Source organism: Brachyhypopomus gauderio, chromosome 2 (genome assembly GCF_052324685.1).
Source record: "Brachyhypopomus gauderio isolate BG-103 chromosome 2, BGAUD_0.2, whole genome shotgun sequence".
NCBI classification, from domain to species: domain Eukaryota; kingdom Metazoa; phylum Chordata; class Actinopteri; order Gymnotiformes; family Hypopomidae; genus Brachyhypopomus; species Brachyhypopomus gauderio.
Window position 1 is genome coordinate 21,068,923 of NC_135212.1, and position 104,848 is coordinate 21,173,770.

A 104,848-nucleotide genomic window follows, 5' to 3' on the forward strand; every position below is an offset into this window, starting at 1 on the left:
TGTTGGGGCCAGTGAACTGCACACTGATGCTTTGCCTGTTGATGGCTTGTTGGGGCCACTGACATTCACACTGATTCTGTAGCTGTTGATGGCGTGTTGGGGCCACTGACATGTGCACTGATGCTGTAGCTGTTGATGGTGTGTTGGGGCCACTGAAATGCACACTGATACTGTAGCTGTTGATGGCTTGTTGGGGCCACTGACATGCGCACTGATGCTGTAGCTGTTGATGGCGTGTTGGGGCCACTGAACTGCACCCTGATGCTGTAGCTGTTGATGTTGTGTTGGGGCCACTGACATGCACACTGATACTGTAGCTGTTGATGGCTTGTTGGGGCCACTGACATGCGCACTGATGCTGTAGCTGTTGATGGTGTGTTGGGGCCAGTGAACTGCACACTGATGCTTTGCCTGTTGATGGCTTGTTGGGGCCACTGACATTCACACTGATACTGTAGCTGTTGATGGCATGTTGGGGCCACTGACATATGCACTGATGCTGTAGCTGTTGATGGTGTGTTGGGGCCACTGAACTGCACACTGATGCTGTAGCTGTTGATGGCTTGTTGGGGCCACTGACATTCACACTGATACTGTAGCTGTTGATGGCGTGTTGGGGCCACTGAACTGCACACTGATGCTGTAGCTGTTGATTGCTTTAGCGGCACTGACTTGCACCTTGATGCTGTAGCTGTTGATTGCTTTAGCGGCACTGACTTGCACCTTGATGCTGTATCGATTGAGGGTGTGTTGGGGCCAGTGACCTGCACACTGATGCGGTGCCTGTTGATAGTGTGTTGGGGCCTCTGACATGCGCACTGATGCTGTAGCTGTTAATGATGTGTTGGGGCCACTGAACTGCACCCTGATGCTGTAGCTGTTGATGTTGTGTTGGGGCCACTGACATGCACACTGATACTGTAGCTGTTGATGGCTTGTTGGGGCCACTGACATGCGCACTGATGCTGTAGCTGTTGATGGTGTGTTGGGGCCAGTGAACTGCACACTGATGCTGTGCCTGTTGATGGCGTGTTGGGGCCTCTGACATGACATGCGCACTGATGCTTTAGCTGTTAATGATGTGTTGGGGCCACTGAACTGCACCCTGATGCTGTAGCTGTTGTGTTGGGGCCACTGACATGCACACTGATACTGTAGCTGTTGATGGCTTGTTGGGGCCACTGAGATGCGCACTGAAGCTGTAGCTGTTGATGGTGTGTTGGGGCCAGTGAACTGCACACTGATGCTTTGCCTGTTGATGGCTTGTTGGGGCCACTGACATTCACACTGATTCTGTAGCTGTTGATGGCGTGTTGGGGCCACTGACATGTGCACTGATGCTGTAGCTGTTGATGGTGTGTTGGGGCCACTGAAATGCACACTGATACTGTAGCTGTTGATGGCTTGTTGGGGCCACTGACATGCGCACTGATGCTGTAGCTGTTGATGGCGTGTTGGGGCCACTGAACTGCACCCTGATGCTGTAGCTGTTGATGTTGTGTTGGGGCCACTGACATGCACACTGATACTGTAGCTGTTGATGGCTTGTTGGGGCCACTGACATGCGCACTGATGCTGTAGCTGTTGATGGTGTGTTGGGGCCAGTGAACTGCACACTGATGCTTTGCCTGTTGATGGCTTGTTGGGGCCACTGACATTCACACTGATACTGTAGCTGTTGATGGCATGTTGGGGCCACTGACATATGCACTGATGCTGTAGCTGTTGATGGTGTGTTGGGGCCACTGAACTGCACACTGATGCTGTAGCTGTTGATGGCTTGTTGGGGCCACTGACATTCACACTGATACTGTAGCTGTTGATGGCGTGTTGGGGTCACTGAACTGCACACTGATGCTGTAGCTGTTGATTGCTTTAGCGGCACTGACTTGCACCTTGATGCTGTAGCTGTTGATTGCTTTAGCGGCACTGACTTGCACCTTGATGCTGTATCGATTGAGGGTGTGTTGGGGCCAGTGACCTGCACACTGATGCGGTGCCTGTTGATAGTGTGTTGGGGCCTCTGACATGCGCACTGATGCTGTAGCTGTTAATGATGTGTTGGGGCCACTGAACTGCACCCTGATGCTGTAGCTGTTGATGTTGTGTTGGGGCCACTGACATGCACACTGATACTGTAGCTGTTGATGGCTTGTTGGGGCCACTGACATGCGCACTGATGCTGTAGCTGTTGATGGTGTGTTGGGGCCAGTGAACTGCACACTGATGCTTTGCCTGTTGATGGCTTGTTGGGGCCACTGACATTCACACTGATACTGTAGCTGTTGATGGCATGTTGGGGCCACTGACATATGCACTGATGCTGTAGCTGTTGATGGTGTGTTGGGGCCACTGAACTGCACACTGATGCTGTAGCTGTTGATTGTTTTAGCGGCTCTGACCTGCACCTTGATGCTGTATCGATTGAGGGTGTGTTGGAGCCAGTGACCTGCACACTGATGCGGTGCCTGTTGATAGCGTGTTGGGGCCTCTGACATGCGCACTGATGCTGTAGCTGTTAATGATGTGTTGGGGCCACTGAACTGCACCCTGATGATGTAGCTGTTGTGTTGGGGCCACTGACGTGCACACTGATACTGTAGCTGTTGATGGCTTGTTGGGGCCACTGACATGCACACTGATGCTGTGGCTGTTGATGGTGTGTTTGGGCCAGTGAACTGCACACTGATGCTGTGCCTGTTGATGGCTTGTTGGGGCCACTGACATTCACACTGATACTGTAGCTGTTGATGGCGTGTTGGGGCCACTGACATGTGCACTGATGCTGTAGCTGTTGAGGGTGTGTTGGGGCCACTGAACTGCACACTGATGCTGTAGCTGTTGATTGTTTTAGCGGCACTGACCTGCACCTTGATGCTGTAGCTGTTGATTGTTTTAGCGGCACTGACCTGCACCTTGATGCTGTATCGATTGAGGGTGTGTTGGGGCCTCTGACATGCACACTGATGCTGTAGCTGTTAATGATGTGTTGGGGCCACTGAACTGCACCCTGTTGCTGTAGCTGTTGTGTTGGGGCCACTGACATGCACACTGATACTGTAGCTGTTGATGGCTTGTTGGGGCCACTGACATGCGCACTGAAGCTGTAGCTGTTGATGGCGTGTTGGGGCCACTGAACTGCACACTGATGCTGTAGCTGTTGATTGCTTTAGCGGCACTGACTTGCACCTTGATGCTGTAGCTGTTGATTGTTTTAGCGGCACTGACCTGCACCTTGATGCTGTATCGATTGAGGGTGTGTTGGGGCCAGTGACCTGCACACTGATGCTGTGCCTGTTGATGGCGTGTTGGGGCCTCTGACATGCGCACTGATGCTTTAGCTGTTAATGATGTGTTGGGGCCACTGAACTGCACCCTGATGCTGTAGCTGTTGTGTTGGGGCCACTGACATGCACACTGATACTGTAGCTGTTGATGGCTTGTTGGGGCCACTGAGATGCGCACTGAAGCTGTAGCTGTTGATGGCGTGTTGGGGCCACTGACATGTGCACTGATGCTGTAGCTGTTGAGGGTGTGTTGGGGCCACTGAACTGCACACTGATGCTGTAGCTGTTGATTGCTTTAGCGGCACTGACCTGCACCTTGATGCTGTATCGATTGAGGGTGTGTTGGGGCCAGTGACCTGCACACTGATGCTGTGCCTGTTGATGTCGTGTTGGGGCCTCTGACATGCGCACTGATGCTGTAGCTGTTAATGATGTGTTGGGGCCACTGAACTGCACCCTGATGCTGTAGCTGTTGTGTTGGGGCCACTGACATTCACACTGATACTGTAGCTGTTGATGGCGTGTTGGGGCCTCTGACATGCGCACTGATGCTGTAGCTGTTGATGGCGTGTTGGGGCCACTGAACTGCACCCTGATGCTGTAGCTGTTGATGTTGTGTTGGGGCCACTGACATGCACACTGATACCGTAGCAGTTGATGGCTTGTTGGGGCCACTGACATGCGCACTGATGCTGTGGCTGTTGATGGTGTGTTGGGGCCAGTGAACTGCACACTGATGCTGTGCCTGTTGATGGCTTGTTGGGGCCACTGACATTCACACTGATACTGTAGCTGTTGATGGCGTGTTGGGGCCACTGACATGTGCACTGATGCTGTAGCTGTTGAGGGTGTGTTGGGGCCACTGAACTGCACACTGATGCTGTAGCTGTTGATTGCTTTAGCGGCACTGACCTGCACCTTGATGCTGTATCGATTGAGGGTGTGTTGGGGCCAGTGACCTGCACACTGATGCTGTGCCTGTTGATGTCGTGTTGGGGCCTCTGACATGCGCACTGATGCTGTAGCTGTTAATGATGTGTTGGGGCCACTGAACTGCACCCTGATGCTGTAGCTGTTGTGTTGGGGCCACTGACATGCACACTGATACTGTAGCTGTTGATGGCTTGTTGGGGCCACTGACATGCGCACTGATTCTGTAGCTGTTGATGGTGTGTTGGGGCCAGTGAACTGCACACTGATGCTGTGCCTGTTGATGGCTTGTTGGGGCCACTGACATTCACACTGATACTGTAGCTGTTGATGGCGTGTTGGGGCCACTGACATGTGCACTGATGCTGTAGCTGTTGAGGGTGTGTTGAGGCCACTGAACTGCACACTGATGCTGTAGCTGTTGATGGTGTGTTGGGGCCACTGAAATGCACACTGATACTGTAGCTGTTGATGGCTTGTTGCGGCCACTGACATGCGCACTGATGCTGTAGCTGTTGATGGCGTGTTGGGGCCACTGAACTGCACCCTGATGCTGTAGCTGTTGATGTTGTGTTGGGGCCACTGACATGCACACTGATACTGTAGCTGTTGATGGCTTGTTGGGGCCACTGACATGCGCACTGATGCTGTGGCTGTTGATGGTGTGTTGGGGCCAGTGAACTGCACACTGATGCTGTGCCTGTTGATGGCTTGTTGGGGCCACTGACATTCACACTGATACTGTAGCTGTTGATGGCGTGTTGGGGCCACTGACATGTTTACTGATGCTGTAGCTGTTGAGGGTGTGTTGGGGCCACTGAACTGCACACTGATGCTGTAGCTGTTGATTGCTTTAGCGGCACTGACCTGCACCTTGATGCTGTATCGATTGAGGGTGTGTTGGGGCCAGTGACCTGCACACTGATGCTGTGCCTGTTGATGGCGTGTTGGGGCCTCTGACATGCGCACTGATGCTTTAGCTGTTAATGATGTGTTGGGGCCACTGAACTGCACCCTGATGCTGTAGCTGTTGTGTTGGGGCCACTGACATGCACACTGATACTGTAGCTGTTGATGGCTTGTTGGGGCCACTGAGATGCGCACTGAAGCTGTAGCTGTTGATGGCGTGTTGGGGCCACTGACATGTGCACTGATGCTGTAGCTGTTGAGGGTGTGTTGGGGCCACTGAACTGCACACTGATGCTGTAGCTGTTGATTGCTTTAGCGGCACTGACCTGCACCTTGATGCTGTATCGATTGAGGGTGTGTTGGGGCCAGTGACCTGCACACTGATGCTGTGCCTGTTGATGTCGTGTTGGGGCCTCTGACATGCGCACTGATGCTGTAGCTGTTAATGATGTGTTGGGGCCACTGAACTGCACCCTGATGCTGTAGCTGTTGTGTTGGGGCCACTGACATGCACACTGATACTGTAGCTGTTGATGGCTTGTTGGGGCCACTGACATGCGCACTGATTCTGTAGCTGTTGATGGTGTGTTGGGGCCAGTGAACTGCACACTGATGCTGTGCCTGTTGATGGCTTGTTGGGGCCACTGACATTCACACTGATACTGTAGCTGTTGATGGCGTGTTGGGGCCACTGACATGTGCACTGATGCTGTAGCTGTTGAGGGTGTGTTGAGGCCACTGAACTGCACACTGATGCTGTAGCTGTTGATTGTTTTAGCGGCACTGACCTGCACCTTGATGCTGTAGCTGTTGAGGGTGTGTTGAGGCCACTGAACTGCACACTGATGCTGTAGCTGTTGATGGTGTGTTGGGGCCACTGAAATGCACACTGATACTGTAGCTGTTGATGGCTTGTTGCGGCCACTGACATGCGCACTGATGCTGTAGCTGTTGATGGCGTGTTGGGGCCACTGAACTGCACCCTGATGCTGTAGCTGTTGATGTTGTGTTGGGGCCACTGACATGCACACTGATACTGTAGCTGTTGATGGCTTGTTGGGGCCACTGACATGCGCACTGATGCTGTGGCTGTTGATGGTGTGTTGGGGCCAGTGAACTGCACACTGATGCTGTGCCTGTTGATGGCTTGTTGGGGCCACTGACATTCACACTGATACTGTAGCTGTTGATGGCGTGTTGGGGCCACTGACATGTTTACTGATGCTGTAGCTGTTGAGGGTGTGTTGGGGCCACTGAACTGCACACTGATGCTGTAGCTGTTGATTGCTTTAGCGGCACTGACCTGCACCTTGATGCTGTATCGATTGAGGGTGTGTTGGGGCCAGTGACCTGCACACTGATGCTGTGCCTGTTGATGGCGTGTTGGGGCCTCTGACATGCGCACTGATGCTTTAGCTGTTAATGATGTGTTGGGGCCACTGAACTGCACCCTGATGCTGTAGCTGTTGTGTTGGGGCCACTGACATGCACACTGATACTGTAGCTGTTGATGGCTTGTTGGGGCCACTGAGATGCGCACTGAAGCTGTAGCTGTTGATGGCGTGTTGGGGCCACTGACATGTGCACTGATGCTGTAGCTGTTGAGGGTGTGTTGGGGCCACTGAACTGCACACTGATGCTGTAGCTGTTGATTGCTTTAGCGGCACTGACCTGCACCTTGATGCTGTATCGATTGAGGGTGTGTTGGGGCCAGTGACCTGCACACTGATGCTGTGCCTGTTGATGTCGTGTTGGGGCCTCTGACATGCGCACTGATGCTGTAGCTGTTAATGATGTGTTGGGGCCACTGAACTGCACCCTGATGCTGTAGCTGTTGTGTTGGGGCCACTGACATGCACACTGATACTGTAGCTGTTGATGGCTTGTTGGGGCCACTGACATGCGCACTGATTCTGTAGCTGTTGATGGTGTGTTGGGGCCAGTGAACTGCACACTGATGCTGTGCCTGTTGATGGCTTGTTGGGGCCACTGACATTCACACTGATACTGTAGCTGTTGATGGCGTGTTGGGGCCACTGACATGTGCACTGATGCTGTAGCTGTTGAGGGTGTGTTGAGGCCACTGAACTGCACACTGATGCTGTAGCTGTTGATTGTTTTAGCGGCACTGACCTGCACCTTGATGCTGTAGCTGTTGAGGGTGTGTTGAGGCCACTGAACTGCACACTGATGCTGTAGCTGTTGATGGTGTGTTGGGGCCACTGAAATGCACACTGATACTGTAGCTGTTGATGGCTTGTTGCGGCCACTGACATGCGCACTGATGCTGTAGCTGTTGATGGCGTGTTGGGGCCACTGAACTGCACCCTGATGCTGTAGCTGTTGATGTTGTGTTGGGGCCACTGACATGCACACTGATACTGTAGCTGTTGATGGCTTGTTGGGGCCACTGACATGCGCACTGATGCTGTGGCTGTTGATGGTGTGTTGGGGCCAGTGAACTGCACACTGATGCTGTGCCTGTTGATGGCTTGTTGGGGCCACTGACATTCAAACTGATACTGTAGCTGTTGATGGCGTGTTGGGGCCACTGACATGTTTACTGATGCTGTAGCTGTTGAGGGTGTGTTGGGGCCACTGAACTGCACACTGATGCTGTAGCTGTTGATTGCTTTAGCGGCACTGACCTGCACCTTGATGCTGTATCGATTGAGGGTGTGTTGGGGCCAGTGACCTGCACACTGATGCTGTGCCTGTTGATGGCGTGTTGGGGCCTCTGACATGCGCACTGATGCTTTAGCTGTTAATGATGTGTTGGGGCCACTGAACTGCACCCTGATGCTGTAGCTGTTGTGTTGGGGCCACTGACATGCACACTGATACTGTAGCTGTTGATGGCTTGTTGGGGCCACTGAGATGCGCACTGAAGCTGTAGCTGTTGATGGCGTGTTGGGGCCACTGACATGTGCACTGATGCTGTAGCTGTTGAGGGTGTGTTGGGGCCACTGAACTGCACACTGATACTGTAGCTGTTGATTGCTTTAGCGGCACTGACCTGCACCTTGATGCTGTATCGATTGAGGGTGTGTTGGGGCCAGTGACCTGCACACTGATGCTGTGCCTGTTGATGTCGTGTTGGGGCCTCTGACATGCGCACTGATGCTGTAGCTGTTAATGATGTGTTGGGGCCACTGAACTGCACCCTGATGCTGTAGCTGTTGTGTTGGGGCCACTGACATGCACACTGATACTGTAGCTGTTGATGGCTTGTTGGGGCCACTGACATGCGCACTGATTCTGTAGCTGTTGATGGTGTGTTGGGGCCAGTGAACTGCACACTGATGCTGTGCCTGTTGATGGCTTGTTGGGGCCACTGACATTCACACTGATACTGTAGCTGTTGATGGCGTGTTGGGGCCACTGACATGTGCACTGATGCTGTAGCTGTTGAGGGTGTGTTGAGGCCACTGAACTGCACACTGATGCTGTAGCTGTTGATTGTTTTAGCGGCACTGACCTGCACCTTGATGCTGTAGCTGTTGAGGGTGTGTTGAGGCCACTGAACTGCACACTGATGCTGTAGCTGTTGATGGTGTGTTGGGGCCACTGAAATGCACACTGATACTGTAGCTGTTGATGGCTTGTTGCGGCCACTGACATGCGCACTGATGCTGTAGCTGTTGATGGCGTGTTGGGGCCACTGAACTGCACCCTGATGCTGTAGCTGTTGATGTTGTGTTGGGGCCACTGACATGCACACTGATACTGTAGCTGTTGATGGCTTGTTGGGGCCACTGACATGCGCACTGATGCTGTGGCTGTTGATGGTGTGTTGGGGCCAGTGAACTGCACACTGATGCTGTGCCTGTTGATGGCTTGTTGGGGCCACTGACATTCAAACTGATACTGTAGCTGTTGATGGCGTGTTGGGGCCACTGACATGTTTACTGATGCTGTAGCTGTTGAGGGTGTGTTGGGGCCACTGAACTGCACACTGATGCTGTAGCTGTTGATTGCTTTAGCGGCACTGACCTGCACCTTGATGCTGTATCGATTGAGGGTGTGTTGGGGCCAGTGACCTGCACACTGATGCTGTGCCTGTTGATGGCGTGTTGGGGCCTCTGACATGCGCACTGATGCTTTAGCTGTTAATGATGTGTTGGGGCCACTGAACTGCACCCTGATGCTGTAGCTGTTGTGTTGGGGCCACTGACATGCACACTGATACTGTAGCTGTTGATGGCTTGTTGGGGCCACTGAGATGTGCACTGAAGCTGTAGCTGTTGATGGCGTGTTGGGGCCACTGACATGTGCACTGATGCTGTAGCTGTTGAGGGTGTGTTGGGGCCACTGAACTGCACACTGATGCTGTAGCTGTTGATTGCTTTAGCGGCACTGACCTGCACCTTGATGCTGTATCGATTGAGGGTGTGTTGGGGCCAGTGACCTGCACACTGATGCTGTGCCTGTTGATGTCGTGTTGGGGCCTCTGACATGCGCACTGATGCTGTAGCTGTTAATGATGTGTTGGGGCCACTGAACTGCACCCTGATGCTGTAGCTGTTGTGTTGGGGCCACTGACATGCACACTGATACTGTAGCTGTTGATGGCTTGTTGGGGCCACTGACATGCGCACTGATTCTGTAGCTGTTGATGGTGTGTTGGGGCCAGTGAACTGCACACTGATGCTGTGCCTGTTGATGGCTTGTTGGGGCCACTGACATTCACACTGATACTGTAGCTGTTGATGGCGTGTTGGGGCCACTGACATGTGCACTGATGCTGTAGCTGTTGAGGGTGTGTTGAGGCCACTGAACTGCACACTGATGCTGTAGCTGTTGATTGTTTTAGCGGCACTGACCTGCACCTTGATGCTGTATCGATTGAGGGTGTGTTGGGGCCAGTGACCTGCACACTGATGCTGTGCCTGTTGATGGCGTGTTGGGGCCTCTGACATGCGCACTGATGCTTTAGCTGTTAATGATGTGTTGGGGCCACTGAACTGCACACTGATGTTGTAGCTGTTGTGTTGGGGCCACTGACATGCACACTGATACTGTAGCTGTTGATGGCTTGTTGGGGCCACTGAGATGCGCACTGAAGCTGTAGCTGTTGATGGCGTGTTGGGGCCACTGACATGTGCACTGATGCTGTAGCTGTTGAGGGTGTGTTGGGGCCACTGAACTGCACACTGATGCTGTAGCTGTTGATTGCTTTAGCGGCACTGACCTGCACCTTGATGCTGTATCGATTGAGGGTGTGTTGGGGCCAGTGACCTGCACACTGATGCTGTGCCTGTTGATGGCGTGTTGGGGCCTCTGACATGACATGCGCACTGATGCTTTAGCTGTTAATGATGTGTTGGGGCCACTGAACTGCACCCTGATGCTGTAGCTGTTGTGTTGGGGCCACTGACATGCACACTGATACTGTAGCTGTTGATGGCTTGTTGGGGCCACTGAGATGCGCACTGAAGCTGTAGCTGTTGATGGTGTGTTGGGGCCAGTGAACTGCACACTGATGCTTTGCCTGTTGATGGCTTGTTGGGGCCACTGACATTCACACTGATTCTGTAGCTGTTGATGGCGTGTTGGGGCCACTGACATGTGCACTGATGCTGTAGCTGTTGATGGTGTGTTGGGGCCACTGAAATGCACACTGATACTGTAGCTGTTGATGGCTTGTTGGGGCCACTGACATGCGCACTGATGCTGTAGCTGTTGATGGCGTGTTGGGGCCACTGAACTGCACCCTGATGCTGTAGCTGTTGATGTTGTGTTGGGGCCACTGACATGCACACTGATACTGTAGCTGTTGATGGCTTGTTGGGGCCACTGACATGCGCACTGATGCTGTAGCTGTTGATGGTGTGTTGGGGCCAGTGAACTGCACACTGATGCTTTGCCTGTTGATGGCTTGTTGGGGCCACTGACATTCACACTGATACTGTAGCTGTTGATGGCATGTTGGGGCCACTGACATATGCACTGATGCTGTAGCTGTTGATGGTGTGTTGGGGCCACTGAACTGCACACTGATGCTGTAGCTGTTGATGGCTTGTTGGGGCCACTGACATTCACACTGATACTGTAGCTGTTGATGGCGTGTTGGGGCCACTGAACTGCACACTGATGCTGTAGCTGTTGATTGCTTTAGCGGCACTGACTTGCACCTTGATGCTGTAGTTGTTGATTGCTTTAGCGGCACTGACTTGCACCTTGATGCTGTATCGATTGAGGGTGTGTTGGGGCCAGTGACCTGCACACTGATGCGGTGCCTGTTGATAGTGTGTTGGGGCCTCTGACATGCGCACTGATGCTGTAGCTGTTAATGATGTGTTGGGGCCACTGAACTGCACCCTGATGCTGTAGCTGTTGATGTTGTGTTGGGGCCACTGACATGCACACTGATACTGTAGCTGTTGATGGCTTGTTGGGGCCACTGACATGCGCACTGATGCTGTAGCTGTTGATGGTGTGTTGGGGCCAGTGAACTGCACACTGATGCTGTGCCTGTTGATGGCGTGTTGGGGCCTCTGACATGACATGCGCACTGATGCTTTAGCTGTTAATGATGTGTTGGGGCCACTGAACTGCACCCTGATGCTGTAGCTGTTGTGTTGGGGCCACTGACATGCACACTGATACTGTAGCTGTTGATGGCTTGTTGGGGCCACTGAGATGCACACTGAAGCTGTAGCTGTTGATGGTGTGTTGGGGCCAGTGAACTGCACACTGATGCTTTGCCTGTTGATGGCTTGTTGGGGCCACTGACATTCACACTGATTCTGTAGCTGTTGATGGCGTGTTGGGGCCACTGACATGTGCACTGATGCTGTAGCTGTTGATGGTGTGTTGGGGCCACTGAAATGCACACTGATACTGTAGCTGTTGATGGCTTGTTGGGGCCACTGACATGCGCACTGATGCTGTAGCTGTTGATGGCGTGTTGGGGCCACTGAACTGCACCCTGATGCTGTAGCTGTTGATGTTGTGTTGGGGCCACTGACATGCACACTGATACTGTAGCTGTTGATGGCTTGTTGGGGCCACTGACATGCGCACTGATGCTGTAGCTGTTGATGGTGTGTTGGGGCCAGTGAACTGCACACTGATGCTTTGCCTGTTGATGGCTTGTTGGGGCCACTGACATTCACACTGATACTGTAGCTGTTGATGGCATGTTGGGGCCACTGACATATGCACTGATGCTGTAGCTGTTGATGGTGTGTTGGGGCCACTGAACTGCACACTGATGCTGTAGCTGTTGATGGCTTGTTGGGGCCACTGACATTCACACTGATACTGTAGCTGTTGATGGCGTGTTGGGGCCACTGAACTGCACACTGATGCTGTAGCTGTTGATTGCTTTAGCGGCACTGACTTGCACCTTGATGCTGTAGCTGTTGATTGCTTTAGCGGCACTGACTTGCACCTTGATGCTGTATCGATTGAGGGTGTGTTGGGGCCAGTGACCTGCACACTGATGCGGTGCCTGTTGATAGTGTGTTGGGGCCTCTGACATGCGCACTGATGCTGTAGCTGTTAATGATGTGTTGGGGCCACTGAACTGCACCCTGATGCTGTAGCTGTTGATGTTGTGTTGGGGCCACTGACATGCACACTGATACTGTAGCTGTTGATGGCTTGTTGGGGCCACTGACATGCGCACTGATGCTGTAGCTGTTGATGGCGTGTTGGGGCCACTGAACTGCACCCTGATGCTGTAGCTGTTGATGTTGTGTTGGGGCCACTGACATGCACACTGATACCGTAGCAGTTGATGGCTTGTTGGGGCCACTGACATGCGCACTGATGCTGTGGCTGTTGATGGTGTGTTGGGGCCAGTGAACTGCACACTGATGCTGTGCCTGTTGATGGCTTGTTGGGGCCACTGACATTCACACTGATACTGTAGCTGTTGATGGCGTGTTGGGGCCACTGACATGTGCACTGATGCTGTAGCTGTTGAGGGTGTGTTGGGGCCACTGAACTGCACACTGATGCTGTAGCTGTTGATTGCTTTAGCGGCACTGACCTGCACCTTGATGCTGTATCGATTGAGGGTGTGTTGGGGCCAGTGACCTGCACACTGATGCTGTGCCTGTTGATGTCGTGTTGGGGCCTCTGACATGCGCACTGATGCTGTAGCTGTTAATGATGTGTTGGGGCCACTGAACTGCACCCTGATGCTGTAGCTGTTGTGTTGGGGCCACTGACATGCACACTGATACTGTAGCTGTTGATGGCTTGTTGGGGCCACTGACATGCGCACTGATTCTGTAGCTGTTGATGGTGTGTTGGGGCCAGTGAACTGCACACTGATGCTGTGCCTGTTGATGGCTTGTTGGGGCCACTGACATTCACACTGATACTGTAGCTGTTGATGGCGTGTTGGGGCCACTGACATGTGCACTGATGCTGTAGCTGTTGAGGGTGTGTTGAGGCCACTGAACTGCACACTGATGCTGTAGCTGTTGATTGTTTTAGCGGCACTGACCTGCACCTTGATGCTGTATCGATTGAGGGTGTGTTGGGGCCAGTGACCTGCACACTGATGCTGTGCCTGTTGATGGCGTGTTGGGGCCTCTGACATGCGCACTGATGCTTTAGCTGTTAATGATGTGTTGGGGCCACTGAACTGCACACTGATGCTGTAGCTGTTGTGTTGGGGCCACTGACATGCACACTGATACTGTAGCTGTTGATGGCTTGTTGGGGCCACTGAGATGCGCACTGAAGCTGTAGCTGTTGATGGCGTGTTGGGGCCACTGACATGTGCACTGATGCTGTAGCTGTTGAGGGTGTGTTGGGGCCACTGAACTGCACACTGATGCTGTAGCTGTTGATTGCTTTAGCGGCACTGACCTGCACCTTGATGCTGTATCGATTGAGGGTGTGTTGGGGCCAGTGACCTGCACACTGATGCTGTGCCTGTTGATGGCGTGTTGGGGCCTCTGACATGACATGCGCACTGATGCTTTAGCTGTTAATGATGTGTTGGGGCCACTGAACTGCACCCTGATGCTGTAGCTGTTGTGTTGGGGCCACTGACATGCACACTGATACTGTAGCTGTTGATGGCTTGTTGGGGCCACTGAGATGTGCACTGAAGCTGTAGCTGTTGATGGTGTGTTGGGGCCAGTGAACTGCACACTGATGCTTTGCCTGTTGATGGCTTGTTGGGGCCACTGACATTCACACTGATTCTGTAGCTGTTGATGGCGTGTTGGGGCCACTGACATGTGCACTGATGCTGTAGCTGTTGATGGTGTGTTGGGGCCACTGAAATGCACACTGATACTGTAGCTGTTGATGGCTTGTTGGGGCCACTGACATGCGCACTGATGCTGTAGCTGTTGATGGCGTGTTGGGGCCACTGAACTGCACCCTGATGCTGTAGCTGTTGATGTTGTGTTGGGGCCACTGACATGCACACTGATACTGTAGCTGTTGATGGCTTGTTGGGGCCACTGACATGCGCACTGATGCTGTAGCTGTTGATGGTGTGTTGGGGCCAGTGAACTGCACACTGATGCTTTGCCTGTTGATGGCTTGTTGGGGCCACTGACATTCACACTGATACTGTAGCTGTTGATGGCATGTTGGGGCCACTGACATATGCACTGATGCTGTAGCTGTTGATGGTGTGTTGGGGCCACTGAACTGCACACTGATGCTGTAGCTGTTGATGGCTTGTTGGGGCCACTGACATTCACACTGATACTGTAGCTGTTGATGGCGTGTTGGGGCCACTGAACTGCACACTGATGCTGTAGCTGTTGATTGCTTTAGCGGCACTGACTTGCACCTTGATGCTGTAGCTGTTGATTGCTTTAGCGGCACTGACTTGCACCTTGATGCTGTATCGATTGAGGGTGTGTTGGGGCCAGTGACCTGCACACTGATGCGGTGCCTGTTGATAGTGTGTTGGGGCCTCTGACATGCGCACTGATGCTGTAGCTGTTAATGATGTGTTGGGGCCACTGAACTGCACCCTGATGCTGTAGCTGTTGATGTTGTGTTGGGGCCACTGACATGCACACTGATACTGTAGCTGTTGATGGCTTGTTGGGGCCACTGACATGCGCACTGATGCTGTAGCTGTTGATGGTGTGTTGGGGCCAGTGAACTGCACACTGATGCTGTGCCTGTTGATGGCGTGTTGGGGCCTCAGACATGACATGCGCACTGATGCTTTAGCTGTTAATGATGTGTTGGGGCCACTGAACTGCACCCTGATGCTGTAGCTGTTGTGTTGGGGCCACTGACATGCACACTGATACTGTAGCTGTTGATGGCTTGTTGGGGCCACTGAGATGCGCACTGAAGCTGTAGCTGTTGATGGTGTGTTGGGGCCAGTGAACTGCACACTGATGCTTTGCCTGTTGATGGCTTGTTGGGGCCACTGACATTCACACTGATTCTGTAGCTGTTGATGGCGTGTTGGGGCCACTGACATGTGCACTGATGCTGTAGCTGTTGATGGTGTGTTGGGGCCACTGAAATGCACACTGATACTGTAGCTGTTGATGGCTTGTTGGGGCCACTGACATGCGCACTGATGCTGTAGCTGTTGATGGCGTGTTGGGGCCACTGAACTGCACCCTGATGCTGTAGCTGTTGATGTTGTGTTGGGGCCACTGACATGCACACTGATACTGTAGCTGTTGATGGCTTGTTGGGGCCACTGACATGCGCACTGATGCTGTAGCTGTTGATGGTGTGTTGGGGCCAGTGAACTGCACACTGATGCTTTGCCTGTTGATGGCTTGTTGGGGCCACTGACATTCACACTGATACTGTAGCTGTTGATGGCATGTTGGGGCCACTGACATATGCACTGATGCTGTAGCTGTTGATGGTGTGTTGGGGCCACTGAACTGCACACTGATGCTGTAGCTGTTGATGGCTTGTTGGGGCCACTGACATTCACACTGATACTGTAGCTGTTGATGGCGTGTTGGGGCCACTGAACTGCACACTGATGCTGTAGCTGTTGATTGCTTTAGCGGCACTGACTTGCACCTTGATGCTGTAGCTGTTGATTGCTTTAGCGGCACTGACTTGCACCTTGATGCTGTATCGATTGAGGGTGTGTTGGGGCCAGTGACCTGCACACTGATGCGGTGCCTGTTGATAGTGTGTTGGGGCCTCTGACATGCGCACTGATGCTGTAGCTGTTAATGATGTGTTGGGGCCACTGAACTGCACCCTGATGCTGTAGCTGTTGATGTTGTGTTGGGGCCACTGACATGCACACTGATACTGTAGCTGTTGATGGCTTGTTGGGGCCACTGACATGCGCACTGATGCTGTAGCTGTTGATGGTGTGTTGGGGCCAGTGAACTGCACACTGATGCTGTGCCTGTTGATGGCGTGTTGGGGCCTCTGACATGACATGCGCACTGATGCTTTAGCTGTTAATGATGTGTTGGGGCCACTGAACTGCACCCTGATGCTGTAGCTGTTGTGTTGGGGCCACTGACATGCACACTGATACTGTAGCTGTTGATGGCTTGTTGGGGCCACTGAGATGCGCACTGAAGCTGTAGCTGTTGATGGTGTGTTGGGGCCAGTGAACTGCACACTGATGCTTTGCCTGTTGATGGCTTGTTGGGGCCACTGACATTCACACTGATTCTGTAGCTGTTGATGGCGTGTTGGGGCCACTGACATGTGCACTGATGCTGTAGCTGTTGATGGTGTGTTGGGGCCACTGAAATGCACACTGATACTGTAGCTGTTGATGGCTTGTTGGGGCCACTGACATGCGCACTGATGCTGTAGCTGTTGATGGCGTGTTGGGGCCACTGAACTGCACCCTGATGCTGTAGCTGTTGATGTTGTGTTGGGGCCACTGACATGCACACTGATACTGTAGCTGTTGATGGCTTGTTGGGGCCACTGACATGCGCACTGATGCTGTAGCTGTTGATGGTGTGTTGGGGCCAGTGAACTGCACACTGATGCTTTGCCTGTTGATGGCTTGTTGGGGCCACTGACATTCACACTGATACTGTAGCTGTTGATGGCATGTTGGGGCCACTGACATATGCACTGATGCTGTAGCTGTTGATGGTGTGTTGGGGCCACTGAACTGCACACTGATGCTGTAGCTGTTGATGGCTTGTTGGGGCCACTGACATTCACACTGATACTGTAGCTGTTGATGGCGTGTTGGGGCCACTGAACTGCACACTGATGCTGTAGCTGTTGATTGCTTTAGCGGCACTGACTTGCACCTTGATGCTGTAGCTGTTGATTGCTTTAGCGGCACTGACTTGCACCTTGATGCTGTATCGATTGAGGGTGTGTTGGGGCCAGTGACCTGCACACTGATGCGGTGCCTGTTGATAGTGTGTTGGGGCCTCTGACATGCGCACTGATGCTGTAGCTGTTAATGATGTGTTGGGGCCACTGAACTGCACCCTGATGCTGTAGCTGTTGATGTTGTGTTGGGGCCACTGACATGCACACTGATACTGTAGCTGTTGATGGCTTGTTGGGGCCACTGACATGCGCACTGATGCTGTAGCTGTTGATGGTGTGTTGGGGCCAGTGAACTGCACACTGATGCTTTGCCTGTTGATGGCTTGTTGGGGCCACTGACATTCACACTGATACTGTAGCTGTTGATGGCATGTTGGGGCCACTGACATATGCACTGATGCTGTAGCTGTTGATGGTGTGTTGGGGCCACTGAACTGCACACTGATGCTGTAGCTGTTGATTGTTTTAGCGGCTCTGACCTGCACCTTGATGCTGTATCGATTGAGGGTGTGTTGGAGCCAGTGACCTGCACACTGATGCGGTGCCTGTTGATAGCGTGTTGGGGCCTCTGACATGCGCACTGATGCTGTAGCTGTTAATGATGTGTTGGGGCCACTGAACTGCACCCTGATGATGTAGCTGTTGTGTTGGGGCCACTGACGTGCACACTGATACTGTAGCTGTTGATGGCTTGTTGGGGCCACTGACATGCACACTGATGCTGTGGCTGTTGATGGTGTGTTTGGGCCAGTGAACTGCACACTGATGCTGTGCCTGTTGATGGCTTGTTGGGGCCACTGACATTCACACTGATACTGTAGCTGTTGATGGCGTGTTGGGGCCACTGACATGTGCACTGATGCTGTAGCTGTTGAGGGTGTGTTGGGGCCACTGAACTGCACACTGATGCTGTAGCTGTTGATTGTTTTAGCGGCACTGACCTGCACCTTGATGCTGTAGCTGTTGATTGTTTTAGCGGCACTGACCTGCACCTTGATGCTGTATCGATTGAGGGTGTGTTGGGGCCTCTGACATGCACACTGATGCTGTAGCTGTTAATGATGTGTTGGGGCCACTGAACTGCACCCTGTTGCTGTAGCTGTTGTGTTGGGGCCACTGACATGCACACTGATACTGTAGCTGTTGATGGCTTGTTGGGGCCACTGACATGCGCACTGAAGCTGTAGCTGTTGATGGCGTGTTGGGGCCACTGAACTGCACACTGATGCTGTAGCTGTTGATTGCTTTAGCGGCACTGACTTGCACCTTGATGCTGTAGCTGTTGATTGTTTTAGCGGCACTGACCTGCACCTTGATGCTGTATCGATTGAGGGTGTGTTGGGGCCAGTGACCTGCACACTGATGCTGTGCCTGTTGATGGCGTGTTGGGGCCTCTGACATGCGCACTGATGCTTTAGCTGTTAATGATGTGTTGGGGCCACTGAACTGCACCCTGATGCTGTAGCTGTTGTGTTGGGGCCACTGACATGCACACTGATACTGTAGCTGTTGATGGCTTGTTGGGGCCACTGAGATGCGCACTGAAGCTGTAGCTGTTGATGGCGTGTTGGGGCCACTGACATGTGCACTGATGCTGTAGCTGTTGAGGGTGTGTTGGGGCCACTGAACTGCACACTGATGCTGTAGCTGTTGATTGCTTTAGCGGCACTGACCTGCACCTTGATGCTGTATCGATTGAGGGTGTGTTGGGGCCAGTGACCTGCACACTGATGCTGTGCCTGTTGATGTCGTGTTGGGGCCTCTGACATGCGCACTGATGCTGTAGCTGTTAATGATGTGTTGGGGCCACTGAACTGCACCCTGATGCTGTAGCTGTTGTGTTGGGGCCACTGACATTCACACTGATACTGTAGCTGTTGATGGCGTGTTGGGGCCTCTGACATGCGCACTGATGCTGTAGCTGTTGATGGCGTGTTGGGGCCACTGAACTGCACCCTGATGCTGTAGCTGTTGATGTTGTGTTGGGGCCACTGACATGCACACTGATACCGTAGCAGTTGATGGCTTGTTGGGGCCACTGACATGCGCACTGATGCTGTGGCTGTTGATGGTGTGTTGGGGCCAGTGAACTGCACACTGATGCTGTGCCTGTTGATGGCTTGTTGGGGCCACTGACATTCACACTGATACTGTAGCTGTTGATGGCGTGTTGGGGCCACTGACATGTGCACTGATGCTGTAGCTGTTGAGGGTGTGTTGGGGCCACTGAACTGCACACTGATGCTGTAGCTGTTGATTGCTTTAGCGGCACTGACCTGCACCTTGATGCTGTATCGATTGAGGGTGTGTTGGGGCCAGTGACCTGCACACTGATGCTGTGCCTGTTGATGTCGTGTTGGGGCCTCTGACATGCGCACTGATGCTGTAGCTGTTAATGATGTGTTGGGGCCACTGAACTGCACCCTGATGCTGTAGCTGTTGTGTTGGGGCCACTGACATGCACACTGATACTGTAGCTGTTGATGGCTTGTTGGGGCCACTGACATGTGCACTGATTCTGTAGCTGTTGATGGTGTGTTGGGGCCAGTGAACTGCACACTGATGCTGTGCCTGTTGATGGCTTGTTGGGGCCACTGACATTCACACTGATACTGTAGCTGTTGATGGCGTGTTGGGGCCACTGACATGTGCACTGATGCTGTAGCTGTTGAGGGTGTGTTGAGGCCACTGAACTGCACACTGATGCTGTAGCTGTTGATGGTGTGTTGGGGCCACTGAAATGCACACTGATACTGTAGCTGTTGATGGCTTGTTGCGGCCACTGACATGCGCACTGATGCTGTAGCTGTTGATGGCGTGTTGGGGCCACTGAACTGCACCCTGATGCTGTAGCTGTTGATGTTGTGTTGGGGCCACTGACATGCACACTGATACTGTAGCTGTTGATGGCTTGTTGGGGCCACTGACATGTTTACTGATGCTGTAGCTGTTGAGGGTGTGTTGGGGCCACTGAACTGCACACTGATGCTGTAGCTGTTGATTGCTTTAGCGGCACTGACCTGCACCTTGATGCTGTATCGATTGAGGGTGTGTTGGGGCCAGTGACCTGCACACTGATGCTGTGCCTGTTGATGGCGTGTTGGGGCCTCTGACATGCGCACTGATGCTTTAGCTGTTAATGATGTGTTGGGGCCACTGAACTGCACCCTGATGCTGTAGCTGTTGTGTTGGGGCCACTGACATGCACACTGATACTGTAGCTGTTGATGGCTTGTTGGGGCCACTGAGATGCGCACTGAAGCTGTAGCTGTTGATGGCGTGTTGGGGCCACTGACATGTGCACTGATGCTGTAGCTGTTGAGGGTGTGTTGGGGCCACTGAACTGCACACTGATGCTGTAGCTGTTGATTGCTTTAGCGGCACTGACCTGCACCTTGATGCTGTATCGATTGAGGGTGTGTTGGGGCCAGTGACCTGCACACTGATGCTGTGCCTGTTGATGTCGTGTTGGGGCCTCTGACATGCGCACTGATGCTGTAGCTGTTAATGATGTGTTGGGGCCACTGAACTGCACCCTGATGCTGTAGCTGTTGTGTTGGGGCCACTGACATGCACACTGATACTGTAGCTGTTGATGGCTTGTTGGGGCCACTGACATGCGCACTGATTCTGTAGCTGTTGATGGTGTGTTGGGGCCAGTGAACTGCACACTGATGCTGTGCCTGTTGATGGCTTGTTGGGGCCACTGACATTCACACTGATACTGTAGCTGTTGATGGCGTGTTGGGGCCACTGACATGTGCACTGATGCTGTAGCTGTTGAGGGTGTGTTGAGGCCACTGAACTGCACACTGATGCTGTAGCTGTTGATTGTTTTAGCGGCACTGACCTGCACCTTGATGCTGTATCGATTGAGGGTGTGTTGGGGCCAGTGACCTGCACACTGATGCTGTGCCTGTTGATGGCGTGTTGGGGCCTCTGACATGCGCACTGATGCTGTAGCTGTTAATGATGTGTTGGGGCCACTGAACTGCACCCTGATGCTGTAGCTGTTGTGTTGGGGCCACTGACATGCACACTGATACTGTAGCTGTTGATGGCTTGTTGGGGCCACTGAGATGCGCACTGAAGCTGTAGCTGTTGATGGCGTGTTGGGGCCACTGACATGTGCACTGATGCTGTAGCTGTTGAGGGTGTGTTGGGGCCACTGAACTGCACACTGATGCTGTAGCTGTTGATTGCTTTAGCGGCACTGACCTGCACCTTGATGCTGTATCGATTGAGGGTGTGTTGGGGCCAGTGACCTGCACACTGATGCTGTGCCTGTTGATGGCGTGTTGGGGCCTCTGACATGACATGCGCACTGATGCTTTAGCTGTTAATGATGTGTTGGGGCCACTGAACTGCACCCTGATGCTGTAGCTGTTGTGTTGGGGCCACTGACATGCACACTGATACTGTAGCTGTTGATGGCTTGTTGGGGCCACTGAGATGCGCACTGAAGCTGTAGCTGTTGATGGTGTGTTGGGGCCAGTGAACTGCACACTGATGCTTTGCCTGTTGATGGCTTGTTGGGGCCACTGACATTCACACTGATTCTGTAGCTGTTGATGGCGTGTTGGGGCCACTGACATGTGCACTGATGCTGTAGCTGTTGATGGTGTGTTGGGGCCACTGAAATGCACACTGATACTGTAGCTGTTGATGGCTTGTTGGGGCCACTGACATGCGCACTGATGCTGTAGCTGTTGATGGCGTGTTGGGGCCACTGAACTGCACCCTGATGCTGTAGCTGTTGTGTTGGGGCCACTGACATGCACACTGATACTGTAGCTGTTGATGGCTTGTTGGGGCCACTGACATGCGCACTGATGCTGTAGCTGTTGATGGTGTGTTGGGGCCAGTGAACTGCACACTGATGCTTTGCCTGTTGATGGCTTGTTGGGGCCACTGACATTCACACTGATACTGTAGCTGTTGATGGCATGTTGGGGCCACTGACATATGCACTGATGCTGTAGCTGTTGATGGTGTGTTGGGGCCACTGAACTGCACACTGATGCTGTAGCTGTTGATGGCTTGTTGGGGCCACTGACATTCACACTGATACTGTAGCTGTTGATGGCGTGTTGGGGCCACTGAACTGCACACTGATGCTGTAGCTGTTGATTGCTTTAGCGGCACTGACTTGCACCTTGATGCTGTAGCTGTTGATTGCTTTAGCGGCACTGACTTGCACCTTGATGCTGTATCGATTGAGGGTGTGTTGGGGCCAGTGACCTGCACACTGATGCGGTGCCTGTTGATAGTGTGTTGGGGCCTCTGACATGCGCACTGATGCTGTAGCTGTTAATGATGTGTTGGGGCCACTGAACTGCACCCTGATGCTGTAGCTGTTGATGTTGTGTTGGGGCCACTGACATGCACACTGATACTGTAGCTGTTGATGGCTTGTTGGGGCCACTGACATGCGCACTGATGCTGTAGCTGTTGATGGTGTGTTGGGGCCAGTGAACTGCACACTGATGCTGTGCCTGTTGATGGCGTGTTGGGGCCTCTGACATGACATGCGCACTGATGCTTTAGCTGTTAATGATGTGTTGGGGCCACTGAACTGCACCCTGATGCTGTAGCTGTTGTGTTGGGGCCACTGACATGCACACTGATACTGTAGCTGTTGATGGCTTGTTGGGGCCACTGAGATGCGCACTGAAGCTGTAGCTGTTGATGGTGTGTTGGGGCCAGTGAACTGCACACTGATGCTTTGCCTGTTGATGGCTTGTTGGGGCCACTGACATTCACACTGATTCTGTAGCTGTTGATGGCGTGTTGGGGCCACTGACATGTGCACTGATGCTGTAGCTGTTGATGGTGTGTTGGGGCCACTGAAATGCACACTGATACTGTAGCTGTTGATGGCTTGTTGGGGCCACTGACATGCGCACTGATGCTGTAGCTGTTGATGGCGTGTTGGGGCCACTGAACTGCACCCTGATGCTGTAGCTGTTGATGTTGTGTTGGGGCCACTGACATGCACACTGATACTGTAGCTGTTGATGGCTTGTTGGGGCCACTGACATGCGCACTGATGCTGTAGCTGTTGATGGTGTGTTGGGGCCAGTGAACTGCACACTGATGCTTTGCCTGTTGATGGCTTGTTGGGGCCACTGACATTCACACTGATACTGTAGCTGTTGATGGCATGTTGGGGCCACTGACATATGCACTGATGCTGTAGCTGTTGATGGTGTGTTGGGGCCACTGAACTGCACACTGATGCTGTAGCTGTTGATGGCTTGTTGGGGCCACTGACATTCACACTGATACTGTAGCTGTTGATGGCGTGTTGGGGCCACTGAACTGCACACTGATGCTGTAGCTGTTGATTGCTTTAGCGGCACTGACTTGCACCTTGATGCTGTAGCTGTTGATTGCTTTAGCGGCACTGACTTGCACCTTGATGCTGTATCGATTGAGGGTGTGTTGGGGCCAGTGACCTGCACACTGATGCGGTGCCTGTTGATAGTGTGTTGGGGCCTCTGACATGCGCACTGATGCTGTAGCTGTTAATGATGTGTTGGGGCCACTGAACTGCACCCTGATGCTGTAGCTGTTGATGTTGTGTTGGGGCCACTGACATGCACACTGATACTGTAGCTGTTGATGGCTTGTTGGGGCCACTGACATGCGCACTGATGCTGTAGCTGTTGATGGTGTGTTGGGGCCAGTGAACTGCACACTGATGCTGTGCCTGTTGATGGCGTGTTGGGGCCTCTGACATGACATGCGCACTGATGCTTTAGCTGTTAATGATGTGTTGGGGCCACTGAACTGCACCCTGATGCTGTAGCTGTTGTGTTGGGGCCACTGACATGCACACTGATACTGTAGCTGTTGATGGCTTGTTGGGGCCACTGAGATGCGCACTGAAGCTGTAGCTGTTGATGGTGTGTTGGGGCCAGTGAACTGCACACTGATGCTTTGCCTGTTGATGGCTTGTTGGGGCCACTGACATTCACACTGATTCTGTAGCTGTTGATGGCGTGTTGGGGCCACTGACATGTGCACTGATGCTGTAGCTGTTGATGGTGTGTTGGGGCCACTGAAATGCACACTGATACTGTAGCTGTTGATGGCTTGTTGGGGCCACTGACATGCGCACTGATGCTGTAGCTGTTGATGGCGTGTTGGGGCCACTGAACTGCACCCTGATGCTGTAGCTGTTGATGTTGTGTTGGGGCCACTGACATGCACACTGATACTGTAGCTGTTGATGGCTTGTTGGGGCCACTGACATGCGCACTGATGCTGTAGCTGTTGATGGTGTGTTGGGGCCAGTGAACTGCACACTGATGCTTTGCCTGTTGATGGCTTGTTGGGGCCACTGACATTCACACTGATACTGTAGCTGTTGATGGCATGTTGGGGCCACTGACATATGCACTGATGCGGTAGCTGTTGATGGTGTGTTGGGGCCACTGAACTGCACACTGATGCTGTAGCTGTTGATGGCTTGTTGGGGCCACTGACATTCACACTGATACTGTAGCTGTTGATGGCGTGTTGGGGCCACTGAACTGCACACTGATGCTGTAGCTGTTGATTGCTTTAGCGGCACTGACTTGCACCTTGATGCTGTAGCTGTTGATTGCTTTAGCGGCACTGACTTGCACCTTGATGCTGTATCGATTGAGGGTGTGTTGGGGCCAGTGACCTGCACACTGATGCGGTGCCTGTTGATAGTGTGTTGGGGCCTCTGACATGCGCACTGATGCTGTAGCTGTTAATGATGTGTTGGGGCCACTGAACTGCACCCTGATGCTGTAGCTGTTGATGTTGTGTTGGGGCCACTGACATGCACACTGATACTGTAGCTGTTGATGGCTTGTTGGGGCCACTGACATGCGCACTGATGCTGTAGCTGTTGATGGTGTGTTGGGGCCAGTGAACTGCACACTGATGCTTTGCCTGTTGATGGCTTGTTGGGGCCACTGACATTCACACTGATACTGTAGCTGTTGATGGCATGTTGGGGCCACTGACATATGCACTGATGCTGTAGCTGTTGATGGTGTGTTGGGGCCACTGAACTGCACACTGATGCTGTAGCTGTTGATTGTTTTAGCGGCTCTGACCTGCACCTTGATGCTGTATCGATTGAGGGTGTGTTGGAGCCAGTGACCTGCACACTGATGCGGTGCCTGTTGATAGCGTGTTGGGGCCTCTGACATGCGCACTGATGCTGTAGCTGTTAATGATGTGTTGGGGCCACTGAACTGCACCCTGATGATGTAGCTGTTGTGTTGGGGCCACTGACGTGCACACTGATACTGTAGCTGTTGATGGCTTGTTGGGGCCACTGACATGCACACTGATGCTGTGGCTGTTGATGGTGTGTTTGGGCCAGTGAACTGCACACTGATGCTGTGCCTGTTGATGGCTTGTTGGGGCCACTGACATTCACACTGATACTGTAGCTGTTGATGGCGTGTTGGGGCCACTGACATGTGCACTGATGCTGTAGCTGTTGAGGGTGTGTTGGGGCCACTGAACTGCACACTGATGCTGTAGCTGTTGATTGTTTTAGCGGCACTGACCTGCACCTTGATGCTGTAGCTGTTGATTGTTTTAGCGGCACTGACCTGCACCTTGATGCTGTATCGATTGAGGGTGTGTTGGGGCCTCTGACATGCACACTGATGCTGTAGCTGTTAATGATGTGTTGGGGCCACTGAACTGCACCCTGTTGCTGTAGCTGTTGTGTTGGGGCCACTGACATGCACACTGATACTGTAGCTGTTGATGGCTTGTTGGGGCCACTGACATGCGCACTGAAGCTGTAGCTGTTGATGGCGTGTTGGGGCCACTGAACTGCACACTGATGCTGTAGCTGTTGATTGCTTTAGCGGCACTGACTTGCACCTTGATGCTGTAGCTGTTGATTGTTTTAGCGGCACTGACCTGCACCTTGATGCTGTATCGATTGAGGGTGTGTTGGGGCCAGTGACCTGCACACTGATGCTGTGCCTGTTGATGGCGTGTTGGGGCCTCTGACATGCGCACTGATGCTTTAGCTGTTAATGATGTGTTGGGGCCACTGAACTGCACCCTGATGCTGTAGCTGTTGTGTTGGGGCCACTGACATGCACACTGATACTGTAGCTGTTGATGGCTTGTTGGGGCCACTGAGATGCGCACTGAAGCTGTAGCTGTTGATGGCGTGTTGGGGCCACTGACATGTGCACTGATGCTGTAGCTGTTGAGGGTGTGTTGGGGCCACTGAACTGCACACTGATGCTGTAGCTGTTGATTGCTTTAGCGGCACTGACCTGCACCTTGATGCTGTATCGATTGAGGGTGTGTTGGGGCCAGTGACCTGCACACTGATGCTGTGCCTGTTGATGTCGTGTTGGGGCCTCTGACATGCGCACTGATGCTGTAGCTGTTAATGATGTGTTGGGGCCACTGAACTGCACCCTGATGCTGTAGCTGTTGTGTTGGGGCCACTGACATTCACACTGATACTGTAGCTGTTGATGGCGTGTTGGGGCCTCTGACATGCGCACTGATGCTGTAGCTGTTGATGGCGTGTTGGGGCCACTGAACTGCACCCTGATGCTGTAGCTGTTGATGTTGTGTTGGGGCCACTGACATGCACACTGATACCGTAGCAGTTGATGGCTTGTTGGGGCCACTGACATGCGCACTGATGCTGTGGCTGTTGATGGTGTGTTGGGGCCAGTGAACTGCACACTGATGCTGTGCCTGTTGATGGCTTGTTGGGGCCACTGACATTCACACTGATACTGTAGCTGTTGATGGCGTGTTGGGGCCACTGACATGTGCACTGATGCTGTAGCTGTTGAGGGTGTGTTGGGGCCACTGACATGTGCACTGATGCTGTAGCTGTTGAGGGTGTGTTGGGGCCACTGAACTGCACACTGATGCTGTAGCTGTTGATTGCTTTAGCGGCACTGACCTGCACCTTGATGCTGTATCGATTGAGGGTGTGTTGGGGCCAGTGACCTGCACACTGATGCTGTAGCTGTTGTGTTGGGGCCACTGACATGCACACTGATACTGTAGCTGTTGATGGCTTGTTGGGGCCACTGACATGCGCACTGATTCTGTAGCTGTTGATGGTGTGTTGAGGCCACTGAACTGCACACTGATGCTGTAGCTGTTGATGGTGTGTTGGGGCCACTGAAATGCACACTGATACTGTAGCTGTTGATGGCTTGTTGCGGCCACTGACATGCGCACTGATGCTGTAGCTGTTGATGGCGTGTTGGGGCCACTGAACTGCACCCTGATGCTGTAGCTGTTGATGTTGTGTTGGGGCCACTGACATGCACACTGATACTGTAGCTGTTGATGGCTTGTTGGGGCCACTGACATGCGCACTGATGCTGTGGCTGTTGATGGTGTGTTGGGGCCAGTGAACTGCACACTGATGCTGTGCCTGTTGATGGCTTGTTGGGGCCACTGACATTCACACTGATACTGTAGCTGTTGATGGCGTGTTGGGGCCACTGACATGTTTACTGATGCTGTAGCTGTTGAGGGTGTGTTGGGGCCAGTGAACTGCACACTGATGCTTTGCCTGTTGATGGCTTGTTGGGGCCACTGACATTCACACTGATACTGTAGCTGTTGATGGCATGTTGGGGCCACTGACATATGCACTGATGCGGTAGCTGTTGATGGTGTGTTGGGGCCACTGAACTGCACACTGATGCTGTAGCTGTTGATGGCTTGTTGGGGCCACTGACATTCACACTGATACTGTAGCTGTTGATGGCGTGTTGGGGCCACTGAACTGCACACTGATGCTGTAGCTGTTGATTGCTTTAGCGGCACTGACTTGCACCTTGATGCTGTAGCTGTTGATTGCTTTAGCGGCACTGACTTGCACCTTGATGCTGTATCGATTGAGGGTGTGTTGGGGCCAGTGACCTGCACACTGATGCGGTGCCTGTTGATAGTGTGTTGGGGCCTCTGACATGCGCACTGATGCTGTAGCTGTTAATGATGTGTTGGGGCCACTGAACTGCACCCTGATGCTGTAGCTGTTGATGTTGTGTTGGGGCCACTGACATGCACACTGATACTGTAGCTGTTGATGGCTTGTTGGGGCCACTGACATGCGCACTGATGCTGTAGCTGTTGATGGTGTGTTGGGGCCAGTGAACTGCACACTGATGCTTTGCCTGTTGATGGCTTGTTGGGGCCACTGACATTCACACTGATACTGTAGCTGTTGATGGCATGTTGGGGCCACTGACATATGCACTGATGCTGTAGCTGTTGATGGTGTGTTGGGGCCACTGAACTGCACACTGATGCTGTAGCTGTTGATTGTTTTAGCGGCTCTGACCTGCACCTTGATGCTGTATCGATTGAGGGTGTGTTGGAGCCAGTGACCTGCACACTGATGCGGTGCCTGTTGATAGCGTGTTGGGGCCTCTGACATGCGCACTGATGCTGTAGCTGTTAATGATGTGTTGGGGCCACTGAACTGCACCCTGATGATGTAGCTGTTGTGTTGGGGCCACTGACGTGCACACTGATACTGTAGCTGTTGATGGCTTGTTGGGGCCACTGACATGCACACTGATGCTGTGGCTGTTGATGGTGTGTTTGGGCCAGTGAACTGCACACTGATGCTGTGCCTGTTGATGGCTTGTTGGGGCCACTGACATTCACACTGATACTGTAGCTGTTGATGGCGTGTTGGGGCCACTGACATGTGCACTGATGCTGTAGCTGTTGAGGGTGTGTTGGGGCCACTGAACTGCACACTGATGCTGTAGCTGTTGATTGTTTTAGCGGCACTGACCTGCACCTTGATGCTGTAGCTGTTGATTGTTTTAGCGGCACTGACCTGCACCTTGATGCTGTATCGATTGAGGGTGTGTTGGGGCCTCTGACATGCACACTGATGCTGTAGCTGTTAATGATGTGTTGGGGCCACTGAACTGCACCCTGTTGCTGTAGCTGTTGTGTTGGGGCCACTGACATGCACACTGATACTGTAGCTGTTGATGGCTTGTTGGGGCCACTGACATGCGCACTGAAGCTGTAGCTGTTGATGGCGTGTTGGGGCCACTGAACTGCACACTGATGCTGTAGCTGTTGATTGCTTTAGCGGCACTGACTTGCACCTTGATGCTGTAGCTGTTGATTGTTTTAGCGGCACTGACCTGCACCTTGATGCTGTATCGATTGAGGGTGTGTTGGGGCCAGTGACCTGCACACTGATGCTGTGCCTGTTGATGGCGTGTTGGGGCCTCTGACATGCGCACTGATGCTTTAGCTGTTAATGATGTGTTGGGGCCACTGAACTGCACCCTGATGCTGTAGCTGTTGTGTTGGGGCCACTGACATGCACACTGATACTGTAGCTGTTGATGGCTTGTTGGGGCCACTGAGATGCGCACTGAAGCTGTAGCTGTTGATGGCGTGTTGGGGCCACTGACATGTGCACTGATGCTGTAGCTGTTGAGGGTGTGTTGGGGCCACTGAACTGCACACTGATGCTGTAGCTGTTGATTGCTTTAGCGGCACTGACCTGCACCTTGATGCTGTATCGATTGAGGGTGTGTTGGGGCCAGTGACCTGCACACTGATGCTGTGCCTGTTGATGTCGTGTTGGGGCCTCTGACATGCGCACTGATGCTGTAGCTGTTAATGATGTGTTGGGGCCACTGAACTGCACCCTGATGCTGTAGCTGTTGTGTTGGGGCCACTGACATTCACACTGATACTGTAGCTGTTGATGGCGTGTTGGGGCCTCTGACATGCGCACTGATGCTGTAGCTGTTGATGGCGTGTTGGGGCCACTGAACTGCACCCTGATGCTGTAGCTGTTGATGTTGTGTTGGGGCCACTGACATGCACACTGATACCGTAGCAGTTGATGGCTTGTTGGGGCCACTGACATGCGCACTGATGCTGTGGCTGTTGATGGTGTGTTGGGGCCAGTGAACTGCACACTGATGCTGTGCCTGTTGATGGCTTGTTGGGGCCACTGACATTCACACTGATACTGTAGCTGTTGATGGCGTGTTGGGGCCACTGACATGTGCACTGATGCTGTAGCTGTTGAGGGTGTGTTGGGGCCACTGACATGTGCACTGATGCTGTAGCTGTTGAGGGTGTGTTGGGGCCACTGAACTGCACACTGATGCTGTAGCTGTTGATTGCTTTAGCGGCACTGACCTGCACCTTGATGCTGTATCGATTGAGGGTGTGTTGGGGCCAGTGACCTGCACACTGATGCTGTAGCTGTTGTGTTGGGGCCACTGACATGCACACTGATACTGTAGCTGTTGATGGCTTGTTGGGGCCACTGACATGCGCACTGATTCTGTAGCTGTTGATGGTGTGTTGGGGCCAGTGAACTGCACACTGATGCTGTGCCTGTTGATGGCTTGTTGGGGCCACTGACATTCACACTGATACTGTAGCTGTTGATGGCGTGTTGGGGCCACTGACATGTGCACTGATGCTGTAGCTGTTGAGGGTGTGTTGAGGCCACTGAACTGCACACTGATGCTGTAGCTGTTGATGGTGTGTTGGGGCCACTGAAATGCACACTGATACTGTAGCTGTTGATGGCTTGTTGCGGCCACTGACATGCGCACTGATGCTGTAGCTGTTGATGGCGTGTTGGGGCCACTGAACTGCACCCTGATGCTGTAGCTGTTGATGTTGTGTTGGGGCCACTGACATGCACACTGATACTGTAGCTGTTGATGGCTTGTTGGGGCCACTGACATGCGCACTGATGCTGTGGCTGTTGATGGTGTGTTGGGGCCAGTGAACTGCACACTGATGCTGTGCCTGTTGATGGCTTGTTGGGGCCACTGACATTCACACTGATACTGTAGCTGTTGATGGCGTGTTGGGGCCACTGACATGTTTACTGATGCTGTAGCTGTTGAGGGTGTGTTGGGGCCACTGAACTGCACACTGATGCTGTAGCTGTTGATTGCTTTAGCGGCACTGACCTGCACCTTGATGCTGTATCGATTGAGGGTGTGTTGGGGCCAGTGACCTGCACACTGATGCTGTGCCTGTTGATGGCGTGTTGGGGCCTCTGACATGCGCACTGATGCTTTAGCTGTTAATGATGTGTTGGGGCCACTGAACTGCACCCTGATGCTGTAGCTGTTGTGTTGGGGCCACTGACATGCACACTGATACTGTAGCTGTTGATGGCTTGTTGGGGCCACTGAGATGCGCACTGAAGCTGTAGCTGTTGATGGCGTGTTGGGGCCACTGACATGTGCACTGATGCTGTAGCTGTTGAGGGTGTGTTGGGGCCACTGAACTGCACACTGATGCTGTAGCTGTTGATTGCTTTAGCGGCACTGACCTGCACCTTGATGCTGTATCGATTGAGGGTGTGTTGGGGCCAGTGACCTGCACACTGATGCTGTGCCTGTTGATGTCGTGTTGGGGCCACTGACATTCACACTGATACTGTAGCTGTTGATGGCGTGTTGGGGCCACTGACATGTGCACTGATGCTGTAGCTGTTGAGGGTGTGTTGAGGCCACTGAACTGCACACTGATGCTGTAGCTGTTGATTGTTTTAGCGGCACTGACCTGCACCTTGATGCTGTATCGATTGAGGGTGTGTTGGGGCCAGTGACCTGGACACTGATGCTGTGCCTGTTGATGGCGTGTTGGGGCCTCTGACATGCGCACTGATGCTTTAGCTGTTAATGATGTGTTGGGGCCACTGAACTGCACACTGATGCTGTAGCTGTTGTGTTGGGGCCACTGACATGCACACTGATACTGTAGCTGTTGATGGCTTGTTGGGGCCACTGAGATGCGCACTGAAGCTGTAGCTGTTGATGGCGTGTTGGGGCCACTGACATGTGCACTGATGCTGTAGCTGTTGAGGGTGTGTTGGGGCCACTGAACTGCACACTGATGCTGTAGCTGTTGATTGCTTTAGCGGCACTGACCTGCACCTTGATGCTGTATCGATTGAGGGTGTGTTGGGGCCAGTGACCTGCACACTGATGCTGTGCCTGTTGATGGCGTGTTGGGGCCTCTGACATGACATGCGCACTGATGCTTTAGCTGTTAATGATGTGTTGGGGCCACTGAACTGCACCCTGATGCTGTAGCTGTTGTGTTGGGGCCACTGACATGCACACTGATACTGTAGCTGTTGATGGCTTGTTGGGGCCACTGAGATGCGCACTGAAGCTGTAGCTGTTGATGGTGTGTTGGGGCCAGTGAACTGCACACTGATGCTTTGCCTGTTGATGGCTTGTTGGGGCCACTGACATTCACACTGATTCTGTAGCTGTTGATGGCGTGTTGGGGCCACTGACATGTGCACTGATGCTGTAGCTGTTGATTGTGTGTTGGGGCCACTGAAATGCACACTGATACTGTAGCTGTTGATGGCTTGTTGGGGCCACTGACATGCGCACTGATGCTGTAGCTGTTGATGGCGTGTTGGGGCCACTGAACTGCACCCTGATGCTGTAGCTGTTGATGTTGTGTTGGGGCCACTGACATGCACACTGATACTGTAGCTGTTGATGGCTTGTTGGGGCCACTGACATGCGCACTGATGCTGTGGCTGTTGATGGTGTGTTGGGGCCAGTGAACTGCACACTGATGCTGTGCCTGTTGATGGCTTGTTGGGGCCACTGACATTCACACTGATACTGTAGCTGTTGATGGCGTGTTGGGGCCACTGACATGTGCACTGATGCTGTAGCTGTTGAGGGTGTGTTGGGGCCACTGAACTGCACACTGATGCTGTCGCTGTTGATTGTTTTAGCGGCACTGACCTGCACCTTGATGCTGTAGCTGTTGATGGCTTGTTGGGGCCACTGACATGCGCACTGATGCTGTGGCTGTTGATGGTGTGTTGGGGCCAGTGAACTGCACACTGATGCTGTGCCTGTTGATGGCGTGTTGGGGCCACTGACATATGCACTGATGCTGTAGCTGTTGAGGGTGTGTTGGGGCCACTGACATGTGCACTGATGCTGTAGCTGTTGAGGGTGTGTTGGGGCCACTGACATGTGCACTGATGCTGTAGCTGTTGAGGGTGTGTTGGGGCCACTGAACTGCACACTGATGCTGTCGCTGTTGAATTTTTTTGCGGCACTGACCTGCACCTTGATGCTGTAGCTGTTGATGTTGTGTTGGGGCCACTGACATGCACACTGATACTGTAGCTGTTGATGGCTTGTTGGGGCCACTGACCTGCGCACTGATGCTGTGGCTGTTGATGGTGTGTTGGGGCCACTGAACTGCACACTGATGCTGTCGCTGTTGATTGTTTTAGCGGCACTGACCTGCACCTTGATGCTGTATCGATTGAGGGTGCGTTGGGGCCAGTGAACTGCACACTGATGCTGTGCCTGTTGATGGCTTGTTGGGACCACTGACATTCACACTGATACTGTAGCTGTTGATGGCATGTTGGGGCCACCGACATGCGCACCGATGCTGTAGCTGTTGATGGTGTGTTGGGGCCAGTGAACTGCACACTGATACTGTAGCTGTTGATGGCTTGTTGGGGCCACTGACATGCGCATTGATGCTGTAGCTGTTGATGGTGTGTTGGGGCCACTGACATGCACACTGATACTGTAGCTGTTAATGGCTTGTTGGGGCCACTGACCTGCACCTTGATGCTGTATCGATTGAGGGTGTGTTGGGGCCAGTAACCTGCACACTGATGCTGTGCCTGTTGATGGCTTGTTGGGGCCACTGACATGCACACTGATGCTGTAGTTGTTGATGATGTGTTGGGGCCACTGAACTGCACCCTGATGCTGTGCTTGTTGATGGTATGTTGAGGCCACTCACCTGCACCCTGATGCTGTAGCGGTTGAGGGCGTGTTGGGGCCTCTGACCTGCACCCTGATACTGTAGCTATTGATGGTGTGTTGGGTTTTGTGTATTCACTACCATTTTTAATGTCTCTACGTATCTTACCAAAGTACACTGCAGGTACCTACATATATAGTCTGTAATTGGTTGGGATGCTCATTAGTACTGCAAAGTCCAATGCTATTATGGATTAAACATTGTGCAGCCCTCAGCAGTAAAATATTTTTCTGGAATTAAAATGTGGAGTAAAATGAGCATTGGCCTCTTGAGTATGTTCCCTGTTATCGACTATTGACATGCAGCTAAGTAATGCAGCTTTTTACTGCCTCCTCATTTAAGTCCCATCTCAGTGTCAACTGTATGTGTGTGTGTGTGTGTGTGTGTGTGCTACAGCATGCGGACCACGAGCCGTGTGCGATTGGTGTAAAGGATTGGACAAGCACTTGCTAAAAAATGCAAAGTGGGTCAGGCCAAGACAGCAGAGGGAGCACAAGGTCCAAGCAAAAGTTTCCTTTTTCTCTTTTTTTTATTTTTCTTTAGAAAGTGGATATTTATGCAAATAATTACTCAAAAATAATAGTAATAATAGTAACAAAGCATCAACATATCAAAAGAAACATACTGTTCAAAATCCCAACTTGCTAAGTCTCTCTCCACGAGACAGAAGCCACAATGGCAGCAGAATTCAACGGGGTTGCTCCCTATTCAAGTTCCAATACTCGGCTATTTTGACTAAACATATAAAGCCGGCGGCCAGCACCATTCCTACACAAAAGGGAAACACTTAACATGCACCAGACAAAACAAACATTAGACAAACTCTGATGCATCAGTAAAACATTACACCTCATTTACAACACAATTTGCACAAGTGAAAATCAAAATCTAACATTGCCTAACATCGCAGCCAACATTTAACAGACGACCATTTAGCCACAGCCCCTCTCCGTCAACCCCCTGACATTTCGGCAAGCTGAACCGGGCCACTTCCGGACGGAACAAAATAAACAGGCCTTGGTTCCTCGCCGACCCCTTTTTGCCGCCCGTGAGTCCATTATTTTCTCTTTCTGTACTTAAAAAGAAACACCAATAACTTCCTAAGCACAATAAAAGACCTCGGTCCATAGAGGGACAAAAGTCTCTCGGTTGTCGATTAGCTTCATAGCGTTTTTGGGCAGCGCTTTCATCCAGAGCCTTTGGGGAAACTGAACGCCAACGTCAGCATGTGAGCAGACGTATGGACGTGTGTGTATATGTATGTGTGTGTGCATGAAAAGGCAAAAAAAAAGGGGGGGGGGGGGGGGGGGATGGAGGAAATGTGCGGCCCGTCCATGACTGTCACAATTGGTAATGATCTGAGGGATGGCATCATGCCCTGTCTTCCTTCTCACAGAGGACACATTCTTACTCTGTCCAAGTATCTTTCCAAATGGGGAAACTTTTTTTCCTTGCCTGGAACACAGGAATGTTCACGACTTAAGCTCCAGGTGAGAGACAGCACATGTTTTCACCAGGTGTTATTAGCAACAGCAGGGTAAATGCATGCTCAGAATATGCTGCCTGAACTTTCGGAAAAAAAATCAGAAGTGTCCTGTCTTTGAGATGAAAGGCCTAGGCAAAGTAAAGCTTAAGAAATGTTTAGTTACTTTGTGTAAACTTTTGTTGTTAACCTTGGCTACATGGTCTAGTTTTTTATATTTAATAAATAAAGTAATTCAGCAGAAATTGTGCATATAGGTGAGCAGTGGCCAACAAATCAGGGACTTAGGGCCAAGTTTTCTGCAGGCCCTGTTCTACGCTGCGTTGACCTGGTGTTGGTGGTGGTGGTGATGGTGTGTGTGTGTGTGTGTGTGTGGGGGGGTTTAACACCAGATGTTAATTTCATATGTTGTGCATTTGTCTGTCGCATCATCATTCAGATCTGTCTTGTAGTCAATATACAGGTTTAGTTCTGTCAGCACTGTACAAAGCTAAAATGTCTGAACATCTATTTTCATTTTTTAACAATTAGCTAAGTAGCAATAATTTCAAGACTTCAATTTTCTTCAGTCTCACTTTCCTTACACTAATTTATGACTTAAAAGCCAATTCATCAACTTTACTGAATTTATAAACTGATTATACGATATCCTGTAATTATAGTTCAGTAATGGAGTTTGGTAATGATGGACTGAATCTCCATGGGGTGTGTATTCATTTGTGCTACAATTAGACATGGCGAAGATGTATGAACCAGGTGCATGAGGAAAGTACTCTGTTTGCTCACAATTCTAGCAATAAACATTTGACTGATCATCTTGTTGAGCTATTCATTTGACTGATAATCTTGTTAAGGATACTCAGCCTTTTCTTCCCAAGTCTGGGAATAATTAAAGCTGGGGGCAGTAGAATTTTGGCAAGGCTATTTTTAAATACATCCTACCAGTGGGGTGTTCGTTGGGGTGAATAATATATAATTTTAATTAAACAACAGCTACAATCCCACACCAAAAGTACTAGGTGAAAAAAAACATTCTTTACTAAACCCTTAAGTCCCCGAGATCAACAAATGAATTGTGCCTATAATTCTTATATGGTTAATTCAAGTTAATTGTCCTGGTGTACAAAGACAAAATTTACAAAAATTGTGTCAGTGTCCAAATAATAATGGACCATAATGGAATAATAATATATACCATCAGTAATGAGCAGGTTCCAAGAACACCATGCTAGCCAAGGCTTGCATATTTTGGATGATGATCAGTTTGTTCGTTCCCCATACTTTAGAGTCTGCTAGCTAGCTTTAGTGTAAATTATCCAGCTAATTGCTTAACGATCCTTGGTAGATGCAGCCGTAAATCTTACCGAAATAACGTTCAATTTCACGCATGCGTAGTCTACGTCGGGTAGTGACAAACACTTGAGGTCAAAGTTAACATTTTCGTATGATTTCAAAAGAGAAATAATTTTATGACAAAATGTTAACAAAAGCTAAAATGCAATGACATGCATTGTTGTGAAATCATCATGAAAGAACGTGATAAGAAATAGAAAAAGTGAAAGAGAAAAGTGAAAATAGTGATTCAACTATGGAAACAACCGACCTATGACAAGTTCTCTTTTCTTTTAACATCCCAAAAAACAGGATAAAACAGTTGCAGGCATACAGGCCATAAACACAGTAACATTTCACACACACAGGTGTACACAATGCACAACGCAATCAACCATCCCCGCAGTCAACCCCAAACCCACACACAGACACTGAAATAGACAAGCAGGTACTCACACGTAGTCCTGTACGGTAACCGGCCATGGGGAACATAACGGGGAAAACGGAGCAAGAGAATCCGGGTAACGTCCCGTGCCCAGAAGATCTGATCGGTAGGGAGCTAGGTGGTCGCGATGCACAATGAGGCCCCGCGCGTGCACCTTGTGGATCCACAAAAACGGGACCAGGCTTCTTGCCAACATCGTCGATCGGAGGCGCGCTGCACGGCAGGTCCCCGGCGGGAACACGCGGCAGTACGGGGGGTACACCTGGCGTACCAACCGTCCCTCGAAGCTTACCACATCCTCTAGTTGGGCCTCGAAGGCCGCCAAATCAGCCTCGCCATCGTAGCACAGCAGGCCGTCGCGGGTGCCGCGGACGGTATCGCCATCGAACGGCTGCCTTGTCTTCCTCGTCGCGTCGCTCGACCTCTGCACTCTCTCCGTCTCCATCGCCAGCCGTTCGAGTTCATCTGAGATGCGACCCATCTCCGCGCGCAGAACCACTTCTGACGCCAATTGTGTCGTGGTTTGGAACGGAGAGACAGCAGGCAGATCCATTGTTAACGTAACACGATAGAATTATATAGAATTACCTGAGCAATGTAATCACATATGGAGTCGTGATAACGTAGAACAGACCCAAATGGTACACGAAACATGAGGGAATGTCATAGGGTTGCCACACACGCATTTGACTGTCTTCACCATTGGTCTTCACACGCCACACATCCGATTTCTCACGCCGAAAAAAAAATCTAGTTTATTTACCTCTGATCCATATCTATGATGTAATGAGTTACTAGTTCGCTCTGGCGCCAACCACTGGCGATCGATCGATCGCGATATAATACTTCAAATGTCCAATTTACACCCCCTCAAAACAAGTTACGTTACACACCCCCCCCCCCCCCCCCCCCCAAAAAAAATTACACTCGCCAACCTCCCAGGTTCTAATCTCACTCCAAGTGATCTTAAAAAGTAACCCTGATGTCATAAATGAGACAACATTACACACACACACACGGCAGGAAGGCTCAGACAGAATACAACTACATAAACTGACAGAGTGTAACTTTTAACAGCACATATAATCAAATACATAACCGATAAATACATGCACAGACATCACATCAACACAGAGCAATACCGGAGCTGCAGGGGCATGTAGCCCCGTCCTCCATTGGACCGACGCTACAGTATGCTTGTGAAACTGCTTTCCCTGTGGAGATTAAAAAAATTGTAGATTGCTCTTAACCTTTTCACTCTTTTCAAGATTTAAGAGTGATAGTATTCTCTCTGCATTATGCATATCTGTAGACTGATTTCATTTTCCGATGAGAGCGAGAGAGAGAGGGAGGTAGCAACGTTTGTTTATACATTTTCTCCTGAGGCCTACTTTCTATTTTGCTATTTGGTTAGTTGGTTATGGTTACGCGGCTTGGGACAAGGAGCATGTGTCAGATCGAAAACTTCCCATTGAAACAAACTGCTGCCTACCAGAAAGATACGATTGAAACCACGCTAATGCAGTGCCAGTTACACCAACCGTGTTATTGAGCCGAGTTAGTAAAAGGCTATGAGACACCGTATCAAAGGCTGCAGTAAGGTCCAACTGTACAAGAAGACTCGGCAGTCCTTGGTCAGCTGACATCAGCAAGTCATTGACAACCCTACCAAGAGCAGTTTCAGTGCTGTGATTCCTCCTAAAACCTGATTGGAAGACCTCAAACAGATCACATGATTGAATATGTTCTGTTAACTGAGCAGCCACTGTTCGCTCCAACAGTTTAGCAAGGAAAGGGAGATTAGAGATGAGCCTATAATTTGCGAGGTTCTCAGGATCTAAGCCAGGCTTCTTGAGAACTGGAGTAATAGCTGCCAGCTGCTGCTGGCTTATGCTTGAATGAAAGCACACTCCCTGCCTGTACAGGCTCTAAAGCAGATTCAACTAACGGGACTGCAGTTGACATGCCCACTGTTGTAACCAAAGGTGCAATTACAGGACTAAAGAAAGTTCTTATAGACCTCTGATACTCTTAGCATGGCAACATTGGGCATTTCTCCATTCAACGCTTTATAAAGTGAACTTCTGAAAAATATTAAAAGCAAAGAAGTGTATAACCATTACATCAAATTACTGCCACAATATAATCTAAACTTCATTACACATCACATGGATCAAAGGTAATATAGTCTAACCTCACACAGTCAGCAGTTGAATTCCTTGGTTTTCGAACCTCCATTTCTCCAACTGGTCTCGGCTTCACACCCTAAAAGTAGGGACACATTTAGCACTGTTTTAATGGTGGCTACATATGGATGAACATACATGTGACATACAAACTGACATGATAGGTAACTTACCAGTGTCTTTGGTTTGTGCCAAAGCTGCTCGGTGTCTGTGCAGCTTTGGACTGGAGGTACAGCAGGAATATCTAGCTGAGAATAGTGTGCAGTCTGATAAAGAAGGGCAACCAAATGATTGCACAGGGCACATCCTGCCACACAGGAGCAATGGGTGCTCACCAAAATGACAGGGCTCGAGTGTTTTAACACCATCTAAGGAGAAAAAATATATTAAAATATCTGTTAACATTTTATTGAACAGCAGTAACTGAACAAAAATAAATAAGTCAGGTAAAGTTTCCCCAAATTAGTTGACTGTACACATCCACTTTAATTCACTAAAGGTAGAGAGATAGAATATGTAGGCATATGCAAAAGCTTGGGCACCAAATACCATGTTTTATTGATGCTATTGATTTAATCAATGTGATTAGTGAAGGGTGTGATTGGAGATGACCACACCTTCAATATTTAATCAGCTTTGCTTATATTATGGCAGTAATCTGATGTAGTGGTTACATACTTCTGTACACTTATACATTAAAGGATCTTTAGTCCTTTAATTTAGTAACCACCCTCTCCTATCTAAGACTATAGGCTAGCACCATCAGGATGTGCATATGTTTTGCCAGAACAGGAACAACTGTATGTGAAGTCCCTGGAAGTCTTATTCAGCAAAGGCCACAGGATTAAGGCTGCTTTTGCTTCCTTAGTTATTTAGTTAAATATCTTCCGAAAAAAACAGTAATTGTTATGACTGATTAGTGCATGTTTGTACATACATACATACATATATACACAAACAGTGAGTCCGTCAACCCTGAGCAAAATCCTGGTGACAAACAGCCTGAGCAAAATCCTGGTGAGGACTTTTACTTTCTGAACCTGGAATTGACAACTCTGTTTAACTGAACGTAACTGAACTGATCAGTTTCTGAACAGTGCATGTAGCATTTCACGTGCGACAGATTTGGCTTTCAGCCGGTGTTGTGCCGAATTCCGACTCCCCTAGTTTATCCGTGCATAAAGACGATACAGATGATATTGTCGATTTATGTTTCTATGCATAAATAAGAGCTAGACTTTAACTATCCATCACAGCCAACGGCACGGCATTATTTATGTCCAAAGCCACACTGGCTCAAGGGTGTTAATTATTTTAAATAAAATACTGAAGTTCACCTCTGACCACATGACTTCGCAGTATTACAGCAGTATTATGTCTAAATATCTAGTTGGGACAAAACTAGAGTGCTCAATGAACTAAGTTATAGTCACTGTACCTCACAGGATTGAAATGTCTGGTTAACTCTTAAATTTTTTTACTTATCTGTTTTGGCCTCACCAAAATCATACTCCCCTTATTAAAATAACCCTTGTTGAATGTAGAGATATATGTCATATGGAATAGCCTACACATCCCGATAAGTCACAAAAATTAAAGCATTAAGCAGACATTTCAATCCTGAGGTTCTGTTGCAGGCCCTCTGATCAAGGCCAACCACAAACTGGTGGCGCTGCCTGCCCTCTGCTGGCCACCAAGAGCAACAGCGACCTGCAGAAACAAGAGGACAAACAGCTGATGGACGTGAGTGCAGACCAGACAGAAAGGAACAATCAAAGAGCTGCACGAGGAACCTGCTAGGAGAAGGAATCAGTACACATGCATACATAATACATACATACACAAGTGTGTGTGTGTATTCAGTTCACAGCAATGAATGACATTAGTATCACGCAGGAAAACACATCATTGTGTGCTGTGGATGTTGAGGGAAGAGCCAGTGTGTAAGGAGATGAACTACTGTTGTAATCAATCGGAGCTTGTACATGACATTGTTCAAGAGATTGAACAGGACATTTTAGTTAGCGTGTAGCATTTAATCATAGCTATACAAGCCAGCATTTTGAGTCTATTGAATGTCAAGAATTTGATGTCTGCAGGAATGCAACTGGAATGCAAATTTTTAATGATGTGTATTAAACAGCCTTTTCTGTAAGGTTGCTTTTACGAGCCCCACAATAACCATTGATTTGAGTCACTTCAAGTTGACAAGTTCATAATCATTTAGTGTCATTTTATTCCTGCACAGAGTACACACACCAAAGTGCAAGATAACACAGATGTTAAAGTGCTTCAATAATACCTAAGTATAATCATGCTCTGGAGCATGTTCCCATGAAGCTCAGCCAAACAGAGCGAGCGCACTAACTCGGGCCCCTCACTGTCTCTGCTCTTTGCAGGAGCTGGAGGAGAACTTCCACATTAGCAGGATGGAGCTGATCGCCTTTGAATTCAATGTGCTGGTGTCTCTAGAGATGGTCCTCTACCTGCCCGAGAGCAGGTCACGACCCACTACCACCGCCTGGTGCAGCAGTCCTGAGCCTTCCGGTCCCAGCTAGCCCAACCAGCCCAGCCAGAGCTGATGCCCCCTTTGAGTGGGTGTGGTTATGCAGACCAGCCTCAGGGAGGACTTCAGCCCAACACTAAGTGCTTGTGGCTTATACTGAACTTTTGCTCTTGCTTTTTGTGTTTGTTTTTGGGACTTATGCGAGGCAAATTAAATGACAGTAATATTAGTTAAAGCCTTTAAATGAACTCAACACTCAAATAGTAAGAGATATTTCCCCCATCCTGTGTGTGTGCACGCTAAAATACTTCCCACGTGCAATATATGTAAAAATAACAATGTAATTAGCTTGTGCAATATCCAACATATCATGTAAACATTGCATTGACCAGTTGTATATTTGGATCATTCTATGTCATTGAGTGTATTTATTGTCTGTATTGTGTGTATTTATTGTCCCAACAAGCACCTTGGAGTAGAAGCAAATTTCATCGTAATGCAAATTACAATGACAATAAAGGCGATTCTGATTCTGATTCTAATGACACTATACAACAAATATAATTTACTATAACTATAAATTATTATACATCTAGTCCTTCCTGCTTTTAACCTATTAATGGTTATAATGTGTATAGTTTTATGTTATGTATGATTTTTTTTTATTAGTTTGTCACTTGTACTACATCACTGTATTATTTGACAGTGGGTTGTGTTGAGACTTTCAAGGAGTATAAGAAGGCTCTAGTTCAGTGTTTGTAAATCTACTTAACACATGAACTATGCCCTCAAACTCTGCTGCCATGCTAGTTATCATGGTTCCTTGAGTGTTCATATGTTTCTGCCTTCAATAAGGAACTACATTACTGTGTTCTGTGTGCAGTAACTAGTGGACAAACATTGGTCATTACCTCTCCCTCCACTGGTATACACAGAAAAAAGCACAAAAATCAAGACATTTACTCTATACTGTTTAAAATCTTAATATATAGTAATTGAGACACTTTCTCATCTTGCTTTGTGACTCATGACTCATGAAACCATTAGTGGTGAAAGCAGCTCTTGTGAACATCTGATAGCCTTATCACTATGAAGTTATTTACTTTGCTTGTCAGTGCTAAAAATGGTGCAATTGTATAGCTGATCTACAATTGGCTTATAGCAAAAACCACCAAAATGAGAGTGAAACAATGTGTCTATGTTTTTGTGTTAAAATCAAGTTAGTTTTGTTTCTTCTTCAATTTCAGCTTTCCAGATTATTATGCTCAATTTGTGATTATTTACAGTACTAATAATCTGTCAAACATATATGGTACATGTGTCTTTTTCTATTATCATCATGATGATAAAATTTAATAATATATATTTTAGAATATTGTATGCACCTACCTTGTGATAGTAAATTAAAGTCAGGTGTGTAGGTCAGACTCTGGCGATGGCGCCCTCTGGCGGTCACGGGTGTGATTGACAATCCTGACAAAATGCCATTGAACTTGTGGTAAACACTGGTATTTACCATATGTAGCTACTATACACTCAGCTCACGAGACGAGACGAGACACGATATTGGGCTCACGATAACGAGACGAGATTTTAAGAAAACTAAAATGACAAATTATATGATTGGACAACAGACTTTTATTTAACTGAGTTACACATGCATTTTGAAATGTTTTATTATAACTCTTAACATGCATGATGTAAGCATGAACTTACTTCCTCTACAAATTGAAATTAAAATTAAATGTCATAAAAGGTTTATTAAAATAAGTGAGGACTCACTGTATTATGTGCAAAACAAAAAGTTCTTCTCTGTCAATACAGAGTACAAATAGTGCAAACAGCCTGACCAAGTATGTCTTTGAATTTGCTGCAACTACACTGCCATGTTCATTTTTAAGAATATTAGCATCCCCACACTGCTCCTCTGCTGTCTCAACCAGAGACCGTATATATATATATATTATATATATTATATTATATATATATATATATATATTATATATATTATATTATATATACAGTCTCTGGTCTCAACTTGCCAAAGCGTGCCTTTCTGTGCATTCTGGCTGCTTGCTGGATCACAAATCCCGCGAGACAGATAACGCGACGAGAAATATCGCTGAGTTACATCCCGCGAGATCTCGAGATCTCATCACAATTACAATTTATTCTTTTATGCCAGTTATTTTAGTTGTTGTGTTAATAAATTTACACAGCACATCTAGATCGGTTGCAGGCTACAGTACCACAGTTGGAATCTGAATGGTTAATAAAATCAGTCTTGATGAGCATGTCTTTAATGTTCTTGTCTCTTCTCATCCTGGAGGATCCTGAAGTGTTGAAGTATAACATTAGCCACTATTTTATTTGTGGGATAAGTCAGAACCAAAGGATTTCTTGTTGTCTCAGTAGATTGTTTCTAGGTCAGTGCATCTACTCTCTGAATAGGTAACACACGAGTAAAGGAGCATCTATGACTTCCTCAGGAAAACCAGTTTTGGAAATGTTCATGCATTTTAATGCTATGCTGGAATAAGTCTTCATTGTCACTACAAATGCGTTTAAGTCTGAGAAGTTGCGAGTGAAGAATTGAGTTTTTGCAGGCCTTGGAAGGGGAAGAATTAAATTGTAGATAGGAATGAGAGTCATACCAGGATGTGCTATTTTCCATGTATAATCAAGAACTGGGTGGAACTTGGAGAATGAAGAAATGAAATTTCTCAACAAATCCAACAAAGAGGTTGGCATAAGATGGTCCCATTTTGGTCCCCATTCTGACATCTCTTATTTGTGAATATTTCTAGTCAGGGCCGGAGTGGGCCACTTTTTCAGCTCGGGAGTTTCATGCCCAAATCCGGCCCATAATTATTTTTCCCTCCCAATCGGCCCAAACTAGATTGACATGAGCCGGCCCATCGGGAATCCTCCCGAACCTCCCGATTAGCCACTCCGGCTCTGGTTCTAGTCAAAAGTGAAGCAATTCAGATTCAGCACAAGTTCAGCTCGTCTTAACAGAATCTCTGTAGGAGAGTTCTTTTTGGAATATTAAACCTGTGTGATGATTCTTTAACATATGTACATAATAATAGGTTGAAAATGTCATCCAGAAACTGGAAAATGATTTCTGTAGGGCAAGAACAGGCAGATGCAATCTGATGTCCAGGATTATTTTCCTTATGAATTTTTGTGAAGAGATAGAAACGTCTACAGCGAGGATTATCTACAATACGACTGCATGCAGAATAGAGAGGTCTCTTGCTGAAATGGCATGATTAATAGTGGCCCGAATAGAAGACTGTATCTGTGGAGTGATAGAGTTGTTCTGCCTATAAAAAGCAGTGTCAAAAATCTGGTGGGTTGCTTCCTTCAACCACTAACAACCACTACTACATGTCCATACAAATTAAATTAATAAATAAAATAAATCTACCTTAGGCAATAGACCAGGGGACCAGTAAAACTAATTTGTATGCTGACATATTAACATAAAATGGCTGAATTATAATGGCTGTTACAGTTTGTGACCAACTATCTATGTTCTATTATTTCTTGCAAAACATTTTATGGTAATTTTCAACATGCTGGCATCTTACTAATTAATGTTGGCATGAGAATAAAAAAATCACCTCAGAATAAATTTGAATTTTTTATTTAATGAGATGCATCAGTAAAAGTATTTAGGCCATGTAATGCATAACATTTCTCTATTATTCTTCCTAACTGTTGCTCAACTAATAGGGATGCAGTAATCCAGAATATAATTTCATTGTGCTCATTATTCCTTCATGACTGTGAAACTCTGCTTGTAGAAGTTGCAATATGAAAGTTCTCAAACTTTAAACCACAGGAAAATATATTTTTAAATATTTTATTCCATGTCAAGATACACAGTTTCACAGTGTTGGTTATTGGCTCATAGATGTATAATTGTGATAATATAGCATATAATATCAATAACCAAATGGACAGACACATAACACTTTAAAAATTATACTAATAAGTAGAGGAGGAAGGCAAATCCAAAATGAAACCAATCACACAATCAAATGAACTGACTAATAATAATCATACATTTTCAAACCAAATGTAACTAATTATAGTCCTCTGGAAGGTGCACAATGTGCTTGCTTGGTCCCTCTCTTGGGCCTGTGGTAGCTACCACAATATATTTATGGAAATTGAGAGACTACATCCACCCAAATAAGGTCAGGGTTTGCCATGGGTGTCCAAACCACTGGTTCATCAATTGGAGACATTAGTCTTGCGCTCTGACATTTATCCCTGGAATTGATGTAACCTACTTCTGGATCACTAATAGCATACATTCCAATAGAGCCATCCTCAAAACCTACGTATACGCACAGTGTCTCAGACAGAGCTAGAGCAGAAGGGGTCTTACAGAAGTAAAACATTCCCACCCTTTTCCCGTCTTTTACTCGTTGTACGGCCAATATTTGCTTGATGTTTGGGTCAAACGAACAACTCTGACACCTAACTGAAGGCTTGCAGATATACACTACATATTTATCAGACATGTCTACAAATTGTTGGCAGACCTGTCCTTCAGCATTCAAAGAATACAGTTTCCCATGATAAGTATCTACGATGTTTATCTTGGATCCAACTACAGATATTATTCCATACATCCCATCTGATGACAGCTTAAAGAGTAGTGATGGATACTGGAAAGACTGGGGGAACTGGAACTGGTGACAAACAGTTTCATCTGTTAGTTTCCATGTGTACAAAGCTCCTGAAATGGTAATCACAACCACATACTCTGGATGATCTGCTAGAGGATGGAAGGCAACTACTTCTGAACAAACAGAACGGGAGAACCGACTGCCAACATAACCAGACCAGAGACTGACAGCCAGAAGATCCCCACTCTGAATGCCCAAAAGAAAAGTACTCTCAGGTGAAATGACAGCATCTCTGAGATGATGGTGGATGCTGCAAACCACATGGCCACTGCATAACTTCCAGACCCTTGACAGGCTTATTTCTGATAGAGATACTGCAAATTTGCCTTTTGGAGTTGTCAGAATCTGAGATGCTTGACTACCACATATTCTGTGAATGTTCTCATTTGTACTGGTGTCCCAGATGTAAATGTCCCCTGAGGCAATGGTCACAATGTGTGTGCAATCTGCTGAGAGAGCCAGGGCCCCCACAGGACCACAGTGAAGTAGGAGCCCCGCCACTCTTCCACCTAGCACTGCCCACCTCCACACCTGCTCAGAACCATCTGAAGTGTAAAAGTGGTCCCCGCCACGTTCGACAACAACTTTCAGCACTTTCTTGTTGGATTTAGGAGTGGAGGCTGCCACTGAAATAAGATCCATATCCCAGTGAGTGATACCTGTACTTGTGACAGCTGTTAGGAAATTATCCTTTATTTTAACAAGTTTGAAAGCTTGGGTGCCTCTAATGTCAAGAGTTAAAACACACTGACCTGTCAGCCTATTCCAAACAAAAATAAATAGGCAGTCCTCCATGATGGCAATGATGAAGTGTGCGTGGTGATCTAAAACTGCTTGTACAAAGGTTTTGCCCTTTGGTGAATTGAATTGGTCTTCTGTATCTAAAAAATGTCCATCAATTATTTGGATCTGTTGCTTTTTGCATATAAGGAGATGGTCGCTCTCAGAGTAATCTGTATTTAACACTTCCCACTTGTCATGACTGAAGGATTCTTTAACGAGTGCCGGCTTGGTAATTATCTTAAGATCCCATACAAACAAACTTCCGGTGCAATCAACACAGGTCATTGTTTCTCCATTCTCATGGAGGATAAGATCAAACAAAGACATTCCTTTGGAACAAATAAAGGACCCCAAAAGATGGCCACTTTGAGAGTCAAAAACACTTACAATGCCCTTCTTCTGACCGCAGAAAATCATGTGACCGTCCACAGAACATGACATGCATGTTACATTATAGGGGCACTGGAGTGGGGCAATTGCCATGTCCTCAGCAAGCACACTGACAGAGCTCGTTCCCTTAGAGAACAGGAATATCATCCCATTAGACACCAAGACACCCTCCATAGTGGAAATGCTATTTGGATCTTGATGTTGCATCTGAACTTCATGGAGCTGTGACAGAGCATTAATGTCCCATGATAGGAGTTTACCACATTGAGTGGTGAGCATGAATACTTCAGTGGAGCATCTGACATCTGTAAACTTTACTTCCGAAGACTGGGGAAGTTTGATGGCTTGGGAATAATTTCCATTCAAGACCCAAGCACAACCGTTGTTTTGAATAACTATCGCAAATCCAGAATGAGATATGGCTGCCTTGGTAATTGGAGACATCTCTGTTGTTGGAAGCACCCAATGCGTGGCAGGCACTGAGGGTGTGGGAGATAACACTGTATTCACCTCAGTGCTTCCTACTGCACCATCGTGGTTGACCGTATCCTCTAATGCGGGGAAAACGTGTATAAAGGGGAACACATTGGCCTGCATGATCAATGCCAAGTCAGCAGGGTATTCTGTCAACCAGCAGACTGAAGGTTTCAGGACAGCAGTGAGGAGTCCAAGTTCCCTGTGGAATACTTTCGGAGATGCTGTCTCCAGCCAGAACATCAAATCCTCACCTTGTCCCGCATGGAATGTTGCATAGAGGAACTCTGGTGACATCAGCACACGACCAAGCTCCTCAATATTTCCACTCTGCATTAGATGGAAGGGAAGCTCATGCAATTTTCTCATATTGGGATGTGTACACTCACATGAAGCATTGGCAGGAAAATCGGATGTGGAGGCCTGAAACATCCAGGGTTGACCAGGAATCTGCCCGTCAGTAGAAATCTTCACTGGCACGCCATTTTGGATCACCTGGGGTTTTGGCATTTTCATTCTGTAGTTTCCAGAGATGCTGAGCAGCTTAGATGTTCCACGTGCCCACCTGCCACTAAAATAGTTTGCCAATACGGAGTGCCTTTTCTTTTGCTCATTTGAGCAAAGGTACCTCCTAAAGATGACCAGGTTAAAGTGCCTGCTGATCCAGAACAGTGTTTGGATACCTAATGTGATCCTTGTCCCCAGAAACCCCTTGAGGTCTAGCAGCAGTCTCTCCACCACAAACTCTGGGACCCTACACTTATATGGTGCAGAGTTCTTCACAGGGAGGAACGTTGCAAGAACCTCATCATCACAAGACAGGATGTCAGTCAGCTCAGCCTCAGTCAAACCACACCTGGATAGGGTGAGATATTCCAGACTTCTGCCAACTAACACTTTTCCATGTTTTTCCTCAAGGTGATCTAAAAAACGACCAATGTTTGTGTGGATCCCTGGAACTAATGTTTCAGCTGTAACCTCCAACTCTGAGCTCCAGTTACAAATCTGTCTGTAGAGGAGCTCGATGTACAGTGGGAGAGAACATTGTTTTATAGCTTGATTCACATACATCTGCTGACCTGATGTTATCTTCTTATTGGCTGTGGAGAGGAGAGTTGAGAGCATCTGATTACAGCTCTTACTTTCTAATAGGCCTAGCTCAAATAGCAGGGGGGATTCTGGATAATGTGTCTTCATTGCTGAAAGGAATCCAGACTTTGTCGGTGTGGAAGAGATTAAAAGTTTTATGTTAGAAAGCAATGTTCTGGGAAGCCAGGACAAATCTAGTGGTCCATTTGTATTAGGTATTTGGTCTAGCCCATCTATAATAAGGATTAGAGGATTTGGGGACAGTGAGCTTCTGGCCAGGAAATCACAGAAGGTTTTCTTCAGTTGAGCGAGGTCTTTGGGACAGACATTATATGGCTGATTGTAGTATAAAGCAATCTGGTGGCACAGGCTGCTCAGGGTTTCTTTCAAGGAGCCGTCCATGTCTGTAAAGTGCACAATAACCACAGGGTTCTGGTCCTTCATCCATGTTTTGATCTGAAAGATGAATTACCGTATTAGTGACATTTGCATGCACATGTTATGAGCCTCAACTGCTTATTTAAAAATCACCTAATTCAGCAACACCTCATTTAGAACATACCTGACTTGCACAGTGAGCCAAAAACACAGTCTTGCCTGTGCATGGCCCACCAATGAGGATGAATGGGTACTTAGTGTCCTGTTCCAGGTAGGCTTTCACCTGGCTGACCTCAACACGCTCAATTCTGTAGAGACGAGAAAAGACGTGACACAGGTGTCTTTGCTGGGAGAGTGGATTGTAGGCTTGGTGTCTCTCCATCGCCACAGAGCTGTGTACAAGTCCCATAAGATGTGAACTCAGCTGCTGGCCTAGCTCTTCTGCATAGCGCTGTTGGCAGACACAGTCACCGGCCGTGGTGTACACCAGCACCCGGTGTGATTTCACCAGGCCGGGTAGGAAATCGTCACGAAGCTGTTTCATTCGGGACGACTGAAACTCAAAGTGCTGTTCATTTCCATTCTTTTCTTGGTCAGCCTCTCCAGAGGTGTTATGAACATAACAAAGGCATCTTCTCTCATTGGCAGGGGAATCTTGCAGGGCATAGCGGAGGTCATTCTCGAGGCCTAAAATTATGATAATCAAAAATCACCTATCTGCACGTGAAAATCTGACATAAAATCAACCACAATGTAGCCATACTTACTGGATCTAAAATATTTCTGAGCTTTTTCTGGGTTGATATTCCCCTCTAGAAGACACTGGTTCACAACTTCATTTAAGATTTTTCTCCCCATTGCAACTACATCATGCCAACTGTTCTTCTCCAGTTTGCTCCTTGGCTATGGCAATAAGATCTTTTTTGAATATTTTTTCCATAGATCACATAAATATTGAAAACCCATGCTAACTTTTCAGTTATAAAACTCACAAAGGACCTACGTGGGTATCATGTTGTTTCTGGTATGCATGCTGGCTGAGCAAACAGAACGAGGGGGGGATGGTGTTCTCATTCCTCCGGTAGCATTTCTCCAGGGCAGCGGAGCTGCACCCCATCTGCTGGCCAACCTGCAGTATTGTCAGGAACTCGGAGAGCTCCACCTGCTCTGGTAAACATGCACCTCCATACTGCCTTCCCACCAGGCCCTGGCAGACCACACAGAGCAACTGATTAGTGGGTAAGAAACACCTTTATTATTGTGCATCAACAATGAGGATACATCATTTTGCACTGCGTATATATAATAGATTAAGCATAATGAATTTTGCAATTTTAGTATCAGTGTTCCCAAAGAATCTTTGTTTGCAACACACTTTAACATCACCTCTGAGGGTGTGTGTCTGCAAAACATAGCTGGCGTAGACAAACATAAACCTGAGAACTCTGTTGGGCTGACCAATAGATTACAACAAAGCTCAGAGCACATTACCACAAAGAAAGGGCCCAGTGAATTCTGCCGACACTCGTCCAGTAACTGCAATCTCTCCTTCTGCGTCGGCCAGCTGCCAGGGTCCATCCCTTCATATGGGTCAATAATCTACAGCAAACAAGGACATTTAATTCATTTGCTATTATGGTTGTTGAATTTGTTCAGCTCTAACCACAAGCACTTCATTAATTGAAAATGTTATGTTTACTTGGTTTATTTAATTTCATAGCTTTATACACAATGATCTGCCTCAAAGATATCACTCTAACATCATTCACAAGCTGTTTAATTTCAATAATTAAAATGCACTAATGTTTGAACATAAACACTACACCTCATATATACAACAAAAAGCCTCCAGGAAAACACACCATTATTATCATATGAAATCATGAGATAAGCACATAACTTAATAATTCATGTTCACACTATATAAAAACCAAACCAAAAAAACAAAACAGTTGAGCCATCAACGCCGTGGGTCTGCTCACCCTGAAGTCGAGCCCATACGTACGCCTGCAGTCTTCTCTCAGTTTGGGAAACACATCCTCTCTCAGTACCTTCCTTTCTACTACCGAGTCTGAAACACAACGGGGCAACAGAGTGTAAATAACAGCGGTCAAATGCAGCAGCAGTAAACGCAGTACTGTCGGCCAACATGCAGAAATGATCATGAATCATTTCTCTTATTTAAATTTTCCTGGACCTCCTGGAACAGTGGCACCCTGTGCTGAAGACTGAAAGTGGTGGCAGTCAATGAAGCATCGCGTTTAAACTCAATATGATGACATTTTGTAATATTTCATGCTGTCTACGTCCAAGATTCTTGTGATCATAAGTTACAATTATTAAAGATATGACAGAACGTCAGAATAAAATAGCACAATAACACAAAATCTTGTTAACCCTAACGGAAATATTAACTCACCCTCAGGGTTGGAACACAAGTAAATTTTTACACAAGCCATTCTAATTTAGATGAGAATGATCCATAATCCACTTCAGGTTCAAACCATGTTCATGCCACAAAAACATGCAGTAACAGAGTCACTCAGCCTCGTCATAGTTCTGGGTAGTGTGTCCAAGACTGAAGCCCCAGAGTGGATGGGTTATTGCTGGAACTGCAAGACCCTCCTCTTTGCCTTTGTGTTGTGACGCAATGTCCTGACATGTTTAAAAGGGCACTTACCCTGATACTGGAGTGTGTTGGGTAGCACTTACTCACAGACAGGAGGCTTCAATGCCCCCCCCAGCTTATCCACCATTATATATATATTGAAAAGCTGCTATATACACACAAATGCAATCCCAATTATAACCATATTCATTTAGAAACAAAAAAACTATACATTTATTTTAAATTATTAAAAAAACATTAAAAATAAAATATTCTTATAAAGATATTCCTGCAACATCAGACGTATGTTCTTAAGATAGACATATTTGAAAGACATCACAGATGTACTTTTCTTATTTTTTATTTAACATTTTTACACAATAAATACAAATTATTTTACAGCTAATAATATGAAGAAAGAAAAGTTTTCCCGTTCTCTGATACTGTCACGGCAGCAAAAGTCTGATAATATGCCATCTTTTTTCTAGCAGCTTTAAATACTCTTCAAATAAAATACAACACAAATAATAAAAACATTAAAAAAAAGAGTTTGTGGATGAAGGGTTTTTCAAAGCTGCAAATTCAAAACTGTCCAACAGAAACTGGGAATTATTTAAAAGAAAAGAAGTGCCAAACTTTGAGGGAGAAGAGATCTCTCACCAGATGAACCACACTGTAAAGAATAAACTTCAAAACAAGTTTGATAATTCAAAAGATCTCAACGAGATCAACAAGAAAATAGGCTGAGACACAACAAGTGACATAAGGACAAATATTCCTATATCTTCCACTGATTAAAAACATCCAGAACTATTTCTCCCCAAATCCTCACAAGTAGAGATCTGTACTCAAGATGTTATTTACACAACCCTGCTCTCATTACCAATTCTACTCTAATTCTCTAGAAAAAAAACATTTTCTTTCCTCCTGCTGTCAACACGGAGGCAATAAACAAAAGACTTTTTTCCTTTCTTTTTTGTTTTTTTTTTTGCAAACCACGGAGGTGAAATACAATCACTCATCCACACAAGATCAAAAACTCAAAGTTGGGCAGCTATGCTACTGACGATGGGCAACCCATGACGTACAAAAACAGAACTTAAAGAAACAAAGCAATACAACTTTTGGAAAGTGCCGAGATACATAATATACTGTTGAAAATATGGTAAAAATACAGATACAGGTTGATATTAATATAAATACCAAGCAATCAGTACTTCATTTAGGATGAAATGGATAATGGACCGTCGAAGTTTGGCTTCATAGATGGAACCAGATCTTCTAGTTCCTCACAGAGACAGAAAAATACTATTCAAACTGACCCAATCTTGACACTCCAGACTTGCCCAATAGAGAAACAGCTGCCCCTTGTACAGAGTAAAAGCCCTTGGGACTCTAGAGGGTATGCTCTTTTTCAGAAGGGGCTCTGTAGTTGTTTATCCACAGCCCTCCTAACTCACTTCAACAGACGTCCGCATGTAACAGAGCTCCAGGTGCAGTGAGCCGACATGTCCAGCAGCGTTCCCGGCTCAAGCCAGTGTTAAAGTAATGATAGCAAAACATGGAAGATAACGCACTTTAATTAATACTCCTTTATCAACCGCACAGCCACTCGAAACCGATGAGGGGACCGCACAGGGCTGAGGGTTCGCTCCTGGGGAGCACACGCACACCACTACAACTCAAACCTCCATGTGAGCCTCTCAACAACTAAATATTAGAAATACTTACAAACGCAGCTCTTCATAAGAAAAAATGGAGAAAAGGAATACATGTATTCATTATTACAGGACTTGGATGAATATGACGGAGGAAGATGCGTCTGGCTAAAGGAGGAAGAGAACCTGCAGCAAAGCAAAATGGAAGAATCATCCTTCATTCCCTTCCACACCTCCCTCTCCTTACCTCTGTCTCTCGCCATATGACCTGGTCATACACAGTCCCCTTTCTCCTCAGTATATCGTCAGGACTTGCAATGTTGCGAAGCATCCACTCAGTCACGTCATACGGAGACGTCTTACATATTTTGAATATTCCTATGACAACACCAGTAATGTACTGTACTATCACAAATGGGATAGGGTAAAGGTAGAACTACAAGGGGCGGGGCTAGGTATTGGCTCCGCCCCCTGCCACACTCTGCCCCTCTGTACACTGGTCTGCCCCGCCCATCTCTCCAGCACCCCTCCTATTGCATTCTCTGCCCCCCGGAGGTGTACATGTGCAATGAAGCCTTAATCAAACCAACATCTCCACTAGTCCTCCAACTTTCTTTTAGTCTGCCATCTCGCATTTGTACAACAGAACATCTGAATTGCTAAAGCCGCGGGACTGGCCACAGAGCAGGGTCTGTGCAATCGGGCGGGCAGAATGACAGCAGAAGCTTCACTCGTGACCCTGAAGTTCAACATTAAGGTCAAAACCAGACTTGAAATGGTCCATGACTACATACATGAGGACTAGATTTTGGCATGAAAAGGGTTAAAGGCACCAAAACAGTCTGTGACGCCAGGAGAGGTGGTTCCGAAGATAAGGGGGTGGGGGGTAGGCATGTCTTTGAGAAGCAGTACTCCTTGTTTCAGAGTGCTGGGAGGGTGGGTTTTTGCTAGCTCCGCCTCTCTGAGACCAGTGGGAGGAGTCTGAGGTCAGGCGCAGATGAGTACAAAACATTGAGACTGCGCTGCTACACCAGTGTGATCTCCACTTCCTCAGTCTTCTCCACCTGCCTGCGAGGGTGCTGTTTCGGGGGAGGTGGGGCGGCACGAACCTGATGGAGGAAAGTACATCAGTCTGAGCGCATCAGAGTTACACACTATTCCGGCTTTACTACGTTTATTACAAAATGGAGAACTGTGCTCTCATTTCCCCAGCGAGAGAAAGCAACTCTAAATTGAAGTTTCAGAGAACGGTGTTACGGGGGGTTCCGTACAGGCCGCAGTTTGCCCGGGCCGGATCCGTCCTGCGGGAATCTTGGCGGCTGGGAGAATCCCGGGCTCTCTGGGCTCAGGCTGGAACTGTGATCTGTAGAGAGAGAGAGAGACGAAGACACAGTGACCCCTCAGCCTGCTGGGTAATCTAAAATGGAGCGTGGAAGCATGTGGATGGAGAGGTTGGGGGAAGGCCCCTTACTGTGGATGGAGAGGTTGGGGGAAGGCCCCTTACTGTGGATGGCCGGCTTCTGCGGCCCAGCAGGCTTGTGGTCTCCGTTGACGGAGGGTGAGCGGGGGAGTGCGGGGCCGGGGGCGGAGTCCGGGCTCGTGTATGCACCGTAGGCTGGCTGCTCATACAGCGGCAGTGGGGGGAGGGTCGACTGGAGCCTCACGCACGACGACACCTGCGTAGAACACGGGTCACGCTAACGCAACGTGGCAACACAAGACGAGGGACTCTCCCCGCAGGTCTGTGGTATCAGAGACATTAAAGGCCAATATCGCCATTATCATACTGAGAGGGAAAGGTCTCGGTGAATTTATTCATGTCGCACTATAAAAGATGACAGTAAAAACGACTGCGGAACGTATTTACTGCTTGACTGGAAGTGCAGTGCTAGCGTTGTCTGTCAGCAGAGTGATGGTGCTCGCGGAGAGCAGCTGGTCCATGCCAGGTAGGAAACGAAGCACAGACATGAATTCCTTAAACTGCGTTCGGAATCGAACCCTATGTACAGAATTAGTGCACTAGTGTCAGCCATTTTATATTAGTGCTCGAAATCTCAACGGCAGGTTTCATTCCAATTTAGTTGACCAGCACTCACTTATAATGCATCGCAAACGCAGACAAGATGCTAGAATTTCCAATGTGTCCCATATAAGTTATCAGAGCAACTCTGGCAGAAGTCTGACAGAAGTTAGGTTGATTAACGGCTAAGAGAGCAGCAGGAGATGCCTAAGTTTTACATACAAATGTAAGATGATGTCATTTTTATTTAAATATATAACAATGTTTATATTAGAAATTTGACAGTGCCTACTTATTAAGTTATTCGCATACAGATTTAAACTTTGAGGTATACATTTTACATTTTTGGTAGCCATATGATAGCCTTCAAGCCGGGTAAACAGCTAGGTTAGCCAAGTTAATGCCTTTTGCTTACTCGGGTGTACTTGGGTTAGGTTCTAGCTAGGCATCTTTGATGGTCAAAATCACACCACAGCAGGTCAGGGGTCGTGGTAAGTGGTGGCGTGCATGTCTCGCTAACTCCTAACATATCTACGTAGACAGTCCACCAAGGACGGACGGCACGGCTTCTCCTAATTCGGAAGTGGCTCGTTAACCAGCATCCGGCCAATCACAGGAAGGAAGAGGGCAAGCCCGTTCTAAGGAACCGGTGGTCATATCAGACCCAGACAGGAAGAGGGACTGTGAGCATGGTGCATGTATACATAGTGGGGTAGTGGTCGCTCAGTGATTAAGGTGCTTGACTGGTATTCAGAAGGCTGTCAGTTCAAGCCCCACTGGCTTCTGCTGAGCCCCTGAGCAAAACCTGTAACCCTGAATTTGGCCATATATAGACTTGCCACTGTAGACCTACCTGGGCGTCTAAAGTCCAGTGTGAGTCTCCGTTCTCCGCGCTCAGGTCCTCCACCAGCACGGACGGAAAGACGCCCACTCGTCCATTAAACTCGCCCTCCCAGAAGCCGTCGTCCTCCTGATTGTCTTTATTGAGGATCCGAATTACGGCGCCCTCCGGGAAGGACAACTCATCGTCTGTTTGACCCTCATAGTCATATATGGCCTTCACAAAGCTCACTGAGAAGGAGACAGACAGACAGACTTTGCAACATCATCTGCAAAGAAACACCACATCTCAGATGGTCCACAGGTAAAAGAACCAGTCTCACTGCTGGCGTCGCCGTTGATGCTGCCTGAGGCCAGCTCAGGGTCCGTGGAGTTGCTGGAGGTGTGTGAGCGAGTGTCCAGCGCTGCCAGGGACTGGAGCATGCTCAGTAGGCTGTTGGAGGCGGGGAACTGCAGGTACTTCTCTGGCACGTAGCCCACGTGACCCGCCTTGTTGCGCGCCTGCACACAGCACACGTGCACACCGCGTTGAGCAGCGCTGCCTCGGGAAAAAGGGGCGCAGCGGGGCTAAAGCAAGCGGGTGAGTGGCGAGGGGGCGAGGGGGGGGGGGGGGGGTGGAGTTAGCTAGAGTCTGCAGCTGCTGCGGCTGAAATGAGGAAGTGGGAGGGTTTACTTTGACCCAGTCCTCCATGTCTCCATCTTCTATGACCTCCAGCATCTCGTGTTCATCGATGGTCAGCTCATCAGGCTGAGATGCCTACAGGGGGCAGGGAGGGAGAGAGACAATGAGTCAAAGAAAATCCTTTCAGCAATCATCTCAGAATTTCAGGGCCATGATCTCAGAATAAAGGCGTGCCGGTGTCGTTACCTTGTAGGAGTAGAGCACCTTGCAGGTCAGCGGGTAGTTCCTCAGGGTCCCCGACGGGCTGGAGCTGCTGTCGTCGAACGCCTCCATGTTCTCCTCGAGGTCTTCGCCCTCGTCCCGGTCCAGGTCCGCGGCCGTCTACGGAAACACAGCAGCGGCAGCAGCTCAGGACACACTCACGGTCAAGCGTGCTTGTGGGCAGGAGGAGCTGTGTGTGCTGGTGGGCTGAACGTTGCTCAGAATAATGGCACGTCTTCAGTTCTCCCAGCGGCAAGGTGGACCGATCACATGTGGCCACAGGGACAATGCTATTGAGCAACAGCAGGTCAGGTGACCTAGACACGACCCCTCCCCCCAGGAACTAAAACTAGGCACCCAGGCAAAGATAAGATAAGAGTCCCTTAATAAAAATGCAGACTGAGGGGGAAACGCAGTCGAGGCTTGTTTGGGACCGGCGGTTGGAGGGCAGGTGGAGAAAACTGATCTGAGATCAGAAGCAGTGAATGAGGGGGTGCCAAGGTCTCAGCGCAGGTACAGTGGTCACATTAATCGCTCTAATGTTGACAAGGCAAACTAATGGCGCTGTGTTTTTCCGTGAGCCCTGATAGGGCAGACAGCTGGCCCTACACTACATAATGTGCGAGTATACACAGAATGAACAGCTAAAGAATGACAGCATAGAGTAGGAGAAACACACTTCCACTTATTTACTGCAAGTTTACAAATCATCAGAAAATACAGTTCCAATTTGCTGTTCACTGTAAGCAACGTTGAACAGATTTGAAAGGGCTGTGGCTAAAAAGAGGCGGGGCTCAACTCCAGTCATGGGCTTCCGCAGTCCAACAATTTGGTGATTTCCCAAACTAAACCTGTTCATTTCCTTCTGAGAAGAAGCAGGTTGTTTGAGCACAGAAATCATTAAGCTTCAGGACTCTGGCCATCCACTACAAGAGCATCACCTGCGGTTCAAAAATAACCACCAGATGGCAGCAGTGGGTAATAACGCCATGATGTTTCCCCATTATCTCTTACTACCACTTAAAAAGGGCTCATAAAAATGATGACACAAGCGCTGATCCTTCAGCACGTGTGGCGAAGCTCCTATGCCAGATTCCACGTGCCTCTCACTGCCTCATTATCCATCATATCTTTGTCGTCATAATCGATGATGCCCCTCCCTGACCGCCCCAACTCGGCCTCCACCCCGGCCTCCACCGCATCACCTCGACATGAGCAGGACCGTGGTGAATGAGTGCGTGTGGTGTTTGTGTACAGTTCTGTCTAGAGCAGGAGGGAAGGGTCACGGTAAGTGCGAGGCTGTCAGCACTAGGCATAGGTCATGGCTCCTGGTGTGTGTGTGTGTGTGTGTGTGTGTGTGTGTGTGTGTGTGTGTGGGAGCACAATGCCGCCCACAGGCCCCGGAAGCTGAGCTCCGGGAAGTGACGCTACTGGGTCAGAGCCCATGTTTGTGTTGGGAAGGAGAACAATACACCACCGTCTAGGCTCCAGACTCACGGGAAACCAACCAGCCCTTCCTCTCTGCCAGGGAGAGTAGTGTGTGTGTGTGTGTGTGTGTGTGTGTGTGTGTGGCAAAGGGATGAGGAGGTGATGTGTGTCCATTCAAGGGCACCGTGCCCTGCTACAGTAAACTGAGAGGGCTAAGAGTTCCTGCAGTGACATGCTGTTGGTGAGGGGCTGAAAGGCTCGCCGGCCGAGTATTATGGGATGGAGGCGCGGGGCTGTGGGTTCATGCGGGTGTAGGAGGAAACGAGGCGCGTACTGTGAGAGAGGGATCGTGGGCGGAGAGCGTCGGGAGGGACGCCCAGCGTTCGTTCTCCAGCTCCTCCATCACCTGGTTCATGGCGCTCTTTAGCCACGTATCCACGGAAACGCCCACCTGCCTGAGCAGGTCTAGACGCGCCTCCGCCTTGAGCTTCACCGTCTGCAAGGAGGCAAATTCAATGTCAGCAGTCACACACACACACACGCACGCACGCACGCACACTCACACACACACACACACACACACACACACACACACACACACACACACACACACACACACACACACACACACACACACACACACACACACACACACACACACACACACACACACACACACACATCCCTGCCCTGCACTGATCAGGGTCTACATGGCACAGGCTAATCCCAGAGGAGTACTGCACACTGAACAATACCTCGCAGGATTCCCCTTCTGACTACTGGCCACTGCACACTCAACACCAGGACTGGCAAGGCTTGTAGTCCAAGACAAAGCCGATTCCTCTCCAAGCCACACGCAGCGCACCTCCACATCTCCTCAAGCTGCGAGTCACGTAGTGTGGGGGGAGCAGGCCGGTTCAGCACTCTCAGGCCTGACACACGTGCCTGTGGGGATCGAACCGGCGACCTCCAGACGAAGAGGTGAACACCTGTCTGCTAAACACTTTCTGAACCTCCGTTTCTTGCGGAACCGGCCAGTATGACCACCCACAATCTCCGACCAACTCCTCTCCCTGCAGACTCATGAAGAAATCAGCAGATGTTCAACAGTTGTCCACATGTAAACAACATGTCCCTTCCCCGGTACTGCTGAGAAGACCCGTATCCCTGTAGGACGCCCAAACCCCACAACCCTGTCAAACTGGCAGGCTCCAAGAGTGTGACCATCCCAGAGAGGCATTGGTGAGAGCAAACCTGGGTTCTTCAACCCACATTATAACTAGAACGTAAGCAGGAGCACATCATCTCATATCAGCATATCGTTAACCATCATGGGGCATAACATGAGAAAAATTTGGAACACACTAATCTGTGATTTATCGCCAAGCAAACACTATAGAAAATGTATTTCATCCAGGCATCTACTTAACATGCATAACATCATGTGAAAACACCGTAACCACGATAAACAAATCTCGCGTTCACATGGAATAAAATCCCATGTTCTCGACAAACAAAGCCATTAGCACACCAACTGTGTCGTGCACGTTAAGCATGGACCACACCAGGAAGGTCTCATAAACACACATCTGCTCCCAGAACCTAATGAAAGGTAATGAAGGAACAGACCCAGAATGCACCCTGGGTAGTATAACACATGGGACACATTTGAACCCTTTAAATAAACGCGGGCTACATTCATCGATGTGATGACAGCAGTTGGAACTGTTAACTTGAACCATTACAAATGGGAACAGAAGGGAATAAAAAAATAGAAGTGACGATTGTTAAATCTAATTACTGCCGTTTTCCCCCCCTGAAACTGTAATGGAGTAGTTACCTTTATGCGTGCTGATTATGTAACACATATTCTGCTAGGCTACCACTCAATCCTGCTGAAGGTTGCTGATGTCTACTAAACAAGATCCCCTTAACACCGGTAGGACAGCTTAACCCGGCCTACAGTGTGGCGCTCTTGGGGAGAAACAGCTGGCCCTGTCGAGAAACACCCAGACTCTCTACAGCAAAACACACGACGCAATTAAACAGCAGGATGCCCACGACCGCTATTAGCGGACCGTATTAGCGGACAAAGCTGTTTGTGAAAGGACATCGGATTCCCTGAGCCGTGGATCTTCCAGAAGCCCCTGGCTGTGCTCCTTTAGAGTGGTGAAACTGAAGAGAAAGCGCCCACAAAGGGCAGCTGCCATTTTCAGAAGAACGCCTCGCTCCTTCATAATGGACGCTGAGAACATTTCCTGCCAGTTACAGAATGATATATTGCGGCAACTTCCTGTTTTACCAACGGCCAGTGAGTAAAACCTAGCGCAAACAGACTTTTTAATTCTGCACTTATTTCACTCTTTCCCCCCACTTTTGTCCACAGCTTATCCATTAGCTCTTAATGGCCTGATTAAACATTTATCAGCAGCTAATGGAGCAGAGTGGAGGGGAGCCCCCTTTTATAGCTTCTAAAGAAAAACCTAGAAGAAGCACAGTTCCTAGTGTTTTACAAAGAATTCTGCATAACTGTTATAAATATTATAATTACATTATATTAAAAAAAATACAATATTAACCAGGCAATTATCACGTTAGATCCTGGACAGTGCCAGAAGAGGGCGCCAAAGGTGACTGAAGTCATGGGAATGATAGATTTTTGCAATTTTTTTTTGAAGAGGTGAGTTGGATATATTGTATACACAGAGAGACAGACAGGCCAAATTAATCCAGGAGGGGACACAACGAGAAAGAGAGAAACACATAGATAGAGATAGAGACACACAGGGAGAGAAAAAACAAAGAGAAAGGCACATATATAATAGAGCTATAAAAGACTTATTCCCCTTTACTGTCAGGTGGGGACAGAGTGCGAGAGAGAGCATCTAACAGCAGCTCATCTCTGCCTCAGTCTCATCTCTGTCTCAGTCTATTCTGACCAAAATATTTATGTCGGTCAAATAATGTGAAATGCATGAATACCTCTGCTGAATGGTCTGAGATTGGCCAGGATACTCACAGCACACATAGAAAAATGAACAACTACAACCTTAAAACAATGTTGGAGGGCTCATTTGCAAACTGCAACCTTCAGCAACATCACTATATGGAAATCTGATGAACAAATGAGACAGGCATACAAACAGACGCTCACACGCACGCATGCACACACGCACACTACCTCTGCTTTGCGGATGTGTTCTTTGGCCTCCTCCATTTTAAACTCCAGGTCATTGCGGCTCTGTTCTGTGGGAGGGGTTCCTTGGCGTTCACACTCTTCCAGAGCCTGCAATTACAAACCAATCACTATGAATAACTACCAGTCATTGATCAGTCAGCACACGGAGCGGCACAGCTCGGAGCAGACGGGTCGTGGGGGCGTGACAGCTGGCCTTCCCACAGGATCAAACATAATGGCTTTTGTTTTGGGCCGATGACACGGGATGGCACCTCTTGGTTCAGACACGTTCATTTATACAAGGCAAAATGACGCACATCAAAACAACGGGTGAAAAACATTCTGGATAAGCAAAACTTTTCTTCTTCAGATACAACAGAAGTGCAAATTGTGTTCTACCTCTCGGTGGTGAACGTGGGTTTACCTTGCACTACCTGTCTCTATAGTATATTGAGTACATGTACGAGTGTACTTGCACTACCTGTCTCTATAGTATATTGTGTACATGTACGAGTGTACTTGCACTACCTGTCTCTATAGTATATTGAGTACATGTACGAGTGTACTTGCACTACCTGTCTCTATAGTATATTGTGTACATGTACGAGTGTACTTGGACTACCTGTCTCTATAGTATATTGAGTACATGTACGAGTGTACTTGCACTACCTGTCTCTATAGTATATTGTGTACATGTACGAGTGTACTTGCACTACCTGTCTCTATAGTATATTGTGTACATGTACGAGTGTACTTGCACTACCTGTCTCTATAGTATATTGTGTACATGTACGAGTGTACTTGCACTACCTGTCTCTATAGTATATTGTGTACATGTACGAGTGTACTTGCACTACCTGTCTCTATAGTATATTGTGTACATGTACGAGTGTACTTGCACTACCTGTCTCTATAGTATATTGTGTACATGTACGAGTGTACTTGCACTACCTGTCTCTATAGTATATTGTGTACATGTACGAGTGTACTTGCACTACCTGTCTCTATAGTATATTGTGTACATGTACGAGTGTACTTGCACTACCTGTCTCTATAGTATATTGTGTACATGTACGAGTGTACTTGCACTACCTGTCTCTATAGTATATTGTGTACATGTACGAGTGTACTTGCACTACCTGTCTCTATAGTATATTGTGTACATGTACGAGTGTACTTGCACTACCTGTCTCTATAGTATATTGTGTACATGTACGAGTGTACTTGCACTACCTGTCTCTATAGTATATTGTGTACATGTACGAGTGTACTTGCACTACCTGTCTCTATAGTATATTGTGTACATGTACGAGTGTACTTGCACTACCTGTCTCTATAGTATATTGTGTACATGTACGAGTGTACTTGCACTACCTGTCTCTATAGTATACTGAGTACATGTACGAGTGTACTTGCACTACCTGTCTCTATAGTATATTGTGTACATGTACGAGTGTACTTGCACTACCTGTCTCTATAGTATATTGTGTACATGTACGAGTGTACTTGCACTACCTGTCTCTATAGTATATTGTGTACATGTACGAGTGTACTTGCACTACCTGTCTCTATAGTATATTGTGTACATGTACGAGTGTACTTGCACTACCTGTCTCTATAGTATATTGTGTACATGTACGAGTGTACTTGCACTACCTGTCTCTATAGTATATTGTGTACATGTACGAGTGTACTTGCACTACCTGTCTCTATAGTATATTGTGTACATGTACGAGTGTACTTGCACTACCTGTCTCTATAGTATATTGTGTACATGTACGAGTGTACTTGCACTACCTGTCTCTATAGTATATTGTGTACATGTACGAGTGTACTTGCACTACCTGTCTCTATAGTATATTGTGTACATGTACGAGTGTACTTGCACTACCTGTCTCTATAGTATATTGTGTACATGTACGAGTGTACTTGCACTACCTGTCTCTATAGTATATTGTGTACATGTACGAGTGTACTTGCACTACCTGTCTCTATAGTATATTGTGTACATGTACGAGTGTACTTGCACTACCTGTCTCTATAGTATATTGAGTACATGTACGAGTGTACTTGCACTACCTGTCTCTATAGTATATTGTGTACATGCGCCAGTGTACATGCGCTACCTGACCCTACAGTGGATTGTGTGTGTGTGTGTGTGTGTGTGTGTGTGTGTGTGTGTGTGTGTGTGTGTGTCTCACCTGTCTGTAGTGGACGGTGTGTCGGTGTGTGTGTGTGTGTGCGTTACCTGTCTGTAGTGGATGATCTGTGTATGAGAGTGTGTGTCTCACCCGTCTGTAGTGGATGGTGTGTGTGTGTGTGTGTGTGTGTGTGTGTGTGTGTGTCTCTCACCCGTCTGTAGTGGATGGTGTGTGTGGGGGTGTGTGTGTGTCTGTCTCACCCGTCTGTAGTGGATGGTGTGTGTGGGGGGGTGTGTGTGTCTCACCCGTCTGTAGTAGATGATGTGTGTGTGTGTCTCACCCGTCTGTAGTGGATGATGTGTGTGTGTGTGTGTGTGTCTCACCCGTCTGTAGTGGATGATGTTCTTGTGTTCTCGTGCTACACGTGTCGCCCATTTCCTGGCCTCCTTGTTGAGACTGTGCTCCTCCGTGGTGCCTGTCTCAGACTCCAACTGCCGGCTCTACAACACACACACACACACACACACACACACACACACACACACACACACACACACACACACACACACACACACACACGCACGCATCAGTAAAATAAAATAAAAACAAACCCAAAACACATCAGCTTGGCCGAGTTCTTTAAGTCATCACTCTTACTACAGATCTGGAGGCTAAAACATCATTACTGCAGCAAGAGCACAAGCAAAGGTGTGTGGGAAACACACCCAACCTCCCATCCTGACCAATGAGCTAAAGGGGATGTGGGGTGGTGGGTGGAGCTCATTAATGAAGCAGAATAAGTATGAATGTAGTTGCAGGGGGAGGGGCCAAGCATGGAGCAGAGAGACAAAAGGACATGCAGATGGACAGTCAGACAGACAGGCAGGTAGACAGGAGCACATGTGATGGCAGAGTGAGACAGGGTGACGTGTCTGAAGCATCGCTAAATCCTCTAGATGAGGCGTGACAGGAAAAGCCCACAGACCAAGTCAGACCTCCACACCAGCAGGGGGCGAGTGTGTGTGGGTGTGGGAATGCACCTCTGCCATTCCTGCACACCACCTTTTCTTCTTCTACCTTTCTCAGCATCCTCGTTTCCCTGTATCTCTTCCATATCCCCCTATCCCTCTCTCCCCTCTCTCTCCCCATTACCTCATCCTCATCTTCCCTTCTCTCTGTGGAAGGTCGGCCCTGTCTTAAAGCCTCAGTGCTGATGGTCTACCCTGTGTAAAACCTCAGTTGCAGTAAGTCTCCCCAAAGAGTCCCCCACACACAGGTACCGTGACGTGCACGTGGGTACCGGGACGTGCAGGGAGAGCCCTCGGCAAAACAGCCATTTCCACACCGAACGGTCACACGCTGCACAGACACACGTAGCACTTTCCGCCAAGGCATGCGATGTTGGACAAGCGGGGGAGGGGCGCATGCGTACGCTGACTGCACTGTGGCATGATGGGAGTGTGAGTTTTTTTTTGTTTTTTTGTTTTGTTTTGGCTTGGGTGAGGCTCTACCTGGGCCAAGGTCATTCTCATCACACTGACCGCCGATGGCTCAATGTCCACCAACTGCTGCACGGAGCTGAGGGTCTGAGCCAGGAGAGCGCGGAGAGGTTGCACACGCCACATGTACACACATGCACACGCAAGCGTGTGTGTACACACACCGGGCGGGCGCACACCCAGCAGGATGGGGGGGGGAAAGAGAGTTAAGAGAAGAGGTTAGTGACAGGTAGCAGGACAGACCTGGAGTTAACAGGCAGTGAAGTTAGCACAGACACTACGCAGGTGTCTGGGAGGAGAATTAGTCTGGGCTAGTCAGCACATCAGACAAAGGCAGGAACGAACTACAGAGGTGATCAGGAGAGATGTGGCAGTCTGAGCTAATAATGTGCCAGCGTGTCACAGGAGCTGAGGACGACAGTCAAGCAGGAGAGAGAGAGGGAGAGAGAGAGAGAGAGAGAGAGAGAGAGTGGGGGAGATGAAAGGGGAAGGAGAAGGACAGAGAGACAGAGTGGAAATACTGCTGAAGAAAAGGAGAGCCCATTAACCATGGTTACTACACCTGAGGCAGAGGGTGCAGACAGGACAGAGACGGAGAGAGGGAGAGAGAGAGAGAGAGAGAGAGAGAGAGAGAGAGAGAGAGAGAGAAGAAGAAGAAGAAGAAGAGGAGGATTTGCTCCTTGGTGACAGACACAGCAGGTTAAGAAAGAGCTTTGTGGAGTTTAGCTTCCTGACATGGAACAGAGTTGATGGTGTAAAAAAAAACAGAAAAGAAGAAACGTGTCCATTTAGGAGCCGGTGTGCCGCGTGGAGCGTAGTGTACGTGACAGGAGCTCACGTGAGCCGCAGTAAAGCAGGCCACGTTTTACACAGAGACGGCTTCATCTGTGCTGCCACTCGCCACACTCCCTGCCTGGTTGCCGCGGCAGCAGACCACGGCGGGTTTCAGACACGTCTGGAGGTGTCTACCGGAGAGGGTAAATATAGACCAGGGAGGAGACTGCTGCATGTGTGTGCGCACGTGTTAGAGAGATGTGTTTTTTCTCCACAAGGTATGGCACGACATTAAGGAGTGTGAGTGTGGCCCAGGTACTGACTGAGAACGTGTCTGTGAAAGCAGATAAAAATGACTCTTTAAATTTACAGCAGAAGAATTGTACAATTACAAACCAGAAAAGCACAATCTGGAGAAAGGGGATGCAGGACACACACACACACACACACACACACCGCTTTTAACCCATCTGTGCAGTTAGAACACACACACACACACACACACACACACACACACACACACACACACACACACACTAGTGATTACTAAGGGGCTGTGGATCACACGTGCCCAGAGCGGTGGGCAGCCCTAGCCCGGCGCCCGGGGAGCAGTTGGGGTTAGGTGCCTTGCTCAGTTATGGCCTCAGGTCTGGGAATCAAACCCACGACCCTCCGGTCACAAGACCGGTTCCCTACCACAGGACCATGACTGCCCCAGACATGTCTAGGGAGGACATGTCCAGCCCAGACAGCTGCGGTCCCCTCCGTCCAGATCCGATGTTCCGGCTCGGCTCACGTTTTTCTATGGTGTTCTTTTAAAATGCACAATGAAACCAAGTTCCCCTGCTGTGCGTTGTCAAACGCAGTGAGGTGTGAGCGTGTGAACAAGCGTGCGCAGGAGTGCGTGTGAACAGGCGTGCGCAGGAGTGCGTGTGAACGTCTTACCACGTCGCCGTCACAAGGCTGAAACTGGAAGTCTTGTGCTTTGTGGAATACTGGATTCTCCTGTAGAAACAACTGCTGATTGAAGTCCTGCACCACCTAAAAGAAGAGGATTTAATTAGTGTGTGTGTGTGTGTGTGTGTGTGTGTGTGTGTGTGTGTGTGTGTGTGTGTGTGTGTGTGTGTGTATGTGTGTGTGTGCGCGCATGTACATGAACATGTGCCCATGTTCACACAGGCACCAAAATATTGGGATGGGCATCAATACATTCACTGCAGAATTCCGAATGACCACACACACCCCACAAACACACCCACACACACCCCCCACAAACACACACCCCACAAACACACCCACACACACCCCCCACAAACACACACCCCACACACCCTCCAAGGTGACTGCAGTTGTCTCTGGGATGGTGAAGAGCTTCTCTCTTTCTCTTTCATGTGTTTTTGAGTACATGCACGTGCACACCACACCCACCCCGGCGTGCACACGAGCACACATGCACACACACGCACGCACACACGCACACACACACACACACACACACACACACACACACACACACACACACACACACACACACACACACACACAGTATGTAACCTAAGGCGCCTTTGGGACAGCGGAGTATATTGCAGATGTATTTCTGTATGCTGAAGTGCTATATATTTAGGCATGGGAGGGGTGTGTGTGTGTGTGTGTGTGTGTGTGTGTGTGTGTGTAAATGCCTCTAAGTATGCAGCAGTGGGAATGTGTTTGTAGGGAGCTCTTAATGAGTGAGCCGGCAAAGTGCAGCTATTCCTGGGAAAGGAGAAGAAAATGGAATGATGAAACGCACACACGGAGAATGGGCACCAGAGGACAGAATGGGGCCTGACGCTGAACGCAGGGGTGTGTGTGTGTGTGTGTGTGTGTGTGTGTATGTGTGCATGTGTGTGCGCGTGTGTGTGCGTGTGTGTGTGTGTGTGTGTGTGTGTGTGTGTGTGTGTGCGTGCGTAAGACATGGAAGGAGAGAGAGGGGGAAAAACTCACTCGACTGGACTTCTCCAGGAGGAACTGGAATGTGTTGTGGACTGCCTGGCACGCTTCCAACTCCGTCCGGCAGAAAGACATCAAATAATCCTTCACGTGATCATACACGCTGCCGTCCAGAGCCTGGGGGGCGGGGCGGGGGGTTTAGAGGAGAAACGATTACGAGGACACGGGAAGGTTTGGAGACAGAGAGGGGGAGGAAATTGTGAAGAGAGAAAAAGGGGGAGGGGGAAGAGAGACAGATTAATTTCCTCACCAACGTGACATGGGTTTAATACTCACAAGGAGTATGCGGAGTACAGAGTATAATGAGTATAGCGTGTCGAGTCCTTCTGCTGCGCTGGGATTGGAGCGTTTTGCCCGTGTTGTGTAATCTCTGGAACACGCAGCAGTGGCTGCTGGGAAGGGTTAGCCAGTTCAGATTCCATGGCCCTGACGCGCAAGAACAACACTGAAAACCCTTCTCTGTGTCCCCGTCTCCCGAACAGTGCCGGCCCTGTCTCTGTCTCGAACCGAGCGTGTCTGGTTCAGAATCCGCGGACCAGGCCGGCGTGTCTCACTGCGCCGTGCGTCCCGGAGAGTCATAGGTGTGTCGGTCATGTGCTCATGCTCACTGTTGGACTTCAGCAAGCTGCTCTATTTGCTGGACTTCCATTCCAGTCACACAGGAGATGAGACAAGAGAGGGATGGGCCTTCATTGTGGTGGGATGTGTGTGTGTGTGTGTGTGTGTGTGTGTGTGTGTGTGTGTGTGTGTGTGTGTGTGTGTGTGTGTGTTGGGGGAGGGGGGGTGGCGGAGGTAGAGGATTTTATTTTGATTGTGAACTATGTGGTCTCCAAAGTCCAAGTGTGTGTGTCACTGGCTATTGCGTAATGAATTTTTTTATGCTCCTTTCTCAAAACAGCAAGCGAAACTAAGAATTGAGAGAGCAAAACACACTCAGTCGCTCACTGCACAGAATCACTCGGGGGATTCAAAACACTCAAAACACAGCGTACACATGTTCCTCATACTCTCTCAAGACGAGACACAAACACACACGCCCCCACACTTTTCTCAGTTCAAGTTCAAACTCACACACTGGTAACCAATAGACCACATCCTCACCAAACCACCCCTCCGGTTCCAAGGCCCAGCTGCACCGCTGCTAATAATTATCTGCTGGCAAACACTCGATTTGGACTTGCAGTTCTATTCACTGGAATACCAGACAAATCCACCAGTATGAGCCACGAGCTGTAGACAGTAGTGGATTCCCGCACATAAAAGCCAACTGGGTGTCATGAGGATGCACCCTGACTCAGCGCCCAATCTCCCCCGCAGCTGTTCCCAGCGGTGGGGCGAGCGAAGGCCATCAGGCAGGAGCAGGCAGGGTGTGCTGACTACAGCACTGATCTCAGTCTCAGCGCTCCAGTAAAAAAACCCCACACAGACAAAATGCCACACGACTCCGAGGGACAGGACTCTGGGATTGATGTTGCCTAGACGCAAAGCGCTCGCAGAACTGTTGGGATAAAACTCGGGAAATCCTGAGGAATGGGGTACTTTCAGAACGCGAGCTGTCCGCCCTTCCCCGGTCTGCCTGTTCCTCCCTCTGCCGTCAGCCATTTATGGACGAAGCCAGCCAAGAACCGGACAATGAACCATTCTAACAATCCACCTGAACCTCCCTCTATCAGAGAGGTGTGCGAGGAGCGTTAGCCGGAGGAAGACGTCAGCCACGGACGACACACCCGGTCGGAGCCGGAAGAACGTCGGCCATTACCGGACGTCTTCCGCCCGTTGTTTGGGGGCTGCCATCACAGGAAGCACCTGCAACAACAGCTCGAGCTCTGAGGGACATGTGACGGCGAGCCACGGAGACTTGAGCGCTGGGGTTTGGCCCCGTGTCAGTGAGCCAATGGGTATCAGCGTGAAGAACTGAACAGTAGACAAACGGAGAAGGACGGTGAAGGACAAAGGTCCTGTGGGGGAGGAAGATGAAGATGAAGGCATGCTGTAGTTAGGTGTTTAACACGAATAGAAGACTATTATTGTAGGCCCAAAATAACAGAAGTGCTCCATGCTGACAGAACGGCCGCCATCGACCGTATCCACAGTATCAGTCGGACCAATAGGAAATCAGGAAAGTGGGCAGCGAGCCAGCAAGCCAGAACCCCATTTGCCAGCTGGTGGCCCTGAAGCCCTGACTGTTTGTTCATCAATAATTCACTGAACCCTCTCCCCAACTCAGAAGCCCATTCATACAGCCCAAGGACAGGCAGTCGGTAGCAGGAAGGGCAGAGGGGCACTGGTGGAGCCCGGTGAGGATGGAGGTGGTGGGGCTGATCTCCACCTGCGAGTGAAAACAGCGGCGCGCCCTGATGGCTGACCCCTGACCTCAGCAGATAAAGTAAAAGAAGGAGAGGGTGATATTTGGTAGAACCAAGTGTCTAATTGCACGTTCCTCGCTAGTTTCTGCACACTCTTCAAGTTTGATTTTCAGCTACTCTTAATAGAAGACCTGCTCCAGGTTAGATGATGTTTGTAACAGTGCCAAGCTCAGCTGGACCGGTGTGGTCCACAGATCTAGATCTTGGACTGCAGAACATTGAACTTTCATGCAGTTCGACCACTCATGTGCTGCTTTTGCCTTGTGACGGCGTGGCGATGTATGCGGGAGTGTCCCTGAACACCCTAAGTAGAGGGCCTACAGCCGCCCACCATCACACCAATCTGGTGAGGGGTGTGGTGGAATGAGGGACTGGCATCATGGATGTGTAGCTGGCAACAGTGCAGCAACCGTATGATGCCGCCACGTCAATATGAACCAAGATCTTTCAGCGTCCCCAGATATCATCTCCCCATTCAGAGAGGCCAGCTAACTCCGAGAGCTCCTTCACACTGCACCTGGTGTATTAGGTCAATGAATAGATAGCGCTGGATGACACTATCTCTCCAAAACAAGGAATATCTCCACTTACCGGTCAATTTAGCTTAAATGGTTCACATGGACAAGGAGGTGGGCCATTGACTTAAGAACTGACTGATTAAGGCTGACTAAGGCTCATGAAATGAACCATTAAACCACTCTGCTTACAATGAATGAGAGCAGTTCCCTTTATTCCTTCATATGAACTAAAAGGCTTCATTAAGCTCATCCTTCAAATGGGAAATATGAATTGAGACTCTGCGGGGTGACGTCAGGGCTCCTCTGTGTTCCTCCTTGGCCCTAAACACCTCTTCCCGCTCCTAAAGGGGTCGATAATTAGCTGAAGAGTGGGAGGAGGCCCAGAGGTTCTTGGGAGGTTCTCTCAAGGTCTCTTCATCTCATCATCCCTCCTTCCACTCCTCCTGACCAGGCCACTAGGAGTTCGGACCTGGATTTATATAAACCTGACCATGTCTGATGTAAACATGAAAGTGAAGTTTTGAGCTGAACCAAACTGGTTTGAGTTAGGAGCGCGATATTGAGAGTTTTGCTACCTATATTTTTAGGAACTCTACATTTTTCATTTTTATACCATTCCATCAACTCAGCCATTATGACCAAAAAAATCCTTGTGCTTTAACTTCGAGTCTGATCAGGAAACTCAGACCTCATTATAATAACTGTAGGTCTGCCCAAGTCTAGACAACAGTAACAACTGAAAATAGATGGAGTGCAGGCTGCAGCAGCGGAAAACGCCGACCTGCCGCACCCCGTAAACCTGCAGCCACACAAGTACAAGCAATGTGCCATTGTTCCAAAAGTCTGCATCTCAGTAATTACACAATCTTGTACTTGCCCAATACCACTTTGAATGTTACAGTGACTGACATTAAAAACTGCAGTGGTGGTTTATAATCAGCATGAACCAAACTGGATAACGATGGACAGGATTACAGTGGCGGCGGGTGGCCAGGTCTTATTTCACCTATCTAACTTCAAGGCAGTCATCACTCATCAGTGATTGGCTGCCTGCTGCGTTTCCTAAGGTCATCGCTCAACTCTGATTGGCTCCTCTGCCCCCTGGCTCGAAGCGTCACAGGAGAAGCCATCGACAGCAACGATGCTGCTGATCTCGGATCAGGACGGTGAAACAGACGGATGCTATTTTGGGCAGCAGCGGCTGAGAACTTGCGTGTGAACTAACGTAGCGTCCAGCGTGGCAGCTCTGCTGGCGTGAGGAAGACTCCACAGCTGTGTGAAGATGCCAGGGCGAAGGCTCTAGCCAGCACATATGAAGCCTTATTTAAGACTTAAAATAAAACAATCCGATTAAATGTAGACTGCAGGCGAGCTCCTCACCCTTAGGGCTTTGGTAAATGGGTGCTTTCACTTGAAGCCCATTTAGAACCTTCCTCCTGAATATTGTCTCCTACCAACATGTCTGCTAAGATTATTAGGCATATTGCTGTGTTTGTAACACTATTGCTAAACTGTGTAGTCACAAACTGAGCTTCCATTAAATGTGGCCGTATTGCAATGTGGGAAGGGCAGCGTGGCGGAGGGAGGGGTCAGCGGGGCAGAGGGAGGGGCCAGCGGGGCAGAGGGAGGGGCCAGCGGGGCAGAGGGAGGGGCCAGCGGGGCAACAACTTCACTCATCACAATATCAATTCTGTCTTCTACGTTTTCATTCAGTGATACAATTACACATAAACAACAGCTACATGTAAAACATGTATCAGTTAAATTTGTAAGAGAGGATAAGAAGCATCTTTAACTACGCTCAGTGTTTTAGTAGCACGGCGCTACTAAAAATCTCACCACAACAGTTTTGCAGCTTTCTAATCAGCTCGTGCTCATCATCTCATTATGGCTCGCTGCTTTCATCGCTATGTTTTATGTCCTCTTGTATTTATTACATATTTACTTATAAATGAGCTGCATTTTTATTGACAATTCAAATGAGATGAGAAGTGTGGCCATTGTAAAGTGTACTTCCTAATCTAGCATATCTAAGAGCAGTGGGTGGACAGGGCCATGGTTTGGTGTGTGTGTGTGTGTGTGTGTGTGTGTGTGTGTGTGTGTGTGTGTGTGTGTGTATAAAACAGGCTCCACTCAGACATAGTCAGCTCCTCCAGGCCTGTAGAAGCCCTGTGCAGAGCCGGCAATCATAGAGTGGAGGCGGACCTCGCGTTAATGCAGTGACTCATTAAGGCAGAGACATTCGTTTTCAGTCATTAGTTGACGGATCATGCCAAGAGACAAGATAATGGAGAATGATCAGGAAAAAATGAAAGACACACACGTGCACACACACACACACACACCCAATATCTTCACCAGTATTATCCAAACTCTGTGATCAGAGTGTGAGGTGTCTGTGTGCAGACAAAGCACACACACACGCACACACACACACACACACACACACACACACACACACACACACACACACACACACACACACAGGGTGCAGTGTGTAGGCAAACCTGTCACCAAGCCAAACCCATGAAGACACCAACAGAGCCATCAACAGACTCCTACCACCAAAAACGTTTCACTCCAGAAACGTCGAGCCGTCACCACAGTCACTGCATCCGCGGGCCTGACTAGCACACCGCATGACTCAGTGTGTGCAGGTATCCGTGTCTGTGTGTGTGTGTGTGTGTGTGTGTGCATGAGCAAACGCTTAAGTCATCATCTCGCCGTGTCCTGTGAAGTCACAGCCAGGGGCAGGGTGCGTGCGGATGACACACCGACACTGGGACGCCGCGTGCCTTTGTGGCCACAGTATTTCAGTACATGACCTCATCGACACAGAGCACAAGTCAAACTATTTGCTCAACAAGCTGTGTGTGATGGAGCTGAATGGCTGGACACTGGGAATGACTGCGTAGCTTATCGTGAAGAACCTCAACGACGTTTACACCACGCGTGTCCAAAACGCCGTCTCGCTCTCCGACACGACGCTCGGCAGTAACTGAACCACGCGAGCGCCTTGCTGAGCCAAGCAAGAAGCACGGGACCGTTTCACAGACACGATGGCGAAGGGGGACGGGTCAAAACGGGGCCCTCACCTTGATGGAGTCGGCCAGGTCGCTCTGGTAGTAGCGCTCCTGGTGTGCGCTGGCCGCCGCCAGAGTGAGGAGGTACTCGTTCCTGGCGTGGGTGGCTTTGGAGTTGCAGTCGCTCTTCTTGGCTTTCAACTAACGCAGGCGTGAGAGATTCCCGGCGAGAAGCAAACAGACACGAGAGCGTTTACTTTGACCGTGCAGCGGCAGAGCTCTGCAACAACGTGCGTGTGGTTTGGAAAGAGGCGGAGGAGTGGAAATGTCCGCATGCACGCACGCACGCACACACACACACACACACACACACATGCACACACACACACATGCACACACACACACAAACTGTGAATGAAGGTGAAGAGATGCCCTCACCTTGACACTGGCCTTCTGTAAACTAATCCTGGATTGAAACAGGCCCAGTTTGGATCTGGGGAAGAACACACAACTCAGTCAGTACTGATCCACACCTGTGAGATGTCAGGCATTCCAAATCTCAGCACTCCTCTACACATCTCTGACCATTCATGGTGGAACCTGCTAGATGACAGCAGCATTATTATGGGGGATAAATACTTTCCGCGCACGATGTACGGCAGAAAAAGGGCAGCATAAATCAACTCGTGTTCGACCACACTCGCACCTATGGGAGGAAGGAGCAGGCGGTACAAATTAAGCCCAGATTAACACCCTCGCATAACTGGAGCACGAAGGACCATGAATTGGAAACAGCCCAAACGTTGTAAATCAAACATGTCACATCTGAGACCGGGACCAGCAAACACAAGCTATTACCACATAAACGCCAGTCTCGCCAAACCATTGCAGTCACTACAGCCTAACTTCCACTGAGCTGTGTTAAGAGAGCCTGCAGTCACAGGAGAGGACGTGGGCCCACTCACGTGGTCACACTGTGCTTTCATATATATTTACATCATAACGCTCACGTGGAACCCGTCACTCTGCGTCTTAGAAGCCGGAGGTGGAGACGGAGGTCAGAGGTGGGTGTGGCCTCAGTGTGGCAGGGGAGGAGCATGACAGACTAATGACCTCCCAAGTCTCCTCCTACAGCTGGACACGGCAAGCAAGTGCAAATCTTCCTCCTCTTCCTCCTCACTCAGCTACCAGGGAGAAAAATACAGGACCAGGACCATGGCCAAATCAATACTGCCTCTGTTAGGTCTCTGGGTCCTCTCGTCCTCTCTCTCCCACCCTCTCTCTCTCCCTCCCTCCCTCCCTCCCTCTCTCTCTCTCTCTCTCTCTCTCTCTCTCTCTCTCTCTCTCTCTCTCTCTCTCCCTCTCTCTCTCTCGGACAGCTCTTGAGGATGATCAGTAGTTGAGAGTCTTTAACGAATACTGCATCCTGCGAATGAGCTCCCCTGGAGGAGCAGGGACCTCCCAGAAGTCCAGCCGGGTGGACGGGGGTCTGAGGAGCGGCGGACCACATGGGCACGTCTGGTCTGAGGTCACCTGTTTACATCTCCAGACAGACACGTAGAAGCACTCTGGATCGCGCAGGCGGAAAAAATACTACTAGAACGAATCTGAGGTCTCCAGCTGAGATGCAGCTCAATTCTAATTGGGCGGTAAATGGGACGGCCCCAGAGTGGGGGTGACTGCAGTGTGTGATCAGATGGTAAGGGGGCGTGTCGTCAGGTGGGTAGGGGGGGAGGTGCCTACTTGGCCTCGATGTCCGCCTTCTCACGCACGGCCTGCGCCATCTGCTCCAGTTCAAAGTACTTCTTTTTGGACTTGGCCAGGTCCTTCACCGAGTCCTGCAGCTCAGCCTGGATCCGGCCCAGCTGCTCGATGCACTACAGAACAGCCGCCACAGGAGGGCGCCATCACAGAGGAGGCAGAGGAGGGCAGTTAGTTAAAGGCCACGTGGCAGAATGCATCAATGCACCAATGTAATGTTACTTACTGCGTTTTGTCAACACTAAAAAATAAAAATGCATGCTTCACATTTGCGTATGCGCACACACACACACACACACACACACACACACACACACACACACACACACACACACACACACACACACACCCATACTGCTCGAGCAAACCGGTGAGATGTGGTGTTACCTTCTTGAGTTGCTGCTCTTTGTAGAGCCTCACGGTTTTGGCGGGGTCCGAGATCTCGTTCTTGTAGTTGTCGCACACGAACAGGCGCGACTGGGTCACCTGCACGGTGCCCTCCAGGAAGGCCCGCCACACCCCGTACACGTTCCTGCAGGGGAAGCGGCAGTCGTTACGGCAACACTTCAACCGCAGCAGGTCGCCCTGGCAACAGGTCGCCTTGGCAGCAGGGCACCGACGTAGCGCGCGACCAAAAAAACCCATCAAAAACCATCAAGCACAAACCTCGCTTCACAAAAGAAAACACAACTGTGACGTTAATGATCAGATACATCATGGCATCATTTGGCCGTGAGGTTGGGGGAGTTTCAGCAGAGTGTCGACATCATTTCTGATCTGTTACCCAAGACGCAGCAAGATGACTATGGTCTTGTGGGGGCGGAGCCTACACGCCTCTGTCATGGTTACGGTGGCATTTGTCTTTGCACCGCTGCTATGGCAGAAGGCGATTGGCGATATGCAAATGAGCCTCCCAACTCCGCCATCATCCTGATTCATCAAACAACGCCCACGTGGCACTTGAATGATCCAGCAAACGGAAATAATGCTGACCAAGCTCTCCTGGATCTACCAGTGTGTGTAGAATATCACAACTGCAATATGGAGCAATATTACAGAGCTTGATCTTTTGCACTTATTGTGCAGCTTATCCAAGTGTGTGCGTGTGTGTGTGTGTGTGTGTGTTTCCATAATTATTGCATTCAGAAGCTCAGCCTTCCATAAGAAACATGTGTACAGAGAGAAGGAAAGAAGGCGTGGAGAAGGTGGTGTGGAGAAGGTGGTGTGGAGAAGGTGGCGTGGAGAAGGTGGCGTGGAGAAGGTGGCGTGGAGAAGGTGGCGTGGAGAAGGTGGCGTGGAGAAGGTGGCGTGGAGAAGGTGGCGTGGAGAAGGTGGCGTGGAGAAGGTGGCGTGGAGAAGGTGGTGGAGAAGGTGGCGTGGAGAAGGTGGCGTGGAGAAGGTGGCGTGGAGAAGGTGGTGGAGAAGGTGGTGGAGAAGGTGGTGTGGAGAAGGTGGCGTGGAGAAGGTGGCGTGGAGAAGGTGGCGTGGAGAAGGTGGCGTGGAGAAGGTGGCGTGGAGAAGGTGGCGGAGAAGGTGGCGTGGAGAAGGTCACCTGTAGTCGGTGCGCTGGTCGTCGGGTTTGATACCGGGCCAGTCCCGCTTCAGGTACTGGTTGGCCAGTTTCTGCAGGGCCTGAATGACACAAACGACAAGGAGCAAGTGTGTTACTGGGGTGAGGCCCTCACCTCTGTGCTCCATGTGTTCAGTGAGGATAACAGAGGAGGGCGAGGGCACGCACGCACACACGCACACACACACACACACACACACACAAACTAACAACCAAACACATGTGCATACAGACACAAGTCACCTAACACATACCATTCTTAATTCTAAACCCTGTTTGCAGTGGTCACAGAGGTCTGTGTGTGTGTGTGTGTGTGTGTGTGTGTGTGTGTGTGTGTGTGTGTGTGTGTGTGTGTGTGTGTGTGTGTGTGTGTGTGTGTGTGTAAGTACCTAGTCCCACATGGCCAAATGTTCTAATGCAACACTGAAGAACAGAGCTCCCACATCTCACAAACAAATGAGGATCTTGGCTTCAAATCTGATTGGAGAGGCAGAGCCCCGCCCCCTGATGTGCTGAGGGGGTGGGAGGGGCCGGGCAGGGGTGAACAGTGGCCTCTGTGCTCCACATTCACCACAGCTGAAGCACCATACAGTTATGTCATCTCCACCTGCTAGATTCCCAAGCTCTGAAACTACGGCCCGTGTGTGTTTGTGTCTCGGCGCGTGTTTAGAAATGTGCCGTGGTAGTTGGTGTCAGAAACCACAGCGTCCTGCTTAACAGCAGACACGCACGCACCTTCCGTCTCACAGCGCCCCGTTAGCTCTGGTTCCCTTAGCAGCACGGAGTCAGAAGAAAGAAGTCGTTCTCCTGCAGGAAGCGGAAGTGGGAGGAGGCCCAGAGGCTGGGTGGAGGTGTTTAGGGCGGGTGGAGCGAGAGACTGGGCCTTTCAGGCCTGAAACCAGCGCCAACTCCCCGACCGCCGTCGAGCAAACGCACGCGTGCACGAAAGCAAACGCAGACCCCTGTGTGCACAACCTCCTTGTGCTGAAAACACTCATACTGCAGAGCTTTGCCATGTAACCAGTGAGATGGGCAGGCCATACGGGAACAGAGTCCCACTGTTGGCTGTAATCAACACAGGCTACAGAAGGTTCTGGCTAACTTAGCTGAGACATCTACAAATGTGTCCTTGCAACTCTTCAGAAAACAAACACAAGGAAAGTAGTTATGGAATTTGTTTTCAAAATGATAACTATTATAGACTATTTCGATAACTAATGCTGGATCCAGTGTTGGAGAACCATGAACCACTCAGTACCATGAACCGGTACAACAGGAAACCAACACAGCACACCAGATCCTCTTTTTTGTGAGCGGTCAATGATGGGGTGGGAGGGAGGGGCAGAACCGAAACCCGATGGTAACGCCACCTGCTCTTGCCATCGCCTCCCGCCTCGTGCCCTTTAACGGAAAACACCTTCTGCATCCGGCAGACGCATCTGCTGCGGGTTTCATAACTTCATGAGGAGCCTGAGCAACAAACACCTCGGATTCCTGCGTTGTGCTCGTGTTCACTGCTAATCATCCGTCAAAATGGCCGCCAGTTCTAAGGGTCGTGTTTGGGAGTTTTATCTTGCTTCAAAGCTGACCTAACGTTTCTCTGGCGATTGTTAAAACCTAGTTTTTATCTGTGATGAGACAACGCGGATGCGCAGGGGCAGCAGGAAAGACTTTGGGCTTCCAAACAGCTTTTTACCTCAGAAAGATGGATGAGTGTGTGTTGTTACACCGCATTTTCACTCCATTCATGTACCCTTCATGTACTCCCCCCCCCAATAAAACAAACAAACAAACAAAGGATTGAATAATTCTTTCTAGGACAAGACAATTATGTACCAACATAAATTCGCCATTTTAGTATGTGTGTCGTTCTTGGTTGGAAAATCCCTCTCGTTGCTGCACTGCAGGTTCCAGCAGCTCCTGACAGGCCCTTCAGGACAGAGAAGCTAGCTAGTTCTCTCTGTGATTAGGTGCTAGGACACAGCTGTGTGGTCTTCACCTCAGCATTAACCCCTGAGGGCGGACTCAGGGCAAACCTTCTCTCCACCAGCAGCACGATGAAGACAGAAGGACAAAATAAGCTTGAAATCAAGAAGCGGCCCTGCAAAATTAAACCTCTGGACTTGAACCGTCTCACACGCCCTTCCAGGAAAACGTCCCCCTCACGTAACAGCCTTTAAAAGATCCCACCCTCTATTTCACTCGTCCTGGCGTGGGAGCAAGCGTCTCTCCCGTGCCGCTAGTTCCGCCACACAGCCCAGCTCATCCGACAGGAGCCAATCGTAGAGACAGCTGGTAATAAGGAGTGTAACGCGCATGGCACCTGTATTGACTTTGGCCATGGGCTTGTGCTGTGTCAGCAGGAAGAGAGGAGGAATGGGGGAGAGGAAGATGGTGAGAGAGAGAGAGAGAGAGAGAGAGAGAGATGGAGTAAGGAGCAGACGGAAAGAGAGATGGAGCTAGGCAGGAGCTTATTCAGCATCAGCTTAGATGAGATAAAAACAGGATCTCAGACTTTCCTGTGCAGACTAATGAAGAAGGACCTACATATCACAGCTGCTGGCCATAAGTGTGTGTGTGTGTGTGTGTGTGTGTGTGTGTGTGTGTGTGTGTGTGTGTGTGTGTGTGTGTGTGTGCACGCGCCCCTTGGTGGCCCAGTGTACTCAGGATGAGATACACAGGTCATCAGCTGTTTAGACCTTTCTTACAATAATAAGGAAGGTTCAGTCTGTAACTACACGTGGTTCTGAGAGAAACCTGAGCGGGCGGCTCCAGTTACGGCTGGACTGGGCTTCAGATGTGGACAGAGGGATGGACCGCCTGCAGAACGGCCATCTCCGTGGAGGCCGGGGTGCAGCAGGAGCTGACCCTACGCTCATCCCGTGGCCCCCGAGTGGGTACCGTGGCCTGCAGTGGTGTTCCAGGCACATCGCACTGGTCCATCAAGCCCAGATAGGGAGCACCGGTTCAGGACACAAAGTTCTTGGCTATGCCCTCCACAGTGCTGGACGAGGAAGACGAGGGGCTAGGAGGGGCTATGTCCAGGTTCGGGTTTGTCCTCCAAGCCGGTAACCCCACCCAAAGAGCCGGCCCAACGTGCAGGAATGGGCATTTTGTCTCAGTTTAGATGTGTCTGCTGACATTGTCTCGGTAACAGTGAATGCAGCGTTATTTTGTGACCCTCCATTCTCATAACAAAACTGGAGAGGTCAAAGGTAAGTGCCCCTTGACCCCAATGCCATGCTTAACGCTGAAGGGCGTGTTTCACAACAGTTTCCTGATTAGTTTCTGTGGCTCATGGTATCCGGGGTGCATAAAATACAGGACAGGACAGCAAGGCGGGGCAGATAGAGGCTCAAGGCGAGGCAGATAGAGGCTCAAGGCGAGGCAGATAGAGGCTCAAGGCGAGGCAGATAGAGGCTCAAGGCGGGGCAGAGAGAGGCTCAAGGCGGGGCAGAGAGAGGCTCAAGGCGGGGCAGAGAGAGGCTCAAGGCGGGGCAGAGAGAGGCTCAAGGCGGGGCATGTCCGAAGGGCGTTAGCTGAGCAGCATGGACAGACCCAGAAAGCTAGGAACTGAAAAGAGAGAGAGTGTGAGAGAGAGTGCAGGAAATCGATAGGAGAGAGAGGGAGAACCATATGGGAGACATGTGAATGGGTGGGGGGGTTCTGGACCAGAGGGACACTGTCCTGGCAGGGGCTCAGTTACAGCACTGGGCTCACACGTCTTTGAATACCATCTTCTCATGCATTATCCATGGATTTCCACTGTGGCTGAAAGGGAAATGCTCCAGTCGAGAGGGTCACTGGCACCCCTGGGGTTCCATAGCAGCCATATGCTCAATGTTCCTCTCGAGTTCTTCGAGTACACTAACGCAGACATGAGTCGCAGGCATGAAGGAAGCGCTGGTGTGGACCGGCCTGGTTTTATGTCTGACAGTGACCTGAGGCCAGTCTGTCCAGAGAGTGGAGGTGCTTGTTTAATGACTAGTGGGGCATCTTCCTCTTTTAACGAGTGCTAGGGGTGACAGAGACCTGAGGGAGAAAAGGACAGCACTACGAAATACCAAATTATTCTAAAGACCGGAGAAAAAATACCCCAAATGATTCTAAAGACTGGAGAAAAAAAGACCCCAAATGATTCTAAAGGTTTCGGGGGATTTGGAGGCTTTCGGGGGAGTTGACGAGCAGACATGTGGTCCAGAAAACCAGCCCACAAAGTGAACACAAGTCTGGGTGCTGGCAGAGAGGGGCGTTTCAGGTCAGCCTGGCCCAGAGGGTTTGCGACCCGTGGGTGGGAACGGGGCGGGCCGGGGGGCGGGCCAGTCTCCGATTCATCTCCTTTATTTCCAGCTGCCCTTGCCCTTTCGGACAGGTCAGGTCCGGCAACAGTGCGGGAGTGACCGGCGCTTTGTTCTCCCCCTGCACCCTTAAACCTGTGACCTTTGACCTGTATTTAGACTGACCCCAGTGCAATAGAGATGGAAAAACATGCAAACAGTGCACAACACCCAGCATGCTACCCAGCATACTACCACACTACCCAGAATATTACCCAACATACTACCACACCACCCAGCAACCTACCCAGCATACAATTCCCAGCATATTACCCAACCCACTACACACTACCTAGAGGGCTGGCCCCAAAGCATATGCACTTACGTTTGAATTACATTTTAAAGAACTACTGAATTCATCTTGTGGGAATTAGACTTTTTTAAGCCAACACTTTCCAAGGGCAATGAAAACCTGTATCCTCCATCACACACACATACACACATACACAAATAAACAGACAGACCCTGCAGTAAGTGATCTGTCCTATGAGGCGAGTACGTTAGCGAGTTTTAATAGACATATATCGCATTATAACACTATTAAAAGATCCACCGCTGTCGGCAGCTGTCGCGAGACAGGTCAGACAATCGATAGCAGCCATTTTACACTCTGTCTCTCTGATTAATATGGCACAACAGAGATGGATGAGGAGCTGGATACCACTCAGGTGTTTATACTGGTGCCCAAGGAGGGGGGGGGGGAATGCAATTGGAAAACACATGAGCTCTGAGCTCTTATGCTGAGAAATGTTGAGAGAGCAAGAGACTTGTGCCCTTGGTGTGACCTCTACCACACACACACACGGCCTATATTCTCTTGCACTCATCACCCCAAAACACGTTTGTAGCAGACCCCTTCCCTGTAGATCCCTTACGGATGGCCGCAAGCTTCACCTCAAACTGCCGGTCTCTGTGGAGACCTTATCGCCATCTGACCTGTGCTGAAGGCGAACACACACAGGCACAACTGTTTGTACGGCACTGACTAGAGAAAAGACGAGAGTAAACAAAGCTAGGGAGGGAGGGAGGGAGCGAGCGAGACGGAGAGAGAGAGAGAGAGAGACAGACTGAGGGGGAGGGAGAGAGACTAAACAGGAAGATAAGCCAACACAAGGAAGGAGAGAAACAGGGGCGTGAAGGAAGTGATCGGGCAGGAAGTTTGTGCCTTTGATGCTCACAAAATCAACAAATCACAACATCTTAATGGGCGCCGTGATCGGTCTCCCGTATTCCTGATGCGTGGTCTGTGGGCGTTATGATGAATCACAGCGTTCGTACAATACAGCCCAGTAACTCCCCACATCATGGCCTCGGACGGGCGCTGTAGCATATTGCACAGCCACTGTGGTATGCAGAGATAGATGTGGCAGTGGTGTTCTCCTATGGCTCAGTAGACGACTGACACATAGAGAGCTTTATGCTGGATACTCATGGTCTTATAACCTCAGCCTGTGTGAGACGCTCGTCTGGGGACCAGTGTGGTCCCCTCTGAGGCTGAGAGAGGAGGGCTGGCCTGGGTCACCTCCGCCCTGCTCCACGCCCACATAAAGGGCCACATACATCTTTAAAAGGTCATTATCAGGCCTCCTACCTGGATTCAAATGCACGCACACGCACACACACACGCACGCACGCACACACACACACACACACACACATGTGATGACCAGTCTCTCCTTCCTTCAGCCAGCCTTCCTAGTACTGCACTTCAAGCCCAGCTGTGAAATTCACTCACTCTCCTCTGTATTGGTCGGGCTGCGTGTTTGTTTATCTCCCCCCGCCCCAATCCGCTCCACCCGTGTCAACACGTCCCGACACGTCCTCTACGCCGACACGTCCTCTACGCCGACATGTCCTCTACACTAGGGCTGAACGATTTTGGAAAATAATCTAATTGCAATTTTTTATCTATAAATTGCGATTGCGATTTAAAATCGCGATTTTTTCCCACAGTTTTCAGGAAATTCTGTTTCAACATTTTTTATACAGCTTAGATACAGGGTTGCCAACTTTTCAAGATCACTTGGAGTGAGACTTGAACCTGGAGTGGGTGGCGAATGTAATTTGTTGTTATGGGGGGGGATAAAATTGACTAAATTTAAGTATTATTATTATATCGCGATCGATCGCCTGTGGTTGGCGCCAGAGCGAACTAGTAACTTTTTAGTCCAAGACTTTTTAGTCCAAGCTCAATGCGTGAGAGTTGGCAGCCCTGCAGGTATAGCAACTTGGCTAAAATATGTGCGTGAGGGCATTTGGTAGCGCATATCCAGTGTGTTTGACAAAGCCATCAAGCCGGGCTTGTTCACTATATTAACTGACATCATGTCTTTCACTATGAACTCCATTACTGCCCGAGTTATTTCAGCGTGCCGCTTCCAATTACATCCATAAGGAGTTACACTTTCAAACGGTTCGGTCAGTGAACCCTGTCTGCTGGACCAGTCAAGCTATCCGTGCTTTTGCGATTCATCCGTGCTTTAAATCTTATTGCGCCTATATGCGTGATTTTACGGTATTTCGCTGCTCACCGCATACTAAAGCTGTATAAGCGCAGAGAAACACTTTGGCGTATTTGAAGACGCAGCACTGGTCGTTGGCATTTTAGCCTTACAAATATCATACGAGGCTTTGTGGTGTTTTTTAAATGCTGAAGAAGGTTTGTAGTGTTACCTCGCGTCGTAGCGACAGTAGCAAGGCACGTTTTACACAGTACCTGACGTTGAGCAGCATCTTTTTAAAAGCCAAAGTAATTTCAAACTTATGTGCTGCCCCTCTTTGGTATTAGACTTTCAGTTGTGTCAGCTCATGTCGAGCCTGAAGCCATTGTGTAACAAGTTAAAGTGCGCTGTGTTAACTTCACTTCTCCACTTCCCTGCCTCCTGCTCGAGTTTTCTCCGTTCGTCCTCGGCTCGGCTCGCTCCCAAGTCACGTGACCAGTTTAAATCGCAGCCTGTGCGATTAGAGAATTGCGTTTTCAAATATCGCGAGATTATCGCAAATGCAATTAATCGTTCAGCCCTACTCTACACCTACACGTCCTCTACGCCGCCGACACGTCCCCTACGCCGCCGACACGTCCTCTACGCCGCCGACACGTCCTCTACGCCAACTCTCTCAGCACTTCTGCCAGTCCCCGCCTGAAGGCCGAAGGACAAACTCATCGGAAGGAGACAGGACTGAGTCACAGCGGACGGCCTGGACATCGCCCAGGTGCTGACGTCATCCACACCCACACACGCACGCACACACACACGTGCGTGAGGTGCAGTCCTCGGGTTCATGCAGCTCCATACTGCAGTATGGCTAAAGATGTTGTAATCAAGTTAAATGAGGACGCTGATTATAAAACCATCCCAAGTAGATCTGCCCACAGCCTGTGCTCTGCCTCGGAGGAACCTTCTCCACACCAGGAGCAGAACCTTCTCCACACCAGGAGCAGGACCTGTGTGCCAGCCTACTTGCTCATCAGGGCCCGAAGCCAGAGGTCACATATTCGCATCCGGACCCAGATCCGCACACACAGGCACTTGTGCAGGCCGCACACACACACACGCACGCACCAAAGAAACCCACAGAGAAACACTATTTGTAACTGTTCAATGGCATCTATGGGAAATCTAAAATTCCATTAGGTGCCTTATTATGCATTATCATGATTAATGGGGATGAATGACATTTCTCTCCATCTGAATCATATATAATCAATTTATTCATTAGTGTGGAAAGCGGGAGGGGAGAGGGCTGGCCGACCCACAAAGAGCCACTTGATTTGTTCTGGACAGGTGGCCGAGCCAGCCAGTGGCGGCTGCCGCTCTCCCAGAGAGCCCGCCCACAAAAGCGCTAAAGACGATTATGCTAATGCAGACCCTTTCCACGAGACTTTCCCAGGAAAGAGAGCAGGGGAGGGGGCACACAAGCCTGGGGGCGGGGGACTGGGGCGGGTGTGTGTGTGTGTGTTTGGTCTCAGCACCTGTGTGAGAAACGGCACTGGTGCTGTCTGCTTCACCACAGTTTTAAAACACATTCATTTTTAACACATTCATTTTCATCACACATTATCTTTTAAACACGGACTACTGCCATTTTTGCGTAGTTCCCATCACTGCCTTTGTGATGGCAGGGAGCAAACCAGAAGTCTCTCCATGTCCTGCAACTCCATCCTAGACCAAACCTGACCTCAACCTGGCCTCCAAAACTAGACCAAACCTGACCCTGAAAACAACCAAACCTGGCCTCAACCTGGCCCCCAAAACTAGACCAAACCTGGCCCACAAAACTAGACCAAACCCAGCCTCAACCTGGCCCCCAAAACTAGACCAAACCTGACCCACAAAACTAGACCAAACCCAGCCTCAAACTGGCCCCCAAAACTAGACCAAACCTGGCCCCCAAAACTAGACCATACCCAGCCTCAACCTGGCCCCCAAAACTAGACCAAACCTGACCCACAAAACTAGACCAAACCCAGCCTCAACCTGGCCCCCAAAACTAGACCAAACCTGACCCACAAAACTAGACCAAACCCAGCCTCAAACTGGCCCCCAAAACTAGACCAAACCTGGCCCCCAAAACTAGACCATACCCAGCCTCAACCTGGCCCCCAAAACTAGACCAAACCTGACCCACAAAACTAGACCAAACCCAGCCTCAACCTGGCCCCCAAAACTAGACCAAACCTGGCCCACAAAACTAGACCAAAACCCAGCCTCAACCTGGCCCACAAAACTAGACCAAACCTGACCCATAAAACTAGACCAAACCTGACCCACAAAACTAGACCAAACCTGACCCCACAAAACTAGACCAAATCTGACCCACAAAACTAGACCAAACCCGACCCACAAAACTAGACCAAACCCAGCCTCAACCTGGCCCCCAAAACTAGACCAAACCTGGCCCACAAAACTAGACCAAACCTAGCCCCCAAAACTAGACCAAACCCAGCCTCAACCTGGCCTCCAAAACTAGACCAAACCTGGCCTCAACCCATCACCAGCAGACCAACTCAATCTTTAAACTCCTGGCCCACTGTGGCCATAACCTCCCTCTCTGTGACTGGGCTCACAGGAGAAGTCGTCTGTCTGGGTACTGCAGCCCTCTAAACAGAGGAGTCTGAGCAACATTGTCCAATAAGGAGATTTAATTATCAATGAGCTTGGTTGAGGAGGACTAGAAACCAGAGGAGACAATAAGAGACAGACAGAGATGGGCAGACAGAGACAGGCGTATGGGAAGAGCTTATTTTATGTATTCATTTTATTGAAGGAGAATAAAATGCTGAAAATAAAGTCTTTTGGCATCACCAGAGATGAGGATTACTGTGACGCCTTAATACCGTGGGTCAACACCCTGCCGCCCCCAGTCACACACGTGCATGCGACACACCTCTTTCTGTTCACAGATCCACAGATGAATCAAATCCTTTACACTTACGAACAGCAAACACACACAGTATGCTGGTGGTGTTCAAGCTGCCTCTGCTGTCGTACACACACTGCTTTCTGTTCTCCTTTGTTTCTGTGGCAGGGTGTGAACGCGGGTGGGTGAGGGGGTTACCCAGACTTCTCGGGCTGAAGCCAGATCAAAACTATCAGTGAGGCATCAGTGGAGCAAGGGCAGGGAGAGAGAGAGGGAGGGAGGGAGAGAGAGGGAGAGAGAGAGAGGGGAGAGGAGAGAGAGAGGGGAGAAGAGAGAGAGAGGGGAGAATACGGTCCATTGAACCGTGTGTACTGATTGCGTGTCTGCTATTGATCTTTCCAATCGTTTTACAGGCGCCGTGATGTCATGAGAAAGAGGAAGAGGCGTTCTGGCAGCTAGCGGCCCTCAGACCGTCCTCCCACGTGCACATGAACATCTAGGGCTCTAGTGCGGGGGGAGGGGGGGGCAAAGGGCAAAGGTGAAGAGGTCTTGTCTGGACATGGTCAGAATAGACCAAATACTTACATAACACGCGCGCGCGCACACACACACACACACCTCATGCCAACTCAAGCCCAGAGAGCACAGAGTTTGAGTTATAGTGGAACTAATGGCAAATGCACACTGTCCTTTTGCAAACCAGCTGGATTAGGGGTGTCTGCTGCCCCACACGCTGCACCGCCCCCACGCCCCACACCGGAGCTCCAGCTCGCAGCCTTTGGGTCAGCAGACAGTGGATTTCACGCAGGGTTAACGTGTGCTGCTCTGTGCTCTATTTCATCAACGTGTCCGGGCGGGACCGCGTCGGGGCGGGACCGCGTGTAAGACCATGCATATCCTCCCTCTGCGGGGGGCGCTGTCCCGCACATGCAGTAAGGGCTGGAACTCCAGGAGTATCCGTTTCCCCTCCACCACCCTCGCCCTCTAAGCACCTCCCTCTCCCTCTTACTGTTCTACCACCTCCCTCCACCTCTCTCCATCACTCGCTTCACCTCCCTCACTCCCTCACTCCACCTCCCTCTCCCTCTTACTGTTCTACCACCTCCCTCCACCTCTCTCCATCACTCGCTTCTCCTCCCTCACTCCCTCACTCCTCCTCCCTCTCCCTCTTACTGTTCTACCACCTCCCTCCACCTCTCTCCATCACTCGCTTCACCTCCCTCACTCCCTCACTCCTCCACCCTCTCCCTCTTACTGTTCTACCACCTCCCTCCACCTCCCTCCATCACTCACTTCACCTCCCTCACTCCTCCTCCCTCTCCCTCTTACTGTTCTACCACCTCCCTCCACCTCCCTCCATCACTCACTTCACCTCCCTCACTCCTCCTCCCTCTCCCTCTTACTGTTCTACCACCTCCCTCCACCTCCCTCCATCACTCACTTCACCTCCCTCACTCCTCCTCCCTCTCCCTCTTACTGTTCTACCACCTCCCTCCACCTCTCTCCATCACTCGCTTCTCCTCCCTCACTCCCTCACTCCTCCTCCCTCTCCCTCTTACTGTTCTACCACCTCCCTCCACCTCTCTCCGTCACTCGCTTCTCCTCCCTCACTCCCTCACTCCTCCTCCCTCTCCCTCTTACTGTTCTACCACCTCCCTCCACCTCTCTCCGTCACTCGCTTCTCCTCCCTCACTCCCTCACTCCTCCTCCCTCTCTCAGAGTGGCAGTACGCAGTAAAATATTCAGCTGCACAGAGCACTCACACCAAGGAAGTTCAGCACTTTCATCATGCTGCAGCTCACACACACACACACACACACACACAGAATGGGGGTTGCAACGGGTGTCAGAAGGGGTGAGGCGTGTTGCTAGGCAACAATTTTCACACAGGGTGACACTGGAGCTGGTGTTTCTGATAAACCTAGTAAAAGCCTGCAGTATAATGTCTTTGATTAACACACACACACACACACACACACACACACACACACACACACACACACACACACACACACACACACAGGAATGTTCATTCAGGGCCATGGTACTAGATCCTCTCTCTTAGCAGAAGACTCGTGCTTCTTGCCAGCGATGTCCACGCTACACAGACAGGGGTGGGGCTGGCAGCGGGGAGCCAATGAGAGCTCAGCTGAGGCCACGGGAGGGCCCGCCTTCCCCTCAGGCCCCAACCCTTTCCAAAACAAAAGTTGCTCTGTTCGACAGGGCCGGCCTGGAAAACAATGTTTATTTGTGTGGACAGCTGTGCAGTGCTGTAGGCCTGCGTGCGTGTGTGCGTGTGTGTGTGTGTGTGTGTGTGTGTGTGTGTGTGTGTGTGTGTGTGTGTGTGTGTGTGAGCTAAGGCCCAAGCACAGACACTGCTCCGTCCATCCTCTGTGGCTCCTACTCCGGTCAAGGCCGGCTTAGCACTGCCTAGCCCTGGAATCACTATGGCAACCACCTCAGCCTGGGGAGTGCAAGTCCCGCCTCCTTTCACCTGTTCTCTCACGCTGATTGGCTGCAGAAGCTGTCGGAGTGATGGGCCGGGCTCTGGCCCCTCTCTGCGGGTAGGGTCGGGTGCTCAGAGCCGGTCGCCCCACGTCAAAGCGTCAAGCATCTTATATCCTCCCAAATAAATAACAGATCCGTGATTTAGGTTTTAGGAGTTAGCGATGCTTTTTAACGAAGAGAGCAGCAAACAGAATGAGTTTAATTAGCCCTCAAATCCACCAAACTGTCATCTGCACTGAGCTTCCAACTGATTGTTCTGTGTTTAAAGTGTGTGTGTGTGTGTGTGTGTGTGTGTGTGTGTGTGTGTGTGTGTGTGTGTGTTTACTGGATTGTTGAGCCCACATAGCAGTTACATTATATGTAACTCTACATGTGCACGGTAGCATCACACACGTCTCAAAAACAGAGCATGTGTGTGTGTGTCCCGGTGTGGCTGTTGTGACAGGAGCCCCGAGTACTCTGACAGCCAAGAGCATCACACAGTCTTTACAGGGCACCAGACGCAACACAGTGCATGCTTGAGTGCGCACACACACACGCACGCGCGCACACACACACACACGCACACACACGTGCATTAGTTCCTCAGGTCCAGTCGCAGGTTCCCAGTAAAGGACTGGAGATGTCTTCACCACACACAGTGGGTTCAAATCAGCCATCACTCTTCAGCAAATGCTCCTCCCAAACACAGGAGGCGCTGTGGAGAAGGGTGAGGGTCTTAAGACACAAGAGGACCAACTGACTACAGGTGTTAACGTCGCCAAAACAGAGGCTAGACGAAACACAGCACGAAGACGCATGAGCCAATGACGGAGCAGATCAATAAGCAAAAAGCTCCACCCTTCTCTCTGTCTCCGCCTCCTCTGTTCCTCACACCCAAGTTGGCCCACAGACGCTCTGACAGGGTGGAAGTGTCTGCTCGAGGTTTTCTTAATTAGCCATTATTGATCCATTCTTGATTAATCTTCACATCTGTGTGAAACTGGCAGGATCTGTTGCACTGATTAGTCGTGTGTCGCTAAAAGCTGTTGTGCGGGGCGTTTTAATGTAGGGCACGAAATCATGGTGGTGCTGCGTTTTCAAAGCACCTCTGGGATTAAAGTACAAGCAGAGATGGAGTAGAAGTGAAACAACGGATACAGGATTCTGTTATCACGGTGAAGAACGCCAGCGCAGCGAAGGGATGTTGGGCTTCCTCATGGAAGGTGCAGCGTGAAGGGGATAGAGCCGTAAATCTACAAAACTACCCGTGGTTCACGCACACACACGCACACACACACACGCACACACACACACACACACACACACACACACACACACACACACACACACACACACACACACACACACACACACAGATCTTACCTGCGAATAGTCCCTTTCCAAAGCTGCCTTCTTCTGGCTGTATGTCCTGTTAAAACAAACAGACAAAAGTTCTCATTAAGCAACACGCCATGATTCATATTCATAAGCGAATGTCCCCTGTGGACGGCCATGTTCCCTCCCTACAGAATCTCACGCCGCGTCACCTCTGCGTGTCTCGCTGAGACCAGGACTCTCGCACCCCAGCACCACAGGTGGTGTTTCCACAAGTACTTCATCATGTCTGCCAAAGCAGACTGCTGCAAAAACAAGAGAAGAGCTGGTGGACCAGGGCCGACCCCACGGTGACCCCTGCAGACCCCACGGTGACCCCTGCCGACCCCACGGTGAACCCTGCAGAACTTCCCCAAGCAGTCCATGTCCATGAGACCTGTTGGTGAGGAGCCCCAGACCTCCAGGACACCACAGCTTGTACATGGCTCCGTTCTAGAATCTAGAAGCACAGACATCTTGTCTCCTCTACTTCTCACCCTCTGCATAGCTCATCTCCCTCCTAAATGTAAAGGTGATCTGGGGGGTGGGGGGTGGGGGGGGCAGCTACGCCTCAGCCAGGGAAAAGAGGACTTTGGAATGCCGAGGGACCGTCCAGGGACACGGAAGAACCTGTTCGAGATGAAGGACTGGGAGAAGACAGGAGAAAGGAGGTTTGGGTGGATGTTAGAGTCTGTGGATGAGAAACTGCAGCGTGAAGCTGGTGGACTGGCCGAACACACATGCACGGTTAACACATACAGTGGATGGCTTTGCGCTTTGGATATAGTCTGAATGCAAAAAACTGCAGAAGAAGAAAAGAAGTTCTTCTGTGTGTGATTCAGTGTGGTACCACATAACAGATGCAAACAGAAAAGTGAATAGTACGCACGCGCACACCCACCCACACCCACACACACACCCACCCACACACACACCCCCACGATCCTGTCAAACAGATGTAACCACTGACTCACATCTCGAAAAGCGGAACAAAGAGTGCTTGTTCAAGGAAAGGTGAAATCTCATTTTCTGCCCCATCTCAATCACCACTGCTTGTGGGAGTGGCCCCATTTAGATACGCCCACTTCTCTGAAACAGCCAGTGGGTGAAGAGGGCGTGTGTGTGGGGGAGCTGGCGGAGACGGGTGGGCGTGTGGTATGGGCGCAGGGCCAGGTTGGGTGTGGAGACCCCAGTGAGATCTGTAATGGAAGGACAGCGATGGGGTCTGCTGAAAAAGAACCCGTCAGGACCAGAACGCAGGTGTGAGGGCTGTTGCTGGAGATTCACTGCAAAGAAAATGTGTGTGTGTGTGTGTGTGTGTGTGTGTGAGTGGGAGAAAGAGAGAGAGGGAGAGCGAGAGCCGTTCGACTTCCACATTCCACTCCCTGACACAAATTTTTGCACAGGAAACACCACAAACACAGGTCAAAAGTCAAGTGGCCAGAGGTTAAGTCCATCTCAGGACCCCTGCTAGGACTCTTTGTGCCTGGACCGGAAGGTGTCCACATACACACATGCATGCGCATGCACAGCTAAAAGCAGCAGCACCTCTTCCCATAAAGGGGGTTGGTACGGTGGGTGTGTCTGTGAGAAAGAAACATTTCAGAAGCCAGTGATTACAGAACACAATGAGAGAGGGAGAGAAGGAGAGAGAGGGAGCGTGAGAGAGGGAGAGAGAGAGAGAGCGTGAGAGAGGGAGAGAGAGGGGGGGGGGAGAGACTTAAGAGAGAATAAGATAGAAGGCGACGCTGAGGCGGGAGGCATTTTGCGGGATGTCGTCTGGAAGGGTACGACAACACTTTAAGTCAATAATTACAGCGGGCCTGGTATGTGTAATTACACAGAGCAGCAGGGCTCAGCTAGCCCTCACACCTCTGCACTCCCGGGATAACGCCGCCATTAGGGTGCCTGACTGGGGCTGGGGGGAAGGGGGATGGGTTCTGTAACTATGGAAACCATTACACCCCATATCAAGTGCAACACGGTGTGTTTGCAGACACGTTTGGATGCGATAATTGTGAGGATGGGAATGTGTAGGGAACCGAGGAAAGGTCAGGGCCAGTCAGAGGTCAGATCATCATTGCCTTTTCTGACCCTTCCCTGTAAAGCCTATTCAATGCGCGCACGCGCACACACACACACACACACACACACACACACACACACACACACACACACACACACACACACACACACACACACACCTGCCTACAGGTCAGTGCCACCTGCTTTAAACTCACCATGTACACCAAGCCATTCTAACAGCAGTGATGTGAAAACAGCTGAATAAATCAAAAGTCCTGGAAGCAACACAACAAGATGCCTGAATCATTATCAGCCTGAATAACAGGTGTTGCATTTCTGTGACTGCTGTATGCACGTAACAACGGCGACAGTCTCCTGTGACGATAGTGTCCTATGACGATAGTCTCCTAGACTAACAGATGTTCTGTTACATAAAACATTCCAATGTTCCTACGTGAGAGAATGATGCCACAATACTCTGTGTGTGTGTGTGTGTGTGTGTGTACCTGTGTGTGCACAGTCGAATAGAACGATGCAGTCCTGTTCTCCAGCTTTGATAGTGGAGTGTGTGTGTGTAAATGAATAGTGAATGAACCCGGATTAAACAGAGATGGCCGCGCTGAAACAGCCACCCGCCATGTGGAGTTTGCCTGCCTGCTACTACAGAGCCCCCCCCCCCCCCCACACACACACACACACACACACGGGGACGTGGGGGGTGGAGAGATGCCCAGGCAACAAGAGCTTCTTCACAACAACAACATGCTGCACACTTTGTGGTATACAGAGATAGGGAACAGGCCTAGAGAGAGATGTACACCCCCGGTTTGGGGGGGGGGGGGGGGTTGCCCAGATGGAGGGATGGAGGGATGGAGGGATGGAGGGAGGGTAAATGAAGCAGCAGGCGTGAAGGCGAGTGATGGTGATGTAATTTCACACGTAACAGGGTGCTAGCAGAGAGGAGTGTGTGGTCACCCGGGCTGAGCCCTTGGTCTGCACTTCCCCCACACACCACCAGAAGGCGCCGTCACTGCAGTTGTGCTGCAATGTCACCAAATCAAGCCGCACTTGTTCTGATCAAGAATCTGTTGTTCAAGAACTATGTACTGGTTGAGCAGATCTGTGCATGCGAGTTCCTAGTGTGAGTGTGTGTGTGTGTGTGTGTGTGTGTGTGTGTGTGTGTGTGTGTGTGTGTGTGTGTGTGTGTGTGTGTGTGTGTGTGTGTGTGGTAAGGCTGTATAGAGGCTGGCAGTGAGACAGAGGGAGCATGCCTTCATCTGGATGTGAACAGAAGAACAGGAAGAGAAACTTCTCTCCTCCTGCCTCACTGATGCCAGTGCCCACCACCGCAGAAGAGCTCGACACTTATTCTGTAGACATGGTCTAGATGCACATATACACACACACACCCTAACACATACACCCAAACACCCAGACACAAACACCCAGACACAGACCTCATGTGTCTGTAGTACAGCAGTAGCCTCCGTGTAACGAGCCTCTCCGTGTCCTGTTACACTGGCCTGATGGGTCTGGTTCCTAAATGAGGAAGTGCTCTGCTCCTGTCTCAGCACGATGGGGGGTCCAGAGTGGCCCAGCAGGCACAGACGCACATAGAGAAGAACCTAGAGATGTGGTCAGCGCCTTACAAAGGACCGCTGAGCTCCCATCAGATGTGACGGAGAGTCCCTGGCGACAGTGCAGAGATGCTCCATTACATTAGTGAGAACTGCAAGGTATAGAGTACCTTCTGTGTGTGTGTGTGTGTGTGTGTGTGTGTGTGTGTGTGTGTTCTCAAGAACCTCTGCTTCAGCTCAAACAAAAAAAAAAACAAAGCATCACAGCTCAACCAGTTTGAGATTTTTGGACATGATAAGTTCTTGTATCTGTCGATCCATTTACACGTACTGCTTACATGAATATGGCGATTCTCCTACGCAGAATCCATCAAAGCTGGAGATTTCAACAGCCATACCATAATACTCAAGAGAGTTTTAATGAAAGGCTCTAGGACACCACATATGACTGGAGGCCAACAGTAGCCTTGTAATGGTTCTACTGGAGATTTGCACTGGTCAGGACTGGATCAGGATGTTCCATCAGTCGGGCTTTTCGGAGCCACTCCTTTACTGAAGCGTTGGCCACACAGAGACGTCAGGCAGCACAAAATGACCCTGGCTGACCCCAAACACACAAAGGTCAAGTGGACACTTAAGCCATGTGGCACTCGGTGCCAAAGAACAGAGACACATGCGTGCACACATTCCCTCACACACACACAGACACACACAGACACACACAGACACACACACAGACACTGTTCACACACGCCATGAAGTGCGAGTTAGTAATTCAAGCCAGATTCCACTAAGGCATTTGCTGGAATGAATTATTCTCTCACACAAACAGCACGAAGACGGCCCTTTAAAACGACACTTTCTTCTTGCCTCCGTGTTCTTTTTTTCCCTGCATCTCTCCCCTGTCCTGCAGTTTCTGGAATAACAACACTCTCTTTCAACATACTGAAGGCACAGAGGTCTCTCTGGAGTGAAAAACTATTTCCCACAATGCCTTGTGCTCTCCTGCTTCTTCCTGCTGACAGTATCGGTTGATCTGAGTGAGAGTCTAAACTTCAGCCCTTGAGTTCACTGAGCTGCCCATCACCAGAAAACAAAACACGAAAGCAAACATTCCCTCAACTAAGGACACACACACACACACACACACACACACATATATATTATATATATATATATACACACACACACACACACACACACACACACACACACGCACGCACGCAACAGGAAGCAAACATGTAACAGCACAAACTTGTATTGAGGATGTGGCTATGCGTGTGGGAGAGTGTCTATTTCAGAGGGGGCGTGTCTATTTCAGAGTGTGTGAGAGTGCTAAAGCGTGGAAGTAATAACAGCTCTGATCACATTTTGTCGAGGGATGACATCAGCAGCAGCGGACCAATGAGGAGCGGAGGAGGATCAGAACAAGGAACACGGGATTAGATCACTGCAGTCTCATCAACGCTGCCAAGAGATCAATTTAGGCAACACGATCGACTGGGTGCGTGTGTGTGTGCGCGCGTGAGAGAGAGAGAGAGGGAGAGAGAGAGAGAGAGAGAGAGAGAGAGAGAGAGAGAGACAGAGAGAAAAAACGGAATGACAGTGTGCATATGAAAGAGAGCCAGGCAGAAAGAAAGCGCCTGACATTGATGAGACGCTCTTCATTCTCCCAGTAATGAGTCCGACGTGAGACATCGGGGCATGTGAAACCAACCCATACACCCCCTCCACCCCCACCCTCCCCACCCCCGAGCAGAACATTAAATCTGCGTACATGACGGAGAACCAGGAAGCAGCCCTAGACAGACTCGTGCCTTTTAAAGTCTCAAGCTCAAAACCCAGGGGCGCTGGAGTGCAAAGCCGGGCAGCTCCCACACACCTGACTGGAGGGGCACAGGACACCGAACGGCTGGGTCAGCTGCGTGGAGCACCGAACGTTCAGCTGTGCTGAAGACCTCCACACAACCGCGTTGAGGCAAGTCTTCAAGGCTCTGAGAGACGTGTAGCTAGAGGCTGGGACTTAACGGGGTGGAAACCAGATTAAACGTCACCAGCGGGAGTTTATTTAAAAAAAAGAAAAAAAAAAGGAATTGCAGATTAGGCAAGACTGTGGATGTTTAGCTGACTAGTAGAATTAGCCTGTCTCCTCTGCCTTCTTATCGCCATTCTCTCTCTCTCTCTCTCTCTCATTCCACAGAACTTGGGGGATGCTGGCACAGGGAGGGTGACCCTCCCCGAGATGGCGCCCTGTTGTGAGAAACAACAGCACAGGAGTGCGTCATTACCCACGTGCTACGCTTTCACCTCTCTGCAAGCTGTGGGCCGCTACAAAGACGGTTCCTGAAGATAACAACACCCATTACATCACTTGGGCCGCCTCAGTGATGATCGGTTTAGTCCGCTGGAGGCGCTCGACGTGCGTCTTCACCTATGAAGGCCGACGTTACCGTTCAAAAAACAGCCATGCTAGTGACGGGAATTAGCAAACACTCAGAAGTAGGCCGCATGTCGCTTTTTTTTGTTGTTTTTGTTTACCGCCATTCCAAGGAAGATGATTGGGAAGCGTGGGCGAGATCCCACAGCTTGTGTTCAGCTGTGATGTGATGAGAGAGAGGGACTAATCAGGGGTTAATGAGTGAAACGCAGCTGTGAGGATCACGGCGGGAAGAGGGGGAGGGGCTGCCGAAGGTGCATGCTAACAAGGCTAACGGAGACCCACACGGGAACCACAGCGCACCAAAACGCCAGACAGCAGTTACGAGAGAGACACAGTGTGTGTGTGTGTGTGAGGTTACAACCAAAAACGGAATTATCCTTGCAGCTCCTTGATGCAGTCATTGTGAAACCATACACACAAAAACACAAATACACACACACACACACACACACACACACACACACACACACACACACACACACACACACACAGTGTATACTGATGGCACAGCAATTTCCTTCCATAACTCCCTTGTGTGGGTGTGACAAAGTCAACTACGTCTCCCAGAAACACTTGTGTGTGCGCACATGTGCTGTCTCCTGCCTCTGCAGAGCCCCCGCTCCATTTCCTGGAACATGCTCCGTTTCCTCGTAGAGGGGGGTGCTGGGCCCAACAAAACCACAGCGAGGTGGGACTAACTAGGGACAAGGAGGAACCGTGTTCATGGAGCGCGGTGCCAACTTCCAGCTCGGACTCTGAGTTGTGAGAACATTTGAGGCTCGAGCCGGAAGCACAAAGGAAATGCCTTCGCAACATCCCCGAGTCCTGTGATCTGGGTGTTCTTCCAAAAAATGGGAATTGGCCACTGCCACCGCCGCTGCTCTCCTCTCCCCTCTCCTCTCCTTCTCTCTCCTCTCCCCTATTCTCTCCTTCTCTCTCCTCCTCTCTCTCCTCTCCTTCTCTCTCCTCTCCTCTCCTTCTCTCTCCTCTCCTCCTCTCTCCTCTCTCCTCTCCTCTCCTTCTCTCTCCTCTCCTTCTCTCTTTCTGTCTCCTCTCTCCTCTCCTCTCCTTCTCTCTCCTCTCCTTCTCTCTTTCTGTCTCCTCTCCTTCTCTCTCCTCTCCTCTCCTTCTCTCTCCTCTCCTCCCCTCTCCTCTCCCCTCTCTCCTCTCCTCTCCTTCTCTCTCCTCTCCTCCCCTCTCCTCTCCCCTCTCTCCTCTCCTCTCCTTCTCTCTCCTCTCCTTCTCTCTCCTCTCCTCTCCTTCTCTCTCCTCTCCCCTATTCTCTCCTTCTCTCTCCTCTCCCCTATTCTCTCATTCTCTCTCCTCTCCTCTCCTTCTCTCTCCTCTCCCCTATTCTCTCCTTCTCTCTCCTCTCCCCTATTCTCTCATTCTCTCTCCTCTCCTCTCCTTCTCTCTCCTCTCCCCTATTCTCTCCTTCTCTCTCCTCTCCTCTCCTTCTCTCTCCTCTCCCCTATTCTCTCCTTCTCTCTTCCCCTCTCCTCTCCTTCTCTCTCCTCTCTCCCCTCTCCTCTCCTTCTCTCTCCTCTCCTCTCCTTCTCTCTCCTCTCCCCTATTCTCTCCTTCTCTCTCCTCTCCTTCTCTCTCCTCTCCTTCTCTCTCCTCTCCCCTATTCTCTCCTTCTCTCTCCTCTCCTCTCCTTCTCTCTCCTCTCCTCTCCTTCTCTCTCCTCTCCCCTATTCTCTCCTTCTCTCTCCTCTCCTCTCCTCTCCTTCTCTCTCCTCTCCCCTATTCTCTCCTTCTCTCTCCTCTCTTGCAGTCCACTCTTCCTCTTATGAGTGATGGTGAAACTGTATGTTCTGAAGAACTTGCATCATGAGCAATTGTGTAAGTGTTAAAGTGTGCGTGTGTGTGCGTGTGCGCGCGCAGGGGTGGCTGCTTAAGGGTTTACCTCATGTCTTCCAGTAAATCACATTCAGTTTGGTGTTTAAGGTGTAGTCTGGTGAGCTGCTCGGTGTGAGTGGTCTTCAGCTCCTGTGTGACTTTTACCTGTGCGCACACACACACACACACACACACACACACACACACACACACACACATACATTAAGACAGGTAAGGACAGGGCTTCATTAGTATCAGAGGAGGCACCTGTATCCATACACACAGTTCACACATTCTCTCTGGCGCACTTGTGCACACGCACAAACGCATGTGCATACACCCACATGCCCATTCACATGCACACTCCCTCATGAGCCAATTATTCTCCTAGAATTTTCTGACACACAAATCAACACCACCACAACACGCAAACAAACACTGACAAGCACCACGCTATGTGTGTGAGATATGCGACATGTCCGCCCCCTTGATAGTCTCTTTGAAGTCAAAGACCAAGACGCCAAGCCTTCTTTATCAGAATGTAATTAAAGCACGCCCTGCGTTTCTGTTCTCCACCCGCGGGGTACGACACACCGGAGCAAACTGCAAGCCCTAACCCCACATTCACAACCAACGCCCTACCACTCAACCTTCCAGATAGGCAGGGTGGTGTTGAAGCTGAGTTAGCTGAGAAACACACGATAATGACCACCACTGAGAAACCGCCCGCTCTACACCTTGGCTGTGTTGATAATTAATTCCAAGTAGGACACAACAAAGTCCAGAGGGGATTTATTATTCTGGGTGGTGGGAAACTGTTGTTAAAAGTGCATAAAAATGAAAAACATTAAAATGAACTAAATATTAAAAGGTCCTCTGCAGTAACAAATGTGCCTTGGCCCGGTCCGCACACTGGAACCCCGTCATTACAGCTCAATGTGGAGGTTCTGGAAGGCAGCAGGTGCATCTGAAAGGTGGAGCAGGTGGAGGTGGAACTTAATGAATTGTCTGATCCTTTCTCAGAGAACAATTTCAGCCAACGTTGACAACGAGGTGCTGCCATGCGGACAAACTAAAACGTACTTGTGTCCTTCATTTACACACACATGTTCCAGCCAACACCAGTAGATCTGGGCAATATCCCCGTTGTCATTAGGATTCGATTATCGCAATAATCGATCATCGCATTGGGCCCTTGCGAATCGAATTACAAGGTCAATGCCAACAGCCAGTCCGACACCTCACCAGCACGGCCAGTAACACCAGTCCCTGCTGACGAGGCTTTCCGGTCTTGATCCGTGATGCCAGGACGACCGTACGTGTTCTGTGGCTCCACGGGACCCGGTGGGACCGCGCCGACGTGCCCGAGCAGGCCTGCTCATACCTGGGGAGCCGCTCTTAATTACCACGGAACCACTGCGCTTGCCAAAGAAGTAAAGCTGCTTAATTGGTTCTGTAACGATTCCCTAAAGGTTAGATAAGGTTAGATGGAGGCACCTGGCAATCCGAGCCCTACACACACGACCAGAAGATCAGGCAGGATGCATGAAGCAGTCTACACTAGACATTCAAACCCTTTTGTGGGTTTTTCCACTACATATTCGTGCTTTGCTAGAAATGCTGCATGCTGATAACGGCGTGGAGCTGTGGACCGGACCGCCTGCGGTGTCGTGCAGGAGCGGATAGAGTAAATCCACGTTTCCGTCTGGTTCCGTTCACCACCAAAGAGATGGTCGTGTTCATCATTCAGACAATACATCAAATACATCAAAGATCTTCTGTTGTCCCGTGGGAGGAATTAAACCCCACATAAACCCGTAAACCTCATAAACCCGTAAACCTCGGCCTCCCGTGTGACTAAACTGAAAGGCAGTCTTAGGCACCGAGCCCTCACATTTGCGTTATGAACCCATTTGGCAACATAAATAATGGTGTCAAACCCAAGAAGCATTTCACTGCACGATAAGACAGCGTAGCGTAGATTTATCCACCAGACAAAGCAGCAGCGAAAGGTCAGTGTCTCTTAAACTGAGGCTCCGTGACTACACCATCACTTTATTCTACACCAACACTTTATTCTACATTATTTCTACAGTATCACTTTATTCTACACCAACACTTTATTCTACAGTATTTCTACACCAACACTTTATTCTACACCAACACTTTATTCTACAGTATTTCTACAGTATCACTTTATTCTACACAAACACTTTATTCTACACCAACACTTTATTCTACACCAACACTTTATTCTACACCAACACTTTATTCTACAGTATTTCTACACTATCACTTTATTCTACACCAACACTTTATTCTACAGTATTTCTACAGTATCACTTTATTCTACACCAACACTTTATTCTACAGTATTTCTACAGTATCACTTTATTCTACACTAACACTCTATTCTACAGTATCACCGTTGGCTAGACGTCCTAATAAACCTTTTTAAGCGGGCAAATCTTCTAAACGATGTTGTTAACACGGTTAAGAGCAGAAGGTGTTAAAATAAGCCTCACACACACACGGCTGGTCCAGCAGTGGTTCGCTGGGTACAACGTAAAAAGCCACAGGTCAAAAACACCGTGGACGCAGATCACAACGTGCAGCCCGAATTGAGGTTCGGTTCTACCGCCGTAACGGTACACGGCGACGCCGGTCACCCGTAACGGTTAGATGGAGACATTCCTCAGTAAACACCCCGATTAGATGCTTTTCCTGGGGGGTGATAACGTGGATTGCATGAGGGTAGCGATGGGCCATCATGATGATAAACATGATCAGAACTTACCAGGACAGTTACAATCACCCTGTAACACTTTCAGCCCACGGAACCTACACGATTAACTTGGTTACAACTCCGGCAGCACGTTACAAACAACGTTAATCAACGACGGAGGATAAACACAGTGAGTTGGTGCCTTATAATATCTAGAGGAGGGGAGATCTTACCTTTCTCGGCGGCGGCTGCATGTTTGAACACTGACATGAATAAATCCAAAAGAACCAGGTCCTACGAGCAAAACACAACCGGGTCGGGCAGATCTCACCCTCGGGGAGGGAGAGGACACGCAGCCGGGGTCAGACGTGGACTCGGGCGGCCACGACAAAGCAGCTCCGCTCCCGCAAACCCTGAGCAAACACTGCGGAGAAGAACAGAGGAGAAGTGTTGGAGGAGCGGTGGGCTCCCCCCGTCCGTTCGGCGCACAACAGCGACCCCTGCAGGACGCCACCGGCACCTTCAACCCGCTTAACGTCGCGCGCCACAAACAGACGCGCACGTGGCGCCTCGCTGCGGATCCACCACGCGCCTGCGACTCCGGACCTGCACAGCAACAAGGAACCGCAGCCGAGCGAGAGAACGTCGATTGACGGTTAGTGTCGCAGCGGCACGTTTAATAGATACCAGAGCTACAGATCCCACACCGCCCGCGCCAGTCGAAGCTCTTTGTTCCAGTACAAACGCTACAACAGATCTAGATGCGTACCAGCATCTACCTTCTCCTCATATTCAAAGACACAACAATCTGGCCTACACTCATCACCATTTGTTATATATTTGTTGTTTCTGCAACCCTAACAGCTTACTCACTCAGTCGGAGGACCTGCCCGTTACTACCCTATATCCCAGTCCAGGCTATATTCAGCGGGTAATTAGTTTACGGAAAAAATATAAATACAACAGCGACCGCACTGATAAATATATTTAATGACACCGTTTATAATCCTTTAATAATCCGGTGTATTATATTTCCGATATAAAACATGTTACATTTTTGTTTTCGATCATTTGTTTTTTTAATAATTGTTAAATATTTATGATTGTGATGTGGATATTTACAATTGACATAGGTTCCTGTTGCTTGTCACAAACTGTCACAAACAAGCTATAATCTGAATCATCAAATATATTGTTCACCATAGCTGTGAAGCTGTGAATGCCAAAGAGTGAACATTTCTCTCTCTCTCTCTCTCTCTCTCTCTCTCTCTCTCTCTCTCTCTCTCTCTCTCTCTCTGTGTGTGTGTGTGTGAGAGAGAGAGAGAGAGAGAGAGAGAGAATGTATATTACATAGCACAAAATGTACATTACAGCACAGCTTTAGAGGTTCCGAATATAAGTGGTATATCATGGTTCCAACAGACAGAAGCCTTCAGCCTTAAACCAGCACTGATACAAAACATATTTCACACAATAATACACATTGCTTCCAGTTTTAGCACACAGGTAAGACTAACTCGTTTGCATGCACAAATCCAGTAACACTCACCAGTAAGATAGCTCAAATAAAAATAACTTTCGAGATCTTCTAGAGCTTGTCTGTTTAGGGGACAATTTTTTTGCTATGTGATAAATCCTGTTTCGTAGAGATTTTATCAGAAGAACCACGTAGGAATGGTCGAACCTTGCACTAATGGACAATACAAGTGCAGATGGTTCTCCACAGTGAAATTCCACGAGAGAGGCTCGAGTCGCCTACGGACCAGAAGCCGAAAATGTGACCATATTAGCCTGATTATGTCCACCCTACACTGTCTGGCCAGGGGCTGTCAGGGGGACCTATTAATTTATGCCTCTTTGTTCTCCACTTAAGCCGTATTAATCAATGCATTGCGAGCATTCAGGCCGGTGTTCTTATCTCATTCATCATTTTACTTATTTATTTATGTTTTCCCACATGACAGTTGTGAAAAGTTTTTTAAAGATAAGATTCCACCAAGTTCGATTCTTTTTTAAACGCTTTTATATTTATAATTTCTCTTATCTTTCTTCAAACAAAAATATGAACACAATATTTTCTTTAAAGGAGTAATAAATACAATTTCCACCAAAAGCAGCAAACAATTTTCATGAAAGTGATTAGCCTGTTTATTATCCGTTACTATTTATAACAGCCGTCTCTGCCAATAATAATAAAAATCCTATTAAAGCCGACATGCAAATGTGATAATATACATTAAAACCCTCGCAAGACACAGATGACTGTGGATCTAACTCGTAATACGGTGAGAACGGCCAACGACTTTGGCCAAGACGTGAACTGCTTGGTTGCGCTGCATTACAAGCTTTAATGTTCTTTAAGTCAGCGGAATTTTGTATTTCTCCTCAGTTTGTATCTGTTTCTTCCTCTTTAACACCCATGGACGTAACTTTGCTTTGAAGTGCTGAGTAAA

At 49.4% G+C, this 104,848-nt stretch overlaps 3 protein-coding genes across 6 annotated transcripts; 1 reads left to right on the forward strand and 2 right to left on the reverse strand.

Moving 5' to 3' along the window:
• Positions 1-33,040: 33,040 nt before the first annotated feature.
• LOC143492163 (CDK5 and ABL1 enzyme substrate 2-like) lies at positions 33,041-42,686 on the forward strand. Of its 2 annotated transcripts, none has more exons than XM_076990822.1 (3): positions 33,041-35,424; positions 41,280-41,385; positions 42,042-42,686. In XM_076990822.1, coding segments are annotated over exons 1-3 (267 nt in total). In that variant the 5' UTR covers positions 33,041-35,422; the 3' UTR covers positions 42,201-42,686. The 2 variants fall into 2 exon arrangements, with proteins under 2 accessions (XP_076846937.1, XP_076846936.1); XM_076990821.1 differs by lacking the exon at positions 33,041-35,424 and adding an exon at positions 35,501-35,686.
• Positions 42,687-45,840: 3,154 nt separating this feature from the next.
• Positions 45,841-52,731, reverse strand: LOC143492189 (NACHT and WD repeat domain-containing protein 2). 2 transcript variants are annotated; one of them, XM_076990823.1, is made up of 7 exons: positions 52,388-52,719; positions 51,951-52,039; positions 51,460-51,567; positions 50,972-51,175; positions 50,736-50,871; positions 50,153-50,655; positions 45,841-50,046 (listed from the first exon to the last, which is right to left on the reverse strand). In XM_076990823.1, the coding sequence occupies exons 1-7, from the start codon at positions 52,425-52,427 to the stop codon at positions 46,321-46,323; spliced, it is 4,806 nt and encodes a 1,601-aa protein (XP_076846938.1). In that variant the 5' UTR covers positions 52,428-52,719; the 3' UTR covers positions 45,841-46,320. The 2 variants fall into 2 exon arrangements, with proteins under 2 accessions (XP_076846938.1, XP_076846939.1); XM_076990824.1 differs by lacking the exons at positions 45,841-50,046; positions 50,736-50,871 and having other exon boundaries at positions 50,383-50,655; positions 52,388-52,731.
• Positions 52,732-52,921: 190 nt separating this feature from the next.
• fchsd2 (FCH and double SH3 domains 2) lies at positions 52,922-102,869 on the reverse strand. 2 transcript variants are annotated; one of them, XM_076990826.1, is made up of 20 exons: positions 102,629-102,869; positions 99,738-99,835; positions 91,796-91,841; positions 78,207-78,286; positions 77,042-77,186; positions 76,637-76,770; positions 75,332-75,386; positions 74,966-75,094; positions 68,981-69,103; positions 67,943-68,038; positions 65,108-65,224; positions 62,587-62,691; positions 59,740-59,901; positions 57,963-58,097; positions 57,768-57,851; positions 57,418-57,595; positions 57,108-57,325; positions 55,739-55,910; positions 55,506-55,597; positions 52,922-55,343 (listed from the first exon to the last, which is right to left on the reverse strand). In XM_076990826.1, the coding sequence occupies exons 1-20, from the start codon at positions 102,647-102,649 to the stop codon at positions 55,260-55,262; spliced, it is 2,274 nt and encodes a 757-aa protein (XP_076846941.1). In that variant the 5' UTR covers positions 102,650-102,869; the 3' UTR covers positions 52,922-55,259. The 2 variants fall into 2 exon arrangements, with proteins under 2 accessions (XP_076846941.1, XP_076846940.1); XM_076990825.1 differs by having other exon boundaries at positions 55,706-55,910; positions 102,629-102,867.
• Positions 102,870-104,848: the final 1,979 nt, after the last annotated feature.

Bases quoted from the DNA above. Each gene is read 5' to 3' on its own strand.
- LOC143492163 (XM_076990821.1), top strand. From the start codon at position 35,562: ATGGCATCATGCCCTGTCTTCCTTCTCACAGAGGACACATTCTTACTC. The intron at 35,687-41,279 runs GTGAGAGACAGC...GTTCTGTTGCAG, and splicing joins GTTCACGACTTAAGCTCCAG to GCCCTCTGATCAAGGCCAAC. The intron at 41,386-42,041 runs GTGAGTGCAGAC...TGCTCTTTGCAG, and splicing joins AGGACAAACAGCTGATGGAC to GAGCTGGAGGAGAACTTCCA.
- LOC143492189 (XM_076990823.1), bottom strand. From the start codon at position 52,427: ATGGCTTGTGTAAAAATTTACTTGTGTTCCAACCCTGAGG. The intron at 51,176-51,459 runs GTAATGTGCTCT...GTGGTCTGCCAG, and splicing joins CACTGGGCCCTTTCTTTGTG to GGCCTGGTGGGAAGGCAGTA. The intron at 50,872-50,971 runs GTAGGTCCTTTG...TTATTGCCATAG, and splicing joins AGAAACAACATGATACCCAC to CCAAGGAGCAAACTGGAGAA.
- fchsd2 (XM_076990825.1), bottom strand. From the start codon at position 102,649: ATGCAGCCGCCGCCGAGAAAG. The intron at 91,842-99,737 runs GTAAACCCTTAA...TTGTTTTAACAG, and splicing joins GATTTACTGGAAGACATGAG to GACATACAGCCAGAAGAAGG. The intron at 65,225-67,942 runs GTAAGACGTTCA...TGTGTGTTGTAG, and splicing joins AGCCTTGTGACGGCGACGTG to AGCCGGCAGTTGGAGTCTGA.